This window comes from Salmo salar, chromosome 09, assembly GCF_965601325.2.
Source record: "Salmo salar chromosome 09, fSalSal1, whole genome shotgun sequence".
Classification (NCBI taxonomy): Eukaryota; Metazoa; Chordata; class Actinopteri; order Salmoniformes; family Salmonidae; genus Salmo; species Salmo salar.
The window spans coordinates 21,114,987-21,259,165 of record NC_138299.1 but is presented as its reverse complement, the minus strand read 5'-3'; the positions used below and the strand labels follow the sequence as shown (position 1 = coordinate 21,259,165).

General features: G+C 44.1%; 2 protein-coding genes and 2 pseudogenes across 3 annotated transcripts; 2 read left to right on the top strand and 2 right to left on the bottom strand.

Annotated features, from left to right (window-relative positions):
* The first annotated feature begins 55,207 nt into the window (after positions 1 to 55,207).
* On the top strand, positions 55,208 to 125,069 carry LOC106610835 (KATNB1-like protein 1). 2 transcript variants are annotated; one of them, XM_082955657.1, is made up of 10 exons: positions 55,208 to 55,310; positions 121,055 to 121,181; positions 121,347 to 121,384; positions 121,875 to 122,142; positions 122,275 to 122,390; positions 122,481 to 122,531; positions 122,619 to 122,714; positions 122,795 to 122,893; positions 123,003 to 123,096; positions 123,195 to 125,069. In XM_082955657.1, the coding sequence occupies exons 2-10, from the start codon at positions 121,062 to 121,064 to the stop codon at positions 123,225 to 123,227; spliced, it is 915 nt and encodes a 304-aa protein (XP_082811783.1). In that variant the 5' UTR covers positions 55,208 to 55,310; positions 121,055 to 121,061; the 3' UTR covers positions 123,228 to 125,069. The 2 variants fall into 2 exon arrangements, with proteins under 2 accessions (XP_082811783.1, XP_014065926.1); XM_014210451.3 differs by lacking the exon at positions 55,208 to 55,310 and adding an exon at positions 120,243 to 120,395.
* On the bottom strand, positions 112,714 to 120,771 carry LOC106610836 (acid phosphatase type 7-like; annotated as a pseudogene).
* Positions 125,070 to 132,361: 7,292 nt separating the features above from the next.
* Positions 132,362 to 133,789, top strand: LOC123744618 (fibrinogen-like protein 1-like protein; annotated as a pseudogene).
* Positions 133,790 to 135,089: 1,300 nt separating this feature from the next.
* LOC106610907 (muscarinic acetylcholine receptor M5-like) lies at positions 135,090 to 137,119 on the bottom strand. The gene has a single exon (XM_014210572.3). It carries the CDS (start codon positions 137,035 to 137,037, stop codon positions 135,454 to 135,456), a length of 1,584 nt encoding a protein of 527 aa, XP_014066047.2. The 5' UTR covers positions 137,038 to 137,119; the 3' UTR covers positions 135,090 to 135,453.
* Between the last annotated feature and the right edge of the window lie 7,060 nt (positions 137,120 to 144,179).

The following is a 144,179-nucleotide window of genomic DNA, read 5'->3' as shown; positions in this document are numbered from 1 at the left end:
TGTGATTGACTTGGAGTTACATTGTGTTGTTTAAGTGTTCCCTTTATTTTTTTGAGCAGTGTATTTCTGTGTATCCTTTCTATTGAAGCTTGTGTTGATGCATTCTTCAAAATATGTACCAACGGTGTAACGGCTGTCATAGAGAGGGACCAAAGCGCAGCGTGGTAAGTGCTCATGATTTTATTCCACTATGAAACACTTGAACAAAATAACAAAACAAGCTAACAGTTCTGTCAGGTACAGAAAACTAAACAGGAAACTACCCACAAACACAGGTGGGAAAAGGCTGCCTAAGTATGATTCCTAATCAGAGACAACGATACACAGCTGCCTCTGATTAGGAACCATACTCGGCCCAAAACAAAGAAATACAAAACATAGAATGCCCACCCCACACCCTGACCTAACAAAATAGAGACATAAACCCGTCTCTCTCAGGTCAGGGCGTGACAAACGGAGTATGCATCTGCGAAGTGGCCTCCGTGCACCGTTTCACAAACTTTGATTTTGACTCATACTCCAACCCTCCTGTGCTCCAATTTGCGTGCTCGGAGAGTAGTATGCATTTTTAGAAACACCCACAGTGTTTGTATAGTACATCAGACTTTTCTAAAGGAGGTTTCCTGTATCTTCACACTGCTGTTTGGGGGTACTTACAGAGACGTGTGAGGTTGTACTAAAGTTGTACATGTTTGCCAAAGTAGAGCAGCAATATATCCAATAAAGAAATTAATCAATGCTTAATTTTGTTGCTTTATAACGAGCCAAGAGCAAAATGCTAACAGTCAAAGCAAAGTCTGCGACTTCTCTGGCGTATTTACAACACAGTCAGTCACCAGACACATTCTTGCAACATTTTCCAGTTGGTAGCTGGGGCTGATGTGTAGAATATGGACATAAATCATGTGTAGTCAAACACTATCACTCGTTAGAGATTTTAGTCTTGTTTATGTCGAATCTGCTTTGAAGTTTCTTGACATTAACCAGGACCATGTGGTGGTAATTAATTAATTTCTTTCATCCAAAAACAGAAAGTAAAATGTCACAGTGCAGAGAAACACAAACATCTGCTAGAGTTTTTAGATCAGTTGCATGTGCCTTATCTTTTCATGTTTGGCATAATGTTGTAATCCTCAACTGCAGTTTTCCTACAACTCAATGTGCTCTTATAGCCCAACTTGCTCATAATACTAAAGTACACACTTCTTGCTCCTTTAAATAAAAGTATTTCAAGCCAATGTTGAAGAAAGAACTACCTAAAGAATATTTCTGTTAACTTCCATTCAGTTTCTTTTAGTTACTTGACCTAGATCATGAGATCATTAAATCATCATATGGGCCAACATTACATTTTCCTACTCAGTGATGTGGCCCCTAACTGTCTGTCGATGGGGAGTAATTTGTTCAGGAAGCTTTACTCCTGAAATCAGGTCAGTGGTACATCCTCTTGGACCAATATATCTGCGGTGGGATTTCTTTAGCAGATGATACGTGGCAGTAGAAAAACAAGGAGTCCATCGAATGTCAACAAATGACTAATGTTCCAAATCAGCTGTGTTCAAAGGTCAAAACCTCTTTCATCAAGTTTCACGAACATCCCTGATGAAGACAAGCTGGTAAATCAATCAATAATACTGTACGGTCATTGTCCTTCTCCTTTTTTCTCTAGATTTTTCCTCTACACTGATTGCACTCAGAATGTGCCATGGAATACCTGAACAGCTATAGTACTTATTCATGAGATTTACCCAAAACTGATAATACATTTTCCCCATTACACTGCTCAGGAGGTAACGTGAGGTTTATCATCACAGGCTCTAATATGGGGATTGAACCAACCCTGTGATCAGGGTTGAAAAGTAACTGACATTGCCGTTCAGTAACTGGTGCCTATGTATTTATTTGTAAAAATATATATATATTTAGGGGGCTAGATCAGCTTTAATATTGCAGATAGGTTGTAGTTTCCATCAATGTAATGGTCTGTATAATTTCCAATCCTCCATATATATTTTTTGTAAATATCTACAGTACCAGTCAAATGTTTGGACACACCTACTCATTCAAGTGTTTTTCTTTATTTTGACTATTATCTACATTGTAAAAAAATAGTGAAGACATCAGATCTATGAAACAACACATGTGGAATCATGTAGTAAGCAAAAAAGTGTTAAAAAAAATCAAAATCTATTTTAGATTTTAGATTCTTCAAATTTCCCACCCTTTGCCTTGATGACAGCTTTGCACACTCTTGGCATTCTCTCAAGCAGCTTCACCTGGAATGATTTTCCAACAGTCTTGAAGGAGTTCCCACATATGCTGAGCACTTGTTGGCTGCTTTTCCTTCTCTCTGCGGTCCAACTCATCCCAAACCATCCAAATTGAGTTGAGGTCAGGTTATTGTGGAGGCCAGGTTATCTGATGCAACACTCCATCACTCTCCTTCTTAGTTACATAGCCCCTACACAGCCTGGAGGTGTGTAGGGGCTATGGAGGTGTCCTGTGGAGGTGTCCTGTGAAAAACAAATGATAGTCCCACTAAGCGCAAACCAGATGGGATGCCATATCGCTGCAGAATGCTGTGGTAGCCATGCTGGTTAAGTGTGCCTTGAATTATAAAAAAAATCACAGACAGTGTTACCAGCAAAGCACCATCACACATCCTCCTCCATGCTTCACGGAGGGAACCACACATGCAGAGATCATCTGTTCACCTACTCTACGTCTCACAAAGACACAGTGGTTGGAACCAAAAATATCAAATTTAGACTCATCAGACCAAAGGATAGCTTTCCACTGGTCTAATGTCCATTGCTCGTGTTTCTTGGCCAAAGCAAATCTCTTCTTCTTATTGGTGTCCTAGTAGTGGTTTCTTTGTAGCATTTTGACCATGAAGGCCTGATTTACACAGTCTCCTCTGAACAGTTGATGTTGAAATGTGTCTGTTTATTTGGGCTGCAATTTCTGAGGCTGATAACTCTGAGGAATTTTTCCTCTGCAGCAGAGGTAACTCTGGCTCTTCCTTTCCTGTGCTGGTCCTCATGAGAGCCAGTTTCATCACAGCGCTTGATAGTTTTTGTGACTGCACTTGAAGAAACTTTCAAATTTCTTGACATTTTCCCGATTGACTGACCTTCATGTCTTAAAGTAATGATCGACTGTCGTTTCTCTTTGCTTATTTGAGCTGTTCTTGCCGTAATATGGACTTGGTCTTTTACCAAATAGGGCTATCTTCTAAATTGCAATGTCCGTACTGTGAGACGGCTAAGACAGTGCTACAGGGAGACAGGATGGACAGCTGATCGTCCTCGCAGTGGCAGACCACATGTAACAACATCTGCACAGGATCGGTACATCTGAACATCACACCTGCGGGACAGGTACAGGATGGCAACAACACCTGAGTTGCACCAGGAACACACAACCCTGCCATCAGTGCTCAGACTGTCCGCTATAGGCTGAGAGAGGCTGGATTGAAGGCTTGTAGGCCTGTTGTAAGGCAGGTCCTCACCAGACATCATCAGGTTTAGCCTGATGGTTGGATTCGCATTTATCGTCGAAGGAATGAGCGTTACACCGAGGCCTGTACTCTGGAGCGGGATCGATTTGGAGGTGGAGGGTTCGTCATGGTCTGCGGTGTTGTGTCACAGCATCATCGGACTGAGCTTGTTGTCTCTGCAGGCAATCTCAACACTGTGCGTTAAAGGGAAGACATCCTCCTCCCTCATGTGGTACCCTTCCTACAGGCTCATCCTGACATGACCCTCCAGCATGACAATGCCACCAGCCATACTGCTCGTTCTGTGCATGATTTCCTGCAAGACAAAAATGTCAGTGTTCTGCCATGGCCAGCGAAGAGCCTGGATCTCAATCCCATTGAGCACGTCTGGGACCTGTTGGATCGGAGGGTGAGGGCTAGGGCCATTCCCCCTTGAAATGTCCGGGAACTTGCAGGTGCCTTGGTGGAAGAGTGGGGTAACATCTCACAGCAAGAACTGGCAAAACTGGTGCAGTCCATGAGGAGGAGATGCACTGCAGTACTTAATGCAGCTGGTGGCCACACCAGACATTGACTGTTACTTTTGATTTTGAACCCCCCTTTGTTCAGGGACACATTATTCCATTTCTGTTAGTCACATGTCTGTAGAACTTGTTCAGTTTATTTCTCAGTTGTTGAATCTTGTTATGTTCATACAAATATTTACACATGTTAAGTTTGCTGAAAGTAAACTCAGTCGACAGTGAGAGGATGTTTCTTTTTTTTGCTGAATTTATATACATTTCACGGATTACAATAGTTATCTTTTGTTTGTCTTTTATCCCAACCTTCAGCTCCACTCAACCTCTCCCATCTATCTCTGAACCCCATCCTATTTTGATTTCTATTTGCCGTATATGTGCACTTGGTTTGTTTACAGGTAGCTGGTTCTGTGCTGGGCTTGTGAGTCTTGGCCCTGGAAGGCCATTTTGTAATCTGCTGATAGCAGAAGTGGTGAACGCCACAGCAGTTCCATTGAGAGAGCCGGTCACATAATGACCTGCCCATTCATTTCCACGTCCCACAGGGTTAGCTACTGCTCCCTGCACACTCACACAGCGTACTGCATCTACACTAGAGGTCCCATGCAGCAGGTATGTGCCCTCTGAGAAGCACTGTGCCAGTGAAAGTGGAGAAACAGACATAGACTGTTTTTGGTTTTCTAGGTTTCTGTTGATGGCTGAGTCTTGTGACACTTTCCGGTGGTTTTCCCATTGGGAGGCATAATACAGGGGTGCGTAACCTGCTGAGCCACAGCAATACAGCAGCATCTACTCGAACCCCTCGCTTGGATATCTGTTATCCAGATCTCATCAGAGCCCAGGGACGTGGAGAGCCAAAATAAGCTGTGAACGGGGCTGAGGGGGCCTGCAGGAAATTGGACATAAGTACAGACCTCTTGTATGGGGATTGTTAACATTAACGACAATAACAGACATTGTTTCATTGACAGTGGTATGAAAAGTATAAAAGCATCTAAGAAATAGTTTCTATTCTGTTCATTATAGAACATTTTAATGTTTTACTAATCCTAAAGGAATCTGGACTGGAGACAAAACAAGCTGAATCTGGTGAAGAAATGATTGGTAATGTTTTAGTTTTGACTGATCTGCTATCCCAACAGATGAGCTCCAGTCTGAAATGCATCTGTATACAAGGAGACAAAATGGTAGATGCGTTATTGTGTTCATGAGTTGGTTTCAGGATCCAGCGTGTTCCTAAATCATTGTTTTCTGTTTTAACAGCACTTGCAACAAAATATTAAAGTAGTTCAGGTGACATTCGTTTACATCTTTCAGATCGAGTTCCAAATAGCTCAGCAAGCTCTCATTAGAAGTGATTGCTAAAAATTCTATCGAGCTCATTTCCAGAAGTTAACTGAAATACTTAATTACACCGTTCACTGTTGATAACTTAAGTAATATATTATTGTACATTATGAATCTCAAAATGTTATGTGGTATCCTCTAGCCTGACTCAAGGATTTGACATACAAACGTAGTGACCTCCATTGATGGAAGAGGTGGTCGGCTTACAATCTACTACCCTCTGATGTCAAGTAGACAAGATGAATAGCCAAAGGATGTCACGTTTATCCAAACAAGACGGCTAACAGACTCAAATTGGTGTCCATATAACAGAAATGTGGTCCACATTTTTAAAAGGCTCTGTTGTTTCTAGTGGTGCTTGTGGTCAGTTCCCCAATTTTTACCATCAGCCTACCATTAGCAGGCAGAACCATTAAAGATTTCAAACTGATGAGTAAATGTGTTACGAGAACCGTGTCATACAGTCTTGCCTCTGTCATCTTAAGAATGATAAATACAAACCAAATGCATGTCTCATCAAAGAGGCGAACATGTAATCAAGTCTGACAATGGGGAGAGACCCGTATTTACTTGCCAGCTGTTGAACCTAAGCATAGTGTAACTTAATGAGATGATTGGCAAGAGGCAAACCATTGACATAGTAATCCAGTAAATTGACAGGGGAAGAGAGCAGACAAACAGCAACAGTACTGTTGTGTCATGCCAGTGGGGAAGAGCCATTGGAAAGGGAAAATAATATCACTCATTTGTGGACTAGACGGTCTGACTACGTAAACTGAGCTCAACATTTCAAAGATTGAGCTGACATTGAAATATTGGAAAAACTCAAAACAGAATCCAAAGCTCTCAATCCTGCTTTGGTTGTTCTAGTTAAACCAGAGATCAGAGGGCTGTTTATTTGAGATGTCGGCAGGAACACCAAAGGCTTTGTCTATAGTCTCAATCAGCCTGGTTTGCATTGTTACTTTAATTATATAAACAAGGGTTTAAACTAAATGGTATCCTTGTGGTTCCATTTCTGTAGTTGCTAAATTAACCTACATGATAAATAGCATGTCACAGTTCATTTCCTTGTTTTCATCAGTGGTGGAAAAAGTACCCAATTGTCATACCTGTGTAAAAGTAAAGATACCTTAATAGAAAATGTAAAAGTATAAGTGAAAGTCACCCAGTAAAATAAAATACTACTTGAGTAAAAGTCTAAAAGTATTTAGTTTTAAATATACTTAAGTATCAAAAGTAAATGTAATTGCTAAAATATACTTAAATATCAAAAGTAGACCTTTGGTCTAAAAAGTGCAATAAAACTAAAAAGCCTGACTTTGAAATCAATGACTTTGCTAACTAGAAAGGGGAGTCATGACAGCAGTGTGTTTTTAAAGGAAAGGAGTTTTTATAGACTTTAATTTGATTGATTTGATAGACCTTTCTAACTCCCCTCTCTCTCCCCAGCTGAAGGATTTATGGGGGGGGGGGGGGGGGGGGGGGGGGGGGGTACAGTAGGACCATCTGCAGCAGAATATCAGAGTGAAACTGAGAGGGCAGGATTGCAGAGCAATAATCCGTACCACACCACACTAGACCCTGATAAATGGTCATCATACAGTATGATTAGGGACTTTCCATTCATAACATTCACACTGCTCATAGCATAATGAGTTAACACCATGGCTCTGGTCTGTCTGAGACATTGAACAGTCTGAGAAACAGGGGTCTGTGTCTGTATGGTTATTTGGTGAGATTTGCACTCAATTTGAACAAAATATGGCTTACATTGGACATGTGGTTTGTTAACTCTTTTGACATGATGGAGTAGTTAACATAATAAACAGCATTCTCAAGAAGATCCCTCTGAACTGGATGGTGGCACTCTGATGGTACTCCAGTAGAACAGTAAGGCAATCCTGGGAAGGGGATCCTTCCTTTGACAAGTTTACAGTAGCTGTATAGAAAACTAGGTGTGAAGTAAGTAACCAATGAGAAACAGTATATTGATCCTAAGAGAGACTGAACTGTGTATGAAGAGGTGAACGGAGCCCTCCACTGATCCCACTTCAGACAGACAGGATCTCAGCTATCCAGGGTAGACAGAAGGCCGGTAGTGCAGCAGCATCAAGACCAGCCACAGCAGACTCATGAATGTCCTTTACATCCTTAATCTGTGTTATGAATCGCTTCAACATCTGCTCAGCTGCTAGGATGAACCCTTACACAATACTTGCTTTCGCCTTACTCTAACATGTTGGTCTATCCTCTCACTGACCACTGTCATAGTTGATGGATGTATCTGAATCCTGAATTTTGTTCAAGCATTTAAGAAGCCATGATAAATAAACAGAGCTATCTATTTGCCAAGAGCAGACAGTATAAACAAGAACCGTCGTGAGAACCAGTATATACGGAGGTAATGCAAATCACAAGTATCAGAAACATACTTTTTGGATAAAATGTACTCTTAAAATATGGACATATGTCAAAATATTTTTCAAAAGATCTATCTAGGTTTGTGGTCAAATTTTTGTATGATAAGATTACACTTTTTAATATTATATGTCAGGATATTTTTAAAATTTGGTTAAGCCATTTTTTTGTCTCCTTGTCCTGGTGGTTTTGGCTTTTAGATACTACGGGCTGAATTTTACAAAGCTGGAATTTCTTGCGTGCTGGACAGCTAAGACAGCTGAATCATCTCCTGCCGGAATGCCAATCACTGGGACAGAGTCAAAAGAATAAACAGTGACCTGTAACAAAATCATAATCTGCCCCGTAAAATCACTCAGGATCATGTATACCCACTTGTGAGTGCTGCATGGTCAAAAGGCAAGTTAACTCTCATTACCTGCAGGCTTTTATCTGAGGTATGCATAAGGGAAACCTGATACTGCCTGCTATGGACCCAAATAACATACCTACCTACCTGTGTTTCTCTCAATGTTGTTTTATCCTCATAACGATTAATGATATTGGGGTACAGAGAGAAAACTGAACCACAGTCCATCATTTCATAGGGCTAGAGACAAGCAGTTTGAAGAAGTCTGCTGAACTTTCAAAACACTGAGGGAAATGAATTGCCCTGTCCACAACATAAATGGCTTTTTCATCCTTCTCTACTTCCTGCTTTGTTACATAAGAGTGATCAGGTATTCATGGCTGTGCAGTGCAGATGCAGTGGAGAGTCGAGTCTTAGACCAGCTAGGCTCAAGAGATCATTCAAGAGACCCTTCCAGTACACAATTTTAAATCTATGCAGACAAAATGGTCTCAATGTTGAAAGGTTAGTTACTGAAAATGGACTCACTCTCTGAGAGGATTTTCTCAACATTACCCTTACAAAATAACACCTGAAAAAATCATGTATAATTCCATTAGGTTTTGGGACACTGTAAAGTCCATGGAGAATAAGAGCAAGTCTCCAGTGTTAAGGGCAGTAACACTGGAGACTTATATCTCCTTCACTAACTTTAAGCATCAGCTGTCAGAGCAGCTTACCGATCATTGCACCTGTACACAGCCCATCTGTAAATAACCCACCCAACTACCTCATCCCCCTATTGTTATTTATTTTTTGCTCTTTTGCACCCCAGTATCTCTACTTGCACATCATCATCTGCACATCTATCACTCCAGTGTTAATGCTAAATTGTAATTATTTCGCCACTATGGCCTATTTATTGCCTTACCTCCATATCTTACTGTATTTTCACACACTGTATATAGATTTTTCTATTGTGTTATTGACTGTACGTTTGTTTATCCCATTTGTAACTCTGTGTTGTTGTTTTTGTCGCACTGCTTTGCTTTATCTTGGCCAGGTCGCAGTTGTAAATGAGAACTTGTTCTCAACTGGCCTACCTGGTTAAATAAAGGTGAAATAAATAAAAATAACGTGTACGCTGGGAGTCAGGAAGCAAGTTCAGGGAGTGACTTTAATAATAAATAACACAAAGAATAAAACAAGAGTAGCGTACAGACATGAAACAACGGAACTGAAACAATAACGTCTAGGGAAAGATCCAAAGGGAGTGACATATATAGAGAAGGTAATCAGGCAGGTGATTGAGTCCAGGTGAGTCTCATGAGGCGCATAACGATGGTGACAGGTGTGCGTAATAATGAGCAGCCTGACAACCTTGAGCGCTGGAGAGAGAGTACACGTGACAACGTGAAAAGAACACGTGATAAAATGTGGTTTTCAACACCTCAGAACAAAACACATGAAAAGTTCACATAAAAAATATATGTGTGACGTTTCACATGTGAACAATTCACGTGAAAAATGTCAGGTGGGAGAAACAGACATGAGAAGTTTCACATGGAAAGTGAGATTTTTAAAGTTGGTGTTTTCCTACATGTGAAACTGCATATTGCAAATTCACAAGTGAAAAACAATACACGTGGAAGTTTTTCACATATGAAACTTTTTCACTTTCACATATGGAATTGCAAGTTCACATGTGAAAGTGAGATTTTCACATTTTGAGCTTTCTTACACGTGAACCTGCTAATTTGATTTTCACATGTGATTGATTTTCATGTGATTGATTTTCACATGTGAACTTATAAAAGTGAAATTTTCACTTGTTCTTCACATGTGAAACCGCATATTCAACTGCAATTCACATCAGGTGAAAGCATATTATTCTCCTCACATGTGACAAGGTGGTGTTAACATGTGAACTCAAAATGTAATACATGTGAAATGTAGGTTTACGTGTGAAATTTAAGCTCAAGATGTGAAAACCGCTATTTAATTTGTGAAAATGTTATTTCACATGTGAAAATGTAAATTTGACTTATGTTAAGGGCAGTAACACTGAATGAATAGATCGGAAATAAGAAATTATCATTTTTAACACACTTTAATTATTATACTCAGGTAGGCTAAGTTACCTTTTTACAGAATGGCATTACAGAATTTGCAATTCCATATGTGGAAACATTGCTACTACTGTACATATGTTAACACCACCTTTTCAGATGTGAGGAGAATAACACTATTTCACCACCACATGTTAAACTTGCAATTCCACATGTGAAAGTTGGATTTTCATATGTGAATGTTTCTTACATGTGAAACTACAAATTAGATTTTCACATGTGAACTTTGAATTCCACATGTGGACGTAAATATTTTCACATGAGAAAGTGTTTCACATGTGAAACTGCAAATCACATTTTTACATGTGAAAGTTTTTAACATGTGAAACCACACATTTGACATGTTTTTTTTGTAAGGGAAGTGCATGGCAGGGAATATATTTTTCTCATCTTCCACCAATACATTGTTGTGTTGTTTCTACAATTGTTAGATACATGTTGTACTTCTTCAAGAGACAATGTGAAAAGATCTTGTGTTCAAGTATTGGCAGTGCAGTTGTTTTACTTGGTGACAATGAGGCATTTTATCAATTTATTTATTATGCTGGGAATGTATTATGGCAGGTTTACAGAGGATTGTCTGGCTCGTAGTGACTTGCAGACCTACCCGGTGCTGCTTTATCCATAGAGTTTTTATTATTGAGCTCTAAGTAGTTTTAAATCTGCATGCATTATGTCGTAAATTAAGACAGTTGAGTGAGACGAGGCAAATTCCATGGCTGGACTACTAACCATCTGCACACTGATCTTCCAGAGCTGCATCACGCTGTTGGCCCGATGGGCTTTAGGGGGCTTGACCCATTCAGCTGGAGGGGGACGTCTAAACACACAAAAGAACTTGACCTCTGAGGATTGGCAGTCAGTGGAAAATGCTGACACTGCTCCAACGGACAAAATAAATCTACTGAGAAAAGAAGCAGTTTTGTCTTGCTCATCTGTAAAACCGTTTAGCCTTGGAAGTAGTGGTGGAAGCAGATCAAGGCACTGTTGACGTAAAGCTAGTTGGATATATACCTGCAGAGCGAGACTGATACTGTGAATTAGCACCCAGGATTCCACGGTGAGGTTGAAGTGTTTGATGATCAGCAGAGCACGTTTCACTTCATCATTTCATCGATACAGTCAGTCACATTTGTTCACAGATGATAAAAAAAGAAAAGGTCACAGATTTGATCAAAAATACCCTGTCAAATGGACAGAGGTTTGACAGCTTGACACGGTTCCATGGTCCAGATGAGAGCAGGGTCAGTCGAGTCCAGATCCAATCTCCAAATGAACTCTCGAGGTTGACTGCCAAGGTCTATTTGGGGTTGGCGGGGGAAAATAGTTCAGTGACAGTCTTTGAAAAGATAAAGGTAATAATGCACATCTTACAAAGTGACACATTAGCCAAAGAGGAAGGAAATGTGGTGAAATTAGTGAACTTAAAGGGAGATAGTGGTAAAATGAGTGAGCTTAACCCTCCATGTAATTTCTCTCTGCTTGACTCCACTCAGGGTTGGCCCAGTCTGTTCTGTGGGCTTCTGTGAGGCCGCTATAGGACGAGTGTCCAGTGATATACAGCATGATCTAAAACTGACCTAGGTGGAGAGAGAGGGGGGGGGGGGGGGGGAGAGAGAGGGAGAGAGAGAACGGGAGAGAACGGGAGAGAGAGAGAGAGAACGGGAGAGAAAGGGAGAGTCTGCTGCTACAGTACAAAGTTCCCTTGGGATTGTGTTGAGTGTTATTTACCACTTGCTTAGGGTCACGGAACGGTAACGGGAAAAAGGGATACAATTCTACAACTAGGTTTAATAGTCATAGTCATCTTGCAGAGTATTATCATTCTACAGAGTATTGTTATTCCACAGAGTACTGTCATTCTACAGAGTACTGTAATGCTGCAGTGTATTGTCATTCTACAGAGTATTGTCATTCTATAGAGTATTGTCATTCTATAGAGTATTGTCATTCTACAGTGTATTGTCATTCTACAGAGTTCTGTCATTCTACAGAGTATTGTCATTCTATAGAGTATTGTCATTCTACAGAGTAGTCATTCTGCAGTGTATTGTCATTCTACAGAGTTCTGTCATTCTACAGAGTATTGTTATTCTATAGAGTAATGTCATTCTACAGAGTATTGTCATTCTATTTAGTAATGCCATTTTACAGAGTATTGTCACTCTATGGTGTATTGCCATTCTACAGAGTTCTGTCATTCTACAGAGTATTGTTATTCTATAGAGTAATGTCAATCTACAGTGTATTGTCATTCTATAGAGTAATGTCATTCTACAGTGTATTGTCATTCTACAGAGTAATGTCATTCTACAGTGTATTGTCATTCTACAGAGTACTGTCATTCTACAGTGTATTGTCATTCTACAGTGTATTGTTACTCTATAGAGTAATGTCAATCTACAGTGTATTGTCATTCAACAGAGTTCTGTCATTCTATAGAGTAATGTCATTCTACAGAGTATTGTCATTCTACAGAATCCTGTCATCTACAGTGTATTGTCATTCAACATAGTTCTGTCATTCTATAGAGTAAGGTCATTCTACAGAGTATTGTCATTCTATTGAGTAATGCCATTCTACAGAGTATTGTCACTCTACGGTGTATTGCCATTCTACAGAGTATTGCCATTCTACAGAGTATTGTCGTTCTATAGAGTAATGGCATTCTACAGAGTATTGTCATTCTATAGAGTAATGTTATTCTACAGTGTATTGTCATTCTATAGAGTAATGTCATTCTACAGTGTATTGTCATTCTACAGAGTTCTGTCATTCTACAGTGTATTGTCACTCTACAGAGTACTGTCATTCTACAGTGTAGTGTCACTCTACAGAGTACTGTCATTCTACAGTGTATTATCATTCTACAGAGTTCTGTCATTCTATAGAGTATTGCCATTCTACGAAGTATTGTCATTCTACAGAGTATTGTCATTCTAGGGGAGCAAAGCACTCTAGGGGAGCAAAGCACCATAGAGAGGACTGGGAGAGTACAGTAACAGTAACTTGAGGAACTATCCCAGGCTGTGTCAGTAATAGAGGATCAAAGTCCTTCATGGTAGGCTGGCTGCACCGTCACAGATCCAGTGTTGAACGCTCCGGCAGAGCATGTGAATGGCCCTGTCACCAGGGGAGCTGTCACCAGGGGAGCACGGCAGAACTGATGTAATCTCCCCTCGCTAGCTAGAGAGGGAGGGAACGATACTCTTCAGGGAAGGAGAATGTGCCTCTACTGCTTCATATACTGTAGTATCGGATTCAAATACTGTAGTGCCAGCTTCACATACTGTAGTATTAGATTTTTCCAGTGACAGTACATGTCTGAAATTTGCTGTATAAATAAAGCTTGATTTGATTTGATTTGATATACCGTAGTTCCAGCTTCACATGCTGTAGTGTCACCTTCATATACATTAGTGTGAACGTCATATACTGTAGTACAAGCCTCACATACCGTAGTGCCAGCTTCATATAATATAGTGCCAGCTTCATATAGTGTAGGACCAGCTTCATATACTGTAGAACCAGCTTCACATACTGTAGTGTCAGCTTCATATACTGTAGTACATGCATCTTATACTGTAGTACCAGCTTCACATACTGTAATGCCAGCTTCATACATTGTAGTACCAGCTTCACATACTGTAGTGCCAGCTTCATACACATTCGTGTGAACGTCATATACTGTAGTACAAGCCTCACATACTGTAGTGCCAGCTTCATATAATGTAGTGCCAGATTCATATAATGTAGTATCAGCTTTACATACTGTAGTACCAGCTTCATATACTGTAGAACCAGCTTCACATACTGTAGCGCCAGCTTCATATACAATAGTGTGAACGTCATATACTGTAGTACAAGCCTCACATACTGTAGTACCAGCTTCATATAATATAGTGCATGATTCATATAGTGTAGTACCAGCTTCACATACTGTAGTACCAGCTTCATATACTGTAGAACCAGCTTCACATACTGTAGCGCCAGCTTCATATACTGTAGCGCCAGCATCACATACTGTAGTGCCAGCTTCATATACTGTAGTACCTGCATCATATACTGTAGTGCCAACTTCAGATATTGTAGTACCAGCTTCACTTACTGTAGTACCAGCTGCAGATATCGTAGTACCAGCTTGATATACTGTAGCACCAGCTTTACATACTGTTGTACTAGCTTCACATACTGTAGTGTCAGCTTCATAGTACCAGCTCTGTTTTGACAGATGACCTTCACAGAGACTATACTGCAATGCTCGGTACAGTTTGAGATTATGTGGTAAATGATAACCTGTAACTCTAACTAACTGACTTGGTAAATATGCTATATACCAGGCTTCCCCAACTTGCATTGATTTTATCTTTATATATATATTTATTTGGGATATACACTGTGCACAAAACATTAAGAACACTTTCCTAACATTGAGTTGCACTGTAACGGCTGTCTTCATAAATGGACCAAGGCGCAGCAGGTATGTGAATACTCATATTTAATTAAAATAAAGGAGTAAAGCATCCACTTAACAACACAAAAAGGTGACAACAGTGACAGTTCTGCAGGCTATAAACGCAGTGCAAAAACAACCACCCACAAACCCCAGTGACAAACATACTCCTACATATATGACTCCCAATCAGGAACAACGATCCCCAGCTGTTCCTGATCAGGAGTCACAAGACACACAGAACATTCAAACACACACACAAGACTGCCACGTCCTGACCCCCAAACTACTACAACAGCTCCATCTGCTGGTCAGGACGTGACATGCACCCCCTTTTGCCCTCCGAACATAATTCATTTGTTGGGGCATGGACTCCACATTGTCGAAAGCATTCCACAGGGATGCTGGCCCATGTTGACGCCATTGCTTCCCACAGTTGTGTCTAGCTGGCTGGTTGTCCTTTGGGTGGTGGACCATTCTTGATACACACAGGGGACCATTCTAGATACACATGGGAAACTATTGAGCGTGAAAAACTCAGCAGTGTTGCAATTATTGGCACACTCAAACCGGTGCGCCTGGCACCTACTACCATACCCCGTTCAAAGGCACTTAAATATTTTGTCTTACCCATTCACCCTTCTGAATGGCACATATAAACAATCCATGTCTCAATTGATTCAAGGCTTCAAAATCCTTATATAACCTGTCTCCTCCCCTTCATCTAGATTAATTGAAGTGGATTTAGCAGGTGACATATAAGGGATCATAGCTTTCACCTGGATTCACCTGGTCAGTCTATGTCATGGAAAGAGCAGGTGTTCCTAATGTTTTTAACACTCAGTGTATGTGATTGTATACAAATGCAAGCAAGGTTTGAAATAATTACGTTTTAGTCAAATATTATATATATTCGGGCATCTTGCGGTCAATTTGCAGTATACAAATGATTTGTGATTATGTTCCGGCACCCCAACCATCAGCTCAAGAAATAATCGGTCCACGGCTGAATCTAGTTGATGATCCCATACTCATCTCACTGCATTTTTCTATTGACTGAGGTAAGCAGATCTAGCATGGAAAAGTCTCCTTGGGGATATGAGGAGTCTAGATGTGTACAGCCTAGACTGTGAGATATGAATACTGGGTAATAAATACTTAGTATGTAGCCTAACAGACAACTGCCTGTACAACAGACTACACCTACACAGACAGACAGACAGACAGACAGACAGACAGACAGACAGACAGACAGACAGACAGACAGACAGACAGACAGACAGACAGACAGACAGACAGACAGACAGACAGACAGACAGACAGACAGACAGACAGACAGACAGACAGACAGACAGACAGACAGACAGACAGACAGACAGTAGTGTGGCATAGTGCTGTGGAGTAGACATTGATTTAGTGCTGGCTTTATTACTGCATACAGATCGATACAGAGAGAGCTAAGGCCTTAAGTTGGGACTTAATTGTTCTTCCTTTCTCGCAATCCACTTGGAGCACGTTAAGAAATCCCTCTATACTGAAGGGACCTGCTGTCTGTGGCGAAGTGGGTAGATTAAATTCCAGGTTGTTTAATAGGAACATGATAAACATGAGAATTTTACCCATGATTAGTAGGAGAAATGTGTTTTTATATGTTCAATATGCACTGTGTTTATGTAGCATAAATTAGTGTTGTATAGCACATTTTACTGTGTCTATTTCTATGATTACAAAACTAGCATTTCACTTATTGACGAATGTAGACATGTAGACAGTCAATGTGTTCTTTATTACAATACGAATGGATAGGGCAAGTTGTGTCAGCAACTGGTATGTCAAAGCCTCCTTCCCTTGCAGCTGTAGCAGGAAGTAAATAGCCAAATTAAATGTGTTTATAAATCACTTACAGTATCTGGAATTGAGGTTAGAAGGACAGTCTTTTATGGGAAACATTTTCAGACCTGCTTGTTTTTGACGGATACTTTATGTTATCACATCACCTTAAGAATGTATCTATTATGGCTAGTCAAATCATAACCTTAAGAATTGATCTATTATGGCTAGTCAAGTTATAACCTTAAGAATGTATCTATTATGGCTCATCAAATCATAACCATAAGACTGTATCTATTATGGCTAGCCAAGTCAAATCAAATCAAATCAAATTTATTTATATAGCCCTCCTTAGATCAGCTGATATCTCAAAGTGCTGTACAGAAACCCAGCCTAAAACCCCAAACAGCAAGCAATGCAAGTGTAGAAGCACGGTGTCCAGGAAAAACTCCCTAGAAAGGCCAAAACCTAGGAAGAAACCTAGAGAGGAACCAGGCTATGAGGGGTGGCCAGTCCTCTTCTGGCTGTGCCGGGTGGAGATTATAACAGAACATGGCCAAGCTGTTCAAATGTTCATAAATTACCAGCATGGTCAAATAATAATAATCACAGTAGTTGTCGAGGATGCAACAGGTCAGCACCTCAGGAGTAAATGTCAGTTGGCTTTTCATAGCCGATCATTGAGAGTATCTCTACCACTCCTGCTGTCTCTAGAGAGTTGAAAACAGCAGGTCTGGGACAGGTAGCACGTCCGGTGAACAGGTCAGGGTTCCATAGCCGCAGGCAGAACAGTTTAAACTGGAGCAGCAGCACGGCCAGGTGGACTGGGGACAGCAAGGAGTCATCATGCCAGGTAGTACTGAGGCATGGTCCTAGGGCTCAGGTCCTCTGAGAGAGAGAAAGAAAGAAAGAGAGAAAGAAAGAGAGAAAGAGAGAATTAGAGAGAGCATACTTAAATTCACACAGGACACCGTATAAGACAGGAGAAATACTCCAGATATAACTGACTGACCCTAGCCCCCCGACACATAAACTACTGCAGCATAAATACTGGAGGCTGAGACAGGACCTTAAGAATGTACCTATTATGGCTAGTCAAATCATAATCTTAAGAATGTACAGTATCTATAATGACTCGTCAAATCATAACCGTAATAATGTATCTATTATGGCTAATCAAGTCATAACCTTAAGAATGTACAGTATATATAATGGCTTGTCAAATCATAACCGTAATAATGTATCTATTATGGCTAGTCAAGTCATAATCTTAAGAATGTACAGTATCTATTATGGTTAGTCAAATCAAAACTTTAAGAATGTATATATTATGGCTAGTCAAATCAAAACTTTAAGAATGAGTCAAGTCATAACCTTAAGAATGTGTCCATTATGGCTAGTCAAGCAATCAGAAAATATGTTTGACCGTGTCTTTTATGTACAGTATAACTATGTGTACAGTATAACCTTGCAGAGTGAATCGGTGAACATAGAGCATTATAGTCTATCAGTAAACACATCCTTGATCCTGAACTAAAAGGTGTTTGTCTGAAAAGAGGTGGCTTCATCACCATTTGCGTTGTCTTAGAGAATAGTTACTGTTAAGAGGGTTTATGTCTGAAAAGAGGTGGCTTCATCACCAGCTGTGTTGTCTTAGAGAATAGTTACTGTTAAGAGGGTGTTTGTCTGAAAAGAGGTGGCTTCATCACCAGTTGTGTTGTCTTAGAGAATAGTTACTGTTAAGAGGGTGTTTGTCTGAAAAGAGGTGGCTTCATCACCAGCTGTGTTGTCTTAGAGAATAGTTACTGTTAAGAGGGTTTATGTCTGAAAAGAGGTGGCTTCATCACCAGCTGTGTTGTCTTAGAGAATAGTTACTGTTAAGAGGGTTTTTGGCTGAAAAGAGGTGGCTTCATCACCAGTTGTGTTGTCTTAGAGAATAGTTACTGTTAAGAGGGTGTTTGTTGGTTTGCTTTCCTGTGCCGTGTGTGTGTGTCTGTGTGTGTGTGCGGTGTGTGTGTGTGTGTATGTGTATGTGTTTGTGTGGTGTGTGTGTGTGTGTGTGTGTGTGTGTGTGTGTGTGTGTGTGTGTGTGTGTGTGTGTGTGTGTGTGTGTGTGTGTGTGTGTGTGTGTGTGTGTGTGTGTGTGTGTGTGTGTGTGTGTGTGTGTGTGTGTGTGTGTGTGTGTGTGTGTGTGTATGTGTGTGTGTGAAAGAGAGAGAGAGAGAGAGAGAGAGAGAGAGAGAAAGAAAGTGTGTCTGTCTGTGTAAATGTGTGTGTGAGTGTGTGTTTATGTGTTTTCCTAGGAGACAATACTAAAAGAATGACAACGCTCCTAAAGATGTTATGTGTAAGTAATCAGCATCTTATATGCGCTGGCGTACGTGACACAACAGGATGCTAGTCCGACTGGCTGGCTGTAATGAGTTTACTGGAATTAATGACAGTTGGGACCTAACACGCCAACTAGGGAGCATTTCACAAAAACGATTAAACTAGCTACAGTGAGGGAAAAAAGTATTTGATCCCCTGCTGATTTTGTACGTTTGGGCACTGACAAAGAAATGATCATTTTAATGGTAGGTTTATTTGAACAGTGAGAGACAGAATAACAACAGAAAAATCCAGAAAAACGCATGTCAAAAATGTTATAAATTGATTTGCATTTTGCATTTTAAACGCAGCAGGAATGTGGATGCTCATCTTGTATTTATTTTAAACTAAGAGAACACCAAAATAACAAAACGTAGAACGCACGAACAACAAAACAGTCTTGTCATGCTCACACAGGCAAAACAAGAAACAATCTCCCACAACACTACACCAAACAATTACCGATATATAGGACTCTCAATCAGAGGCAACGAGAAACACCTGCCTCCAATTGAGAGTCCAGCACCCAAACCTAAACATAGAAAACCTAAACTAGACAGAATGCAGAAAGTGTCTTCTGATCCCTCCTGTCTCAGCCTCCAGTATTTATGCTGCAGTAGTTTATGTGTCAGGGGGCTAGGGTCAGTCTCTTACATCTGGAGTATTTCTCTTGTCTTATCCGGTGTCCTGTGTGAATTTAAATATGCTCTCTCTAATTCTCTCTTTCTCTCTTTCTTTCTTTCTCTCAGAGGACCTGAGCCCTAGGACCATGCCTCAGGACTACCTGGCATGATGACTCCTTGCTGTCCCCAGTCCACCTGGCCGTGCTGCTGCTCTAGTTTCAACTGTTCTGCCTGCGGCTATGGAACCCTGACCTGTTCACCGGACGTGCTTGTTGCACCCTCGACAACTACTATGATTATTATTATTTGACCATGCTGGTCATTTATGAACATTTTAACATCTTGACCATGTTCTGTTATAATATCCACCCGGCACAGCCAGAAGAGGACTGGCCACCCCTCATAGCCTGGTTCCTCTCTAGGTTTCTTCCTAGGTTTTTGGCCTTTCTAGGGAGTTTTTCCTAGGGAGTTTTTCCTAGCCACCGTGCTTCTTTCACATGCATTGCTTGCTGTTTGGGGTTTTAGGCTGGGTTTCTGTACAGCACTTTGAGATATCAGCTGATGTACGAAGGGCTATATAAATAAATTTGATTTGATTTGATTTGAAATACAACCTAGAACATACTAACCTAGAACATACACCCAAAACCCAGGAACACATAAATCAAACACTCCTCTACAACACACACAAAACCCCCACCATACAAAACAAACATCCCTCTGCCACGTCCTGACCAAAATACTAAACAACTACTCTCTCTGCTGGTCAGGACGTGACAAAAACACTCTAAAGTTTCTAAACCTGTTTGAATGGTGTCTGTGAGAATAACAGAACTCATATGGCAGGCCAAAACCTGAGAAGATTCCATACAGGAATTGCCCTGTCTGACAATTTGTTGTCCTTCTGTTGCATCTCTATCGACATTACAGCATCTGTGCATAAACATTTATTTTAAACAGCATTTGACATGCTTCTAAGTACGGTAATGGAATATTTTGCATTTTTTTGTCACGAAATGCGCGTCACCCTTCGGATAGTGACCTGAACGCACGAACAAATCGGAGGTATTTGGATTTAATATTTGGAACCAAAACAACATTTGTTGTTGAAGTAGAAGTCCTGGGAGTGCATTCTGACGAAGAACAGCAAAGGTAATCCAATTTTTCTAATAGTAATTCTGAGTTTAGGTTGTCCCAAACTTGGTGGGTGTCAAATTAGCTAGCCGTGATGGCCGAGCTATGTACTCAGAATATTGCAAAATGTGCTTTCGCCAAAAAGCTATTTTAAAATCGGACATAGCGATTGCATAAAGGACTTCTGTATCTATAATTCTTAAAATAATTGTTATGTATTTTGTCAACGTTTATCATGAGTAATTTAGTAAATTCACCGAAAGTTTTTGGTGGGTATGCTAGTTCTGAACATCACATGCTAATGTAAAAAGCTGGTTTTTGATATAAATATGAACTTGATTGAACAAAACATGCATGTATTGTATAACATAATGTCCTAGGAGTGTCATCTGATGAAGATCATCAAAGGTTAGTGCTGCATTTAGCTGTGGTTTGGGTTTATGTGACATATATGCTTGCTTTGAAAATGGCTGTGTGATTATTTGTGTCTATGTACTCTCCTAACATAATCTAATGTTTTGCTTTCGCTGTAAAGCCTTTTTGAAATCGGACAATGTGGTTAGATTAACGAGAGTCTTATCTTTAAAATTGTGTAAAATAGTTACATTTACATTTTAGTCATTTTTTTCCTACTGGCCCCCTGTGGGAATTGAACTCACAACCCTGGCGTTGCAAACACCATGCTCTACCAACTGAGCCAGAGGGAAGGCTTGATTGTTTCAGAAAATTGAATTGTGGTATTTTAGTTGGTTATGTATTTCGCGCCGTGCGATGCCATTGGCTGTTGGCTAGGGGTTCCGCAGGCGGAACGGGGTTCCGCTAGCGGAACGTCTGTCCTCAACAGGTTATATAAAAATAAAAAATAAAATAAGTGCATTGATGACTTCGTCCCCGCAGTGACCATATGTACATATCCCAACCAGATGCCATGGATTACATCCGCACCGAGCTAAAGGTTAGAGCTGCCGCTTTCAAGGAGCGGGACACTAATCCGGACACTTATAAGAAATCCCACTACGCCCTCAGACAAACAGGCAAAGCATCAATACAGGATTAAGATTGAATCCTACTACACCAACTCTGACGCTCATCGGATGTGGCAGGGCAAACTATTACGGACTACAAAGGGAAACCCAGCCGCAAGCTGCCCAGTGACGTGAGCCTACCAGACGAGCTAAATTCCTTTTATGCTCTCTTCGAGGCAAGCAACACTAAAGCATGCATGAGAGCACCAGCTGTTCCGGATGCCTGTGTGATCACACTCTCTGTAGCCGATGTGAGCAAGACCTTTAAAGGGACATAGTGGTGAAATGAGTGCACTTAAAGGGGGATAGTAGTGAAATGAGTGAGCTCAAAGGGAGATAGCAGAGTGATGGGGGGATGAAGTCCTGATTGCCCCCTCCATTCCCGGCATGCGTTTACCTTGAGGAGCGATTAAAGGAATATCACATCAATATTCCACTGCTTTGTTCCCTGGCCTCGATTAAGTTTGACCTGGGACAGGATCCACGCAGTAGCTAGTGATGTTGAATGCATGTGGGAATCAGTGGGAAAGGGTTATCTCACTGGGCACTTCCCCCTAATGCAATGCAAAACTCCCCCCGCAGGAAGGCCCGGGCCCCATCGCTCCAAAGCTTGTGTGGCAGAGCCCAGAGATAAACAGAATAACACATTGTCAAAATGTGATGCAAGTCATGTGAGTATAGCTAGAGAAAGTAAAAACAAGGTTATTGCTTTTCTCTGTGTTGATTTAAACACGCACATTTCTCTACTCGAGACCTCTGAGGCATCTGTTTTAACATGAGCCATCCTCTCTGACTGGCTGATGCGGTGAGGTGTAATGTCTCCAACATTTGCTAACACACGGACGGGCCTCCTGTGCAAGTAATTATCAAATCTGGATGCTATTCTACTCGTAAAGAGGGTCACACTCTAATGCAAGGCATAAACAACGGCTCTCTACAATCATATTTGGTTGCATGTGAGGTGGTTATTATTCTGTCAGGAACTACAAGACTCAGGACAGTGGATTAAGGAACAGATGCAACAGGTTAGTCAGTTCAGCCATTAGAGAAACCATGATGTGGAGGTTAGCTTTTCTAGGTTCCTCCAAAATGGTTGTGTTCATCAACACGATGGCAGTCATGAGGCAATTCAACCTGGCTCTTTCAATCACTGAGTATAATAGGTTATATATGCCCGAGCAGTATACACAATGCTGGCAACATCATGTCAGCAGATAAATATTATTGAGAGTGCTGAATAGTATGTAATTGTATTTTGTACAGTAGTAAGTGGTGTACATTTGGCTGACTGAACAGGTTTAGATGGAACTGGAATGATTTTGCCTCTTGGCGATTCTCCGTGTTTGGTTAGGACAAATGTCTATGCTTGCACAGTGCATGTCTATGTTTACTAGTGTTGAAGGGTCATTCATTCATATTTACTGTCTCTTTAGACTGATTGGGACTGCACTCGTGAAGGTGGTAAATTACCTTTTAATGGCGTCAGACCAAGGCTATGCATCTGTTCTCATTCTCCTAGACCTTAGTGTCGCTTTTGACACCATCGATCACCACATTCTTTTGGAGAAATTGGAAACCCTAATTGGTCTACACGGACAAGTTCTTGCCTGGTTTAGATCTTATCTGTCGGAAAGATATCAGTTTGTCTCTATGGGTGGTTTGCCCTCTGACAAATCATTTGTACGTTTCAGTATTCCTCAACATTCCGTTTTATGACCACTATTGTTTTCACTATATATTCTACCTTTTTGGGATGTCATTCGGAAACACAATGTCAACTTTCACTGCTATGCAGACGACACACAGATGTAAATTTTGATGGAACATGGTGAAGCCCCAAAATTGCCAACCCTGGAAGCCTGGCGACAAATGTTTTACTTTTAAACTAAGACAAAACAGAGATGCTAGTTCTAGGTCCCAAGAAACAAAGATATCTGCTGTTTGATCTGACAATTAATATTGGTGGTTGTACAGTTATCTCAATAAAACTGTGAAGGACCTCGGCGTTACTCTGGACACTGATCTCTCTTTTGATGAACATTTCAAGAAGGGCAGCTTTTTTCCATCTTAGTAACATTGCAAAAATTATGCAGACAATTGAATCCAAGCTTTTGTCACTTCTAGATTAGACTACTGCAATGCTCTACACTCCGGCTACTTGGATAAAGCACTAAATAAACTTCAGTTAGTGCTAAATACGGCAGCTAGTATATTGACTAGAACCCAAAAATTTGATCATATTACTCCAGTGCTAGCTTTTATTACACTGGCTTCCTGTTAAGGCTAGGGCTGATTTCAAGGTTTAACTGCTAAACTACAAAGCATTACATGAACTTGCTCTCTCCAATTTGATCCTGCTGTACTTAGCTACACGTACGCTATCGCCACAAGATGCAGGCCTCCTTATTGTCCCTAGAATTTCTAAGCAAACAGCTGGAGGCAGGGCTTTCTTCTATAAAGCTACATTTTTATGGAATGGTCTGACTATCCATGTGAGAGACGCAGACTCGGTCTCAACCTTTAAGTCTTTACTGAAGACTCATCTCTTCAGTAGGTCCTATGATTGAGTGTAGTCTGGCCCAGGGGTGCGAAGGTGAATGGCAAGGCACTGGAGTGACGAACCAGCCTTACTGTCTCTGCCTGGCCGGCTCCCCTCTCTCCACTTGGATTCTCTGCCTTTGACCCTATTATGGGGGCTGAGTCACTGGCTTACTAGTGCTCTACCATGCCGTCCCCGGAAGGGGTGCACACGTCGTGCTAAGCTTTTTGCGCTATACTCGACTTGAATGGGTTGAGTCACTGACGTGATCTTCCTGTCCGGTCTTGCGCCCCCTCGGGCTTGTGCGGTGGATATATGGGATATATTCAGCCTTGTCTCAGGGTTGTGCTGTGGCGGAGATCTTTGTGGGCTATACTCGGCCTTGTCTCAGGATGGTAAGTTGGTGGTTGGAGTTATCCCTCCAGTGGTGTGGGGGCTGTGCTTTGGCAAAGTGGGTGGGGTTATATCCTGCCTGTTTGGCTCTGTCCAGGGGTTTCATCGGATGCGGACACAGTGTCTCCTGACCCCTCCTGTCTCAGCCTCCAGTATTTATGCTGCAGTAGTTTATGTGTCGGGGGGCTAGGGTCAGTCTCTTACATCTGGAGTATTACTCTTGTCTTATCCGGTGTCCTGTGTGAATTTAAATATGCTCTCTCTAATTCTCTCTTTCTTTCTCTCTCTCGGAGGACCTGAGCCCTAGGACCATGCCTCAGGACTACCTGGCATGATGACTCCTTGCTGTCCCCAGTCCACCTGGCCGTGCTGCTGCTCCAGTTCCAACTGTTCTGCCTGTGGCTATGGAACCCTGACCTGTTCACCGGAGTTTTTCCTAGCCACCGTGCTTCTACACCTGCATTGCTTGCTGTTTGGGGTTTTAGGCTGGGTTTCTGTACAGCACTTTGAGATATCAGCTGATGTAAGAAGGGCTATATAAATACATTTGATTTGATTTGATTTAATAAGTTGATGGTCTATTGTTATCCCTCTAGTGGTATGGGGGCTGTGCTTTAGCAAAGTGGATGGGGTTGTATCCTGCCTGGTTGGCCCTGACCGGGGGTATCGTCGGACGGGGCCAGTGTCACCCGACCCCCCCCCCCCCCCCCATCTCAGCCTCCAGTATCTATGCTGCATAGTCTATGTGCCGGGGGCTGTCAGTCTGTCAGTCGGTCAAATCTGGTGAAATTCTCCTGTCTTATCTGGTGTCCTGTGTGAATTTAAGTATGCGCCCTCTAAATCTCTCTCCCTCTCTCTCTTTCTCTCCCTTAATGGCCATGTACTCACATAATCTCCACAAAAGAGGACTGGCCAGCCCTCAGAGCCTGGTTCCTCTTAAGGTTTCTTCCTAGGTTCCTGCCTTTCTAGGGAATTTTGCCTAGCCTCCGTGCTTCTACATCTGCATTTCTTGCTGTTTGAGGTTTTAGGTTGGGTTTCTGTATAAGCACTTTGTGACATCTGCTGATGAAAAAAAGGGCTTTATAAATACATTCCATTGACATTTCATTGATTGGTGAAAGACTGGTAGAGTAGTAAAGGCCAAAAACAGCTGGGTGTTTACACAAACAGATGTGGTCTGGAATGTTGTCCACGTGGAAAACCTGATGGTGCCCATGCCTCTACCTCTACATTGATCCAACAGCTTTGACCATTACATCTACACAAATTCACTGGTAACACCCCTGGAAAGTTATCTTAGGTTTGATTAATGCTCAGGCTCTGTACAGTTTTCTCACAGTTTTCATTGCTTTGATCTTCATGAGATGAACACGCTTTAACTCTCTGAAAGGTTTCCATTCTAAATGCAATGAATGCATGCCATATAAATCTATAGCCTGCTCAAAAGTTCACACAACTTTCTTGAGGGTTTCTACTAATTCATCTTGATTTACACAAACGCTAAGGATGTGCTCCATTAACTTACAATCCCGTGACATACTTTCTTTCTCTATTGGGGGGAATGTCATCTGTTTTTCACCATCAGAAGCACAACACAGCAGTGGCTATAAATTCACACACAAACCTTGTGTACAGTACTCCTGGCTTGCTTCCGTGAGCCAGGTCCACATATCTTTACCTGTCTGTGTGGACAGGACTGCACACATGAAGAGCATGTGCTCATCAAACACATTGCTGGATGGGGAAGCAACTGAGGAGGGTGAACAGTGGGCACTTTAGATCTGAGCACTGTTAAGCAAACTTTAACAGTGCTCTTCAAAAGAAGATGGGTTTTTCTAGATCATGTCAAATCAAATGAAATGTTATTTGTCACATGCGCCGAATACAACAGGTGTAGATGCTTACTTACAAGCCCTTAACCAACAATGCAGTTCAAGAAATAGAGTTAAGAATTATTTACAAAATAAACTAAAGTTTAAAATAAAATGAAGAGTAACACAATAAAATAACAATAATGATAACGAGGCTATATACAGGGGGTACCGGTACCGAGTCAATGTACGGGGGTACAGGTTAGTTGAGGTAATTTGTACATGTAGGTAGGGGTGAAGTGACTATGCATAGATAATAAACAGCGAGTAGCAGCAGTGTAAAAACGAAGGGGGGGTGTCAATGTAAATAGTCCGGATGGCCATTTGATTAATTGTTCAGCAGTCTTATAGCTTGGGGGTAGAAGCTGTTAAGGAGCTTTTTGGTCCTAGACTTGGCGCTCCAGTACCACTTGCCGTGCGGTAGCAGAGAGAACAGTCTATGACTTAGATGACTGGAGTCTTTGACCATTTTTTGGGCCTTCCCCTGACACCTCCTAGTATATAGGTCTTGGATGGAAGGAAGCTTGGCCCCAGTGATGTACTGGGCCTTACGTGTTATGATAGGAGCCAGTGAACTCTTCAACTTTTCTACCATGGCCAATCTGAACATCCTCCCTCGAGACGAGTACAAGCATTCGTCACAAATCACTTCAAGTATTTCTTCACCTAAGCCCCCCAGAGAAAACCTCAGAATGGCAATCATTTGGTAGAGCATGGAGCTTGCAACGCCAGGGTTGTGGGTTCGATTCCCACGGGGGACAAATAAAAAGTATGAAAATGTATTTACTCACTCCTGTAAGTTGTTCTGGACAAAAGTTTCTGCTAAATGACTAAGGTGTCAAATGTAGAAAAAATAGGAAAATGCAGAAAACCATTCTACTTACTTGGTTGGACAGTTGTGGAGACTTTGACTTGAATACGTGATCAAAAACTTTAGTGGCATACCTCTCTCTCCGACTAGCACTGTAGACAACCAGCTTCCTTCTGCTAAATCACTTAGTACAACGATAGTTGAGCTAGCCCTAGAGAGGCAAGATGAAGATGAAGAGGGAGGTAAACCACAAGTCCTGTGAATATATACTAACTCTGTAACTTGTCCTTGGCCTGATCACTGAGTTGTATTTCAAACACTTTGGACAAGTTCCTTAGGCATTCAGTGCATTCAGAAAGTATTCAGACCCCTTTCCTTTTTCCACATTTTGTTACGTTAAAGCCTTATTATTCTAAAATGGATTGACATATTTTTTCCCCCTCATCAATCTACACACAATACGCCATAAAAGACTAAGCGAAAACAGGTTTTTAGACATTTTTGGAAATGTATTACAAATATAAAACAAAAATACTGTATTTACATAAGTATTCAGACCATTTGCTATGAGACTCGAAATTGTGCTCAGGTCCATCCTGTTTCCATTGATCATCCTTGAGATGTTTCTACAACTTGATTGGAGTCCACCTGTGGTAAATTCAATTGATTGGACATGATTTGGAAAGGAGCACACCTGTCTATATATGGTCTCACAGTTGATAGTGCATGTCAGAGCAAAAACCAAGCCATGAGGTCGAAGGAATTGTCCATAGAGCTCCAAGACAGGATTGTGTACAGATCTGGGGAAGGGTACCAAAACTTTTTTGCAGCATTGAAAGTCCCCAATACATTTTTAAATGGAAGAAGATTGGAACCCCAGACTCTTCCTAGAGCTGGCTGCCCGATCAAACTGAGCAATCGGGGGAGAAGGGCCTTGGTCAGGGAGGTGACCAAGAACTCGATGGTCACTCTGACAGAGATCCAGAGTTCCTCTGTGGAAATGGGAGAACCTTCCAGAAGGAAAACCATCTCTGCAGCACTCCGCCAATCAGGCCTTCATGGTAGATTGGCAAGCCCGCTTGGAGTTTTCCAAAAGGCACCTAAAGACTCTCAGACCATGAGAAACAAGATTCTCTGGTCTGATGAAACCAAGATTGAACTCCTTGGCCTGAATGCAAAGCGTCACTTCTGGAAGAAACCTGGCACCATCCCTACTGTGAAGCATGGTGGTGGCAGCATCATGCTATGGGGATGTTTTTCAGCGGCAGGAACTGGGAGACTAGTGAGGATCGAGGGAAAGATGAACGGGTCAAAGAACAGAGAGATCCTTGATGAAAACCTGCTCCAGAACGCTCAGGACTTCAGACTTGGGTGAATGTTCACCTTCCAATAGGGCAACGACCCTAAGCACACAGCCAAGACAACGCATGAGTAGCTAGATACTCCCCAAATATAGGTGTGCCTGTCACGTCCTGACCATAGAAGCTTTTATGGTAGAGTAGGTCAGGGCGTGACGGGGTTGTGTCTAGTTTAGATTTTCTATGTTGTCATGTTCTTGTTTCTGTATTTCTATGTTGTTTTTTGGGGGGATGATCTCCAATTAGAGGCCGCTGGTCATCGTTGTCTCTAATTGGAGATCATACTTAAGTAGTTGTTTTTCCCACCTGGGTTTGTGGGAGATTGTATTTTGAGTAAGTGTATGTTGCACCTCTTCGTCACGGTTTGTTGTTTTGTTTATGAATGTATTTGTATGTCGGGCATAGTTTCACAGTTTAAATAAAATGTGGAACGATACACACGCTGCGCTTTGGTCCCATTCTTCAGACAGCCGTGACAGAATCTCCCACCACCAAAGAACCAAGCAGCGTGGTCAGGACAAATGGACTTGGGAGGAAATCCTGGATGGGAAAGTGTAATGTCTTGTCTGTGGTGTGGCGGAAAGAAGCGCAGGAAGCAGCGAACACTGTGTGGTAATTTTAATTAAGAACCACCCGTACAAAATAAGAGGTCTCCCAACAACAGGGAAAAAATACAATGAACAAGCACAGTCAACAAACGCAGTTGACATACAGAAAAACAATCCCGCACAATAGGGTGCGGGCCAGCTGAACTAAATAGCCCTCTTAATTACCTAACTCAGGGCAGGTGAGAAAACATAAAAAAAAGGGAAAAACAAAAAGGGAATCGGTGGTAGCTAATAGGCCGGTGACGACGACCGCCGAGCGCCACCCGAGCAGGAGGGGGCGCCACCGTCGGTAGGAATCGTGACAGTACCCCCCTCCTGACGCCCCTGCAGCGCGCCGACACCGGCCTCGAGGCCGACCCGGAGGACGAGGCGCAGGGCGATCCGGACGGAGGCGGTGGAACTCCTTCAACATGGATGGGTCCAAGACGTCCTCCGCCGGCACCCAGCACCTCTCCTCCGGACCGTACCCCTCCCAGTCCACAAGGTACTGCAGGCCCCCCGCCCGGCGTCTCGAGTCCAGAATGGCCCTTACGCTGTACGCCGGGGACCCCCCGATGTCCAGGGGGGGTGGAGGGACCTCCGGCACCTCATCTTCTTGTAGGGGACCAGCCACCACCGGCCTGAGGAGAGACACATGAAACGAGGGGTTAATACGGTAATAGGAAGGGAGTTGCAACCGATAACACACCTCGTTTATCCTCCTCAGGACTTTGAAGGGCCCCACACACTGCGGCCCCAGCTTCCGGCAGGGCACGCGGAGAGACAGGTTCCGGGTCGAGAGCCAGACCCTGTCACCCGGTGCGAACACCGGCGCCTCACTGCGGTGGCGGTCAGCACTCCTTTTCTGCCTAGCACTGGCCTCCTTCAGTGAGTCCTGTACTGCTTTCCAGGTCTCCTTGGAGTGCTGAACCCAGTCCTCCACCGCAGGAGCCTCGGTCTGGCTCTGGTGCCATGGGGCCAGGACCGGCTGGTACCCTAGCACACACTGGAAGGGTGACATGTTAGTAGAGGAGTGGCGAAGTGAGTTCTGGGCTAACTCTGCCCAAGGAATATACCTCGCCCACTCCCCTGGCCGGTCCCGGCAATACGACCTCAGGAACCTGCCCACCTCCTGGTTCACCCTCTCCGCCTGCCCATTGCTCTCGGGGTGATAACCGGAGGTTAAACTGACCGAGACCCCCAGCCGCTCCATAAACGCCTTCCAGACCCTGGATGTGAACTGGGAACCCCGATCAGAGACAATATCCTCCGGCACCCCGTAGTGCCGGAAGACGTGGGTAAATAGGGCCTCCGCAGTCTGCAGGGCCGTAGGGAGACCGGGCAAGGGGAGGAGACGGCAGGACTTAGAAAACCGATCCACAACCACCAGAATCGCAGTGTTCCCCTGAGAGGGGGGAAGATCTGTCAGGAAGTCGATAGACAGGTGCGACCATGGCCGTTGCGGAACGGGGAGGGGCTGTAACTTCCCTCTCGGTAAATGCCTAGGAGCCTTACTCTGGGCACAGACCGAACAGGAAGAGACATATGACCTCACGTCCTTAGCCAAGGTGGGCGACCAATACTTCCCCCTTAGACTCCGCCCTGTCCTCTCTACACCAGGATGACCCGCCGCAGGTAGCGTGTGCGCCCACCGAATCAACCGATCGCGAACATCGAGCGGCACATACATGCGCCCCACGGGCACCTGCGCAGGCGCAGGATCCAACACCAGTGCCCGCTCGATGTCCGCGTCCACCTCCCACACCACTGGTGCCACCAGCCTAGACGCTGGAATGATGGGAGTTGGATCGATGGGGCGGTCATCCGTGTCATACAGACGGGACAGCGCGTCGGCTTTAGTATTAAGGGAACCCGGTCTATATGAGATGGTAAACCTAAACCGGGCGAAGAACATGGCCCACCTTGCCTGACGTGGATTCAGTCTCCTCGCTGCCCGGATGTACTCCAGGTTTCGGTGGTCGGTCCAGATGAGAAAGGGGTGCTTAGCCCCCTCAAGCCAGTGTCGCCACACCCTCAAGGCTTTGACTACCGCTAGCAACTCCCTGTCCCCCACATCGTAGTTACGCTCCGCCGAACTGAGCTTCCTTGAGAAGAAAGCGCAGGGGCGGAGTTTCGGTGGCGCACCCGAGCGCTGTGATAGCACGGCACCCACCCCAGCCTCGGATGCGTCCACCTCTACCACGAAAGCTAAAGATGGGTCCGGGTGCGCCAACACGGGCGCGTCGGTGAACAGGGTCTTCAACTTCTTGAAGGCTCCGTCCGCCTCCGTCGACCATCTCAAACGCGCCGGCCCCCCCTTCAGCAGTGAGGTAATGGGAGCCGCTACCTGGCCAAACCCCCGGATAAACCTCCGGTAGTAGTTGGCAAAGCCCAAGAACCGCTGCACCTCCTTCACCGTGGTTGGAGTCGGCCAATTACGCACGGCCTTAACGCGGTCACACTCCATCACCACCCCCGTGGTGGAAATGCGATAACCCAGAAAGGAGACGGCTCGTTTGAAAAACTCACACTTCTCAGCCTTAACGTATAGGTCATGCTCCAGCAGTCTACCAAGCACCCTGCGCACCAGGGACACATGCGCGGAGCGGGTGGCGGAATATATCAGAATGTCATCGATATAGACAATCACGCCCTGCCCGTGCAGGTCCCTGAGAATCTCGTCAACAAAGGATTGAAAGACGGCTGGAGCATTTTTCAACCCATACGGCATGACGAGGTACTCATAATGGCCTGATGTGGTACTAAAGGCGGTTTTCCACTCGTCTCCCTTCTTGATACGCACCAGGTTATACGCGCTCCTGAGATCCAATTTTGTGAAGAACTGTGCTCCGTGAAATGATTCCACCGCCGTAGCGATAAGAGGTAGTGGGTAACTAAACCCCACCGTGATCGCGTTTAGACCTCTATAATCAATGCACGGACGCAGACCTCCCTCCTTTTTCTTCACAAAAAAGAAACTCGAGGAAGCGGGTGAGATGGAGGGCCGAATGTACCCCTGTCCCAAGGATTCCGTGACGTATGTCTCCATAGCCGCCGTCTCCTCTTGTGACAAGGGGTACACGTGACTCCTGGGAAGCGCAGCGTTAACCTGGAGATCTATCGCACAATCCCCCTGTCGATGAGGTGGTAATTTAGTCGCTCTCTTTTTACAAAAAGCGATCGCCAAATCGGCGTATTCAGGGGGAATGCGCACGGTGGACACCTGGTCTGGACTCTCCACCGACGTGGCACCTATGGAAACTCCTAGACATTTCCCTGAACACTCCTCCGACCACCCCTGGAGAACCCCCTGTTTCCATGAAATGAGGGGATTGTGACCAGCCAGCCAGGGGACCCCCAGCACCACTGGAAACGCAGGTGAATCAATAAGGAAAAAGTTAATGCTTTCCCTATGATTCCCCAGCGGTACCATGTCCAGCGGCACCGTAGACTCCCTGACTAGCCCTGACCCTAATGGTCGGCTATCTAAGGAGTGCACGGGGAAGGGGGAATCTATCGGCACCCGTGGAATGCCCAGCTTAATGGCAAGTCCACGGTCCATAAAGTTCCCAGCTGCGCCTGAATCGACTAGCGCCCTATGCTGGGAAGAGGGAAAAAATTTAGAAAATGAAACAGGCAAAAACACATGACCAACAGGGGGTTCTGGGCGAATCTGGTGCTGACTCACCTGAGGTGACCGAGAAGTGTTCTGCCTGCCTTCTCGACTCCCAGACTGGCTCCTCCAGCACCGGTCGGCCGTGTGTCCTCTCCGACCACAGCTGGTGCAGGAGGAGCCACCTCCTCCGGTGCCCCTTGGCACGGCCCCCCCTACCTCCATAGGGGTAGGGGCGGGGGTGCACGGGGGTGGAACGGGCAGGACCCTCTCCGAACGCCCGCGGGCAGCCAGCAAATTGTCCAACCGTATGGACATGTCAATGAGTTCGTCCAGGGATAGATTGGTGTCCCTACAGGCCAGCTCCCTGCGGACGTCCGCCCGGAGACTACACCGGTAGTGGTCTATGAGGGCCCTGTCATTCCACCCCGCTCCAGCAGCCAAGGTCCTAAACTCCAGCGCGAAGTCTTGAGCGCTCCTCGTCTCCTGCCTGAGGTGGAACAGCCGTTCACCCGCCGCTTTACCTTCGGGGGGGTGGTCGAAAACAGCCCGAAAGCGGCGGGTAAACTCTGGGTAGTGGTCCCTCGCCGAGTCTGGAGCGTTCCAGACCGCATTAGCCCACTCCAGAGCTCGGCCCGTCAGGCAGGAAACGAGGGCACTTACGCTCTCCTCTCCTGTAGGAGCAGGTCTGACGGTGGCCAGGTACAACTCTAGCTGGAGAAGAAACCCCTTGCACCCAGCCGCCGTCCCATCGTACTCCCTCGGGAGTGCCAGGCGAAGCGCGCCAGAGCCAGACGTCGTAGGAGGAGGAGATGGTTGTATCGGGGGGGGGGGTGTAGGTGGAGAGAGGATACCACTCCTCTCCCATCGTTCCATCCTCTCCATCATCTGGTCCATGGCGGATCCGATGCGATGCAGGACCGATGTATTGTGCTGGACACGTTCCTCCATTGAGGGTAGTGGAGTGCCCGCTGCTCCCGCTGATTTCATGCTCCTTCTGGTGGTGCGGGATTCTGTAATGTCTTGTCTGTGGTGTGGCGGAAAGAAGCGCAGGAAGCAGCGAACACTGTGTGGTAATTTTAATTAAGAACCACCCGTACAAAATAAGAGGTCTCCCAACAACAGGGAAAAAATACAATGAACAAGCACAGTCAACAAACGCAGTTGACATACAGAAAAACAATCCCGCACAATAGGGTGCGGGCCAGCTGAACTAAATAGCCCTCTTAATTACCTAACTCAGGGCAGGTGAGAAAACATAAAAAAAGGGAAAAACAAAAAGGGAATCGGTGGTAGCTAATAGGCCGGTGACGACGACCGCCGAGCGCCACCCGAGCAGGAGGGGGCGCCACCGTCGGTAGGAATCGTGACAGAAAGGCCCCTGGAGGCAGGCTGGGGAGTATCGCCGTCCGAAGGAGGAGATTAAAGCAGTGAGAGCAGAGCGGCGACGATACGAGGAACTAGCACGGCAACAACGGAAGCACGAGAGGCAGCCCCAAGAAAAATTTTTGGGGGGGAGGCACACGGGTTGGTCGGCGAAGCCGAGGGGTGAGTCTGAGAGCGAAGAGGAATATTGGGAGAGACTGAGCGAGGACTACTGTGAGATAGTGGAGGGGGGTGATGAGAGAGCTGTTGGTTTGGCGTAGTATGTACGGCATTTTCCCTGAGGAGCATGTTAGCCGTCAGATGCCACCTGAGTCAGCTCCCCGTACTCATCCCAAGAAGTGTGTTAAAGTTCCGGTACAAATGAGGCCGGCTATACGCACCATGTTTCCAGTGCGCATTCACAGCCCAGTAGGTCCTGTGCCAACTCTCCGTACTTACCGTGGGGAGCGTGTGACCTGTCAGGCACCATGTTTTGCGGTGATATGCATGGTATCTCCAGTGCGCATTCACAGCCCAGTGCGTCCTGTGCCAGCGCCCCGCACTTGCCGGGCTAAAGTGAGCATCTAGCCAGGACGGATTGTGCCAGCCCTACGCTCCAGACCTCCAGTACGCCTCCACAGCCCAGTACGCCCTGTTCCTGCTCCTTGCACTCGCCCTGAAGTGCGGGTCACCAGTCTGGGGCCACCTGTGCCAGCCCCACGCATCAGGCCTCCAGTGTGCCTGGCCAGTCTGGGGTGTCCTGTTCCTGCTCCCCGTACTCGCCCTGAGGTGCGTGTTACCAGTCTGGCGCCACATATGCCAGCCCCACGCATCAGGCCTCCAGTGCGCATTCCCATTCCAGAGCTTCCGGCGACAGTTCCCAGTCCGGAGCTTCCGGCGACAGTTCCCAGTCCGGAGCTTCCGGCGACAGTTCCCAGTCCGGAGCTTCTGGCGACAGTTCACAGTCAGGAGCCTTCGGCGACGTCCCACAGTCCGAAGCCTCCGGCGACGGCCCACAGTCCGGAGCCTCCGGCGACGGCCCACAGTCCAGAGCCTCCGGCGACGGCCCACAATCCGGAGCCTCCGGCGACGTCCCCCAGGCCGGAACCTCCGGCGACGTCCCCCAGGCCGGAACCTCCGGCGACGTCCCCCAGTCTGGAGCCTCCGGCGACGTCCCCCAGTCCGGAGCCTCCGGCGACATCCCCCAGTCCGGAACCTCCGGCGACGTCCCCCAGTCTGGAGCCTCTGGCGACGTCCCCCAGTCCGGAGTCTCCGGCGGCGGTCTGCAGTCCAGAGCCTCTGGCGATAAACCGCAGTCCGGTTCCTCCTCCGATGATCCACGGTCCGGTGACACAAAAGCGGAGGGATCAGCGGGAGAAGCGGGGGCTACGCCCCAAACCGGAGCCGCCTCCTATGATGCTGGATTCGCAGGAGGAGAGGGTTCGTCGTCCTGCACCCGAGCCGCCTCCTATGCTGGCGGATAAGCAGGATGAGAGGGTTCTTCGTCCTGCACCAGAGCCGCCCCCGACATTAGACACCCACCATAACCCTCCCTTTTTTTGTTACATTTTGTCAGGTTCTTGTTTCTGTATTTCTATGTTTTTTTGGGGGGGGGGATGATCTCCAATTAGAGGTAGCTGGTCATCTTTGTCTCTAATTGGAGATCATACTTAAGTAGTTGTTTTTCCCACCTGGGTTTGTGGGAGATTGTATTTTGAGTAAGTGTATGTTGCACCTCTTTGTCACGGTTTGTTGTTTTGTTTATGACTGTATTTGTATGTCGGGCATAGTTTCACAGTTTAAATAAAATACACACGCTGCGCTTTGGTCCCATTCTTCAGACAGCCGTGACAGTGCCAAGCTTGTAGCGTCATACCCAAGAAGACTCGAGGCTGTACTCGCTGCCAGTTGCTTCAGTAAAGGGTCTGAATATTTATGTAAATGTGATATTTCAGTTTTGCAAACATTTCTAAAATCCTGTTTTTGCTTTATCATTATGGGGTATTGTGTGTAGACTGTTGAGAAAAAAATAACAATTTAATCAATTTTAGAATAAGGATGTAACCTGACAAAATGTGAAAAAAGTCAAGGGGTCTGAATACTTTCATGAAGACAATGTATGTACCGAAAGCAAACTCTTAGCGAGAGTGACAACTGTTCCCCTATCAATCCCAGAAGTTGTCCACATCCTCTACGGTATTTTGTTTGATCTCACAAAAGTGAGTTCCTGGCTGTGCTGTGTAAACCGTATAAACCTGTGACCTGACAGACATCAGCATATAACGTTATGTCATTTCACGATCATCCATCAAATTCCTCTAGTCCGCCAAGGCAGCTCGTCAAAGGAGATTGGAAGTCTTCTCTATGGCCGGGTTCTCTATACAACACGTCATGTCTGAGGCAGTGAGCCTATTTCATAGTAGCTGTTTGTGAGCCCTCTGGAAATCAGCCCTGCTCAGACCAGGTCTGTCTGGCTTCTCTATTTTCCATCTTGTGGTTTCTATATAAACACAGCCTGGATAAAGGACACCATATTTGGATTGGTTCACTGTTTGGTTGAGAGGTGTTAAACTATGCAATGAATAGGGGAATATCAAATACGCAATGAGTATGGACATTTTAAAGGAGGTAATGTGAAAAGAACAATACCTTAATATTGTACATATTTCTTCAAGAACACCTCTGTGTCACACCCTGATCTGTTTCACCTGTCTTTGTGCTTGTCTCCACCCCCCTCCAGGTGTCGCACATCTTCCCCATTATCCCCAGTGTATTTATACCTGTGTTCTCTGTTTTTCTGTTGCCAGTTTGTTTTGTTTCGTCAAACCTACCAGCGGTTTTCCCTTGCGCCTGTCTTTTCTCTAGTTCCTGTTTTCCTGGTTTTGACCATTCTGCCTGCCCTGACCCTGCCTGCCGTTCTGTACCTTGTCACACCTCCCTGGATTACTGACCTCTGACTGCCCTTGACCTGTCGTTTGCCTGCCCCTGTTTTTGTAATAAACTTTTGTTACTTTGAAACTGTCTGCATCTGGGTCTTCTACTGAGCCTTGACACTCTGTGAATAAGAGACATCAGAAAATGTGTTTTAGCTCAGACATGGGCCAACAATGGAACATGAATGGAGATTCAGGTAAGGCCTGAAAAAGGCCTAGCCCATTTCCCAATTCTTTATTTGAGGCAGATGGTTAATGACTAATTAATCTGGTTGGTTTTAATGATATTAGGGAATTGAAACTAATTTATAAGTCTATATGACAAACTGTAATTGTGTTCAGATGATGTTTTAGGACTTGATTGCTTGTGGTTTCTTAAAAATAATTTAAAAGATATGGGTGTGTCGCAGTTCAGGAAGTGCCAGGCAGAATATCATTATAAATAATTATAAAATCTTTGTTCCTAAAAGGAATGTTCTGCGACACTTGACACCTTTAGAAACCAATTTAATAATGACAAATGAATGGATGATGCTCCAGAGTTATCTGCCTTAATGTGTGTATTATTGTATATCAGTTAGTGTTAACTGTAAAGGTGTAAACTTAGTGTCTTTCTCTAAGTGGAGGAACAGTGTGTTCTTTAGTCAGGGGGGACAGGACAACCCTGAACACCCAGACTGTATAGTGTCTCCTGGTTATTAAGTTCCAGATGCTTTGCTCTCTGTCAGAAAGGCTCTACGGGTAACAGTAGTAGATGGGAGGATGATAACTACAGAAGCCCGTTAACTCTCCCATTTTACAGGAGATTTTCCATGGCTTAAAGAGGCTTTTTTAAAATTGCACCCCATTTTATCGAGCAAAAGTCCTTGGCACGCTGTAGGAGGAAGACTTATAATGAGCTTTTTCAGAGGAAATTCAATGAAGTCGAGACGACTGTCATATAAGAAGTGGGTTTCTTGTAGGATTAAGGTGTCCTCATCAGAGGGGATCAGCTGAGACCTATATGAGGATGAAATAATGTAATGATGGGTATGATGGCTATTCCACTCCACAACACTGGCACTCCCAGGCACTCGCTTGTCACTTCCCAAAAGTCAGCATTCTTCCTTGGCTTCCCTCCTGCAACCAAAACACATTTGCCTTTTTCAATTCACAGAGGGTAGTTAAAGTGGCACTCCAGTCTCCTTTTCACCTCATTTAACACCTGATTTACTTAAAGGCCCAGTGCAGTCAAAAATGTGATGTTTCTGTGTTTTATATATACTGAACAAAAAAATTTACGCAACATGTAAAGTGTTGGTCCCATGTTTTATGACCTGAAATAAAAGATCCCAGAAATGTTTCATATGCACAAAAGATTATTTCTCTCAAATGTTGTGCACACATTTGTTTACATCCCTGTTAGTGAGCATTTCTCCTTTGCCAAGGTAATCCATCCACCTGACAGGTGTGGCATATCAAGAAGCTGATTAAACAGCATGATCATTACACAGGTGCACCTTGTGCTGGGGACAATAAAAGGCCACTCTAAAATGTGCAGTTTTGCCACACAACGCAATGACACAGATGTCTAAAGTTTTGAGGGAGCATGCAACTGGCATGCTGACTGAAGGAATGTCCACCAGAGCTGTTGCCAGAGAATTGCATTTTCATTTCTCTACCATAAGTCGCCTCCAACGTCGTTTTAGAGAATTTAGATTTTTTTGTTCTCTATTGCTCCTCAAGCAAGAGGGGAGGCCGATAAACATCACGGACTCCCATCAGACCAACTCCTTGAAGTTGGCAGTAGTGTCTTAAAAAACATAATTTTGCTCAAAACATATATATATTTTTTACGCTTTAGTGTACTGTACTGTATTTATACTTGGGATATCGCTTTTCAACAGTAAAAGTTTGAAGATTGCTGGAGGACTTTAAATATACGTTATTCTTTAGTTCTGACTCCATACGGGATAGTTTATTTATGCCTATCAAATATACACATTTAGTATTGAAAACCCCACTTATAATGTACAGTGGCACTCATTTCTTTAGCTATGGAATAGTCAACAGCTTGAAAACACCACAATATAGCAATCGTTTCTTAATTAGATACGTGAACACACAATCTTGTCAGCCGAGGCTAATAGACTGCCGTGAGCTAGGAAAAACTGACCAAATAAGGTTGTGATGAATGAATATATTTCACACTTAACCACCTGTTAAAAAAAAAAATGACTGATGCCACTCTCTCATAAAACAAGTCATGTGAAATTAACAGGAATAGCGGGATGTATAAAACAGATCACCTCAGCTTTCCCAGAATCAACATGTTCAGGCTAACTGGCTTTGTTTTCTCTACTGATGAGTCACTGGTTGAGGTTCTGGGTTGCTTTGATTTAAGGCAATTCAGAAATCCAAGTACCATGATCCTGGTTCAGTCCACGTGTTGACAAGACAGTGATCGAACGCAATAACTAGCTGGTTAGTCTCGTGTAGCCATACCTCCAAATCACATTGTTGTCACTCCTCCCTTGGAGCCTGGTTTTCAACGAGGCTACTAGCTGGTATCCAGTCTTGCGGTTATAGGCCTACTCATGACAAGTTGCAGCAGTTTGATTTAGCTGCAGGCTGGAGTCAAACCAGGTCACCCAACATTTAACAGCTGTCCATTGTACTGGAGCCATACCTCCTGAATTATGACCATATGAACTTGGATACAACAGTAACGCTGGTAAATATCTAAATGGCAACCTGCCACATGCACACAGGGTTGTTGCTAACATTTCAGTTAGCTATGAAAGGAGGCATTCTCCTTCTGTAAAAGGCACACAGGGAAATCCACAGGCATAGAAACAGGAAGAAACAACACAGTATGCACATGTGTAACACATCTCCATACTAATAGTGGCCTCCCACAGTAGGCCTACTTGCATTCAATAATGTTTTGTGTTGCTAGTGATTGCAGAGTAAAATCCTATCTATACTATACTGTAGAAATCTCTACACTGATCAGGGTCTCTGAAGAAAACATCAAAATCAATTGCTCAATTAGTGAGATAGATACACTACTAATTTGATGCTAATTTCCCGTGATGAGCCCCTCTTCTAGTTTTCTTTGATTTACACCTTGATTTAGACATCCCTCTGGCCTGTATCCAAGCAGTGCCAGCAAAGGTGATTTGCTCTCTTGCCTGTGTGTCTCCTGTCCCGAGTACCAACTGAAACCATAAATTCAGCTCTGTGGCTTTGGGAGACAATGCCTCTAACTCTGAATTTGCATGCCTGGGTTGGTTTGGACTGGAGCTATGAATCATCCATAGCAAGGACTTCATTGCTCATGTGAGGAGCTGAAATCTATATGGGAAGACAGTTGGGGATGAAAATAACAGCTGTTATAGGGACTACCATGCTTTTAGCTTTATTTAGACACTTTAAAAGATACAGCATATGATAACTCCCTAACATCCTTACAGATACATAAACATACAGTGCAAGGCAGTGCCTTTGTTGTGTTACTGCCTGAATTTAAAATGGATTAAATGTAGATTTCTGGTCACTGGCCTACACACAATACCCCACAATGTCAAAGTGGAATTGTTTTTCAATATTTTTTCTCAAATTAATAAAAAACTTAAAGCTGAAATGTCTTGAGTCAATAAATATTCAAATCCTTTGTTATGCAAAAGAGTAAATATGTTCAGGATTACAAATTCACATAATGGGCCTGGTTTCACAGACAGGGCTTAGATTAAGCCAGGAGTAGGCCTTAATGTGTACTAGTTTAACTAGGACATTTAAGTAGCTTTCATGAACATGGCTTAAATTTGGCTTAGTTAGTCGGAGACTATGGAGTCCTGGAGTAAGGTAAGTAAGCCTAAATGAGGCTTGCCTGCCTCAGCTATGGCCACATCTGCTTGATCCTGATCTTCCATTGGAGGATCAGGACAGCAGTGCTGCTTTAGGTAGTTGTGTGTAGCAATGATCACATTGCAGCATCTTCTTGGCTTGAAATGAAGTGGATTGCGTAAACAGTGGAATCGATTTTTCCATACTCCAAACATATGCTCGACCATCCCTCTCGTGCAGATATGAGCTTGGTTGTATCTTTGCTGCTCAGCTGTTGTGGGATTTATGTATGGAGTGAATACAAAGTTACTCTGACCATATCCACTGTCACCAAATAGTAGTCCACTATGTTGTTCTCTCTGAAACTGAGCACATTATGAAGAGTTGAGAAAAATCCTTGAATCATGAGTTGCACCTTTCCAACGGGCAACAATGTTTGAGACCTCTAAATTAGGAGTGCATACACCCTGAACATTGATGGAAAACCAGTCTTTACGGTTCTTGTACTCCTCAGCATCAGGAGTTGATGGACACTTGATGGGAACATGACATCCTCTCTATACAGCCAATCACTCCTGGGAAGTGCCCATATTCATAGAATAGCACTTCATAGTTGGCTTGGCCAGTAGTATCAGGAAACTTGATGTAAAGACTCCTCAGTTCACAAATGACCCTGCAGACTTTGTGAACTACTCTACACACAGTTGCTTCACTGGCACCACACAAATCACCAGTTTCACGATGCCAAAAACCTGAAAGTGATCAGAACTTGGAGAGAATTGGGTAAAGGCCTTCCTCTTTGAGACAGAGAGGAAAGTCTACGCTGAAGCAAAGATATTATCTCTAATGCATTTTCTTTGTACATATGAAAGCGGTCTTTAAAAGCTATTTCATCAAAGTAATTTAATGGATTACTCCTATCCACAAGTACTCGTCTGGCTGGCCTCTGTGGTGCATGTTGGTCTCAATTTAGATATTCCAAATAGTCCATGGTCCCTCACAAACAGTACTAAGCAGAAGTTAAACCTGCCTCTTTGAAGGTTTAATTTAAGCTTCAATTTAGTCCTAGAGCAGCTCTAATCCTCCCTCTTACAATCGGCTTTGTTTAATCCAGAACAGGCTAAATCTACAACTATTTTAAGATAAGTCTGTGCAAGTCGCTTTGAGTTAAGACAGCTCAAACAGGCATTTTAGTCTGGGACTAGGCTCAAGTCTTGCCTGTGAAACCGGCCCAATAAGTTGGATGGACTATAATAAATAATAAATAATAGGGTTTAACATGATTTTTGAATGACTACCTCATCTCTGTACCCCACTTATAGAATTATCTGTAAGGCCCCTCAGTCAAGCAGGGAATTACAAATACAGATTCAACCACAAAGACCAGGGAGGTTTTTCCAATGCCTCGCAAAGAAGGGCACCTATTTGTAGATGGGTAAAATTTTACAAAGCAGACATTGAATTTCTTTGAGCATGGTAAAGTTACTCTCCATATTTTCAAGCATAGTAGTGGCTACATCATGTTATGGGTATGCTTGTAATCGTTAAGGACTGGGGAGTTTTTCAGGATAAGAAAGAAACCGAATGGAGCTAAGCATAGGCAAAATCCTAGAGGAAAATCTGGTTCAGTCAGACAATAACCTAAAACACATGGCCATATCTACATTGGAGTTGTCACGTCCTGGCCAGTATATAAGGTTAATTGTTTTGTAGTTTGGTCAGGGCGTGGCAGGGGGTATTTGTTTTCTGTGGTTCGGGGTGGTGTGTTTTGTGTAAAGGGTGTTTGATTTAGTAATTCCGGGTTTTGGTTTATGTTTAGTAATTCTACGGTTAGTCTAGGTTGTGTGTTTCTATGTTTGGTTGATTGGGGTTGGGACTCTCAGTTGAAGGCAGGTGTTGTCTATCTGCCTTTGATTGAGAGTTCCATATATTAGGGTGTGTTTGTATGTGTGATTTGTGGGTGATTGTTCTGTGTTTCGCCTTGTGCCTTACCAGACTGTTTTTGTTGATCGTTCGTGGTTTTGTTATTTTGTATGTTCGTTTTGAAAGATAATTAAAAATCAAGATGAGCATTCACGTACCTGCTGCATATTGGTCCACATTTTCTGATGACGATTTCGCATTATCGTCAGAAGACGAAGACAACAACCGTGACAGAATCACCCACCACCAAAGGACCAAGCAGCAGAGGAAGGAGCAGACGGAGTTCGAGTTGGACTGGCGGGAGAAGTGGACTTGGGAGGAAGTTCTGGACGGGGCCGGACCCTGGCATCAGGCTGGGGATTATCGACGCCCGCAGGGGGAAATTGAGGCAGCCAAGGCAGAGAGGCGGTGGTACGAGGCCAAGTACGCGCTGAAGGAGAAGCACGAGAGGCACCCCCAAGAAAATTTTGGGGGGGGGCACACGGGTAGTTTGGCTAGGCGTAAGAAGAGCCGGAAGCCAGCTACTCGTGGTTATATGGAGGAGCGTATGGGGTGGAGAGCGCTATGTTTCGCTGAGGAGCGCACTATCTCACCCATACGCACGCACAGTCCGGTGCGCGTTATTCCAGCCCCTCGCAGGTGCCGTGCTAGAGCGGGCATCCAGCCTGGTAGGAGGATGCCTGCGCAGCGCATCTGGTCGCCGGTACGCCTCCGAGGACCAGGCTACCCAACTCCCGCTCTACGCACGGCTACCATCAGGCCCCTGCACAGCCCAGTCTGCCCTGTACGAGCACCCCGCTCGTACAGGGCTACTAGTTCCATCCAGCCAAGGCGGGTTGTGCAGGAGGTAAGATCTAGACCGGCTGTGCGCCTCCATAGCCCTGGGTTTCCAGCTCCTGTCTCTCGTGCGGACCCGGAAGTGCGTCAACCCAGTCCGACTCGTCCTGTTCCCGCTCCCCGCACTAGCCTGGAGGTGCGTGTACATAATCTGGTAAGCCCAGTACCAGCACCACGCACCAGGCTACAAGTGCGTCAACCCAGCCTCGCCAGTCAACAGTCTTCATCAGAGCTGCCCGCCAGTCAACAGTCATCATCAGAGCTGCCCGCCAGTCAACAGTCATCGTCAGAGCTGCCCGCCAGTCAACAGTCATCGTCAGAGCTGCCCGCCAGTCAACAGTCATCGTCAGAGCTGCCCGCCAGTCAACAGTCATCGTCAGAGCTGCCCGCCAGTCAACAGTCATCGTCAGAGCTGCCCGCCAGTCAACAGTCATCGTCAGAGCTGCCCGCCAGTCAACAGTCATCGTCAGAGCTGCCCGCCAGTCAACAGTCATCGTCAGAGCTGCCCGCCAGTCAACAGTCATCGTCAGAGCTGCCCGCCAGTCAACAGTCATCGTCAGAGCTGCCCGCCAGTCAACAGTCGTCAGAGCTGCCCGCCAGTCAACAGTCGTCAGAGCTGCCCGCCAGTCAACAGTCGTCAGAGCTGCCCGCCAGTCAACAGTCGCCAGAGAGGTCAGACTGCGCTGAACTGCCGGAGTGGTCAGACTGCGCTGAACTGCCGGAGTGGCCAGACTGCGCTGAACTGCCGGAGTGGCCAGACTGCGCTGAACTGCCGGAGTGGCCAGACTGCGCTGAACTGCCGGAGTGGCCAGACTGCGCTGAACTGCCGGAGTGGCCAGACTGCGCTGAACTGCCGGAGTGGCCAGACTGCGCTGAACTGCCGGAGTGGCCAGACTGCGCTGAACTGCCGGAGTGGCCAGACTGCGCTGAACTGCCGGAGTGGCCAGACTGCGCTGAACTGCCGGAGTGGCCAGACTGCCCTGAACTGCCGGAGTGGCCAGACTGCCCTGAACTGCCGGAGTGGCCAGACTGCCCTGAACTGCCGGAGTGGCCAGACTGCCCTGAACTGCCGGAGTGGCCAGACTGCCCTGAACTGCCGGAGTGGCCAGACTGCCCTGAACTGCCGGAGTGGCCAGACTGCCCTGAACTGCCGGAGTGGCCAGACTGCCCTGAACTGCCGGAGTGGCCAGACTGCGCTGAACTGCCGGAGTGGCCAGACTGCCCTGAACTGCCGGAGTGGCCAGACTGCCCTGAACTGCCGGAGTGGCCAGACTGCCCTGAACTGCCGGAGTGGCCAGACTGCCCTGAACTGCCGGAGTGGCCAGACTGCCCTGAACTGCCGGAGTGGCCAGACTGCCCTGAACTGCCGGAGTGGCCAGACTGCCCTGAACTGCCGGAGTGGCCAGACTGCCCTGAACTGCCGGAGTGGCCAGACTGCCCTGAACTGCCGGAGTGGCCAGACTGCCCTGAACTGCCGGAGTGGCCAGACTGCCCTGAACTGCCGGAGTGGCCAGACTGCCCAGACTGTCCCGAATTGCCAGACTGCCCAGACTGTCCCGAATTGCCAGACTGCCCAGACTGTCCCGAATTGCCAGACTGCCCAGACTGTCCCGAATTGCCAGACTGCCCAGACTGTCCCGAATTGCCAGACTGCCCAGACTGTCCCGAATTGCCAGACTGCCCAGACTGTCCCGAATTGCCAGACTGCCCAGACTGTCCCGAATTGCCAGACTGCCCAGACTGTCCCGAATTGCCAGACTGCCCAGACTGTCCCGAATTGCCAGACTGCCCAGACTCTCCCGAATTGCCAGACTGCCCCGACTGCCCCCCGGCGAAGCCAGAGTGGCCCGACAGCCTGGAACGGCCGGAGCCAGAGCCACCTCCAGAAATAGGTGGGTTGGGGAGGGGGGGTGTAGCACAGTGCCGTCGTTGACGGCAGCCACCCTCCCTTCCCTCCCTTTAGAAAAGGGGACTTTTTGTTGGTGTTGCTTGGGGTTATTTTTTGTTAAGGTGCTTCTGGGGTAGCACCTTTAAGGGGGGGGTACTGTCACGTCCTGGCCAGTATATAAGGTTAATTGTTTTGTAGTTTGGTCAGGGCGTGGCAGGGGGTATTTGTTTTCTGTGGTTCGGGGTGGTGTGTTTTGTGTAAAGGGTGTTTGATTTAGTAATTCCGGGTTTTGGTTTATGTTTAGTAATTCTACGGTTAGTCTAGGTTGTGTGTTTCTATGTTTGGTTGATTGGGGTTGGGACTCTCAGTTGAAGGCAGGTGTTGTCTATCTGCCTTTGATTGAGAGTTCCATATATTAGGGTGTGTTTGTATGTGTGATTTGTGGGTGATTGTTCTGTGTTTCGCCTTGTGCCTTACCAGACTGTTTTTGTTGATCGTTCGTGGTTTTGTTATTTTGTATGTTCGTTTTGAAAGATAATTAAAAATCAAGATGAGCATTCACGTACCTGCTGCATATTGGTCCACATTTTCTGATGACGATTTCGCATTATCGTCAGAAGACGAAGACAACAACCGTGACAGGAGTTGCTTACCAAGAAGATAGTTAATGTTCCTGAATGTTACAGTTTTGGTAAATCTACTTGAAAATCTATAGCAAAACCTGAAAATGGTTGTCGAGCAATTATCAACAAAGAAATTGGCAGAGCTTGAAGAATTCTAAAGAGAATAATGAGCAAATGTTTCACAATCCAGGTGTGGAAAGCTCTTAGAGACTTACCCAGGAAGACTCACAGCTGTAATCTAGTTAAATAAACGTTAAGTAAAAAAAAATACTACAAAGTATTGACTCAGGGGTGTGAATACTTATGTAAATAAAATATTTCTGTATTTAAATTTAAATAAATGAGCACACATTTCTAAAAATATGTTTTCACTTTGTAATTACGGGGTGTTGTGTGTAGATGGGTGAAAATAATTATATTTATTGCATTTTGAATTCAGGCTGAAACACAACAAAACATGTCAAGGGTTATGAATACTTTCTGAAGGCACTGTAGACAATACTGTTGTAAATCATGAAGATGATTCAGTGTAATAACATAATAATTAGTTACATAATTTTTAAGTCTAATTATATAGTAGGTTTAGTATTTCCATATCAGAAGATCGAGGTCCGAATGTTGAAAAATGTTTATTTCTGATCAATGATAAACATGTCTTTCAACTTTCGGACTTCGAGTATCAGCAATACATTTCACAAATGAAGAAATAATAATGTGGTCATATTTTCAGAAAGCCAATAGACAGATATCAAGTAATATAGAGTGCACGAACTCAATAATATGCCATATGTTTATTGACTAGTGACAAGCACAACAGTCTCTGTATTTGCCTTCTGTGAAATTGAATGGCTGTATTTTTTGTTTTAATTCTTGCATGCAGCAAATAAAGTAAAACATTTTGTCACCTTGCATAAATATACATTTAAATCATAAACCCTAGTGTTTGTATTTTGAAACGATATATGCCTGAATCACATGTGAAATATATAGTTAAATACTACTGTATATTCAAAAGTTGTATTAAATTCTGAATTTGTAACCTGTCATCATGACAGCCTAAGAAAATATGATGCATACATAAAATAATGGTGTTGTATTACGGGCGTAAAAATACCTCAGAGACACTCAATACTCAATACTCTTCCTCAAATACTTACTTTTAAAGGCTAATGAAAGTCCCAAATACTTTTTGGGGCAATTCACCATTCATCACAAAAAACAGTCCTTTCTATATCAAATTTTATTGATTGTCATAGATGCTCAGAGGCATGGAAATTAAATGTAGGGTTTATTAATGCTATTGATTTAACAACCAACAGGAATGTGCTATTCAGATTCCTGTTTGCAGGAGATATTTGTTTGAGAGTCCAAAAGGCATCAACCAGAGCTATCTGGTCTGTGGTGGTGATTTAAGTGCTGTAAAAATCTTTAGGCCTACATACAACAATAAAACATTATATTAAGCTACAAGGTTCAATGTCAATGTGCAAATGTTGATTTTCCACTGACACAGACAAAAGGTAAATAAATATACAGTAGAGAAGAGACATGGGTTTGAACTAACTGAGAAGGTGCATACTAAATAAACTAAACGTCTAAACAGACTTTAGCAACTATGGTTGATGTCAATACTTGTCAACATGTCCCCTTTACTATAATTCTACATGTCCCCCTTACTGTAATTCTAAATCTTCTGAAAGAGAGCGAGCGCGAGAGAGAGACTTTTTGAAATAATTCAATGTTTATTGGTCTTTTCTGTATTTGGACGTATATTTTATTTGCTCAGTAATGGCATGTTGGCCTTCGGATTGCATATCCACCCTGACATTAATGAGTGCACCACACACCAGGCCATCTTTACAGCAGACACATCTGACTGAGGGGATTTATTCCCCCTTAATAAACTCTCCTAGGATCCATCGTAATATAATATCTTCCACATCTATAAACCTATTAGACCCATGGGGCGGAAGGAAAGGTGGTTAAGCTCTAACCTCAGAGGATTACTGTTGATAGCCTGTATCAGTCCATGTTTCATCTATAAATCTGATACATTTGTCACGTTCTATTTTTGTATGAGCTAGGCCATTTGATTACTTCTGTTTCTCATCATCATGTGGAGTCATTTCTGGTGGGAAAATTACTCTAAAATGAAGGTTGTTGTTTTTGTTCTATTTTCTAATGGGCAAAGCAAGCAAAGACAGTGCAGTTGTTTTCTAAGGATTGCTGGTCCGAATACCCAGGCCGGGAAGGGGAAAAATCTGAAGAAGTGCCCTTGAGCAAGGAACTTCACCCTAATGTGCTCTAGGGATGCCATACTACTATGGCTGACCCTGTAAAACAACACCTTTCACTATACCTATCCGGTGTATGTCTCATTTAAACACACATTAGAATGAAATGGCAATGTTTTTTTACTTTTGAACAGGAACATACCGTCAATGTCTACTGTCTTAGGTTTTCTGTATGATAAACATCTGCACAAATTGAATAATTGTCTTTATGTCTGTTAATGGGTTTGTTACATTCCTGCAGGTATGACTGTACACATAATTGCATCAAGAATGGCCCTGTGGTAACCCACAGCTATGAGAAGAGAGCGAGAGAGAGAGAGAGAGAGCGAGAGCGAAAGAGAGAGACTGAAGACAAACAAATCTTTCAGACATAATTCAGCTCTCTTCAGTTTTAAATGAGACAGGTTTAGTATCTATTAAGTCATTTTTGTCACAGTCCGCTTGTAGGGTCACTACCCACTGGGCAAAAACTGGTTGAATCAACATTGTTTCCAAGTCATTTCAACAACAAAAAATTCCATGTGATGATATTGAATCAACGTGGTAAACTGATTGGATTTACAAAAAGTAAACTTAAGGGAATTTAGTCCTTTTTTAACCCAACTTTTAACCTAAATCCAATAACATGGTTAATTTGGTTGAATTCACGTTGAATTCACGCTAGTTGACAACTCAACCAAATGTAAATCAAAATTAGATGTTGAAATGATGTCAGTGCCTAGTGCGTAGTCAAAATGTTCTGTTATTCTCCTTCATGTTTCTCTTGGTACTGGTTATACAGTACCTCTAAAACCCCGCTGATTCACAGAAAAAATTGCCAGCAGTTTCTCTGTCTGCAAGGGAATACATGCCATTTAACACACTGTGGGATTTCACCATGTCATAGCGTTTGTATGTTTCTAACCATTCCCTTTCACACGTTTTAAGCATCTCTGAAGGCGTGATGGTCCACACCGGGTATTCCCAGGGGTACACGCAATGCCGTCGGCGGGGTACGCCAAATAAAAATGTGATTCAAGCTAATTTGACTTTTTTTTCTTAAACTTTTTTTTTCTTGACATTTTCAAACAGTCCATTTATATTTTCCAATGGGGCTATACATTTGGGTGAGGTTTTTTTCTCATCTGAGTAGCCTCGTTCCACCTCCACAAATAAAATTCAACCATCTAGTGTTCAGCAAAATAACAAAACAATGTCAAAATACAGGTAGCCTAGTCAAATAATTAACATCCAATCACATTAACCATGAGTCTCTCGCGGGAATTCCACTAACGGTCCGTATGTAGCCAAACGTAGCTGCATGTTGGTATCTGTACTGATGGCGCAAAAGCCATGACAGGGAGACATGGTGAAGTGGTAATGCGCGTGCAAGCAGTTACACCCGACGCCACTTGGGTACACTGCAGCATCCACTGAGAGGCTCTTGCTGCCAAGGGAGTGCCTGACAGCTTGAAATATGTTTTGTACACTACAGTGAAAATGGTTAACTTTGTGAAAGCAAGGCCCCTGAACTCTCATGTATTTTCTGCACTATGCAATGATATGGGCAGCGACCATGTAACGCTTTTACAACATACAGAAGTGCGCTGGTTATCAAGGGGCAATGCATTGACACGTTTTTTTTAAATTGAGAGACGAGTTTAAAGTTTTCTTTACTGACCATAATTTTCACTTGTTTTACCGCTTGCATGATGACGAGTTTCTCACACATGCAGATGTTCTCACCTGAATGATCTGAATCTAGGATTATAGGGACTCTCTGCAACTATATTCAATGTGCGGGACAAAACTGAGGCTATGATTAAGAAGTTGGAGCTCTTCTCTGTCTGCATTAACAAGGACAACACACAGGTCTTTCCATCATTGTATGATTTTTTTGTGTGCAAATGAACTCAAGCTTATGGACAATGTCAAATGTGATATAGCGAAGCACCTGAGTGAGTTGGGTGCGCAATTACGCAGGTATTTTCCCGAAACGGATGACACAAACAACTGGATTTGTTATAACCCTTTCATGCCCTGCCTCCGGTCCACTTATTGATATCTGAACAACAGAGCCTCATCGAAATTGCAACAAGCGGTTCTGTGAAAATTTTATTTAATCAGAAGCCACTGCCAGATTTCTAGATAGGGCTGCGCTCAGAGTATCCTGCCTTGGCAAATCGCATTGTTAAGACACTGATTCCCTTTGCAACCACATACCCCTATGTGAGAGTGGATTCTCAGCCCTCACTAGCATGAAAACTAAATACAGGCAGAGACTCTGTGTGGAAAATGATTTAAGACTGAGACTCTCTCCAATACAACCCAACATTGCAGAGTTAAATGCATCCTTTCAAGTACACCCTTCTCATTAACCTGTGGTGAGTTATTCACAATTTCTGATGAACAAATAAGGTTTTATTTGTACGATAGTGAAATATTGAGCAAAATTATTGATTATTATTATATTATTATTTGTGCCCTGGTCCTATAAGAGCTCGTTGTCACTTCCCACGAGCCAGGTTTTGACAAAAACTCACACTCATTCTTATGTTTAATAAATGTATCGTATAGTGTGCGTGTGGCAGGCTTACAATGGTGGAAACAAACAACATTTGAGAGTGCGCTGACCCTGGTGCTAGAGGGGGTACGCAGCTGGAGGTTCAATGTTTGAAGGGGTACGGGACTATAAAAGGTTTGGGAACCACCGGTCCACACCATACACATATTTCTGTGAGAGTACTCTGAACTAATACTTTATATCTCAAGCTGAGGGAGTCAGTGAGTTATGGCTTTATTTATTTATTTGGTTTCTACTGCTGTAGGAGAGGCTTTGCAGATTGTGGCAAAGCATCTCAAGGCCACACGTTTCACCAGCATGTGCAGCACATAGCTGGAGAGGAGAATAATGCTCCTCTTTCTTCTAGACTAACTCTGCTGCGTTGACTGGCTGTCACACTATATTACATTGATATTAAAAGTTGTCATGAGGTTAAGCAGTTTCCCAATTTTAAAGATCCAATGCAGCCATTTTTATCTCAATATCAAATAATTTCTGGGTAACAATTAAGTACCTACCAATTAAAATGGTGAAACAAAAATTTCAAGCAAGAATTTAGCAAAGACGGCCTGAGTGGGAAGGGGAAACTGAAAATTAGCTGTAATTGGCATAGAGGTTTGGAACTCTCTTTCTTATTGGTCTATTAAATAATTTACTGCATGGTGATGTCACCATGGAAGGGAAAAACTTCATCCCACTAAAACAGTCTGAGATTCCACGCAATCCTTTCAAACAGCTCTTACACTGAAAGGGCACTATCATAATATTCACAATTTCACAGTATTATTCCAACTTCACAGTGTGGAAATATACATAAAACACAGGTAAATCTAGTTTTTAACTGCACTGGGCCTTTAATGAATTCAAACCATTAGTACCGTGGTAATGGTATCCCTTTCCTCCCCCACAGAAATAATAGAATAAAAAAAATATTGGATTCCTTGGATATTTAATAGAACAGTTGAATAAAGAAGGAAGATTTTTTATTGAATGTTTATGTCTACAGTGGTCACGTCTCAGTCATCAGAGTTGGAAACGTTAGTCAGTATTAGATAAAAAGAAAACAGGGACCCCTCAGTGATCATACAGAATTGTACAGTATGTGGCTGGAGGAGAAACAGTTACATTCATCAAAGAATGACAAAAGACACCCTACAGTCTCCCCATTGCCAAACACTTGAACTTTTCTTGGCAAATTTCATTAGAATGACTTATCTTGTAAAGAATAAACAAGTTTTCAAACACTGGAACTATTGGGAAAAACTGCTTCGTCAATGGATACAAGACAACACAACTATTTTCCATAACTGATATAGATAGAACGTGAAAAAACGATCTTTGCTTCAGATTAATTTATAGGTTATTTTAACTGACATCCGAAAGGCAAAAATATTCTAATATTATTGATAAGTCTGTTGACGGACAAAGGGTTGAGTCGGTGGCAGAGTAGAAGCATTCCAATAAAAGTGCTATTAAAATTCCATTGATGCTGTTTATTCAGTCCACTATCAGACTTTCCTACTGTAAGTGTTAAAAGGGTCTGCTGTTATGCTTTGGAACTCAACTGTTCAAATTACATGAGAATGATGGAGTTCTCATCTCTGGCTTTTGTTTTGGTTATTTCAGATCCCCATTAGCTGTTGCTGAAGCAGCAGCTATTCTTCCTGGATATAAAATAGTAGAATACAATTTATTGTCCTTTATGACTTTTGGTTTCCATGGGTCGGAAAACACAAACACAAACAAAGAGATAACGTGGAGAGGAAACACAAGACAGTGGCCATAATTAGCTCATTAGAGTTGGATGTACATCAAATTCAATCGCAACGTTTCAGATTGGCTCCCAATTACAGTACTGTGGGGCAACAGGCTTTTGGCCCCAGCAGACAGAGTTTTGTGTATTGAAATAGCAATATCAGTTTCAGCCTTTGATTATAATTCAGATGGAGATTCTAGTAAGCCAGCAGCTCCATGTAACAATACTCAACTGGGATGTTTCCCGGAAAACAAACACGCGCACTACCGAGTGATGTAAGGACATCAGAAAAAATAAAAGAAAGCATCTACAAGGTCATTTAGAATTTCCCCGTTCATAGCCGCGGGAAGTAGTTTTGGGGTGGGGGTCCAGTGCAGCACGCAGCACCCTCAGCACCCCTACTTCCTGGGGCTATGCCTCTGTTACTGATATTGATTTTACTTCTGCTGTTTTCACAATACATAGCAACCACCACTGTGTATTTCCATTTATAAAACATTTACATAAGTATTCAGCCACTGAAAGTAATGTCAGCACAATAACTGTTTGTCGGGAGCTTCATGAAATGGGTTTCCATGGCCAAGCAGCCACACACAATCCTAAGATCACCATGTACAATGCCAAGTGTCGGCTGGAGTGGTGTAAAGCTCGCCGCCGTTGGAGTCTGGAGCAGTGGAAACGCGTTCTTTGGAGTGGTGAATCACGCTTTACCATCTGGCAGTCCGACGGACTAATCTGGATTTGGTGGATGCCAGGAGAACGCTACCTGCCCCAATGCGTAGTCCCAACTGTAAAGTTGGAATAATGGTCTGGGGCTGTTTTTCATGGTTTGGGCTCGGCCCCTTAGTTCTAGTGAAGGGAAATCTTAATGCTACAGTTTACAATGACGTTCTAGATGATTCTGTGCTTCCAACTTTGTGGCAACAGTTTGGAGAAGGCCCTTTCATGTTTCAGCATGACAATGCCCCCGTATACAAAGCAAGGTCCATACAGAAATGGTTTGTCAAGATCAGTGTCGAAGAACTTGACTGGCCTTTACAGAGCCCTAACCTCAACCTTATCAAACACCTTTGGGATGAATTGGAACATCGACTACGAGCCAGGCCTGAGCGCCCAACATCAGTGCCTCACTAATGCTCTTGTGGATGAATGGAAGCAAGTTCGCACAGAAATCTTCCAACATCTAGTGGGTCGGGCACTGATGTTGGGCACTTAGGCCTGGCTCGCAGTCGGCATTCCAATTCATCCCAAAGGTGTTTGATAAGGTTGAGGTCAGGGCTCTGTGAAGGCCAGTCAAGTTCTTCCACACCGATTATACGTTATTGAGTTAAAATGGTGACAGCTTAGAACGTGTTTCCACTGCTCCAGAGTCCAATGGTGGCAAGTTTTTCCCAGAAGAGTCGAGACTGTTATAGCAGCAAAGGGGGTACCAACTCCATATTAATGCCTATTACTTTAGAATGAGATGTTCGACGAGCAGCTACATCACAAGCATGACAACTTGTGATGTGAGCAAATTGGGCACATGGCATGGCAAACATTTTCCATTTTCGAACATGCATTATTTTCACTGATACAAAGCAGCCATAAGCAGACGAGTGTGTCCATAAATGCAAGAGGAAGTTGCCTCATTTTGTGAACCGTTGTTCTTGAACCAATAAAATGACAAATCAGTTTACTGCTCAATGGGCAGAGATGCTGATAGTGGGAGTGCACCCAGTCAACAGCCAAGAGTTGAATAATTATTAAATAATAGTATTTGAGCAATAACGTATAATCAAAACCAGCCTTTTACTTGTATTCATCTGAAAAGCTTTGACTCACTTCTATTTCAGTAACTTTATCAGCAGATAATCAAAGACATAAACAGCCTTCCATGCCTGGGTAGCGAGTTTCGTGGAAAAACACAATTCATCTAGCTCCAACTTTGAGAGATAGAATGCTTTGAAAGTTTCTTGACCTTTACATTTCTATACCCAGAGCTATAGTTCAATAGTTCCTGAAGTGATCTTAAATCATGACAGGCATCCCCATGGTAACCCTGCAACAACCACAGTCAGACAGTTATCAAACTCATTGATTTCCGCCTCCCCCATGTCTAGAATACTGAAAACCAAACATTGGTGGTTTGTTTGTCCTTTCCTGGATTAACAAACAGCAGATTGTTTCATATCACATGTCTGGAGTACACGACTTAGGCCATACCAGAGATTCCTGTGGCCTCTGACAAACCCTTCGGTTCAATGTTCAAACCAGAGCTTTAGCATGCACATTTCTCCAGGCCAAACTTGTTATGTAATTAATGCCTTCCCTCTTTACTTTGTACTGAGGTCTCTCGCTGCTTTGGCTGGCTCACTCAGATGAGGACCAGGAGCATAGAAGCTGGCTGGGCTGCCATATAAGGGCAAGGCTACTGTATCCTCACGGCACATCCTTTAAACTTCCTATAACACTCCCTGGGCAGAGAGGGTATGTACATGGAGAATGACTCACTCCTATTCTCGTTCTTTCTTATCTCCTCCTTCTTCCCATCTACTATATGTTACTGTGTGAGTGTGTGTAGGGTACGTGTGTGAGAGGGAGGGACTGCTTGTTACACTGTTGAAAAGTTTGTGAGAACCACTTCGGTGTAAATCATTTATCCTAGAAATTCTGTTCAGATTATTTAATGTGCTGAATTCTTATGAGTTGACACATTCTTAAAATTGGGCCCTGATGTCCATTGACAGATATTTATAATTGGAAAACAACATTTTAATTGTGAGGAAAATTTCTTATTCGGCTTAAATGAAATTTATATTTGATGATTTAGAAAAAACTGTAGGGGTTTTGAAAGTGACGTCAACAATAGCCATTGACCAGAAAGCCTTATTCCAAAGACAGATGCCCTTAGTTTGTCCTACAGCACACACTCACCCAGGGTTTGTTTATGTCTGGCCAGCAGCAGTACGGTACTCATGGGAGACATGAGACACAGTTATCTGTTAGAGATGTCTTCAAAGGCTTTTCCTCAGACACAAGCTCACAGGAGGGACCTAGCCATGTTGGACTATGAAATCAAAAACCTGAAAGGAATCAAGTGGAAGGGGAATGCACAATCAGATACAAGAGCCATGAAATGTGTCCTTAATCCAAGAGTTTAGACACACTATTATTAAAAAATACAAATTGTTCTGCTTTTGAAAGTAATGGGGTCCTACAGTGTGTGGCATGATGGGAGTCTGTGTGCGGTCAAAGACATCTGACTTGCAGGCATGGCGTGTGTTTGGATTCAGTAGGATTAAGCTCCTGTCCCCAGCAGTCCCCCTGATCTCCAGCCCTGACGTGACACAGATTCACAGCCTTCTGCTGATGTTTAGGATGAGCCCACTATACACATTACTCAAATACCAGCCTGGCTTCAGAGCCTTATGAAACAAACTTAACGTATTTCTGAGCACCTCCAAGATGTATGATACCTACTAATAGCCTAGTTACTATAGACAGACACAAAAGTAGGGAGGTTCGTTGGGGAAGATGGGTGGGGGTAATCCGTGATCGTCAAGCAATCCAAAGGTTGCGGGTTCGAGTCGTGTCTGAGACAACTTTAGCATTTTAGCTAACCCTTCCCCTTATTCAAAACGTAACCCAATTCTTAACCCAATTAACCTGCTAGGTATATTCACCGAACATTCTGCAGGGTTTTAGTTCTTCAAACCTTTTACGCAAATGATCCTAACCTTTGTCGTTAGTTTCCTTAATCATCAACGTAAATTCTCCCTGTAATTCTCCTTTGTTGTTACTCCTTTGTTGTTACAGAACAACAAGTAACCTGGTCTCAGAGAAAGGTGCATAATACTATACTTCCCCAAGATGTATAGTAAGTTATTCATCCAATTCGTATGCTATTATACAACCGGCTAAGACGTGAAAACTTGTGGAATATGCTCTAAAATGCAGTGTGGTTCTACGAGAACACTGAAATGTTTCTGTGGCTGAGATGCTTGCGTACAGCAGTGTACGATTCAAGTTACAAGACTTGTGTAGACCTTATGACAATCACTGAATGTCATTCATAACACTTTTTGTTGTTTTGTAAATGATGTCTCTTTGCATTTATCAAATGGCACTGTTTGGATGCCAGAATTATTTTAGAGTGAGTAGCCTAATATTTGGAATAGTAAATGAAGTCTGGACACTGACTGTAAACTTCACATGTAACCTATTATAATATTAGTATTAGCTAACTTCTGCGGAATTAAGTGTTCCTCGCAGTAAAATGATACACCAAATGTTAATTTTGTCTCAGGAACAGGAGTAGAGAGATATGATTTATTTCTTTCAGCATCTTGAGAGAATGAGAATGCGTGCTTAGGGACCTGTTATGTAGCCAATGTGCAATTTCTTTCAGCGACATAAAAGCTGACAGCGTTTCATTTTCAACCACATAAAATATCCATCCAAGATGAATTGAAATACTAGCATAATGTAACGGCTGTCTTCGTCGTCAGACGAAACAGAGAAGTCATCATCTGAGAAAGTGGACCAATACGCAGCGGAGTTAGTGTTCATCATAGAAGTTTAATTTACTAAAGAACACTACACAAAACAAAACAAGAAAACCGACAGCCAAACAGTCCTGTCAGGTGCAAAACACTAAACAGAAACAATTACCCACAAAACCCAAAGGAAAAACATGCTCCTTATGTGTGACTCCCAATCAGCAACAACGAACTTCAGCTGTGCCTGATTGGGAGCCACACACGGCCCAAAACAAAGAAATACAAAAAACCTAGAAAACGAACATAGAACGCCCACCCAATGTAACACCCTGGCCTAACCAAAATAAAGAACAAAAAACCCCTCTCTATGGCCAGGGCGTTACAGTACCCCCCCCCCCCCCCAAGGTGCGGACTTTGGTCGCAAAACCTGACACTGAAGGGGAGGGTCCGGGTGGGCCTTCTTACGGCGGCGGCTCAGGTGCGGGACGTGACCTCTGCTCCACCCTCGGCGTCGCCCTCTTCGGTAGTGCACCTGGCCGCGCCGAAGGTCTAGTGGGCGACCCTGACTGCGCCCGGCTGGCGGGCGGCGATAGCTGCGCCCGGCTGGCGAGCGGCAATGGCTGCGCCCGGCTGGCGGGCGACCCTGGTTGCGCCCGGCTGGCGGGCGACCCTGGTTGCGCCCCGGCTGGCGGGCGGTGATGGTTGCGCCCGGCTGGCGGGCGACCCTGGTTGCGCCCAGCTGGCGGGCAGTGATGGCTGCTCCCGGCTGGCGGGCGGTGATGGCTGCGCCCGGCTGGTGGGCGGCGATGGCTGCGCCCGGCTGGCGGGCGGCGATGGATTCGCCCGGCTGACAGGCGACCCTGGTTGCGCTCGGCTGGCGGGCGTCCCTGGCTGCACCCGGCTGGCGGGCGTCCCTGGCGGCTCCGGCGACACTGACCCAGGATTCACCAGGCTGAGGAGACATGTAAGAGGCCTGGCCCTAGGCGCAGGACTCACCGGGCTGGCGGGTGGCTCTGACTGCTCTGGACAGGTGGGCGGCTCTGGCGGCTCCGGACAGGCGGGCGGCTCTGGCGGCTCCTGACTGGCGGGCGGCTCTGGCGGCTCCGGACTGGCAGGCGGCTCTGGCGGCTCCGGACTGGCGGACGGCTCTGGCGGCTCCGGACTGGCGGGCAGCTCTGGCAGCTCTGGACTGGCGGGCAGCTCTGGCGGCTCCGGACTGGCGGGCAGCTCTGGCGGCTCTGGACTGGCGAGACCAACTGGAGGCCTAGTCCTAGGAGGCGGCACAGGAGAGACCAGGATGGGGAGACCCACTGGAGGCCTGGTCCGTGGAGACGGCACAGGAGAGACCAGGATGGGGAGACCCACTGGAGGCCTGGTCCGTGGAGGAGGCACAGGCTTAACCAGGATGGGGAGACCCACTGGAGGCCTGGTCCGAGGAGGAGGCACAGGATAAACCGGGCTGTGAAGACGCACTGGAGGTCTAGAGCGCACGGCCTGCACAACCCGTCCTGGCTCGATGCCCAATCTCCCCCGGCAGATGTTAGGAGCTGGGATGTAACGCACCGGGCTCTCCACGCGTACTGGGGACACCGTGCGCTTTACTGCATAACACGGTGCCTGACCAGTGCTACGTTTCCTCCTGTAAGCACGGGGAGTTGGCCCAGAATTCCTTCCTGGTTCCGCCACACTCCCCGTGTGCCCCCCCCCAAAAAAAATTTGGGGGCTGCCTCTCGGGCTCGTTGCACTCCCTCTCTTCGTACCAGCGCCTCTCAGCTCTCGACGCTTCTATTTCCCATTGCGGGCGGCGATAATCCCCCCGCTTGAGCCCATGGTCCTTTCCCATCCAGGATTTCCTCCCAAGTCCACGACTCCAGATAACTTTTCTCCTGGTTCTTCACCTTGCTCTGCTCCTTACTCCGCTGCTTGGTCTTCTTGTGGTGGGTAATTCTGTAACGGCTGTCTTCGTCGTCAGACGAAACAGAGAAGTCATCATCTGAGAAAGTGGACCAATACGCAGCGGAGTTAGTGTTCATCATAGAAGTTTAATTTACTAAAGAAAACTACACAAAACAAAACAAGAAAACCGACAGCCAAACAGTCCTGTCAGGTGCAAAACACTAAACAGAAACAATTACCCACAAAACCCAAAGGAAAAACATGCTCCTTATGTGTGACTCCCAATCAGCAACAATGAACTTCAGCTGTGCCTGATTGGGAGCCACACACGGCCCAAAACAAAGAAATACAAAAAACCTACAAAACGAACATAGAACGCCCACCCAATGTAACACCCTGGCCTAACCAAAATAAAGAACAAAAACCCCTCTCTATGGCCATACACATGTTGGATCTTTTTCACAGCTTTTAATTTCCTTAAAATTGTTCAAACTGATGTAATTTAGAAATCTCCCGAGTCCCTAAACATACTTGCTCTGTGAGAAAAGCAGAAATGAAAGAGGAAACTTTACACATGTCAACCCTACTGTTGATGATTCATTGATCATTCTAGCGATTAAGCCTATGACATTATTCTGGTGAGCATGGCTTTATTTAGTGTTCTGGACGAGCATCAAGGAATGACAGAAGAGAAGCTGCATGTGTCAAATTATAGACAACTTAACAATTATATGAGCCCTAAAAAATATGATTTTCCCGCACCCGCTGTCGTTCCGCCATCCCTGAGTAACGTGCGCAGGTAGACTACATGAGCCTTTTGAAGTAATTGTTTGACAATCAGATGAAATCATAATGGCTGGTATAAGGGCACAGGGCGAGACCCAGATGCAGTCACGGGAGGCAGATGGTTCGAGTATCTGATATTTATTAGTATCCAAGGGGCAGGCAAGAGAATGGTCATGGACAGGCAAATGATCATAAACAAGGTCAGAGTCCAGGAGGTACAGGGTGGCAGGCAGACTTAAGGTCAGGACAGGCAATATGGTCAGGCAGGCGGGTTCAGAGTAGAGGCAGGCAGGGGTCAAAACCGGGAGGACTAGCAAAACCTGAGAAAAAGGAAAAAAAAGAAGAAAAAAAACAGGAGAACGGAAAAACATGCTGGTTGACATGACAAACAAGACGAACTGGCAACAGACAAACAGGGAACACAGGAATAAGTACCCTGGGACTAATGAGGAAAACAGGTGACACCTGGAGGTGGGTGGAGAGATTCACAAAGACAGGTGGAACAGATCAGGGCATGACAACTGGTTGTGTTTATGCCACATTAAACGGTGGGCTAATACATTTTAAAAGTTAGACGACAAATCTTTACTGTTAGGCCCATAGAGATTCTGTTAAATTTATATGGATTCTGTATGTAATTTTACATACGCTCTTATCCATAGTGACTTACAGTAGTGAGTGCATACATTTTTAATACAGGTCCCCCGTGGGAATCAAACTGACAACCCTGGCATTGCAAGCACCATGCTCTACCAACTGAGCCACACAGACCCATCTTTGTATTTTTATGCGTGTGCATTCAAAGGAGGTTCCCACACCAGAAGGAAATTAAATCTACTTTCACCCCTGAACATAACGTAATATATCATGCTAAATGGAGTGTCACAGATTTACGTACAGAATAATACAAATTGCCCTGAGACCACGTTGCAGCTATAGCCCTGTGATACTGTGCTGTAGACCAGAGGCAGGCAGACTACTGTTGAGTTACTGCTGTTCCATTCACATGTGTAAGGCACACACTGCACCGTTCATCACAGTTCCATAATTACAGTATACTTACACTTTTAAGCTCAACACTAACAAAACCCAAAAATGATTTTACTGCATGAGGTCTTCTAGAACAAATGTTCTATCATTTTTGAAACTCAAGCAATTGAGTGCATCTCAAAATGCTCCATGTTAAAAGCCAGAAGAACATTACAAATTGATTCAGTACTCAAAAATGTGTGTTGACTGGGCCAGTGTCCATGTTGTGCTGCCGTGTCTGCTCTTTGTCTGAGGGAGAGTTGGTTCCCCTCTTCTTCTCCCTCCTTCTCCCAAGCCACTGAGGTAAAAATGAGTCACTGACTCAGCAGCTGGGCTCCGTCCACCCTCATATCTCCCAGGATTCCACAAGAGACAGCCATGGCCAAGACCAACTTGTAAACTATGACGGCGTGATCACTTCCTCCTCTTCCTTATATGGACAAGTCCACCAAAGAAAGTTTTAGCACTTCGGGTAACACGTACAGTGCATTTGGAAAGTATTCAGACACCTTCCCTTTTTCCACATTTTGTTACGTTTACAGCCTTACTCTAAAATGGATAAAATAAAATAAATCCCTCAGCAATCTACACACAATGCCCCATAATGACAAAGCAAAAACAGGCTTTAGAAATGTTTGCAAATGTAAATATTACATTTACATAGGTATTCAGACCTTTGTTGAAGCACCTTCGGCAGCGATTACAGCCTCAAGTCTTCTTGGGCAGGACGCTACAAGCTTGGCAAACCTGTATTTGGGGAGTTTCTACCATTCTTCCTTGCAGATCCTCTCAAGCCTGTCAAGTTGGATGGGGAGCGTCACTGCACAGCCTATTTTCAGGTCTCTCCAGAGATGTTCAAGTCCGGGCTCTGGCTGGGCCACTTAAGGACATTCAGAGACTTGTCCCCAAGCCACTCTTCTGTTGTCTTGGCTGTGTGCTTAGGTTCGTTGTCCTATTGGAAGGTGAACCTTCACCCCAGTCTGAGGTCCTGAGTGCTCTGGAGCAGGTTTTCATCAAGGTTCTCTTTGTACTTTGCTCCGTTCGTCTTTCCCTCGATCCGGAGGGAAAAGTCCCTGTCGTTGAAAAACATCCCCACAACATGTTGCTGCCACCACCATGCTTCACCGTAGGGATGGTGCCAGGTTTCCTCCAGACGTGACGCTTTGCATTCAGGCCAAAATATTGTTTCTCATGGTCTGAGAGTCTTTAGGTGCCTTTTGAAAAACTCCAAGCGGCTGTCATGTGCCTTTTACTGAGGAGTCGCTTCCCTCTGGCCACTCTACCATAAAGGCCTGATTGGTGGAGTGCGCAGAGATGGTTCTCCCATCTCCTCAGAGGAACTCTGGAGCTCTGTCAGCGTGAACATCAGGTTCTTAGTCACCTCCGTGACCAAGGCCCTTCTCCCCCGATTGCTCAGTTTGGTCGGGTGGCCAGCTCTAGGAAGAGTCTTGGTGGTTCCAAACTTCTTCCATTTAAGAATGATGTAGGCCACTGTCTTCGTGGGACCTTCAATGCTGCAGACATTTTTTGGTACCCTTCCCCATATCTGTGCCTCGAACCAATCCCGTCTCGGAGCTCTACAGACAATTCCTTCTACCTCATGTCTTGTTTTTTGCTCTAACATGCACTGTCAACTGTGGAACCTTATATAGACAGGTGTGTGTCTTTCCAAATCATGTCCAATCAATTGAATTTACCACAGGTGGACTCCAATCAAGATGTAAAAACATCTCAAGGATGATCAATGGAAGCATTAGCTCAATTTCAAGTCTCATAGCAAATGGTCTGAGTACCTACGGAAATAAGGTATTTCTGTTATTCCTTTTTAATACATTTGCAAAAATGTCTAAAAACCTGTTTTCACCACTGATTACGGGGTATTGTGTGTAGATTGATGAGGGGGAAAAAGTATATAATCCATTTTAGAATAAAGCTGTAACGTGACAAAATGTGGAAAAAGGGAAGGGGTCTGAATAATTTCCGAATGCACTGTAAATGTATACTTCTGTCTTACATACAGTACGCCTACTTTCAATCCGTTGGACATATGGAGAGGACAGCAAATCAAACATATTTGGTTTTTCTATCGTGACAGTTTCAAAGGCATTCAGTTCAAACAAACGCTGTGGTCCATGCAGTTTGAAAAGCACAACGCTGCCCATTCATTTGAGTGGTGATTTATCGTCCCCTTTGAAAACAGACATATCACAGTGTTTTCCTAGGGTTGCCACAAACGCTGTACATCACATAGATCACACATGGTTTTCTTCTAGACACCATCGAAAGCAGCAGGAAATGGGCCTTAACAGCATGACAGTGGTTTACAGAAACACACAGTTTTTAGGAGGTATACGTCTAAATGACTCTCCCAGGACTTCCACATGGCACTTTTATAATTTTGTTTTTTTAACAACAGTTATTACAGTTATATTATATCTATCAAACCTCTTGTATTTGGAAGTCTGAAGTATGAATAATAAAGCCAACAGGGTTCTGGAGGGACTGTCTTGATTGTAACAGTTTGGTTGAATATAGCTCTCCATGATTTTGGAGATTAACACTTTTTGCCAGACTGAAACGAGACTGGTTTCTAATTAACTAAAGGCAGCTGTGGTCTGTTTTCAAGATGGGAATTTAAAAATATATATTTTGGATCCCCATTAGCTGACACCATAACTCCAGCTAATCTTCTTGGGGTCCAACACAGAACTTAAAAGAGATTACAAATGATTACATTTACATTAAGACATTTCAAAAATTTCAAACAAGTAGGTATTACAGACAACTAAAATACCTGACAGGTAATACATTAAACATTTTGTTGGATTAGTATCTGTCCAGTCATGGTCGATCGCATTAGATATTATTTTATTGTTTTCTTGAGGGTGGATTTATTTTTGCCTGGGAAATGTGATTTGGTAAAGAATTTAATTCAGTGGCTCTGTGTATTACTGTGGATTTGAGGAGAGCTGTCCTTGGTTTGGGGTTTATCAGATGTCCTGAACTAGGGAGGATGAGGGACTGTGGTTGGTCAGGCCTGCTTTGGCACAATCTCTTTGGATTTGGAACTTTTACATAACAAAGTTGATATTCTAAAGTGTTACAGAGAACCCTCAAATTAATCATAAGCCCTGAAAGTTTGTCCATTTTTCATGCCTGTTGTTTACGGTGGAGTGGATTACATTAGTGAATGTTTAAACAAAGGTGTTAAGTTTTCATATTCCATTACTGAGCACAGTCAGGTCTCTGTCTCCTTCCATCTCATCTTCCTTCCTCCCTTTCTGTGCAAGGTATGTGATCACACAGAGTGCATGCTTATTTGAATAGAATCCCTGTCACTTCTATTTTAACCAGGCATGGCCCGGAGATGAGTGCAGATATATGAGGGTCTGTTTATAGTTAGGCAGGTGCTCCTAGTTATTGATGCGACGGAAAATAATGGGTCATGCTTTGAGAGACAAAATTATATGTTGGACTTGTCTCCCTTTTCCTCTATATCCTCCCTCCTTCTCCTCACATGTTTAGTGAGTGGCATGAATGCCACCATTCTCTGTCTTTCTATCCTGTTTAAAATAGTTGTATCTGTCTATACCTGATGCCCAAGAGGACATTGACAGGGACTTGTCTCTTACTGTTCATTTATTCATGTAGGCTGAAATAAGTAACTCCCTTGCAAAGTTCTACATCTCAGTACCAGGAATAGTTTCTTAGTTTCTGTTTTGGGGATTTGGTCTCATTCCCGGAATTTTCTGGTCATTGGCACAACAGTGTGTCACTACCAATAAGTACATGCTATTCCTATCTTCCTTGGAATCTTGCTTTATTTGCATGAGTCAGTATTGGCATGCATAAGGTCGATAATTAGAATATGACCTGTCACTGTTGTTTTGCTCCTTGGCTTTTTTAAAAACCATAACCCCAAACCATGAGGTTATTCACTGTTAAAAAAACGGGGAGAAAACAGTTTGTTTTTGCTCGTACAAATATGTTGTGCTTCTTTGATGCAATCTTGAACAAAATGAGCACCCTGAAAATGATAAATAAGTAGTTGTTATCTGGCTCCCTATGAGCTCAAATTGCGCTATTCATAGTTGTATCCTTTTTGAATGAGAAAAGCAAAGGCTAATATCCACAAAATCAGCATGTGAATGAAATTATTTATTTATGTATAAAATAATAATTCCAGTGAGGTAGTCCCTCCGTTCTCTTTGCAACCCTAGTCAGAGTGTTTATCCTACTAATTGTATGCTAAATAGTGTTGATTGCTATTGAAAGAAACCACATTATACAGAGTAACTCACATTTCACTGTGGATACACATCATTCTTTGATTAAAAAGTTTAAAGTCAGGCCAAAATTAATTTCATAAGCCCTTTTTGGTAGTTCTGGATAAAAGGCAAGGACCTACTCCTACAAAACACTTCATAGTAATCAGTGCCAACAGCTACTAGTTGCCAAGGAAACAGTGTAAAACATAATGTATCCAATATTATTTAACGGTGTTGATAATGTCTACTATTTGGATGATTGAGTCATGTTCTTAATGTTTTTGATTTCCTGGACAAATGGGATTTCTTTCATAATTACTTTGTTTTGTCACAGTAGGAGCTCATTTATAATTTAGACTGGCCAAAACGACTTACCAGACGCATATATCCCGAACAACTAGGGTTACGTGCCTTGCTCAAGGGCACATCGACTGATTTTTTTCAGGGATTCAAACCAGCGACCTGTGACGTTCGTCGTAGGAACCGGACCAAGGTGCAGCGTGGTAAGTGCTCATGATACATTTTATTATAACTCAGAACACTAAACAAAACAACAACAAAAAGAAAACTAACGTCACGTTCTGCAGGCTTACACTGAGCTGTACAAAAACAAGATCCCACAACTGAAGGAGGGAAAAAGGGCTGCCTAAGTATGATTCCCAATCAGAGACAACGATAGACAGCTGCCTCTGATTAGGAACCATACTCGGCTAAACACAAAGAAATAGAAAACATAGAATGCCCACCCCATGTCACACCCTGACCTAACCAAACAGAGAAAAACAGCTCTATCAGATCAGGGTGTGACAGTACCCCTCCCCCCCAAAGGTGCGGACTCCCGACCGCAAACCTGAACCTATATGGGAGGGTCCGGGTGGGCATCTACCCATGGTGGAGGCTCCGGTTCGGGGCATAGCCCCCGCTCCGCCCGCTGATCCCTCCGCTTTTGTATTACCGGACCGTGGATTGTCGGAGGAGGAACCAGACCATGGATCAATCCCGGAGGCTCTGGACTGCAGACCGCCGTTTAAGACTCTGGACTGCAGACCGCTGCTGGAGACTCCGGACTGCAGACCGCCGCTGGAGACTCCGGACTGCGGACCGCCGCTGGAGACTCTGGACTGCGGACCGTCGCTGAAGGCTCCGGACTGGGGACCGTTGCTGAAGGCTCCAGACTGGGGACTGTCGCTGAAGGCTCCGGACTGGAGACCGTCGCTGGAGGCTCCAGACTGGGGACCATCGCTGAAGGCTCCGGACTGGAGACCGTCGCTGGAGGCTCCGGACGGGGGACCGTCGCTGCAGGCTCCGTGCCATGGATCGTCACTACAGGCTCCGCACCATGGATCATCACTGGAGGCTTCGTGCCATGGATTATCACTGGAAGCTCCAGGCCATGGATTATCACTGGAGGCTTCGTGCCATGGATCATCCCTACAGGCTCCGGGCCATGGATCATCACTGGAGGCTTCGTGCCATGGATCATCCCTACAGGCTCTGGGCCATGGATCATCACTGGAGGCTTTGTGCCATGGATTATCACTGGAGGCTCTGGACCATGGATTATTGCTGGAGGCTTTGTGCCATGGATCATCACTACAAGCTCCGGGCCATGGATCCTCACTGGAGGCTTAGTGCCATGGATCATCACTGGAGGCTTCGAACCATGGATCATCACTGGAGGCTTCTTACCTGGAGCTGGAACCGGTCTCACCGGACTGGGGAGACGCACTGGAGGCCGGGTGTGCAGAGCAGGCACAGGGTATACTGGGAGGTGCACTGGAGGTCTGGAGCTTAGGGCTGGCACAACCCGTCCTGGCTGGATGCTTACTTTAGCCCGGAAAGTGCGGGGCGCTGGCACAGGACGAACTGGGCTGTGAAGGCGCACTGGCGACACAGTGCGTAGAACTGGCGCAGGATATACTGGGCCGTGGAGGCGCACTGGAGGTCTGGAGCATATGGCTGGCACAACCCGTCCTGGCTGGATGCTCAGTTTAGCCCGGCAAGTGCGGGGCGCTGGCACAGGACAAACTGAGCTGTGAAGGCGTACTGGCGACACAGTGCGTAAAGCTGCCACAGGATATCCTGGACCGAGGAGGCGCACTGGAGACCAGGAGCGCTGAGCCGGCACAATCCGTCCTGGCTGAATGCCCACTTTAGCCCTGCAAATGCGGGGCGCTGGCACAGAGCGCACCGGGCTGTGAATGCGCACTGGCGACACAGTGCGCATCACCGTATAACACGATGCTTGCTAGGTCACTCGCTCCCCACGGTAAGCACGGGGAGTTGGCTCAGGTCTGAACCCTGACTTAGCCAATCTCCCCGTGTGCCCCCCCCCAAAAATTTTTGGGGGGGGCTGCCTCTCGTGCTTGCCTCGTTTCCGTGCTAGTTCCTCATCTCGTCGCTGCTCTGCTCTCGCTGCCTCCACCTGTTCCCATGAGAGGCAATCCCATCCAGCCTGGATCTCCTCCCACGTCCAGGATCCCTTGCCATCCAGGATGTCTTCCCAGGTCCATGTCTCCTGACCACGCTGCTTGGTCCTTTTGTGGTGGGATCTTCTGTAACGTTCGTCGTAGGAACCGGACCAAGGTGCAGCGTGGTAAGTGCTCATGATACATTTTATTATAACTCAGAACACTAAACAAACAACAACAAAAAGAAAACGAATGTCACGTTCTGCAGGCTTACACTGAGCTGTACAAAAACAAGATCCCACAACTGAAGGAGGGAAAAAGGGCTGCCTAAGTATGATTCCCAATCAGAGACAATGATAGACAGCTGCCTCTGATTAGGAACCATACTCGGCTAAACACAAAGAAATAGAAAACATAGAATGCCCACCCCATGTCACACCCTGACCTAACCAAACAGAGAAAAACGGCTCTCTCAGATCAGGGCGCGACATGATCCTTCAGTTACGCTCTTAACCGCTAGGCTACCTTCCGCCCACTTCATTGTCTAACAGCTGCAACTAAATTATCATATTCCCCTTTTGCTATAGTACTTTGGTATTGCTGGTCCACAGTGGGCTTATTAAGTGTTAGAGGGAGGTTTACTGGGTCCAGGGGAATAGACAGGCTTGGGCCACTCCCTGACTCACCCATACTGTAGTAGGCTATGTAGCGTTTGGCTTCTAGGCCTGTATGAGACCATTTTTCTGTGCATAGGCCAGACTAACTTTTCCCTCTTATTTGACTTAACTGGCTGCATTCATTATAATCCATTATTCTATACTGTCAGTAGTGATATAAATCATTCCTCAGCTCATGAGGAATCAAAGTAACACATGAGGAATCATAGTAATACATTCAGTCTCCTCAGGAGAGAGGCTCCCAGAGAGGCCTCTGAGGATATGACTGAGGATTCTGTCCCTCATCGAGTTATTCAGAGTCTCAAATTTTTTTGTGTGATTGAGTCACACACACCAGTACTCTATCTGTCCTAGAGTGACCAGGCCTATGATATCCTTGGAGATATAGACTGAGGGAGCCGTCCAGCAAGGCCCGTCTTGTGTAATCAACATCAATAGCAGTTAATATGCCTTCTGGATCCTCCTGACAAGAGGATATGAGACCTCAGGGTATCAGAACAAGCCTAAACATCTGCACTCCTCTTCCTATCTTGTCTGAGAAAATATGTGAATCAGAACCCTATTGGCCCAAAACTTCTCTGTCCCATCATCTGTTCCTCCTTAACAGCCCGGTAACAGCAGCAGCCCCACCCGCCTGGACGCGGATTTATTCGATACCTCGGCTTGGCAACTTTGGAAATATTTGGCGATGTGGGACCAACTTTCAGGGATCACATCTCCACGCCGAAGGTTGCTTAAGTTTTATATTTAGACTGAAAGCTCATGAAAGGACCTATTCTTCGCATTCCAAAACCACCAGTCTTCATGTGCTGATCCATAGCAGAGCAAATGCACGGGGGATTTTATTTGTGGCATGGTTCTCATGCAAGAAACAATGCAATACTAAAGTAGAAATGGCAGAGGTATGCAGTTGAGCAGATGGTAACTGTGAATGTACTTGGAACCTATTACTTTGATATGTAGTGCCTTCGGAAAGTATTCAGACCCCTTGACTTGTTATAGCCTTATTCTAAAATTGATTCAATCGTTTTTTTCATCATCAATCTACACACAATACACACAATAGGTTTTTAGAAATGTTTGCTAATTTATTCAAAATACAAAACTGAAATACACATAATTATTCAGACCCTTTACTCAGTACTTTGTTTAAGCACCTTTGGCAGTGATTACAGCATCGAGTCTTCTTGGGCAGGACGCTACAAGCTTGGCACACCTGTATTTGGGGAGTTTCTCCCATTCTTCTCTGCAGATCCTCTCAAGCTCTCTCAGGTTCGATGGGGTGTGTTGCTGCACAGCTATTTTCAGGTGTCTCCAGAGATGTTCGATCGGGTTCAAGTCTGGGTTCTGGATGGGACACTCAAGGACATTCAGAGACTTGTCCCGAAGCCTCTCCTGCGTTGTCTTGGCTGTGTGCTTAGTGTCATTGTCCTGTTGGAAGGTGAACCTTCGCCCCAGTCTGAGGTCCTGAGTGCTCTGGAGCAGGTTTTCATCAAGGATCTCGCTGTACTTTGGTCCTTTCATCTTTCCCTCAATCCTGACTAGTCTCCCAGTCCCTGCCGCTGAAAAACATCCCAACAGCATGATGCTGCCACCACCATGCTTCACCATAGGGATGGTGCCAGGTTTCTTCCAGACATGATTCTTGGCATTCAGGCCAAAGAGTTCAATCTTGGTTTCATCAGACCAGAGAATCTTGTTTCTCATAGTCTGAGAGCCCTTTAAGTGCCTTTTGGCAAACCCCAAGCGGGCTGTCATGTGTCTTTTACTGAGTTGTGGCTTCCGTCTGGCCACTGCACCATAAAGGCCTAATTGGTGGAGTGCTGCAGAGATGGTTGTCCTTCTGGAAGGTTCTCCCATCGCACACAGAGGAATTCTAAAGCTCTGTCAGAGTGACCATCGGGTTCTTGGTCACCTCCCTGACAAAGGCCCTTCTCCTCCGATTGCTCAGTTTGCCTGGGTGGCCAGTTTTGATGGTTGCAAACTTCTTCCATTTAAGAATAATGGAGGCCACTGTGTTCTTGGGGATCTTCTACAGACATTGTTTGGTACCCTTCCCCAGATCTGTGACGCGACAGACTCCTGTCTTTGAGCTCTACAGAAACTGCCACTCTCTATTGTTATCTATGCATAGTCACTTTAATTAACTCTACCTACATGTACATACTACCTCAATTAACCGGTGCCCCCGCACATTGATTCTGTACCGGCACCCCCCTGTATATATTGTTATTTTTTTACTGCTGCTCTTTAATCACTTGTTACTTTTATCTCTTATTCTTATCTGTATTTTTTTAAACTGCACTGTCGGTTAGGGGCTCGTAAGTAAGCATTTCTCTGTAAGGTCTACACCTGTTGTATTCGGCGCTGTTGACTAATAGAATTTGATTTGATTTGAATTCCTTCATGGCTTGGTTTTTGCTCTGACATGCACTGTCAACTGTGGGACATTATATAGACAGGTGTGTGCCTTTCCAAATCATGTCCAATCAATTCAATTTACCACAGGTGGACTCCTGTGGATATAGCCGCTATATTGTGGTCACTGCATCCAATGGGTACGGATACAGCTTTAGAACAAAGTTCTACAGCATCAAAAATGTGATCGATACGTGTGGATTTTTTAAAATATTTGTTGGTCTGATGTGATTAATGAGGAGCATTGTAGAAACATCTGTGTAAAGTTAATTTGTTTCAATGTACCGGTAGGCACCTGCGGCTTATAGACATGTGCGGCTTATTTATGTTCAAAATAATATATATTTTTTAATTCAGTGGGTGCGGCTTATATTCAGGTGCGCTTAATAGTCCGGAAATTACGGTAGTTATTATTTGACTAAATGGCCCAAATACGGTGGGAGTCTTACTGTTAGTTATCTTCAATTATTGGTAATAACATAACTAACCATACATTATTATACCAGTAAACACTCATTATGTAAACCATATTCTAGTTTTCAGAATTCACAAAACCCCAGAAAAATGGCACACCTATTAGGGTCTTCTCGTTATAAGAGGAGCAGATGTTTGTAGTTTCTGGCCTGATTCCCCGCAAGAGGAGAGAAACCTACATAAACATAGCTAACTCGGGATGTTTTTACACTTCACAATAAGTTCATTTGTTTATCGATTAGACGGGACCTGAGCAAATCATCCCCGTGGCAGAGCACTGCACTGTGTGGCCACTGGCTGTCTCAGCTGCTTGTTTAAACAGCCCCAGCTTGAAAACGTAAAGGCCATGCTGACAGCAGTCATATGAAATGTGTTGTCTGGTGATGGTGATGTGGGCTGTGCCGTGGTGTACTGTGGTGTGGTTGAGACTCATGGCCCTGGGCAGAGTGGAGGGGGAATGTTGTGGCTGCACTCTGCTTATGTAAGCTCTGGGGGAAAGGAGGTCCGTGAGATGTCTCTCCAGGCCAGGGCTTAAGAAAGGCACGTGGAAGTGTTTTTCCTGTCACCTCAACCTTTGCTTTTCTATACTGTCACGTCATCTCAATTCTGTGTGCGAGAGCAGATACATCACAGTCCAGAGCTGGAGTGAGAGAGAACATGTTTTGGTAGAGTGGGAAACTTGGATTTAGGCCTGAAATTTACCATAATTAGGTTTGGGAATGAATTTGGAAGTTTGATGGATTTGCCCCTCCCAGTAACAAGCATTACTGTACACATGCTGATCACCTGAGTTGGAAGACTATCTGAGCTTCATACAAATCAACAGGAGGACCTCCAGAGCAGTTATTATGAATACACCAATACTCTCCTGATACTACACTTATTTAGCTAACTTACACTATCTGCATTGACCCTTTTTGCACTAACTCTTTTTACTCCTCACATACACTACTGCGTCTGTTTAGTACCTACAGTATACTGTTGCCTAGTCACTCTGCCCCTACCTACAGTATATACCTCAATTACCTCGTAACCCTGCACATCAACTCTGTACTGGTACCCCGTGCAAGTTATCTTTACTCATTATGTACACTGAACAAAAATATAAACGTATAAATGTAAAGTGTTAGTCCCATGTTTCATGAGCTGAAATAAAAGATCCCAGATATTTTCCATATGCACTAAAAGGTTATTTCTCAAAAATGTTGTGCACAAATTTGTTTACATACTTGTTAGTGATCAGTTCTCCTTTGCCAAAATAATCCATCCACCTGACAGGTGTGGCAACACCTCCGCAAAGGCGGAGGTGTTGCTAACATTTACGATAGCAAATTTCAATTTACAAAAAAAAAATGACTGCGTTTTCGTCTTTTGAGCTTCTAGTCATGAAATCTATGCAGCCTACTCAATGACTTTTTATAGGTACTGTTTACAGGCCTCCTGGACCATATACAGCGTTCCTCACTGAGTTCCCTGAATTCTTATCGGACCTTGTAGTCATGGCAGATAATATTCACATTGTTGGTGACTTTAATATTCACATGGAAAAGCCCACAGACCCACTCCAAAAGGCTTTCAGAGCCATCATGGGGTTTTGTTCAACATGTCTCCGGACCTACTCACTGCCACAGTCATACTCTGGACCTAGTATTGTCCCGTGGATTAAATGTCGTGGATCTTAATGTTTTTCCTCATAATCCTGGACTATCAGACCACCATTTTATTACGTTTGCAATTGCAACAAATAATCTGCTCAGACCCCAATCAAGGATCATCAAAAGCCATGCTATAAATTCTCAGACAACCCAAAGATTCCTAGATGCACTTCCAGACTCCCTCCACCTACCCAAGGACATCAGAGTACAATATCAGTTAACCACCTAACTGAGGAACTCAATTTAACCTTGCGTAATACCCTAGATGCAGTCGCACCCCTAAAAACCAAAATACATTTGCCATAAGAAACTAGCTCCCTGGTATACAGAAAAAACCTGAGCTCTGAAGCAAGCTTCCAGAAAATTGGAACGGAAATGGCACTACACCAAACTGGAAGTCTTCCAACTAGCTTGAAAAGACAGTGCTGTGCAGTATCAAAGAGCCGTCACTGCTGCTCAATCATCCAATTTTTCCAACTTAATTGAGGAAAATAAGAACAATCCAAAATGTATTTTCGATACTGTCGCAAAGCTAACTAAAAAACAGCATTCCCCAAGAGAGGATGGCTTTCACTTCAGCAGTGATAAATTCATCATCATTGGAAAGCAAATTACGGACTCCTCTTTAAATCTGCGTATTCCTCCAAAGTTCAGTCGTCCTGAGTCTGCACAACTCTGCCAGGACCTAGGATCAAGGGAGACACTCAAGTATTTTAATACTATATCTCTTGACACATTGATGAAAATAATCATGGCCTCTAAACCTTCAAGCTGCATACTGGACCCTATTCCAACTAAACTACTGAAAGAGATGCTTTATGTGCTTGGCCCTCCTACGTTGAACATAATAAACGGCTCTCTATCCACCGGATTTGTACCAAACTCACTAAAAGTGGCAGTAATAAAGCCTCTTGAAAAAGCCAAACCTTGACCCAGAAAATAAAAAAACTATTGGACTATATCGAATCTTCCATTCCTCTCAAAAATGTTAGAAAAAGCTGTTGCACAGCAACTCACTGCCTTCCTGAAGACAAACAATGTATACGAAACGCTTCAGTCTGGTTTTAGACCCCATCATAGAACTGAGACTACACTTGTGAAGGTGGTAAATGACCTTTTAATGGCGTCAGACCGAGGCTCTGCATCTGTCCTCGTGCTCCTAGACCTTAGTGCTGCTTTTGATACCATCGATCACCACATTCTTTTGGAGAGATTGGAAACACAAATTGGTCTACACGGACAAGTTCTGGCCTGGTTTAGATCTTATCTATGTGGACGACACACAGCTGTACATTTCGATGAAACATGGTGAAGCCCCAAAATTGCCCTCCCTGGAAGCCTGTGTTTCAAACATAAGGAAGTGGATGGCGGCAAACTTTCTACTTTTAAACTTGGACAAAACAGAGATGCTAGTTCTAGGTCCCAAGAAAAAAAGAGATCTTCTGTTGAATCTGACAATTAATCTTAATGGTTGTACAGTCATCTCAAATAAAACTGTGAAGGACCTCGGCGTTACTCTGGACCCTGATCTCTCTTTTGACGAACATATCAAGACTGCTGCCGAAGAGTATTTCTGTCTGTAATGAAGCCCTTTTGTGGGGAAAAACTAATTATGATTGGCTGGGCCTGGCTCCCCATTGGGTGGGCCTGGCTGCTAAGTGGGTGGGCATATGCCCTCCAAAAACAACCCATGGCTTCACCCCTTGCCCAGTAATGTGAAATCCATTATTATTATGATTATGCCCCAATTTATTTATTTAAATTGACTGATTTCCTTATATGAACTGTAACTCAATAAAATCTTTAAAATTGTTTCATGTTGCTTTTATACTTTTGTTTTTCCCTGCATTATTGGGAAGGGCTGTAAGTAAGCATTTCACTGTTAGTCTTGTTTACAAAGCATGTGACTAATAAAATTTGATTTGATATTTTCACAAGAAATATGCAATATCACGCCTGTAATGAAATCAATCAAATACCCTTCTAATCAAATCACTAGCTTTGTACAGCTTATCGCATATTGAAGGCATCCCAAAGGCATGCCGTGGGAGGGACAGATTGCATTGTCCTTCCCTGGCCAGATGTGGCCTAATCTTCAGAGGGTCTGACCGCAGTACCGTTGGCTTGACCAGGAGCCTTCTGGGCAAATCTTATCATCAGTCCTAGGCAGCTTTCTCCATGCAGGATTTTCCACGCAGCTCGACCTCAAAAGAGTCCACATGTTGATCAGAAACGGAGCAGCTATGGAATGTTCTCCGGCTGGCCCGGGACACTTTATCTGATAGAGACTGGGTCTGGTCTGGTGCTGGGATTATGATCCCACACAACTGGACCAGGCTGAAGCAGTGCAGAGGGTCAGGGGGACTGCTCGTGAGTTAACGCACTCCCTCACGACCTCAGAGAGATTAGCTTTCACACCTGTTGTTCATTCTGACCCCAAACTCATTTTCTTATTTCTATGAAGAATTAAAACTGTTCCATCACCTAGATGTTTTGTGATTTCTTGGAAACGGAAAGGAAAATACCAAGTCAACTGAATGCATTCAACTGAAATGTGTCTTCCGCATTTAACCCAACCTCTCTGAATCAGAGAGGTGCAGGGGTCTGCCTTAATCAACATCTACAGCACCCGGGGAACAGTGGGTTAGCTGCCTTGCTCAGGGCAGGAATGACATATTTTTACCTTGTCAGCTCGGCGATGCAATCCAGCAACCTTCCGGTTACTGGCCCAACACTCCTACCCGCCAGGCTACCTGCCAGGTTGTAAATGTTATTAATCAAAATGTAAAAGGTCTGAAATATTTCCATGCATCATGACACATTAGAAACATTATACTTTCAAATGCTCCCCTTGAGCATCATTGAAATGTGTCCTTATGTAACAGTGTAGGTTCCGTCCCTCTCTTCGCCCCAACCTGGGCTCGAACCAGGGACCCTTGCACACATCAACAACTGACACCCCACGAAGCATCGTTACCCATCGCGCCACAAAAGCCGCGGCCCTTGCAACGCAAGGGGCAACCCTACTTCAAGTCTCAGAGCGGGTGACGTCACCGATTGAAACGCTATTAGCGCGCACCACCGCTAACTAACTAGCCATTTCACATCGGTTACACTCACCCCCCTTTTGACCTCCTCTTTTTCCGCAGCAACCAATGATCCGGGTCAACAGCATCAATGTAACAGTGTAGGTTCCGTCCCTCTCTTCGCCCCAACCTGGGCTCGAACCAGGGACCCTTGCCATTTCACATCGGTTACACTTATAAAACTAAAATGGCACCAGTTTAAAAATAAAAGGTGGATAAATAGTTGATGGTATTATTTCAGATATTATTCTAATAAATAATGGAGATTATTTCATTTGTTTGTGTGCTTGAACTTTGTGGCAACATTATTTTGGATTTGACTCCAGCACAAGAAAACTGAATTTTAAACTTCATTAATAAACCCTTCAAATCTGAAAATACTTTAATCACCTTTCCACTTTACATCAAGTATTTATAATTTTTCCAGGTCTATGTCACGGCTCTCTACGAGAGGTGGGTGTAGGAGTCAGGTGCAGGAGAGGAGAAAATGCAATCAAAAGTGTTTAATAAAGTCCATCCAAAACATACAGGCACAGGACCATAATACAGTCCAAAAACACCACGAGAACAAAAGTCTAGGGAAAACACCTGAATGACAAAATGAACAAGAATCACGTCACCCAACATACAAACAGGGAAAACAAAATAAACCCGCACAAAACAAAGCGGGTAGGGAGAAAATAAATACCCAAACGAAACAACCTAAACAAGGCACAGGTGCACAATTAAAACAGACAAGACCAAACGAAAAAGAAAAAAGGATTGGTGGCAGCTAGTAGACCGGCGACGACGACCGCCGAGCACCACCCGAACAGGGAGAGTAGCCACCTTCGGTGGAGGTCGTGACAGTCTAGCACATAATTGATTGTAAATCTCTTGTTCATAGCCACCCATCCTATGTAATTCTGGGGTACAGGGTGTTCCCCCTTCTTGATTAAAAGTAGCCAAAGCAAATCCAAAGTTTGGACTGAGGAGTCTTGTGGTGGAGCCTTCATTAATTTCTCTGACTGAGGTTTTATTCAGTGACAATAGAAGGAGGGTTCTCCAGAAGGCAACATATGGAAGAGGCTGGCTGTGGCCTAACTGAGGCCAGTAGTCAACCTCACTGCACTTTTGGAAGTGTAGTGTTTGATTTGCAGAGCATAATGACACTGACCCTAACCCTAGCACTAACCCTAACCTAACCCGGTCCAAAATCGACCATCATATATATATTTTTTTTTTCAGCAGCCATTTGTCATGAGAGCCAATGGCTAATTTCCACTGAGGATTTACCCCAGTGTACGCCGATTTTAACAAAAAGGCTCAGACTTTGGTGTTTCCACTTCCACGGCCCGGCTCCAGAGACTCATTAGGCCATGGACTCAGTGGACCTGCTCTGACTTCTGGCTGCTGGTACTTCTCAGCCCACATTTACATAACAATGGCTAACTGTGAAAATGGGTTAGCACCTTCCACAGTTAACACCTTCGCACAAAGCAACTGTTTTGATTATGCAGAGGGTGTTGATTCTGCTCTTCCCAAGTCCTCAGTGTCAGCCCTAGATAAGGAAGCACAGTTCCCAAAAAATAACACTAGAGTTTACATTAGGCGTTATATATTAAAGGTTTTGTTTATTGTCATGGTGTACAACATAGCCAGCTAAGAGCTCAATTGCAGTGTCCAGTCTGGTCACACTTTATTTAGATAGTCCATCTGTAGATGTTATGGTTAAGGTTAGGATTAGGTTTAGATTAGAATACGGGTAAGGGTTAAGGTTAGGGTTAAGGTTAGGGTTAGGATTAATTCTAAGGTTAGGGTAAGGGTTAAGTTTAGGGATAGGATAAGGGTTAGGGCTAGGGTTAAGGTTAGTGTTAGTTCTAGGGTTAGGGTAAGGGCTAGGGTTAATAGATAGTTGAAATGTTACTGATAGTTTGTAGAGAGTATACAAATAATTAAAGGAACAAATCAAGTGATAATCACAAGCGGCACACTGGTGCTGCTATGGAAAAACCTCTAGAAGCCTGATATGACGTGATTATTCCTCACGTTCATATTCCTCTCGATTGACATTTCACCTATAGTGACGGTGTCCCCACACAACCTTCTGTAGCTCATCAGAGAAATGCATTCTGAATCCTAAAACTCAATAAACTTTTAATTCCAGATATTTTGACGGAAACTTTTTAGGTTGATACAGCTGGGAACACAATAGCCAATGATAATCACGAAATCTGACTTCAGACATGCTCATTCCACAGGGAGTAAACACAACAAGCATATCCAATGACAATATCGTCTACGTCTGCAGTGCAGTGCAGCTGAGTTCGACAAAAGCACAGAAACGGAGCGAGAGAAAGAAGAAGAACAACATGACTTGGCAAAATCAAACCAACTTCTGTTGTTGATTTAGGACTTCCCAGTCTGCAGATTTTTGAAAACAATATACTGTACATCCCTGCCAATAAGACAGCAGATTAAATCGTTTTAGATTGGGATGTTGCCTGTCCTTCCTGTTGGGTTATCATCAAAAGAAAAGGTTCAAGTGTTAATACCGTTTTCCTCCTTTCCCTCTTTTTCTTAGCTGAAATAAAGCTGTTATTCTGTTCAGGCTCAGTCTGTCTGTCTCTGTCTGTCTGTCTGTCTGTCTGTCTGTCTGTCTGTCTGTCTGTCTGTCTGTCTGTCTGTCTGTCTGTCTTCTGTCTGTCTGCCTCACAAGAAAGCATGTGAAAAACTGTTGATAAAGACTTTCTGTGTACTGATGTAGACAGATGCAATTTGACTGCCATCTTTTAGCAGTGAGAATATATCATATAGATTCTACATGGTAGAATGTACACGATGACACATTGGATACTGACTGGGCAGCTTGCAAGCTGTGAGGCTGTGCAGACACTCACTGCATTTCCCCTTTGAAGAGGTTGCTGGACTGGCTATCTCACACAATTACGTCAGCAAGCCCACGTCTAAGCATACAGAAACCTTCTGGCTAATATCACTGAGAGGAAAATGCTGCAGTCTGACTTCAGAAATTGCTGTCAGAAATAAAATAGGCCTCTCTGTCAGTGTCATGTCTTTATCATCTCACACAGTGTTCTCAAATCCCTCCTAAGCCTATTTTAGCTCAATGTGCACCCAGAGCTGACATGTGGGGTCAGTGTTTGGATTTACGTGAAGGTGAGATATTTTTTCCTGTCTTTGGTTTTTACTTCCTGTCTGTTCTAGTATGCTTGGAATGTCACTTGCCTTGTCTGGTGCATGTGTATGCTAACTGAACTAGTAGTCAAAGATACTTTGTGTGTTCCCTTTCTAAAACTATTTTCCCTGATATTAGGAATTTTCATTGTGACTACAGTATAGGAAAGGCACATTTCAGAAGACAAGGCCCTCTTTGATTTTATAACATGCTGACCACACCGCTCGTGTTGCGTGCACGAGCTTTGCTAAATAAATGTACACATACATGTTATTCAATCATTGCACCCACACTGCTTGTGCGCGTCAACGAGTGTCTGCGTAGCCAGGCGCTAAAATAGAACTTGGTTCTATTTGTGACACTTGATGCGCTCCAAGTCCTGCCTCTCCCATCTCCTCATTGGTTTTTAGGAGCATATACCCACATGGCGGATTGAAAGATGAACTGAGGTCCACACTCCAGTCCAATTGGTTGTGGTAATGCACCTTAAAGTTGGTTGCCAACCGCCATATAAAGTCCAAAGAAGAAGAAGAAACCTGAAGGATTATAGATTACTAGAAAACAAACTTTTACCCTTTTATCTGTGGATTAATTGTCAGAGTAGAGAACCTTGTGCATTTCAGGTAAAATAACAACCCAATGTTTATTTCCCAGGACAAATTAGCTAGCAACAGCAAGCTAGCTAGCTAAATTGCCATAAATGTTTAATGCTTTTCAACCAGTCCCCAAATTAATATAGTTGGATCAGAGTTTGTTCTGATATTTCAACCTGCGTGTCCTGATGACTTCTGGTATTTTGGTATTTTAGTAGGATCCCCATTAGCTGTTGCAAAAGCAGCAGCTATTCTTCCTGGGGTCCACACAAAACATTAAACATAATACAGAATGACATAATACAGAACATCAATAGACAAGAACAGCTCAAGGACAGAACTACATAAAAAAAAATTAAAGGCACACGTAGCCTACATACCAATGCATACACAGAAACTATCTAGGTCAAATAGGGGGAGAGGCGTTGTGCCGCGAGGTGTTGCTTTATCTGTTTTTTTAAAACAGATTTGCTGTTTATTTGAGCAATATGAGATGGAAGGAAGTTCCATGCAATAAGGGCTCTATATAATACTGTATGCTTTCTTGAATTTGTTCTGGATTTGGGGACTGTGAAAAGACCCCTGGTGGCATGTCTGGTGGGATAAGTGTGTGTGTCAGAGCTGTGTGTAAGTTGACTATATAAACATTTTGGGATTTCCAACACATCAATGTTTCTTATAAAAAGAAGAAGTGATACATTCAGTCTCTCCTCAACTCTTAGCCAAGTCAGACTGGCATGCATATTATTCAAATCAAATCAAAGTTTATTTGTCATGTGCGCCGAATACAACAGGTGTAGACCTTACAGTGAAATGCTTACTTACAGGCTCTAACCAATAGTGCAAAAAAAGATGTTAGGTGAACAATAGGTAAGTAAATAAATAAAACAACAGTAAAAAGACAGGCTATATACATTAGCGAGGCTATAAAAGTAGCGAGGCTACATACAGACACCGGTTAGTCAGGCTGATTGAGATAGTATGTACATGAATGTATAGTTAAAGTGACTATGCATATATGATAAACAGAGAGTAGCAGCAGCGTAAAAAGAGGGTTTGGAGGGGGGGGGGGCATTTGATTACCTGTTCAGGAGTCTTATGGCTTGGGGGTAAAAACTGTTGAGAAGCCTTTTTGTCCTAGACTTGGCACTCCGGTACCGCTTGCTATGCGGTAGTAGAGAGAACAGTCTATGACTGGGGTGGCTGGGGTCTTTGACAATTTTTAGGGCCTTCCTCTGACACCGCCTGGTGTAGAGGTCCTGGATGGCAGGCAGCTTAGCACCAGTGATGTACTGGGCCGTACGCACTACCCTCTGTAGTGCCTTGCGGTCGGAGGCCGAGCAATTGCCGTACCAGGCAGTGATGCAACCAGTCAGGAGGCTCTCGATGTTGCAGCTGTAGAACCTTTTAAGGATCTCAGGACCCATGCCAAATCTTTTTAGTTTCCTGAAGGGGAGTCTTCCCTGTGGCTCAGTTGGTAGCGCATGGTGTTTGCAACACCAGGGTTGTGAGTTTGATTCCCACGGGGGGCCAGTACAAAAAAAATCAAAATCAAAAATGCATGAAATGTATGCAACTGTAAGTCGCTCTGGATAAGAGTGTCTGCTAAATGACTAAAATGTAAAATGAGTAGGCTTTGTCGTGCCCTCTTCACGACTGTCTTGGTGTGTTTGGACCATTCTAGTTTGATGTTGATGTGGAACTCAACCTGCTCCACTACAGCCCCGTCGATGAGAATGGGGGCGTGCTCAGTCCTCTTTTTCCTGTAGTCCACAATCATCTCCTTTGTCTTGGTTACGTTGAGGGATAGGTTGTTATTCTGGCACCACACGGCCAGGTCTCTGACCTCCTCCCTATAGGCTGTCTCGTCGTTGTCTGTGATCAGGCCTTCCACTGTTGTGTCGTCTGCAAACTTAATGATGGTGTTGGAGTCGTGCCTGGCAATGCAGTCGTGGGTGAACAGGGAGTACAGGAGGGGACTGAGCACACACCCCTCTGATTACAATTAAGAGCAAAATGTGTCGTTCTTTTCTGGCCCAGCTGCAGCTTAACTAGGTCTTTCCTTGCAGCACTGGACCACACGACTGGACAATAAACAAGATTAGACAAAACTAGAGCCTGCAGAATTTGCTTTTTGGAGTGTGGTGTCAAAAAATATATTTATTATGGCTAGACCTCTCCCCATCTTTACAACCATTAAATCTATATGTTTTGACCATGACAGTTTACAATCTAAGGTAATGCCAAGTAATTTAGTCTCCTTAACTTGTTCAAGAGCCACACCATTTATTACCAGATTCAGCTGAGGTCTAGAACTTAAGGAATGATTTGTACCAAATACAATGCTCTTAGTTTTAGAGATGTTCAGGACCAGGTTATTACAGGCCACCCATTCCAAAACAGACTGCAACTCTTTGTTAAGGGTTTCAGTGACTTCATTAGCTGTGGTTGCTGATGCGTATATGGTTGAATCATCAGCATACATGGACATACATGCTTTGTTTACCGCACCAGCATATGGTCTCACAAGGGGTCTGAGGATCTCATCTCGGTACCTAATGGCAGTCAGGCTACCTCTGGCGAGCACATGGAGGGCTGTGCGGCCCCCCAAAGAAATGCCACCCCACACCATGACTGACCCACCGCCAAACCGGTCATGCTGGAGGATGTTGCAGGCAGCAGAACGTTCTCCACGGCGTCTCCAGACTCTGTCATGTTCTATCACGTGCTCAGTGTGAACCTGCTTTCATCTGTGAAGAGCACAGGGTGCCAGTGCCGAATTTGACAATCTTGGTGTTGGGCTGTAAGCACAACCCCCACCTGTGGACGTCGGGCCCTCATACCACCCTCATGGAGTCTGTTTCTGACCGTTTGAGCAGACACATGCACATTTGTGGCCTGCTGGAGGTCATTTTGCAGGGCTCTGGCAGTGCTTCTCCTGCTCCTCCTTGCACAAAGGCGGAGGTAGCGGTCCTGCTGCTGGGTTGTTGCCCTCCTACGGCCTCCTCCACGTCTCCTGATGTACTGGCCTGTCTCCTGGTAGTGCCTCCATGCTCTGGACACTACGCTGACAGACACAGCAAAACTTCTTGCCACAGCTCGCATTGATGTGCCATCCTGGATGAGCTGCACTACCTGAGCCACTTGTGTGGGTTGTAGACTCCGTCTCATGCTACCACTAGAGTGAAAGCACCGCTAGCATTCAAAAGTGACCAAAACATCAGCCAGGAAGCATAGGAACTGAGAAGTGGTCTGTGGTCCCCACCTGCAGAACCACTCCGTTATTGGGGGTGTCTTGCTAATTGCCTATAATTTCCACCTGTTGTCTATTCAATTTGCACAACAGCATGTGAAATTTATTGTCAATCAGTGTTGCTTCCTAAGTGGACAGATTTCACAGAAGTGTGATTGACTTGGAGTTACATTGTGTTGTTTAAGTGTTCCCTTTATTTTTTTGAGCAGTGTATATTCAACCACACCTTTGTTTCATCACAAAACCAGGAGAGCAACATCTGTCCTCTGAAATCCCACAAAGCATTTTGCATGTAACAAACAGTTACATGACATACAGCCTGGTCAAGCAAGTTAATGTTCTCAACATTTTCGGACTAATAAATAACCATTGATTTAGAACCACGGAGAGTTACCGCAAATGAAAAAGAAAACAGGAGCTGCCTCCACTATTCCAGCACCATTTTACCACTTCAACATTTCCACATCATCAAATCACCTATGCATACAGTGACAACTGAAAGATAACAAAAACAATTTAGTCCAATCAATGTAGGCTAAATTTGATGTGGCTGTCCATGGTACTGATTTGTGTGTGGTTTGAAATGTGGCTTGACATATCTGATTCCCCGTGCTTTTTGGTTGTTCACACTGCAGGAAAATAACAGATTCAAATAAGATATGCAAAACTTTAGAGCTGTCAAATCCACAAGTAGCTCCCAACATTTAGGACCGGATTAAAAATCATAGGCCTGGGTCATTCCTCTGGACCCAAGCCTTTGTTACCAGACCTCTCATACCCTTCACCAGCAGGGGACAGTGCTTGGGGAACACAAAACCACAACTAAATACCCTCTCCAGTAGAATATTACCTTTGAGGCCCCTGCTGTGGCATGGAAGTTGAGAAGGCAACATTCAATCCAGCCTCTAGGCCTCAGACTCCCCTCCGGACTGTGTGAGAGGCTTCGAGGCATACATAGCCTGCAGAGCGCTCCTCTGTGTATGTGTCACTCTGAGGGCTCATCACTGTAATCCCCAGCTGGATTGATGACCCCAGGGGGAACGGAGGGAAATTAGTGCAGCTAATTGCTCTCCTGTCTGACATGACATTGCCGCCGTGCGCCGAGAGGGATCCCTCTGAGGCCACTGCCCTGTCAGCACAGTGAGGTGTCTGAAGCGGCCAGACTGGGCCCTGTCAATCACCTCAATGAGGAACAAGGTGTTGAAACACCCATTAATGTCTACTTAACAGACAGTTGTCATGTTGTGCCTTGTCATAACACTCTTATGGTATAAAACGGTTTCTAGTGGACAGCGCTGGGCCCATTTAGCAAAAGGTGAGTACCCTGTCAGATGCAGGCAGCACAGCTTCAATACTAAATTCCAAACACCACAGGGCCTGTGGTTTCTTTTAACCACTACATTTTTCCATTATGCAGGGAGAGAGAAGTGGAGCAGTGGGCCCTCCAGCTAACTGCTGCTGTCTACACATGCCTGCTTTAGCTGGGGTCTTCTAGTTCCCTGTGAGGCAGCGGGCCCTCCAGCTAACTGCTGCTGTCTACACATGCCTGCTTTAGCTGGAGTCTTCTAGTTCCCTGTGAGGCAGCGGGCCCTCCAGCTAACTGCTGCTGTCTACACATGCCTGCTTTAGCTGGAGTCTTCTAGTTCCCTGTGAGGCAGCGGGCCCTCCAGCTAACTGCTGCTGTCTACACATGCCTGCTTTAGCTGGGGTCTTCTAGTTCCCTGTGAGGCAGCGGGCCCTCCAGCTAACTGCTGCTGTCTACACATGCCTGCTTTAGCTGGAGTCTTCTAGTTCCCTGTGAGGCAGCGGGCCCTCCAGCTAACTGCTGCTGTCTACACATGCCTGCTTTAGCTGGAGTCCTCCGGTTCCCTGTGAGGCAGTTAATGGGTTGTTGTAACTCCTAACAGTATGGTGTCCATTAAAACGGTTTATCGGGTCATTCCTATCTAGATGGCTTTAAAATTGGAGACTTAAGAGGCTCCTCATGTTACCCTGTATAACTGTGTAAACCATATAGTGCCCTTTGGATGGGGAATGCTCAGATCTGAAATGGAGATAAAGTGAGGTTTTATACCTGACACCACAGCAGTGGACCATTCACCTCCACATAGCCCTGTGCTCTACTACAGTAATGCACAATCTGAGTGTGACAGGTATCAACAGCCTCATTGTCCTGTTTGTAAGGGTTTTCCCCATTAAACGTTATCCCTGATGCCTTAATCCCTGTGTGAGAACATAACCTCAAATGATTGAACAGGAGACAGAGAGACTGCCTGGCATGGAGAAACCGGGACAGGGAGAAGGCATAACAGGCTGGGCATTATTCTCCATGGCAGAATCCTGCATTCTGTGAACACACTGGTCAGCTGTGCCAACCCTAGATAGGTGCCAGCCCTGCCATGCTGTTTGTCTTACTGATGTCCATATTACAGTGAGTCTGACACAGCCCTAAGAAGAGTAGCAGTAGAATGAATGGGAGAGTTGTTGAGAACCAGGCTGGGTCGGGTCCAGCGATTTGGATGGACATCTGGAGCAGCAGCTGTGTTGTTGATTCACTTCTTTAATGATTTTTGACTGTAGCTTTACCAGTGTGACTAAAATGACTATTCCAGTAAACATACCATATTGCTTTGACAGTCTGTTGATGGTAGTGTCTGTCTCCAGAATTGACTGTACATTTTGCTCCTTTGGAAAGGGACATCAGGCATAGACTACTCTTACTGAAATGAGCAGCATGTTAAACAATAATTGCTTGTGTTTAATGGACCCAAACAGAGACCTCTTATGCCCAAAGGCATGCCCCAGTACTGCCTGCCAACAGCCAATCTGCTAGCATACCCTGTTGTCACACAGCCCCCTATGCCCTTTAATGTCGAGGCTCAATGTTAATGAGTTGAATCCAGGCTCCTTGGCACAAGCGCTCACTTTCTGCCAGCTCCGTGCCTGCAATCTCAGACCTGCACCTCCTCAGTTATTAGGGATGGACTAGTTCCAAAGGTCACTGACAGTGCAAAGTGTGACCTACTGTATGTACCCAATATTGGGCCCTCTGCTTTCTGGTCTGTGTTTCAGAGGAGAACAAGGGGAATAGGGGTCAGAGACTCAGAATGAGGCGGCCATCCCCTTACTGCCTGTTACTTTGCCTACAGCAAATTATAATTTGCCTGTACTAATGGTTCTTTTGCATGGGTTGAATCTGATCAACCAACAATGAAACTAATGGTAACCCTTCATTTTACAGTCCGGTAATTATTCGGTAATAACTAGGTAAATACCTAGTAACAAAAAGTAAATACATAGTAACTATTTAGTCCAAAACATACTTATTAGGAACCAAGCAAGTAAGTACTACATACTTACTGAGTAAATACAAAGTAAGAACTTGTAATTATATATATATATATATTTAGTGCCCAAGGTTAGTATTGAGGACCTTATAAGTAACTACAAGGTACTTACTGTACTATGTAAATACCTAGTCACAATATCTATGTGACATTTTATTTATTTATTACCACATACTTACCACATTAATACCTTCAAGTCAATCATGCAGATATTTGTAGTCTCATGTTGTTTCTACGTACTTTACCTTTAGTTCTAAGGTGTTTATATTAAAAGCGCTGTAAAATAAAATTATGTCTGTTTCCAGGTAGACACAATGTAGTTACTTGAGAAATCCCATCCCATGCAGACAACAGCAAATCTGTCTGATCTTATCCTGTTGTTTCATGTTACCACCTTCACACTTACAGGTTAGGTACAAGGTAAGAGGGCTATAAAATGAAGCCGTTGCTAATACCATGTAAATACCAGATACTTGCAGATCAACAAACTCTCCTTATGAATTAGTGAAATGATTGTGTATATATAATGTACCAATCATTTTCCTGTAGTTATTAGGTATGCATGTTGTAACAGGGCTGTAAAATGAAGGTTTCCAGGTAGATTCCAGGTACATCCCACGAAGACAGGAGCAAATCTGTCTGTGATCTTACCCTGTCGATACATAATGCCACCTTCCCACATAGGGTAAGTACGGTATAAAAGGGCTGTAAAATTAATAAGTGGGAACATTTCACAAGCACACAACTCAGAGTGAAGTTTATTTAATGAAAATCAACCAGAGGTCAGTAGAAGCACACTGTGTTAGTATACAATCATATAAAAGAGTTAGCACATTTATTTTTATAAGGTCCTCAATACTAACCTTGGGGGCCAAAATATATACTGTATAACCACACTTTGTATAATCAATACTTTGTACATACTAAGTTACAATGTAGTACTTACTTGCTTGGTTCCTAGTAAGGATGTTTGGGACTAAATATTTACCATGTATTTACTTTTTGTTACTAGGTATTTACCTAGTTATTATTACCTAATAATTACCGGGTAGTAAAACGAAGGGTTACCGAAGTAATGTCACACCGATCCATCAGTGAACAACTGAAATGATTACACGTGTACTGCTTCACAGATTGTTGCTGATCTTATTGTCAAAGCTTAGAGGAGCAGACTCTTGTCTTTGTCTAAACTCCATGGAAAATGTTCAATCTGCAAGTCATCATAGATGAGTATTAGAATTGGACAGGTTCCAGTCTGCCAACATGTGTGTTCACAAAAAAGACCAATTCTAATATATGCGTGGTCACATTTGGTATAGAAAGTGCAAAGCAGTATGCTACAGTAGTCAGTTTACATGAAGGCTACAGTATATTGAAATCGATTCCATCCTAACTGTCCACACTACTAGAGGTATCTCTCAGCCAAAGACGTGACCTCTACATTGAATTCTGGTGGTGGTAACTACTTAACTACATGTGTATACACCAATCAATTAAAGCAGGTCACCTTTTGAAATTGCCATTTGACCCAATTCTGATGATGTGAGTTACAACCAGACAATCTGGGCCCATGTGCTGGAATGTGACAGGACATAAGCTATTTCCATCCCCATTATGTCATCTAACCGTGATGAGCTATAGACCCTACTTTCAACTTTTTGTTATTTTGACCCCAGCGGCATGCCTCCCACATCTCTAGAACTAATATTTTGCTTTCAGAAAAATTCCTAATCCACTTTGCTTTATATTTTTGGGGAGGAAAATTCGTTTTTTATTTTTCCTACACACACTGTGCGAGACGATAAACACAGGACTGCGGTATCTTTGTTCCGGCCGCGACCCCTGTGTTGTGTTTGTTTCAGATTTACAATGGTGATTAGCTATTCAAAACATGCGCTCCTCCTGCTGACACAACATTCTTGAGTCCTGTAAATCAGTGGGATTGTTATTAAGAGAAAATCTACAGCAGAAATGTGGGGAGATGTGCAGCGCATTGTAGTGGGCAGAGGGAAACTATCTCTCATAATTCTCGAGGACAGTGGCATTGTGGACGTGCAAGCACACTGAGCATCTGATTTGATTAAATCTCCCCACGGAACATCCGAGAGCTTGAATTCATAAAAAATGTCCCAGATCAACTCCACAGAGAGGCAGGCAGTAGGCTCTCCCTGGATTAAGCTGTTCTCCTCTTGATCTCATGTGGAGAAAAAATACCACACAGAAGTTGTCTCTCATGGGGAATTTGTTGTTGAATGGAATACTTGAGACACTTTTGGAAATAGATAAGCAGTGAGGATTAACCACAGTGCCGTTCTGAGGGAAGTCTGGAGTGTTCTAGCAGGGATTCTTGATTGCTGTTTTGAATATAAGGAGATGTTTGCTTCCCAGTCTCACATCTGGTCTGTCTGTGGTCATGACTGGAGACTGTTAACCCATCAGCCTCGTCAGGACAAATATTTAGGTATAGTCGTGTCATTACTAATTAGCTTGTAGTGGTAAAATGAGTGAAGATGGAAGTAGTTATGTTAGCTTGAAGGTCCCAGGAAGGTCATGACCTGGAAGGTACAATGGAGCTACTACATCCTGTGCTATATCATCATAACCCAAAGCAAGGCCAGTTACAGGAGTAGTTGACTATTTTATAACTTGATGTTGGATGGTTCCTCACCCTGAAAGTAGTCTATAGGTCAAGAGAAACTGTAATCAGGGTTTCAGTTTTTTTAAACACCTACTACAAACTTCAGCTAACCTTAGCCACCACAAGCTAACATTCAATGTAAGTGATTGGGGCATGTGAGCATGTTTAAAAAACATAATGTCCAATTCACCTGAAATCAATTCAAATCAACTCCATATCTGGTTTGATGTTACTTAAATGTGATTTGGACATTAAAAGAAACATGCTGTCACGCCCTGACCTTAGAGAGCCTTTTTTATTCTCTATTTTGTTAGGTCAGGGTGTGACTTGGGTGAGCATATCTATATTTAAATTTCTTTGTTGGCCTAGTATGGTTCCCAATCAGAGGCAGCTGTTTATCGTTGTCTCTGATTTGGGATCATACTTAGGCAGCCCTTTTTCCCACCTGTGATTGTGGGATCTTGTTTTTTGGTTAGTTGCCTGTGAGCACGCCATTTACTTCATGTTTCGTTTGTGCTTTATTGTTTTGTTTGGTGAGTTTCATTTATTAAAAGATGTGGAACTCCACGCATGCTGCGCCTTGGTCTCCTTCTTACGACGGACATGACACATGCTCACATACCCCCATCACTTCCATTGATTGTTAACTTGTGGTGGCTTCAATTAGCGCGGATTAGTTTCTCTTGACCCATACTTTCAGGGTGAGGGACCATCTAACATAAAGTTGTAAAATAGTGAACTACTCCTTTAATAGTTTCCAGAGCCATGCAATCTGATGAGGAATAACAAGGTGAATTCCACTGTGTTCATTTGCGAAAAGTGAAACAGCAGGGTGACCCTCTCTACTTCCTATAGGCCATGAGGAACTGTCAGCCTATCACAGAAAACAGTAACTTTACTAACACACTATACTAACATGGACTGGGAGTGGCATTCAGGATTTCAAAAAGTGTCTGAAAGATCAAAGATTCCATTACACCCAAACTGCTTGCTTTTATCTTGTCAAGTGAAAGGGCACATTCCTCTCAGGGAGTTCACAAAATGAGCACAGAAATTAAATGTTCACCATCCATTGAACAAATGTATAGTGAAGAATAAAATCAAACGTACAAGGACATGCAATAAAACAAAAGTCCCTGTATTCAAGATAGAGCAAGAATAATTTCTGACCTTTAACCACAAACCTGCTGTGTCTCTGCCGTAGACAGTAATAACCACATCGTATTTCAAAAATAGGCATGCGATCTAAAGTGACATGTTATTTTGTCACTGATAGTTTTTTCCTGGATAAGGTTTTTTTTTATTTTACAAAATCACATGAAGTCAAAGACAAAGAAACGTGAATACCATGTGCTACACTCATTCTTAACAACAATAACTTTGAGCTTACAAAGCAGACCCCTCTTTTTTTTAAATGAGATGAACTGAATATCGTCCTCATGTAATATAATGTACATTACTGTTAGATGATTGAGAACGAAAACAGCAGGATAATAAATGGTGGTCACTAACCATAGTAAATAAACACAATGCCTCAAGATATAAATTCACAGCAATTCAACCAGCCCCTCTACATCTGATCCCAGTCTATTCTGTGGACAACTTTTTCCTGTGCACCTCAGCGCACAACAGGGTCTCTGAAATATACTGGGTAGAGAGTCAAAGGACAGGAACACAGTGGCATAGGGGCCTTCTGAGTCAATATACCATTACATAATACTCTTACATAAGGGAGTCTGAGATGGCCCGCCAAGTGCCTGCTGCTTCTGGAGAAAAACACTGACACAGAGTTACTTGGAAAAACAGGATTTATTGATGCTAGCTACAAAGTCTGACGCCTTGTTTTACACTAACATTCTTAACTAACAGTATGGTCAAATAAGATGATTCAATCAGTGCATTTTCCTACTGGTGCTTTAAACACCAGTTTGTTTGTTGAATTCTCACTAACATGACATTTTAACTGATGTTAGACATTTTCAACAGATACTGTACATAAACATCTAGGAAATATGAGTAGACAGTTATAAAATGTAGGCCCCTTTTCACAATTTGTCAGTGGAAACAAACCACATTGTTTTCTGATTGAATGAAGCTTTAAGTTGTACGGCGTTATTATTATGATCTATCAAATACCTTTCACCACAGGTTTGTGCCTTTCCCACTGTGCTCAACTGATTCACTCATTCCATCATGATTCTGGAATAACCAATTTACTAAAGAAGAGTAAACAGCATATAACTGAGCAGACAGAGTTTGAAATCGGAAGTTTCGCCCTTCCTCCCAATGTGAAACGTGTGTCTAATCACTAACGGTCCTCCAAGGCTGGGCCTGTGTGTGAAGATTTCCATAGATTTCCATTATTGGGAGAATAGTAATGTATTTCATTGATAGCAGCTAGATAGCAGCTAACAGTGCAGTTCACAATGATTAGGTTGTTCATTAATATCAGGAATCAAGGTAAGACCCAGATGCAGACACGTCGAATTGACAATGGTTTAATATTCCAACAGGGGCAGGCAATAGACTGGTCAAGGCAGGCAGGGGTCAGTACACCAGAGGTGGGGCAACCGTACAGGACGGCAGGCAGGCTCAGGGTCAGGGTAGGCAGAGGTCAACAATCCAGAGGTGGGGCAAAGGTACAGGTCGGCAGGCAGGCTCAGGATCAGGGGCAGGCAGAGTGGTCAGGTAGGCAGGCTCAGAGTCAGGACAGGCAGGACAACCAGGAGGGCAAAAGCAGGTACTGGAACCCCCTGTCCCGAGGTCGAACCTTCAGGAGATGCCTCACCGTGTAAGCCGGTTGGCCGTCGATGAGACAGGGGAGAGGGGTGGGCCTGGAAACAGGAGACAAAGGGCTATGAGACAGAGGTTTGACTCTGGACATATGAAAGGTGGGATGTATACGAAGGGTACGGGCCAACAGAAGACGAACAGCAGAGGGGCTAATAATCTTGAAGATTGGAAATGGGCCGATTAACCGGGGGGAAAGTTTGCGGGATTCAACCTGGAGGGGCAGATCCTGGGTGGATAGCCATACCTTCTGTCCGAGACGATACCAGGGAGCCGGGGTTTGATGGCGATCCGCTTGTCGTCAATACCTGGAGGTGGTCTTGAGGAGGGCCAACCGGGCTCTCTTCCAAGTATGACGACAGCGGCGGAAAAACATCTGGGCAGAAGGTACGCCGACCTCTTCCTGCTGCTCGGGGAAGAGCGGGGGCTGATACCCCAGGGAACACACTCAAACGGAGATAGGCCCGTGGCAGAGCAGGGAAGGGTGTTGCGGGTGTACTCGACCCACACCAGCTGTTGGCTCCAGGAGATTGGGTTGGCGGAGACCAGGTAGCGCAGAGTAGTCTCAAGATCCTGGTTGGCTTGCTCCGACTGGCCATTGGACTAGGGGTGGTACCCAGAGGACAGGCTAGCTGACGACCCAATGAGAGCGCAGAACACCTTCCAGAACCGGGATGAGAACTGAGGCCCCCAGTCGGAGACCATGTCCACGGGCAGTCCATGGATCCGGAAGACGTGCTGCACCATAAGCTGGGGCGTCTCCTTGACTGAGGGTAGTTTGGGGAGAGGAATGAAGTGAGCGGCCTTGGAAAACTGGTCGACCACAGTCAGGATGGTAGTGTTGCCCTCAGACGGGGGGAGACCCGTGACGAAATCCAGGGATATGTGGGACCAGGGATGGTGAGGGACAAGCAGTGGTTGCAGAAGACCAGCCAGAGCTTGTCGAGGAGTCTTATTCTGAGCACAGACTGTGCAGGCAGAGACAAACACGGCAACATCCAGAACCATCGTAGGCCACCAAAAGCGTTGTCGCACAAAGGCCAGGGTCCGTTGGGAGCCCGGGTGGCAGGCAAGCCTGGATGAATGGGCCCACTCCAGGAGCGCAGAATGGACAGCTTCAGGCACAATCTGATTATCAGGCCCCCCCAGGGTTCGGCTGGAAACCTCTTTCCCTATACCCCAGTTGAGTGCCGTCACCAAGCATGAGGTGGCAAGGATGGTCTTGGGCTCCGGGGAACCCTGCGCCGGTAGGAGAAGAAGAAGGACTGATGAATCCTGCAGCAAGGGTGTCCCCAATGTAGCTCTCCATCGCCTTGGTCTCAGGTCCCGACAGTGAGTACAGTCATCCCCGGGGCGGAGTCGTGCTAGGGAGAAGGTCTATCCTGCAGTCATAAGTTCGGTGCGGTGGTAGCGAAGTGGCCTGGACCTTGCTGAACACCTCCCGGAGGTCCTGGTACAACGCGGAAATGGCGGAGAGGTCCGGGGAACCTTACTAGCCCCCAGGGAGACGTCCAAAGGCAGGTTGTGCTGACTTCAGGCAATGGGCATGGCAGAACGGCCTCCAGTCCATGATGGCACCAGTAGACCAGTTAATGAGGGGATTCTGTTGCTGGAGCCAGGAGAATCCCAATACCATGGGAATCTGAGGGTACGTGATGAGCAGGAACTGGATAGCCTCGCTGTGGTTCCCTGACACACGTAGGTTGATGGGAGTGGTAATGTGGGTGACTCTGCCTATAGAGCGCCCGTCCAGCACTCTAACGTCCATGGGAATGGAGAGTGGCTGAGTGGGGATGTTCAGCTTGAACACCAGGGTAGCATCCAAAAATCTCTTATCAGCCCCAGAGTCAATGAGAACACGGAGATATTTGGACTGGTCTTCCCACAGCAGAATGGCATGAAAAGGGGTGCGAGCAATGGAAGCAGGAACGTTCTCCATATGGCCCACCAGAGTACTCACTCTTACCGGTGAGCCAGTTTTTTTAAAGGACAAGAGGGAAACAAAATTAACAATAAATAAAACTCTTCGTGTCAATCCTGTATTGCTGTTCCGCTGGTGACAGCCCAGCTCTGCCTAGTAGCACAGGCTCAGGAAGCGGTGACTTGGCCATCTTCGGCAGCCCTCGGAGCAGGTCGGGAAGCCTCGTGTTCTCTCGGCACCGAGACTGTCGGGAGCTTCCGGGATGACTCGGAGGCAAGGTGGGATCCCTGGGCATGCAAGCGAAATCCAATTTCCTCTCCCTCCGTCATTCCCATAATCACCCATCGATACGGATGGTCAAAGCGATGAGGGAATCGAGATCCGTAGGTAACTCCCAGGCTGCAAGCTCGTCCTTGACCTCCTCCAAGATGCCGTGCAGGAACATATCGAACAGTGCCTCTTGATTCCAAGCACTCTCCGCTGCCAAGGTGCGGAAATCCACCACATAATCAGCTACACTGCGGGAGTACTTCCAAAGCTGGATTAGCTTTCGGCAGCCTCTCGCCGGGAAAACGGGGCATCAAAAACCTTCCTCACTTCTCCCACGAACCCCTCCAGACTAGCGCATATAGCCGGCTGTTGTTCCCACACGGCAGTAGCCCAGGTGAGAGCCCTCCCGGAAATCAGCGTGACGAGGTAGGCTATTTTGAAGCGATCCGAGGAGAAGGAGGAGGGCTGAAGCTCAAAGACGAAGGCACACTGAGCTAGGAACGCCCGACAGGTGCTCGGCACTCCATTGACGCATTCCAAAGGAGTTAACATTAGCATGTGATGTTCAGAACTAGCATACCCACCGCAAACTTCCGGTGAATTTACTAAATTACTCACGATAAACGTTCACAAAAAACATAACAATTATTTTAAGAATTATAGATACAGAACTCCTTTATGCAATAGCGGTGTCAGATTTTAAAATACCTTTTCGGTGATAGCACATTTTGCAATATTCTGAGTACATAGCCCGGCCATCATGGCTAGCTAATTTGACACCCACCAAGTTTGGCCCTCACCAAACTCAGATTTACTATAAGAAAAATTTGATTACCTTTGCTGTTCTTCGTCAGAATGCACTCCCAGGACTTCTACTTCAACAACAAATGTTGTTTTGGTTCGAAATAATCCATAGTTATATCCAAATAGCTCCGTTTTGTTCGTGCGTTGAGGTCACTATCCGAAGGGTGACGCGCGGGCGCATTTCGTGACAAAAAATTTCAAAATATTACATTACCGTACTTCGAAGCATGTCAAACGCTGTTTAAAAAACATTTTATGCAATTTTTCTCGTAAAATAGCGATAATATTCCAACCGGGCGACATTGTATTCATTCAAACACTGAAAGAAAAACATGGAGTCGTCTCGTGCACGCGCGCTCCAGTGTCATTGTTCTCAGCAGGACCACTCACAAAAACTCCTGCTGTTTTTCGCCCAGAGACTGGAGAGCTCTCATTCCACTTTCTGGTGCCTTCCTAGAGCCAATGGAAGCCTTAGAAAATGTCACGTTACAGCAGAGATGCTGTATTTTTGATAGAGATGCCCTAGAAGGAGAACAAATTGTCAGACAGGGCACTTCCTGTATGGAATCTTCTCAGGTTTTGGCCTGCCATATGAGTTCTGTTATACTCACAGACACCATTCAAACAGTTGTAGAAACTTTAGAGTGTTTTCTATCCAAATCTACTAATTATATGCATATTCTAGTTTCTGGGCAGGAGTAGTAACCAGATTAAATCGGGTACGTTTTTTATCCGGCTGTGAAAATACTGCCCCCTATCCCAAACAGCTTAAGGCCATCAGACTGTTAAATAGTCCTCACTAGCCGGGTTCCACCCGGTTACGCAACACTGCACCTTAGAGGCTGCTGCCCTAAATACATAGACTTGGAATCACTGGCCATTTTAATAATGGAACACTAGTCACTTTAATAATGTTTACACACTGCTTTACTCATCTCATATATAAACTAAGCAAAAAAGAAACATCCTTTTTCAGGATGTTCAGTCTTTCAAAGATAATTCGTAAAAATCCAAATAGCTTCACAGATCTTCATTATAAAGGGTTTAAACGCTGTTTCCCATGCTTGTTCAATGAACCATAAACAATTAATGAACATGCACCTGTGGAACGGTCGTTAAGACACTAACAGCTTACAGACGGTAGGCAATTAAGGTCACAGTTATGAAAACTTAGGACACTAAAGAGGCCTTTCTACTGACTCTGTAAAACACCAAAGGAAAGATGCCCAGGGTCCCTGCTCATCTGCGTGAATGTGCTTTAGGCATGCTGCAAGAAGAAATGAGGACTGCAGATGTGGCCAGGGCAATAAATTGCAATGTCCGTACTGTGAGACGCCTAAGACAGCGCTACAGGGAGACAGAACGGACAGCTGATCATCCTTACAGTGGCAGACCACGTGTAACAACACCTGCACAGGATCGGTACATCCGAACATCACACCTGCGGGACAGGTACAGGATGGCAACAACAACTGCCCGAGTTACACCAGGAACGCACAATCCCTCCATCAGTGCTCAGACTGTCCGCAATAGACTGAGCGAGGCTGGACTGAGGGCTTGTAGGCCTGTTGTAAGGCAGGTACTCACTAGACATCACTGGCAACTACATCGCCTATGGGCACAAACCCACCGTCGCTGGACCAGACAGGACTGGCAAAAAGTGCTCTTCACTGACGAGTCGTGGTTTTGTCTCACCAGGGGTGATGATCGGATTTGCGTTTATTGTCGAAAGAATGAGCATTACACCGAGGCCTGTACTCTGGAGTGGGATTGATTTGGAGGTGCAGGGTCTGTCATGGTCTGGGGCAGTGTGTCACAGCATCATCGGACTGAGCTTGTTGTCATTGCAGGCAATCTCAACGCTGTGCATTACAGGGAAGACATCCTCCTTCCTCATGTGGTACCCTTCCTGCAGGCTCATCCTGACATGACCCTCCAGCATGACAATGCCACCAGCCATTCTGCCTGTTCTGTGCGTGATTTCCTGCAAGACAGGAATGTCAGTGTTCTGCCATGGCCAGCGAAGAGCCTGGATCTCAATCCCATTGAGCACGTCTGGGACCTGTTGGATTGGAGGGTGAGGGCTAGGGCCATTCCCCCCAGAAATGCCTGGGAACTTGCAGGTGCCTTGGTGGAAGAGTGAGGTAACATATCACAGCAAGAACTGGCAAATCTGGTGCAGTCCATGAGGAGGAGATGCCTGGCAGTACTTAATGCAGCTGGTGGCCACACCAGATACTGACTGTTACTTTTGATTTTGACCCCCCCTCTTTGTTCAGGGACACATTATTTCATTTCTGTTAGTCACATGTCTGTGGAACTTGTTCAGTTTATGTCTCAGTTGTTGAATCTTGTTATGTTCATACAAATATTTACACATGTTAAGCTTGCTGAAAATAAACACAGTTGACAGTGAGAGGACGTTTCTTTTTTTGCTGAGTTTATATACTGTATTCTATTCTACTGCATTTTAGTCAATTCCACTGCGACATTGCTCAATCTAATATTTATATATTTCTTAATTCCATTCTTTTACTTTTAGATTTGTGTGTATTGTTAGATAATACTGCACTGTTGGAGCTAGGAACACAAGCATTTTGCTACACCCGTAATAACATCTGCTCAATATGTGTATGTGACCAATTAAAATGTGCTTTGATTAGGGGCGAACAGATTCTCCTGGCAGCCCTGAAAAGACCATCCACAATCCATCATCTATGCTACTTCACAATCCTTCTTTGATCATGTATAGCGTACTATCTTCTGTTTTTAGTCAAAGGTTCATCTTCTGTTTGTGGAGAGCCACGTGCCTCCTTTAGGCTTATCCTCAGGATCCTGTGACATTTGGAACACTGGACTGTGGCTCTGGTGCTGTCCTGACACCACTTTGATATGGGTATGACTAACTCATCTGTGGTTAGTCATCACATCAGACAGCATTTATACAGATAAAAATAATTGAATTGTGCACCAGATAAATAGCTGTTTGAATACTACAGCTCACCACCTTTTGAATGTGATAAAAATAAGTCAAAGCATTAAGCTACTTACAGTAGAGCCTGTGATGACATGTACTGGGGCTTTGGCTGTTCCATGCGCCCATTGAAAACTTTGGGAGAGGACCATCAAGGGGCTCTTCAGTCTGTGACAAAACATTGATGGAGAGTGTATAATATACTGATAATTCACATGGGAACTGACCTTGTAGCCGTAGACAGGCCACAGTCTCTCATATGTGTGCTCCTGGGTCCATAGCTCCAGGTCCAGTCCTGGAAAAAGACATTTCAATAGTTGATATGAAACTTTAGATACAGTATTTATTTACAGACTATGGACACCAACACAAAGGACTAAGAGCAATTGCAGGATCATAAGGCCTTTTCATGCCAATATTGTATTATGAAAATATTAATTAGTTAACCCCTATAGAATGTGCATCACATGTTTTGCCTATTTATTCACATTTGCTATCCATCAAAGAGCACTAAATATAATGGTTCCCAATAGCTTAGACCACTCAAGAAACTCTTAAAGGCAACAAACAAGCTAGAGAAACGTATAGGAAAACACTTGGATTATGGCTTTTGGGTGGCGTCCAAACCAGCAGTCTGTCATTGTAATAAAGGAAATGTGTTTGGATTGCTCTGCTCGCACCAAATTTTGGGACATTAGTCTGTCTGAGAGGACAGATTTGTGAGCGTAACACCTATTTGAGCACAGTGCTATTGTGTGAGGTCATCAAATGGAGACCATACTGTGGATGCATAATACATCCTCCAGACCCGGTGCAGCCGGTTTAGTGTCGTTCCGTCCGAGTCGGACCTCAGACAGAGCAGAGAGACAGACAGACAGATAGCATGCTGGGATTAGGATCTGAAACCTGAAATCTGGTGTCGCTCTCTCATGCCAGGCTGTCATTCCATACCCATGCCAAGTGCTGAATAAAACTATGTGGTTCAAATTGCTGTGATTACAACATCTAACACAGACAGACGTGCTTCAGGGCTAATGTGGACTAGCCAGTTGCCTAAGACGTTGCAGGTCAGACACGGCAATTAATGTGTCCAGCAACACAGCAGAAAACAAATCCTGTAGATGCTTTCACGTAACATAGAAGAGCCCGCTGGGACACAGCCTAGCTTTTCTTCACATATCTAACAATGCTATGTCAAGTAAATCATCAGGACCATGTGATTTATAAAGTGTATTAACAGAATGATATAGAGCCCCCTTGGCCAGACATTAATAACAATTTAATGAGTAAAAAGTTTCATGAGGGGGAGCAGGGAGTTATTCCTAGTTGTAAATCTTCTCTTATGATCAGTATAGGGGATGTTTGGCCGGTCGACCGATTGTTGCTCAGATTTGGTCAGATTTACACCCCTCAGGACGAGGAGCGATCAGAGTGTTTCTGCATGGCGACAGCTCGAGCTCGCTTCAGCACCAAGCTCAGTCCCCCTCTTCCTCGCTCCCTGCTGGACTGCCGCATGTCGCCTTCTACACACCCGTCAGGCCCAGGGTGATCTGCACCGCAGCCCTCACCAGGTCTGACTGACCAGACCACTCCAAACACGTGTTGCTTAATAGAGGACGGCTGTGCTCATTGTCGTTACACCTTTTGGATGCTCCCACTCTAAAACCCCTTGTACATGTTAACAATAGTTGCTGTTGAAGTTTATTGTTAAAACAATTGCACATTCATTAATCTAGGAATACCATTCCTGTGTCCCGTGTGGCTCAGTTGGTAGAGCATGGTGTTTGCAACGCCAGGGTTGTGGGTTCGATTCCCACGGGGGACCAGTATGGAGAAAAAAATGTATGAAATGTATGCATTCACTATTGTAAGTTGCTCTGGATAAGAGTGTCTGCTAAATGACTAAAATGTAAATGTTCATAACTAGTACAGAGAGTATCATCCATCTATCCATGAAATTGACCTCCCTAATCAGTGAGTGGTTTTATGCCGTACATACAGTACCAGTCAAAAGTTTGGATACACCTACTCATTCAAGGGTTTTTATTTACTTTTACAATTTTCTACATTGTAGAATAATAGTGAAGACATCAAAACTATGAAATGACACATATGGATTCATGTAGTAACCAAAAACATGTTAAACAAATCAAAATATATTTTTTATTTTAGATTCTTTAACCTGTTGGGGCTAGGGGGCAGTATTTGCACTGCCGGATAAAAAACGTACCCGATTTAAACTGGTTACTACTCTTGCCCATAAACGAGAATATGCATATAATTCGTAGATTTGGATAGAAAACACTCTAAAGTTTCTAAAACTGTTTGAATGGTGTCTGTGAGTATAACAGAACTCATATGGCAGGCCAAAACCTGAGAAGATTCCATACAGGAAGTGCCCTGTCTGACAATTTGTTGTCCTTCTGTTGCATCTCTATCGAAAATACAGCATCTGTGCTGTAACATGACACTTTATAAGGCTCCCATTGGCTCTCTAAAGCCGCCAGAATACAACGTTGCCCGGTTGGAATATTATTGCTATTTTACAAGAAAAATAGCATGATTTTAAACAGCTTTTGACATGCTTCTAAGTACGGTAATGGAATATTTGGATATTTTTGTCACGAAATGCGCTCGCGCGTCACCCTTCGGATAGTGACCTGAACGCATGAACAAAACGGAGCTATTTGAATATAACTATGGATTATTTGGAACCAAAACAACATTTGTTGTTGAAGTAGAAGTCCTGGGAGTGCATTCTGATGAAGAACAGCAAAGGTAATCCAATTTCTCTAATAGTAATTCTGAGTTTAGTGACTAGCCGTGATGGCCGAGCTATGTACTCAGAATATTGCCAAATGTGCTTTCACCGAAAAGCTATTTTAAAATCTGACACCGCGATTGCATAAAGGAGTTCTGTATCTATAATTCTTAAAATAATTGTTATGTATTTTGTGAACGTTTATCATGAGTAATTTAGTAAATTCATCGGAAGTTTTCAGTGGGTATGCTAGTTCTGAACATCACATGCTAATGTAAAAAGCAGTTTTTTGATATAAATATGAACTTGATTGAACATAACATGCATGTATTGTATAACATAATGTCCTAGGAGTGTCATCTGATGAAGATCATCAAAGGTTAGTGCTGCATTTAGCTGTGGTTTTGGTTTTTGTGACATATATGCTTGCTTTGAAAATGGCTGTGTGATTATTTTTGGCAGGGTACTCTCCTGACATAATCTAATGTTTTGCTTTCGCTGTAAAGCCTTTTTGAAATTGGAAAATGTGGTTAGATTAACAAGTCTTGTCTTTAAAATGGTGTAAAATAGTCATATGTTTGAGAAATTGAAGTTAGAGCATTTTTGAGGTATTTGTATTTCGCGCCACGCGATTCCACTGGCTGTTGACTAGGGTGGGACGCTTGAAGTTAATTGAAATGCATTCCAGGTGACTACCTCATGAAGGTGGTTGAGAGAATGCCAAGACACTGCTGTCATCAAGGCAAAGGGTGGCTACTTTAACAGGTGTGCCTTGTAAAAAGTTCATTTGTGGAATTTCTTTCCTTCTTGATGAGTTTATTTAATAGTTTTGATGTCGTCACTATTATTCTACAATGTAGAAAATAGTACAAATAAACAAAACCCTGGAATGGGTAGGTGTGTCCAAACTTTTGGCTGGTACTGTACATACAGTAGCTCTAAAAGTGGGTGCTGTCATCTTTGTTGTTGTTAGAGCTGTACATGGATCTGTGTCCCATAGTGATGATCCAGAGACAATCCGCTCGGTTCCCTAGCCTGTTGGCATGTTTTTCTTCATTATCATTACATAGCTACTCTAAACAAAACGTGTGTTACTCAAGATATTACATAATCCTAAAAAGGGCATTACTGACACTGTCAAGTTCACTAATACTGGGACTGTCAGTTAAACGCTCAGTGCAGTCAAAAACTTGATTTGCCTGTGTTTTATATGCAGTTGAAGTCGGAAGTTTACATACACTTATGTTGGAGTCATTAAAACGCATGACACAAGTAATTTTTCCAACAATTGTTTACAGACAGATTATTTCACTTATAATTCACTATATCACAATTCCAGTGGGCCGGAAGTTTACATACACTAAGTTGACTGTGCTTTTAAACAGCTTAGAAAATTCCAGAAAATGATGTCATGGCTTTAGAAGCTTCTGATAGGCTAATTGACATAATTTGAGTCAATTAGAGGTGTACCTGTGAATGTATTTCAAGGCCTACCTTCAAACTCAGTGCCTCTTTGCTTGACACCATGGGAATATCAAAAGAAATCAGCCAAGACCTCAGAAAAAAAACTGTAGACCTCCACGAGTCTGGTTCATCCTTGGGAGCAATTTCCAAACGCCTGAAGGTACCACGTTCATCTGTACAAACAATAGTACGCAAGTATAAACACCATGGGACTATGCAGCCGTCATACCGCTCAGGAAGGAGACGCGATCTGTCTCCTAGAGATGAACGTGCTTTGGTGCGACAAGTGCAAATCAATCCCAGAACAACAGCAAAGGACCTTGTGAAGATGCTGGAGGAAACAGGTACAAAAGTATCTATATCCACAGTAAAATGAGTCTTGTATTGACATAACCTGAAAGGCCTCTCAGCAATGAAGAAGCCACTGCTCCAAAACCGCCATAAAAAAGCCAGACTATGGTTTGCAACTGCACATGGAGACAAAGATCGTACTTTTTGTAGAAATGTCCTCTGGTCTGATGAAACAAAAGTAGAACTGTTTGGCCATAATGACCATCGTTATGTTTGGAGGAAAAAGGGGGAGGCTTGCAAGCCAAAGAACACATTTACATTACATTACATTTAAGTCATTTAGCAGACGCTCTTATCCAGAGCGACTTACAAAATGGTGCATTCACCTTATGATATCCAGTGGAACAACCACTTTACAATAGTGCATCTAAATCTTTTAAGGGGGGGGGGGGGGGGGGGGGTTAGAAGGATTACTTTATCCTATCCTAGGTATTCCTTAAAGAGGTGGGGTTTCAGGTGTCTCCGGAAGGTGGTGATTGACTCCGCTGTCCTGGCGTCGTGAGGGAGCTTGTTCCACCATTGGGGTGCCAGAGCATCGAACAGTTTTGACTGGGCTGAGCGGGAACTGTGCTTCCTCACAGGTAGGGGGGCCAGCAGGCCAGTGGTGGATGAACGCAGTGCCCTTGTTTGGGTGTAGGGCCTGATCAGAGCCTGAAGGTATGGAGGTGCCGTTCCCTTCACAGCTCCGTAGGCAATCACCATGGTCTTGTAGCGGATGCGAGCTTCAACTGGAAGCCAGTGGAGAGAGCGGAGGAGCGGGGTGACGTGAGAGAACTTGGGAAGGTTGAACACCAGACGGGCTGTGGCGTTCTGGATGAGTTGTAGGGGTTTAATGGCACAGGCAGGGAGCCCAGCCAACAGCGAGTTGCAGTAATCCAGACGGGAGATGACAAGTGCCTGGATTAGGACCTGTGCCGCTTCCTGTGTGAGGCAGGGTCGTACTCTGCGAATGTTGTAGAGCATGAACCTACAGGATCGGGTCACCGCCTTGATGTTAGTGGAGAACGACAGGGTGTTGTCCAGGATCACGCCAAGGTTCTTAGCACTCTGGGAGGAGGACACAAGGGAGTTGTCAACCGTGATGGCGAGATCATGGAACGGGCAGTCCTTCCCCGGGAGGAAGAGCAGCTCCGTCTTGCCGAGGTTCAGCTTGAGCTGGTGATCCGTCATCCACACTGATATGTCTGACAGACATGCAGAGATGCGATTCGCCGCCTGGTTATCAGAAGGGGGAAAGGAAAAGATTAATTGTGTGTCGTCTGCATAGCAATGATAGGAGAGACCATGTGAGGATATGACAGAGCCAAGTGACTTGGTGTATAGCGAGAATAGGAGAGGGCCTGGAGAGGGTCAAGTGGGCAGGTTGTTGGGCGGCCGGCCGTCCCAAGACGCGAGATTTCATCTGGAGAGAGAGGGGAGAAAGAGGTCAAAGCACAGGGTAGGGCAGTGTGAGCAGGACCAGCAGTGTCGTTTGACTTAGCAAACGAGGATCGGATATCGTCAACCTTCTTTTCAAAATGGTTGACGAAGTCATCCGCAGAGAGGGAGGAGGGGGGGGGGGGGAGGGGGAGGAGGATTCAGGAGGGAGGAGAAGGTAGCAAAGAGCTTCCTAGGGTTAGAGGCAGATGCTTGGAATTTAGAGTGGTAGAAAGTGGCTTTAGCAGCAGAGACAGAAGAGGAGAATGTAGAGAGGAGTGAGTGAAAGGATGCCAGGTCCGCAGGGAGGCGAGTTTTCCTCCATTTCCGCTCGGCTGCCCGGAGCCCTGTTCTGTGAGCTCGTAGTGAGTCGTCGAGCCACGGAGCAGGAGGGGAGGACCGAGCCGGCCTGGAGGATAGGGGACAGAGAAAATCAAAGGATGCAGAAAGGGAGGAGAGGAGGGTTGAGGAGGCAGAATCAGGAGATAGGTTGGAGAAGGTTTGAGCAGAGGGAAGAGATGATAGGATGGAAGAGGAGAGAGTAGCGGGAGAGAGAGAGCGAAGGTTGGGACGGCGCAATACCATCCGAGTAGGGGCAGAGTGAGAAGTGTTGGATGAGAGCAAGAGGGAAAAGGATACAAGGTAGTGGTCGGAGATTTGGAGGGGAGTTGCAATGAGATTAGTGGAAGAACAGCATCTAGTAAAGATGAGGTCAAGCGTATTGCCTGCCTTGTGAGTAGGGGGGGAAGGTGAGAGGGTGAGGTCAAAAGAGGAGAGGAGTGGAAAGAAGGAGGCAGAGAGGAATGAGTCAAAGGTAGACGTGGGGAGGTTAAAGTCACCCAGAACTGTGAGAGGTGAGCCATCCTCAGGAAAGGAACTTATCAAGGCGTCAAGCTCATTGATGAACTCTCCAAGGGAACCTGGAGGGCGATAAATGGTAAGGATGTTAAGCTTGAAAGGGCTGGTAACTGTGACAGCATGGAATTCAAATGAGGAGATAGACAGATGGGTCAGGGGAGAAAGAGAGAATGTCCACTTGGGAGAGATGAGGATTCCCGTGCCACCACCCCGCTGGCTCGATGCTCTAGGGGTATGCGAGAACACGTGGGCAGACGAAGAGAGAGCAGTAGGAGTAGCAGTGTTATCTGTGGTAATCCATGTTTCCGTCAGCGCCAGGAAGTCTAGGGACTGGAGGGTAGCATAGGCTGAGATGAACTCAGCCTTGTTGGCTGCAGACCGGCAGTTCCAGAGGCTGCCGGAGACCTGGAACTCCACGTGGGTCGTGCGCGCTGGGACCACCAGGTTAGAGTGGCAGCGGCCAGGCGGTGTGAAGCGTTTGTATGGCCTGTGCAGAGAGGAGAGAACAGGGATAGACAGACACATAGTTGACAAGCTACAGAAGTGTTGTTTCTTGTATTATTGTCTCCTGTGTCTTTAGAGAACTGTTTCACTTTGATATCCTTTTTCTTCTGTCCTGATTTTCTCTTTCTTTTCTTCTGTTAACTAGATATTCTTTGTTGTTCTTCGTTAGCTAGCTAGCTTCTTCCAAAAGAGTCCCTAGCAACTGCTTAGCAACTGGTAAACAATTCAGCTAGCTAAGATAACTACAATTTTATGAAAAATAGTTATTTTTCAAAAGCCTATCTTCTTTGTTTGTTGCTTGTTTTTTCTCCTATTCAGTCACCATCCCAACCGTGAAGCATGGGGGTGGCAGCATCATGTTGTGGGTGTGCTTTGCTGCAGCAGGGACTGGTGCACTTCACAAAATAGATGGCATCGTGAGTCAGGAAAATTATGTGGATATATTGAAGCAACATCTCAAGACATCAGTCAGGAAGTTAAAGCTTGGTCGCAAATGGGTCTTCCAAATGTACAATGACACCAAGCATACTTCCAAAGTTGTGGCAAAATGGCTTAAGGACAACAAAGTCAAGGTATTGGAGTGGCCATCACAAAGCTTTGACCTCAATCCTATAGAAATTTGTGGGCAGAACTGAAAAAGCGTGTGCGAGCAAGGAGGCCTACAAACCTGACTCAGTTACACCAGCTCTGTCAGGAGGAATGGGCCAAAATTCACCCAACTTATTGTGGGAAGCTTGTGGATGTCACGTCTGCTCCCCATCTTCCCACCCCTGGCACTTGAGGGCGCCAGGCTGCCCTGCATCACGCACTCCTGCCATCTATTACGCACACCTGCCTTCCCTCGTCACGCGCATCAGCGATATTGGACTCACCTGGACTCAGTCATCACCTGTTTATTTCCTCCCCTATATTTGTCAGTTCCCTTGCTCTGTTCCCTGCTGCGGCATTAATTGTTTTTTGTCTATATTACTTGTTTGCTGATGCTGTTCCTGACTAGTTCCATGTCTGTTCTATATTAAATGTTTGACTCCCCGTATTTGATTCGTCTCTCCAGCATCATCCCATGTGACAGTGGAAGGTTACCCGAAACGTTTGACCCAAGTTAAACAATTTAGAGGCAATGCTACCAAATACTAATTGAGTGTATGTAAACTTATGACCCACTGGGAATGTGATGAAATAAATAAAAGCTGAAATAAATCATTCTCTCTACTATTATTCTGACATTTCACATTCTTAAAATAAAGTGGTGATCCTAACTGACTTAAGACAGGGAATCTTTACTAGGATTAAATGTCAGGAATTGTGAAAAACTGAGTTTAAATGTATTTGGCTAAGGTGTATGTAAACTTCCGACTTCAACTGTATATCTCCACACTATGAGGTTGGAATAATACTGTGAAATTGTGAAAATTATGATAATGCCCTTTTAGAAATTTCAGCCTGTTTTGGTGGTGGGATGGAGATTTGGCTTGCCTGGCGACATCACCAGGTGCTAAATTAGTTAATAGACCAATAATAATGAGAGTTCCAAACCTCTCTGCCAATAACACCTAGTTTTGTAGTTTTCCCCTCCCCGCTCAGACCACTTGCAGACAGTCTGAGCAAAATTCTTGCTTGAGAAACTGCTCTTTGATAAGAAGCTATTTTTGCTTATTTTTTTACCATTTAAATTTAAAACAATCACCATAAGGTACTTAATTGTTACCCAGAAAATATTTGATATTGAGATAAAAATGGCTGCATTGGCCCTTTAAGTACTTTACCTCAAGATCCTTTTTAAGCCACTCGTACCGCTTGAAGATGAGGTCTACGCCATAATCAAGAAAGAAGTAGATTTCATATGTATGTAGTGTGCAATCTAGGTGCCTTAAACATCTCAGTGAGATAATTAGAGTCAGAGACATTCATTTTCTCTTTTCATTTTGTGGTCCTCTTGTCTGTACTCGTAAGCAAATCTAATCTTAGACAGCTATTCAGAATACATTCTGCAGAAAGATTCATTCTATAACACAATGAGACTGTTTTTGTAATTGCTAGACAATTGTGGTCGTTACCTCTCCCTCCCTTCCACCAATCCCACACTCACATTCGTCATGGAGATGACTATCTCTCCTAATGACTACAGAAGTAAAACATCTGCTTTAAACCTGCATGGAATACAGCCATTTATCAGACAGATGTCCACATAAACACTACACCAGTCCCCTGCTACAGCAAAGGTCTGTCAGTGGTCACCTCTCCAGACAGGACAGGATGCGATCAACCGATATTTCCTGAAATGCTACCACCTCTACCGCTGGTAATTTATCAACACTATAGCACAAGACTCATCAGACCGGGACACACACAGATAGAACCTGTTCCTGTATTGAAAGAAGACCCAAACCTGTGCCTTGGAGAGCGTCAGTCCCAGGCGTGCTATCCACCCACCCAAACACGTGCCATTCCCTCAATATTTCAATTGGCCAAACCTGTGTTGACACGCAGCAGTAAAAAGACGGTTACTAACAACGGCAGGCCAAGCCAAGAGCTAGCCGTGTCTTTATTAGTTTAGAGATTTTAATTTCACCAATAAAACTGGGAGCCAATCTTCCTTCCAGTTAAAACATTAAAGTACGTGGTGAGGTGATGGGGAGTCTGATACCTCTCCTGGCTTATGTAAGAGGCAGACAGGGTCGAGCAGCCCACCAGGGGAGCCCTGAGTGAGTATGGGTGCTGGAGGTCAGCTGACAGGGTTATTTACCCTTTACCAATTGAGTTAACTGAGAACATACACTGTATTTATTTGACAGCAACAACCTGCGGAAGAGTTACAGAGGGGATGAATGACATCGCATCTTTGTATCTGTCCCATTATGGTGTCTGTGACTGCACAGGCAGCGCCATTAAGGCCATCTCCAGTTTAAAGTAGCCAATTGTCTTCGACTACTACGTCTATAAGTTGGCAAACAAACTGAAAGGGTGCATAATGCCACCTGGAGTGTGTTGTTTGAACAGGTATAAAGTCAAGGTTGGTGATTTAATGCCACCTGCAGTTATGGAATGTTCGCTCACAAGTATAATTAATTGGCTGATCCCTTCTGGTGACCTGGATGGAATTATGTGATCTTTCCTTAACCCATAGGAAGTCCCACCCAGTTGACTACTTCAAAATGGTTTAAGTCCTCAATGGTGCTGTCCAGTGTGCATGCTAAAACAGGCTTTTGGGTACTAGAGTCCACTATGGAACTTAGCCAGGACACCAGGGTTAAAACCCCTACTCTTATGATAAGTGCCATGGATCTTTAGTGACCCCAGAGAGTCAGGACACCTGTTTTCTAAAGACAGCACCCTATGCAGGGCAATGTCCCCTTCACTGTCCTGGGCATTTGGGATCAGAGAGAAGAGTATCCCCTACTGGCCCTCCAACCCCACTTCCAGCAGTATCTGGTTTCCCATCCAAGGACTGACCAGGACCAACCCTGCTTTGCCTCAGAGGCAAGTCAGCAGTGGGATGCAGGATGGTATGCAGAGTTGGGTAACCAGAGACAGTTCCGGAAAGAGATTAAAAGGAAAGGTCAGGGTCAGGATAATAGAGGATCGCTAGTCAATGGGATAGTGCAACCTTGGGGTTAAGATTACATGGTCAAGGTAAAAGCTATGATAACTCAATAATTGGTGATTAAACAGTTTGTATCAAAAGACCGGTCTACCATTTGCAACAAAGATTCTGACATAATCCTCATTATGCTGTAACATACTTGATAATCACAAACCATCCTGTGTGAGTTAGAATGGGAGCCACAGTATGTGCAGCAGTATGAAGGAGCCTGTGAACCCCTGTGAGCAGCACAGTCTGAGTCAAAGGTACTGTACTTAGTCTGGTTAATACCCCCATCGTGTGGTGGCTAGGCAGGGAAGTCTGCTGGATGGACACGAGACCCAAGGTCTCCTTCTGGGACTCCACTTACCGCATACATCAAGCAATATACATTTTAGGAGACCCTGGACAATACAAATAAAAAAGCACTTCTGTTCAGTTCAACATGGAAAATTTTGGTCAAATAATAATAAGAAAGTCAGTTAAGAACAAATTTGTGCCTACAATGACGGCCTAGTTGTAACTAGACAGGCTGTTTTCCATGTGTGTTTAATTTACCTAGAAAATAATATCAAGATAAAAATCTGAGGGGAGATGTTCCAACTTTAACCTTGTCAAATGCAATGTGGATGGACTGATTCATAATCCTAATCAACGTTCCCCCCAACGTCAACTGTTTAAAAACCACACATACTAACCAATCTGCATTTACATTTACATTTAAGTCATTTAGCAGACGCTCTTATCCAGAGCGACTTACAAATCTGCTCTGCCCTTTCATGTCACTGTTTCATGTCACTGATGAGTCTGTGCTACAAGATGCCAACTTAATCCAGGCTCTTTGAAACGTTAAAGAAAAAATTGCTGTCTGAATATCACCAGCTCACGTCATGGCTCATTGTTTTAAATGGCACCAGTTACATCCTATTGCCTCAGACGGGCCAGTGATCTATATGTGCAGGGGAACAAAGGCGCTCTTGATAGTGGCCTTAGCGTCTCATGTGGACACGCCGGTCTCATGCAGCTGGAATGCTAAGGACTCTTGCGGTCAGCCGGGCTTAATTGCCTTTTACTCTGTTGGTTTTGGGCGTAAAAAAAAAAAGCTGAAGCAAGCTGCCACGAGTTTAGGTTCTGACGAGCGCCACAGAAAAAAAACGCGGTGTTATCTGAGTGAGGGGGGAGGGTACTGATTTTTGATATCATGTTCTAATGTCTGGTGACAAGGCCAAGAAAAACAGGCTACAGTTAACAGCTCCTTAATTGAGGCCAGACAGTAGGCAGACTAGGTGCATTACACTGGGAAAGAGTAAACCAGGCCTGGGGACACAAGGAGCACAAACATTATGGTGCATGATTAGATGTTTTACATTCAATCCCCCCTTATGCTAACACACTCACACCTGAAAGCACATTCTCACATCTGCACACAGAAGAACAAACACAGACACACACGGTATAAGCGTTTGAGATGTGTTAGCAGCTGATCCTCTGGATGTGACACGTCTGAATGGCTGAGCCTGTAAATCTCTGCCCTTTTTATGCAGATCTCTCACTGAGCTGATAGCCTAAACCCAGATCCCAAGGACTTAAGCTCTGGAACTCTAGTATGTAAGGGGCATCAAGGTTGTCCATCAGGGTTACACAGAGTATGATTAGGCATACCGTTGAGTAATCTGACAAATGTTTATCAATAGCTATTATTAACGATCAGGACACACGATCAGGACACACAGAAAGAAATATCAAAACAAACTATGAACCAACTATATTAATTTGGGAACAGGTCAAAACACATTAAACATTTATGGCAATTTAGCTAGCTTGCTGTTGCTAGCTAATTTGTCCTGGGAAATAATCATTGGGTTGTTATTTGACCTGAAATGCACAAGGTCCTCTATTCTGACAATTAATCCTCAGATAAAAGGGTAAACCGAGTTAGTTTCTTGTAATCTCTCCTCCTTCAGGCTTCTTCTTCTACTTTGGACTTTATATGGTGGTTGGCAACCAACTTTAAGGTGCATTACCACAACCAATTGGACTGGAGTGTGGACCTCAGTTCATCTTTCAATCACCTACGTGGGTATATGCTCCTAAAAACCAATGAGGAGATGGGAGAGGCAGGACTTGCAGCGCATCAAGCGTCACAAATAGAACCAAGTTCTATTTTAGCGCCTGGCTATGCAGACGCTCGTTGACGCGCGTGAGAAGTGTGGGTGCAATGAATGAATAACATGTATGTATTTTGCAACGCTCGCGCACGAGACGCGGGCGGTGTGGTCAGCATGTTAGTCCCCTCCTGAATTCCCTGTTCACCCATGACTGTGCGGCTGCGCACAACTCCAACACCATCATTAAGCTTGCTGATGACACGACAGTGGTAGGCCTGATCACTGATGACAATGAGACAGCCTATAGAGAGGAGGTCAGTGACCTGGCAGTGTGGTGCCAGGACAACAACCTCTCCCTCAACATCAGCAAGACAAAGGAGCTAATCGTGGACTACAGGAGGCCCCCCTCCACATTGACAGGGCTGTAGTGAAGCGCGTCTAAAGTTCCTCGTTGTCCACATCCCTAAGAAATTCACATTGTCCACACACACCAACATAGTCGTGAAGAAGGCACGACAATGCCTCTTCCCCCTTAGGAGGCTGAAAAGATTTGCATGGACCCTCAGATCCTCAAAAGGTTCTACAGCTACACCATTGACAGCATCTTGACTGGCTGCATTACCGCTTGGTATGGCAACTGCTTGGCATCCGACCACAAGGCACTACAGACGGTAGTGTGTACGGCCCAGTACATCACTGGGGCCGAGCTCCTTGTCATCCAGGACCTCAATATCAGGCAGTGTCAAAGACTTCAGCCACCCAAGTCATAGACTGTTCTCTCTGCTACCACATGGCAAGCGGCACTGATGCAGCAAGTCTGGAACCAACAGGACCCTAAACAGCTTCTACACCGAAGCCATAAGACTACTAAATGGTTAACCAAATAGCTACCCAGACTATCTGCATTGACCTTCTTTGCACTAACTCTTTTGACTCATCACATACGCTACTGTTATTGTTTAGTATTTATCCGGTTGCCTGATCACTTTACCCCTATCTATATGAATATCTACCTCAATTACCTCCTACCCCTGCACATCGACTCAGTACTGGTACCCTGTGTATATAGCCAAGTTATCGTTACTAATTATGTATTTATTCCTCGTGTTATTATTTTTCTATATTTATCTCTCTGTATTGTTGGGAAGGGCTGATAAGTAAGCATTTCACTGTTAGTCTATACCTGTTGTTTATGAAGCATGGGACAAATACAATTTTATTTTATTTGAGCCCAGTAGACTTTGTCTGAGAGTCATTGTGGGGTAAATAGAGTTTCTGTCAGTTGTTTCCATTGGCTTAAACACAAGATAGGAAACTGATCTGTCTCAGCCAATGTTTATTTTGGACAAGGATTACTTGTTTAGATGTAGGTGGTTCTTGAACCAGCTCCAGACTTAGAAGCTGAAATAGCTCCCATATGTTCCAATGGCACAGTGGAGTTGACGAAAGTGTTTTCTACAGTGGAAAAGCTGTGGTTGCTCCACTCTGACCAAAAAGTTGTTTTTCTGAGATTCTACCCCTGCCTCACAGTACAGTACAGTAGCACATTATGGATACCAAGTCTGGGGAGGTCTGGCAGTCTGTCTCACCAATATGAAATGCAGCATGTACTGAGTTTTTACCCAAACCATGTAATAATAGCATTGATTAGATGTGACCTATACAGAATGCACCAAAATATGTACCAGGAGCGGAAAGCATTGGCTAATGTGGAGCAGAAAGTAAGCAGACTTGAACCATGTTGACTCACTGTTTATGAAGATTTCATAACACTGTCAGTTTTTATCATCAGTTTAACACTGAATGACTGGTGCCTGTGTGCGTGTGGGTGTGTGTGTGTGTGTGTGTGTGTGTGTGTGTGTGGGTGTGAGAGAGCGAAAGAGCGTTAGAGAGAGAGAGAGCACGAGAGAGCGCAAGAGAGAGAGAGAAAGAGAGAGAGAGTTAGAAAGAGAGAGGAGTAAACAAGTAGAGAGGGTCATGTTAAGGTCCTACTCACTATGCAGCCTCGTGGTTCCCAGGACAGGTCATATAGGGCACGTAGACAGCTATGGACTGGATCTGACGCATGAACTCATCTCCAATCCTACCGTTGTCCTGAAAAAGTTTGATTTAGTAATTTACCACAGCATAATACACAGTATTAGTGCTAATGAAGTCTGAAATAACGCTGACAGAATAAATTTAAAAAGCACATTCAGTTATCTAAAGCTAAAGTACTGTAAATCTTTCCAGACAACTTTAGGAATGTCCCATTTGCATACCAAACAAAACCCCAAGGAAACCAGAACTGTTAATTTCACAAATATTCTAATGGTGGCAATTGAGCTTATGTACACACTGCGGTGGATGTCATGGCCTTCTTCTGGTTTTCAGTTGCCTTTGCCCTTAATGAGCTTTCAGACAGAATTTCTATTTCTGTTTTTCTATTTATAATATCAAGGAAGCCGCGGAACAGAGTCAGACATTCCAGTTCAAACTCGGCATGAATTGCAGTTATTAATTTTTGTGGTTGTCTGCTCATAATGTCCAGCATTTTCCTCCATGTTTGAGAAAAGTATGAAATGAGCCAACTTTGCTTTTTAATTTCAGGGAAACAGCAGCCGCTGAAACCATTGGGGATTAATACCTGTATATGTCATAGTAATTATGAAGAGCGCTGGCCAGTTAGGTTTAGGGAAACATGGCCTCTGTCTCGGCTGAATAGAGCCATGGTGCTGTACTTCATAGGTGTTATGTCCCTAATTCCAGAGTTCAGCACAGGATTAAGGCATTTCACAGCTATGCAGGTCATTACAGCAGTGTGTCTTAACCATGGCCCAGGCTCTTAAGATCTGCTGATGAAAAGGGGAACAAAAGGGGAGCAGGGGCAGAGTGGCTCTATCTCATATATCATCATGGATCTAGACAGATACCCAGATGGCCTTTAGTGGTCTAGGCTCATGACGACAGAGCCCACTTTTACATCTTACCCTGAGGGTACCATAAGCTTTGAGTGTGCCCCTGTATGCCATAGTTTAACTTCATGAAAATCCCATGCGAAAGTGCTTAGCATAAATGGTATGTGTATCATTCTACCAACTGACCAGTGATGGACAAGCGTGTACAGAAAACAAAAATGTTGATATTGATATTTTACCTCATGCATGTCATATGCAAAGTCCCCTAGAAAACAAAAAAACACATGTTCGTCATGCTTTGCATAATTTTTCCAAAGTGTACTCCATATTTCACCTAAAGTATCAGGTTTCAGGTAAGACCCAAGTGCAGACTGTGTTGAAGTAACAATGTTTATTGCAACAACAGGGGCAGGCAAACGACAGGTCAAGGCAGGCAGGGGTCGATAATCCAGAGTAGTGTGGCCAAGGTACAGGACAGCAGGCAGGCCCAGGGTCAGGACAAGCAGAGGTCGGTAATCCAGAGTAGGGGCAAAGGCACAGGAAAGCAGGCAGGCTCAGAGTCAGGACAGGCAAGGGTCAAAATCAGGATGACGAGAAAAAGAGAGACTGGGGAAAAGCAGGAGCTGAGACAAAACACTGGTTGACTTGAACAAACAGGAGACAAACGGCTGTGAGACATGGGTTTAGATCTAGACAGATGAAAAGTAGGAAGTATATGGAGGGTACGGGGAAACAGAGGACGAACAGCAGAGGGGCTATTTATTTTGGAGCAAGGAGGAAAGGTTTCGGCTTCCAGGGGTATTGCCGCGGGGCTATTACGGCGTGCCAGCGCATCCGGCTTAACCTCCTTGGGTACCGGTCGGTGTTGTGGAAGCGAAGTGGCCTGGGCCTTACTGATCCCCTCCTGGAGGCCTTGGTACTCCGCACGAAAGGCGGAGCGGTTCGGGGCAATTTCCAAGCCCCCAGGAAGACGTCCCAGGGCAGGCAAAGCTGATTTCAGGCAATGGGCATGGCAGAACGGGCTCCAGCCCACGATGGCACCAGTAGACCAGTCAATTGAGGGATTGTGTCGCTGGAGCCAAGAGAATCCCAATACCACGGGAATGTGCGGAGACTCAATTAGCAGGAATTGGATCGTCTCGCTGTGATTCCCCAACACTCGTAGGTTGATGGGGGTGGTATGGTGGGTGACCCGGCCTATAGAGCGCCCGTCCAGCACTCTAACATCCATGGGAATGGAGAGGGGTTGAGTGGGGATGCCCAGCTCGGACGCCAGGGTAATATCCATAAGACTCATATCGGCCCCTGAGTTGATGAGTATCTGGAGAGACTTGGACTGGTCGCCCCACCACAGGGTGGCATAGAGAGTAGGGGGAGAAGCAACATTATCCTTAAGACCCACCAGAGTACTCATTCCTACCAATGAGCTAGGTCTCTTGAAGGGACAGTTAGACACATAATGACCGACAGTACCGCAGTACAGACAACTCTGGGTGTTAAGTCTGCGTAGTACTCGTTCGGCTGCATTGGCTCGGGGCAAATCGTCAGTCTTCGGAGGCTCTTGGAGGAACTCGGGTAAGCTCGGATCCTCTTGGGGACAAAGACGCCGGGGACTTCCGGAGTTCATCAGATGCAAGGTGGGATCCTTGAGTGAGCGATTGGGACCTCAATCAGACCTCTTCTCCCTCCTACGTTCCCGTAGCCGACCATCGATCCGGATGGTCGAGATCCGTCGGTAGTTCCTGGGCTGCAAGCTCGTCCTTTACTTCCTCTGAAAATCCGTGCAGGAACATGTCAAACAGCTCTTCCAGGTTCCAGGCACCCTTTTCAGTGTACCGACACATGTATATATATATTTTTTTACAATTTTAAAGGACAGGTGAAACAGATCAGGGTGTGACACAAAGTGAACCAGAATTATATACCACTATGATTGAAGTTATTATGCAACGGCAACATTGATATGCTATTCACTTATGACAATCAGTCGGGAGTTAGCCGCACAACCACTTAGGATGAGATCATAAATGCTGCCGACCTGGGTCTACTACTGCAGTCTGGCCAGAGACTGAGGGTTCTCATTTCCCATGTCCCCATAGATGGCAAACTCTAGCACTCTCATTCAGAGCAGTAAAGGACAACACATCACTCCAGCCAGCCTCACTGCCACAGTGGTACACTGCAGTGAACACAGGAAAGAAAACACTGTTCTTGTCACGTCCTGGCCAGTATAAGGGTTAATTGTTATTGTAGTTTGGTCAGGATGTGGCAGAGGGTATTTGGTTTATGTGGTTCGGGGTGGTGTTTTTCTAAAAGGGCATTTGATTTAAGTATTCCGGGGTTTTTGGGCACTGTTCGTTGTTTACGTATTTCTATGTTGATCTAGCTGGTTGTATGTCTATGTTTGGTTAATTGGGGTGGACTTCCAATTGAAGGCAGCTGTGTGGTGTTGCCTTTGATTGGAAGTCCTATATTAGTTGGGTGTGTTTGTCTGTGTATTTGTGGGAGATTGTTTCTTGTTTAGCGTGTGTGAGCCTAACAGGACTGTCTAGTAATCGTGAGTTCATTTTGTTATTTTGTATGTTCATTTTTGAGTTTATTAAATGTTCAAAATGAACTATCTCAACTCTGCTGCATATTGGTCCTCTTTTTCCGACGATGATTTCGCTATTTCGTCTGACGACGAAGAAATCCCTGACAGAATCTCCCACCAAACCAGGACCAAGCAGCAGAGGAAGGAGCAGTGGGATTTTGAATTGGACAAAAGGGAGAAATGGACATGGGAGCAAGTTATGGCCGGAGAGGGCCCATGGAGAATGGCTCATAAGGACCGGGAACGTTTCCGAGGATCACGACTGGCGTTGAAGCACGAGAGGCACCCCCAATAATTTTTTTTGGGGGGGGCACACGGGTAGTTTGGCTAGGCCTAGGAAGAGCCGGAAGCCAGCTACCCGTGGTTATATGGAGGAGCGTATGAGGTGGAGGGTGCCATGTTTCGCTGAAGAGCGCACTATCTCACCCATACGCACGCACAGTCCGGTGCGCGTTATTCCAGCACCACGCAGGTGCCGTGCTAGAGCGGGCATCCAGCCTGGTAGGAGGATGCCTGCGCAGCGCATCTGGTCGCGGGTACGCCTCCGAGGACCAGGCTACCCAACTCCCGCTCTACGCACGGCTACCATCAGGCCCCTGCACAGCCCAGTCTGCCCTGTACAAGCACCCCGCTCGTACAGGGCTACAAGTTCCATCCATCCCGGACGGGTTGTGCAGGAGGTAAGATCAAGACCGCCTGTGCGCCTCCATAGCCCTGGGTTTCCAGCTCCTGTCTCTCGTGCGGACCCGGAAGTGCGTCAGCCCAGTCCAACTCGTCCTTTTCCCGCTCCCCGCACTAGCTTGGAGGTGCGTGTTCCCAGTCTGGTACGTCCAGTACCAGCACCACGCACCAGGCTTCAAGTGAGTCATCCCAGTCCGACGTCGCTAGAGCTGCCCGTCAGTCAAGAGTCGCTAGAACTGCCCGTCAGTCAAGAGTCGCCAGAACTGCCCATCAGTCAAGAGTCGCCAGAACTGCCCGTCAGTCAAGAGTCGCCAGAACTGCCCGTCAGTCAAGAGTCGCCAGAATCTGCCCGTCAGTCAAGAGTCGCCAGAACTGCCCGTCAGTCAAGAGTCGCCAGAACTGCCCGTCAGTCAAGAGTCGCCAGAACTGCCCGTCAGTCAAGAGTCGCCAGAGCCGCCCGTCAGTGAGGAGTCGCCGGAGCCGCCCGTCAGTGAGGAGTCGCCAGAGCCACCCACTAGTCAGGAGCTTCCAGAGTGGCCAGACTGCCCGGAGATGCCAGAGTGGCCAGACTGCCCGGAGATGCCAGAGTGGCCAGACTGCACGGAGATGCCAGAGTGGCCAGACTGCCCGGAGATGCCAGAGTGGCCAGACTGCCCGGCGATGCCAGAGTGGCCAGACTGCCCGGCGATGCCAGACTGCCCGGCGATGCCAGACTGCCCGGCGATGCCAGAGTGGCCAGACTGTCTTCCGGGTCTGCCAGAGTGGCCAGACTGTCTTCCGGGTCTGCCAGAGTGGCCCGACTGTCTTCCGGGTCTGCCAGAGTGGCCCGACTGTCTTCCGGGTCTGCCAGAGTGGCCCGACTGTCTTCCGGGTCTGCCAGAGTGGCCCGACTGTCCTCCGGCCCAGCCCGAGTGGCCCGTCTACCCGGAGCTGCCGGGGTGGGTCATCTGCCCGGAACTGCCAGAACCAGAGCCACCTCCAGATATAGGTGGGTTGGGGAGGGGGGGTGTAGCACAGTGCCGTCGTTGACGGCAGCCACCCTCCCTTCCCTCCCTTTAGTTAGGGGGAATTTTTTTTGGGGGGGGGGGTTTGTTATTTTTGAGGTGCTTCCGGGGTTAGCACCTTTAGGGGGGGGGGGGGGGGGTACTGTCACGTCCTGGCCAGTATAAAGGTTAATTGTTATTGTAGTTTGGTCAGGACGTGGCAGAGGGTATTTGGTTTATGTGGTTCGGGGTGGTGTTTTTCTAAAAGGGCATTTGATTTAAGTATTCCGGGGTTTTTGGGCACTGTTCCTTGTTTACATATTTCTATGTTGATCTAGCTGGTTGTATGTCTATGTTTGGTTAATTGGGGTGGACTTCCAATTGAAGGCAGCTGTGTGGTGTTGCCTTTCATTGGAAGTCCTATATTAGTTGGGTGTGTTTGTCTGTGTATTTGTGGGAGATTGTTTCTTGTTTAGCGTGTGTGAGCCTAACAGGACTGTCTAGTAATCGTGAGTTCGTTTTGTTATTTTGTATGTTCATTTTTGAGTTTATTAAATGTTCAAAATGAACTATCTCAACTCTGCTGCATATTGGTCCTCTTTTTCCGACGATGATTTCGCTATATCGTCTGACGACGAAGAAATCCCTGACAGTTCTATCAATACTATGATGATGACCGAATGTGACAGGCCATAAACATCCATCATGCTAGTTCGGTGAACATGGAAACCTACCATAAGCAGAGGCAGGTCTCAGGACAGTGAGTGTGACCCTGTGTATGTGGATCTCCCTCCCTTCTGATCCCATCCATAAAAAATCTGTCGTTCTGCCCCTGAACAAGGCAGTTAACCCACTGTTCCTAGGACGTCATTAAAAATGAGAATTTGTTCTTAACTGACTTGCCTAGTTAAATAAAGGTAAAATACAATTTAAAAAAAGGGTAGCGTTGCTCTTGGCGGTCAGCTCAAACAGTCCCCCCCCACAGGCCTTACTCCACGGTGCTCTCCTCTGTCTCATTGATGGTGGTCCAGGTGATCTCCATAGAGGCAGGGAGCCCTGGGGAGAAAAGCCCCAAAGTTATCCAGCGAGGGGGCCTGCTGATCAGACTGCTCACCCTGTCAACCTGGATAGAGTTACTGCCCTGGATACTTACTGATCCACTTACGTAAGCTGGGAGACACTTGCTCAAAAGGCTGATATTGTTCAATAACTCACAAGTCTGTGCTTTTGATCTCCCTGTAGACAGGATTTAATGAATTAAACATTTGGTTAAACTCAATGGACTCTGCTTCCTTTGAACGAAACCCAGCCTTTCAGGATCCAAATGATCTCAATTAGGCTTCAGAAAACTGTGCCAGATATGACTTGTTAGTACAGTAGTGCTAGTCTACTATACAGTAGTGCTAGTGTATTATACAGTAGTGCTAGTGTATTATACAATAGTGCTAGTGTACTATACAGTAGTGCTAGTGTATTATACAGTAGTGCTAATGGACTATATAGTAGTGCTAGTGGATTATACAGTAGTGCTAGTGTACTATACAGTAGTGCTAGTGTACTATACTGTGGTGCTAGTGCACTATACAGTGGTGCTAGTGTGCTATACAGCAGTGCTAGTGTATTATACACTAGTGCTAGTGTACTATATATTATTGCTAGTGTACTATATAGTAGTGCTAGTGTATTATACAGTAGTGCCAGTGCACTATACAGTGGTGCTAGTGTTTTATACAGTAGTGCTAGAGCACTGCACACAGTCAGTCAATCAGTCAGTGTCTCTGATAAGGAAATCAGAATCAGTCTACCAAACTGATGAAACAGCAGCCTGTGGAGTTGACTGTGGAGTCAGCAAATGCAGTGTGGCAAGGCATGATGAGTCAATAAAAGCAGATGACGTTGGTTGTGATTGTTGATGTGTGCTTGTGATTTTTGATGTGTTCTCATTTAAAGGACAATTAATTCACTTTGAGTTAATATGTTCTTGCATTGGCTTTCTAACTGATGAGAACTGTATCACTTTGTGATTGCCTCCATACAATTATACAACCAGCCTTAACGTTCTATTAAAAATAGTATTTTAGAGTGAAGCAGTGAAAGATCCAATCCACTACAAGAATAGGATGGACCTAAAAGTTACCAAAAATAGATCATTCATTCATTCTGTATTTGAAGCCGTTAAAATGTACATTTTGCATTGGAATGCACTAAACGTGTTGAACACTAGGGGGTGCACAACAATAGTCCAGTATTCCTATTGTACATTGAGTGCATTTATGAATCCCCAACAGTGTCTGGTCATAGTTGAGAAAAGTAACAAGGGCTCGAGTTGGGTTAAGAAACCAAGGCGAAAGGATAGCAAAACCAGCTCGTGAGATCAGAACATCTTAGAAAGTCTATCAACACTGACAGGTAGGTGATTGCAGCTATAGCAAGCTAGCTATTACAGTAGGTTAGTTCGAGAAGTTGTAGTTATCAAACAAGCAACGTTAATTGAGCTCATCTGTAGCTATCCTTCCACATGCTATTGCTGTCTCGAGCTCTCTTGCTGCAAATGTTAAAACTACAATGCCGGTTTTACTGGCTGATAACTTTAAGAGAGATATGTATCGTGACAACGGTAAACGGACATTAGCTTCCTATAAATTGAAATGCGCAACATAACCAAAAGTGGCACTAAACATAGCTAGCCAAACTTGCTCTCCTTTTCTGGCTACGTCATTATTAAAAAATAATAAACAACGTGCCCGCGAGGAATTCTGGGTAAAACACGTTTACCCAGCTGCATGGTGTAGCTAGAACTGTAATTACACATTCTTTCCCTATGCAAACATAGGCCCAAAGAAAGACCTGGGAATAATTTTGCCCCTTAATGTATCTCTGACTTTTTATAAATGTATGTTCAATGTGATGTAATTCAGGTTCTCACTAGGCTGTCAACCCTTCAAACAGTTGTTCTTATACAGACAGCTGTACATTCTCTCTGGATATTCCCATACCATTTACGGAGCTTTGTGTTTGTGTGAGGAGTTTTGATGAATATTGACTGCAGTGTGTACTTTACCCTCCAGGATATTGATGATGGACTCGGAGGAGCCCGAGGAGCATGATAGTGACGAGGGAGAATATCAAAGCCTTGAAGAGCAGGACATGGTCCAGTACAGAGTATGCTACTCTCATCCAAAGTACACCAAGGAGGTAAGTTTCGGCAGGGAGGGGTTATGATTCTTCTCAATTGCAGTCTATTATATTACTGTAACAACACATTATAGACATTATAGAACTGTATCAAAAATGTTTTGGTAACACCTCCATACAATTCATTGAAATTGACTTTGTAATATGTCTTTCTTTACCTTTTAGTTGGATTTCTGTAAAAAGGAAGACGTTAAGAAGAAGAGGTAGGTTTTTGCCTTTTCCAAAAGTACGGGTTTAAAGGGGCAATCTGCCATTGCTACATTCATCTTTGTATGTATAAATTAATGATACTATGGATTCTTGAATAGTATAACTTATTTTTGCCTCATGAGCTTAGTTCAACTATTTTACCGCATCAGAACCAAATATAAGCTTGTCTTACTCCAATGTTTGTAAACAAAGAAAATGTAACAAACACTATATAGCCTCAAAACATGGTTATAACTATAATTTTGATATCATGAAAGGTTAGTCATTGCATCCGTAGCTCTATGAATTTGAGAGTGGTTAAATTTCTCCAGCCCCATCCTGCTTTTTACCAAAACAGGGGCGGGGGGATGGTTCAACTGCTGATTGCCACTAATGAAATCTCCAACTGGAACAGCGTACACGACTTTTTTCATTGTTTCATATCATTTATGATTGAGTGTAGTATTTCTGAGTATTCAGCCATATTTCTGTTTCATACTGTAGATGTCCGGCAGGTCGTTCAGGGAACAACCCTGGGAGACAGAAGCGGGTTGTGTCGTGTAAGAGGAAGACCCACCATCTCAATATCTGTCGAAGGAAGCAGCCAGCCACATGGAAAACTTATGATGTGGCCAACAAGGAGAACGAAATGGCCTGTGTGCAGGACATGGAAGAGATATTCTATATGGACCCATGGGAGTTTCCACTCACTGTCCCTCATCCTAACAAGACTGATGAGGCTGGTTCAAAAAACAGTGACTACTTCACAGAGGTGTGAAATATCAGTAGTGTATTATATTTGTCTAATGTCTTTGGGGTGGGTTGTCTCATTATCTTATCATCGTGAAATGCTTGTTGTCACAAATATTTGAATGTATTCCACCACCACTCTGCTGTTTTTCAGTTGTCAAAAGACCACAACACAATGACAGAGGTGCTCTTTGGAAGAAATCTGAGACTGAGTGTAGCTTTGACCCTGTGGCAAAGAAATGTTGGAGAACTGCTTACGTATTTTTTAAGGTACAGTAGAACTTGTCAAGATTGAAATATCTGAGGCTTTATTGACACAAAGTTGTGATTGTATAATAGCAAAGCGCTTTTCTCCCTCAGGATCCAAGACACTGGTGTGTTTGTTGATTTTCTTCCAGTGATAACAAAAAGGTACATTTCTCATTTTATTTTTAGGGGTAAAAAGCAATGATTACAATTGAAGTTTCATGACATTTATTTTCTATCTTTCACCGATAGCCTTGATGGTGAGTCAGAGTCACCCAGCGTTTCCATTGGCTGTTGTGTTGACCTTTTCCCCCTAGTGAAAAAGGTCCTCACTACTCCATATGAAGAGTGAGTACCACTGTTAATGACACACTTTTCATTACAAATTCTTGAAAATCCAACTAAACTAATCCCATGTTGTCTTGCAGGCACCTGGTAGCTGGTTTACGATTGGTACAATCAGTATTAAGACATTGGTGGCCAGAGCTCTCAGCAAGTGGAGGAACTGACACACATTCTATGGATGGGTATGTTGACTCAACATGCCGACTGGAAGCTATGGAGATGTGTATTCTTTGTGGAGCAGGCACGCCCCATGTGTAACTAAAACTTCTCTGTTTTTAATGATCATTGCAGAAATATCCAAGTGTTCAAACAGCAGCTAAAGGAGTTTTGGAACCAGGAGCCTCATTTGAGTTCAGTTCCAGGAAGTGCAGGTGAAATAGCAAAGGTGGGTTCTAATTTACGGTACATGGTCATTTCAATATATCTAAGACAAGTGCAAATAGTGTTAGTGAAATTTCTGTTATCTTCGTTCTTGTTTCCTAGGTTATAGACTATTACCTGTTACAATTGCCCTGATCGCAATGGTGGCCCATGCCAAGCTCCAGTCCAGTCCTGATGACTTGTCATTGTAAAGTTGGAAACCACATACGAACACAATAGACTTGTGATACAATGATCTGCACTACTTGACTTTTGATGTGGGGAAAAGCATTACCAGATTAATTTGAGGGCTCCTAAACAGTGCCCAAAGAGTGCCTGCTGAAGAGTGCCAGAGAGCCACTCCAGACAATGATTGTTCCTTGTTATTTTTTAAGAATTTTAATTACAATTTGAGATGACCAACCTTTGTCCAAAATTGCTAACATGACTTCACCTCACTAAATTTCAATGGTATGAAATTAATCCAAAGGATGAAAGTGTGTGCAATTGATTGGTTACAGTAGAGAACCAATTGAAGTTGTGTTGGATGAATTAAAATGGTACTTGAAATTGTTTTATTGTAAATTAATACATTATTTTGAAATGAAAATGCCAGTAATGTTATGTGACACCTTTGTGTTCAGCCAGGCAGTTATTTTTCAGAGTGGAATGGTTGGCTGTTGGTTGATGGAGTCGGAGAGAAAGGGTAGAGAGAGGGAGTACACTGAGTGGTGAGAGAGAAGAGATGAGTCTCAGTGGGAGCATGTTGGCCAGTGCCGACAGCTCCAGAGTGACTGTCAGCCAGGTAGCAGTACAGCACAATGAGTTATTAGCAACCGCCACTGCCCCGAAAGCAAAGCTGAGGTTTTCATGTATTTTTAGTCAGGCTATACTGAAATACTCCAAGCCCTAGTTAGAGCCGAACTAGGGCTGAGAGTATAACTACGTTTTTATTTGTCAGGTCACATGGTTAGGAAAGATTCCTTCCGCTATTCATAAGGTACTTGTATGTGTTGTCTTAGTGCAGAGGTCCTCCAAAATAATGAAGAAATGTGTTTCAATTGTGAGAGCAAAATTGCAAGATTACGTTATAATACTTTTATTGCATCAAATGGTTGTTCTATTCAACAGAATAGAGTATTCTTATCTATTGTGTGTGTGTTCTACTGAGGATGGGCCTCTGGGAGATAACACTGACAGGAGATTTACGTGCAGGTGACTGTATCATAACCTTCCCAGACAAATTGCTAGAATGCTTAGAAAATGTGTTGGTGGTTGAAATAGGAGACAGTGCTGAGTTTCTTGGAAGGAGGCTGAGCCAGTGCTATAGCAGCTGGTCATGTGCAGGAACCCATACAATGAGTTATTGCTTTTATGCTTCTTGGTTTATGTAGAATATATGCATTTTTGACATGTGAATGAATGTTCTTAAATCTTGTAATTTTCTTTTAAGTTGAGAGGACTCTCGAAATGGGGGAATGCGAGAGCAAAGTTGCAAGATCACGTTATAATACTTTTATTGCATCAAATGGTTGTTTCATTCAACAGAATAGAGTATTCTTAACTATTGTATGTGTGTTCTACTGAGGATGGGCCTCTGGGAGATAAAACTGCCAGGAGATTTACGATGTCTTTTGGGTGATAAAACCTAAAGAGCATTCTAGAGCATGGATTAATGTTTTTGTTCTATACCGTACCAGGGAGAGATGGTTCCAGTTTGGAGTCGGAGTGACAGACACTGGTCTGTACAATGAAAACTGTTGACACAGCAGATACTGTCTGCTATGTATTATAGGTATCTTTCATACAAATCTTAACCTTGTGACCCATTCTATATATCTGTTGTTCGTCATGTCGGTTGAAAGGGGTGTATGTTGGCAATAAAAGACCTTTGTACTTTTGTCTCGGGGCTCTCAAGGAATCATCAGAGACGGTGATTCGTCGACCAGCCATCGCTATTGCAAAGCTCTCACTAATAAAGATTCAGTTTAAGTATAACTGACTTGTGTGATACATTTGTCTCTCCTCATTTGATAATACAGAAATTAACCACCACACAATTCACTGTGTATTTAATCATCACAAAGATAAGTTGTTTAGGCCTTATCATTTTGGTGCTTTGGTTAGGACATCATTATGGTGCTTTGTTTAGGATTTATCATTATGGTGCTTTGTTTAGGACTTTATAGTTGTAGATCATCTATCTTTGTAATTTTTTTTTTTTTAATCACAAATAGCTTTAAAATATAGTGAATTTTAAAAGATGTTTTTTTTGTTGTTCCACTTGATCAACTAAAACAAACTGACGTTGCAACACCAAGACAAAGGTTGCAATCTCTTCTTCTCCAGAGTGGAGGAAGTGTTTGGAAGGTGAGATATGAGGTAACCATCCCACTTGACACAGATAAGTGAAGGCTGGCTTTAACCCTTGGTGTTTCCTATTGTGACATGAAGGAAGCTTAGGCTGAAGTCCAGTCGTGACTGGCCTGTAGAGGCTGTGTGGAAAGGACTGCACCTCCGTGGACTCTGGGTCTATGGTTGGCAGCCTGATTAGCCTTGTTTGCTCTCTCTCTCTCTACCCTTCTCTCTCCGTTTAGTGCTATCAAAGTACAGTGTACTGTATGTTTGACAGCTTATGGTCACAGAGCTCAGCACACACAGGCAGTGGTGCAGTAACAGTGAAGGTAAGGGTGTTCATCCGTTACAGTTCAGTAAGTTTCATTGTTACTAAAGTAGGATTTCTAGTCATTGAATGCAGTGGACTGTTGTGCTATGAACTGTGACAGGAGTAGAATTACAGATTTCTGTCCATGTATGAAAATTGATAATTATCTCTTGAATGGGTGTAGTAAAATTGTTTGAGAAATTATGCATTGCCACTCTGTGAATCCACATGTCTGTTCACCATGAAGGAACATCCAGTTAGAAGAGTTTTGGGACATAGCCAGTGGCATTGCCAGCAGCATACCACCCTGCATCCCACTGCTGGCGTGCAGGGTTGGTCCTGGTCATTCCCTGGATGGGAGACCAGATGCTGCTGGAAGCGGTGTTGGAGGGCCAGTAGGAGGCACTCTTTCCTCTGGTCTAAATAATATCCCAATGCCCCAGGGCAGTGATTGGGGACACTGCCCTGTGTAGGGTGCCGTCTTTCGGATGGGACGTTAAACGGGTGTCCTGACTCTCTGAGGTAATTAAAGATCCCATGGCACTTATCGTAAAAGTAGGGGTGTTAACCCCGGTGTCCTGGCTAAATTCCCAGCTGTCCTTCATACCATCATAGCCACCTAATCAACCCCAGCTTACAATTGGCTCATTCATCCCCCTCCTCTCCCCTGTAACTATTCCCCAGGTCGTTGCTGTAAATGAGAATGTGTTCTCAGTCAACTTACCTGGTAAAATAACGGTAAAATAAAAAATAAAAAATAAAAAAATAATTAGCAGTAGCACTGGGGATCAGTCTGATGGGAGTACACACTGAATCCCTGGTAGCTGAAAACACACGTCTCCTGACCTCTGAAGAGCACAAGGTGGTCCTCAACCAGGGAATTAATGGTATGGACATTCATGTAATGTCATTACTAACAAAATGTAGAGATGGATTCTACAGTGAAACGTGTGGCTGTATCTGTAGCAGACTTGGGTTCAAATATGTGTATTTGATTATTTGATATTTAAATACTTCTGTGCATTTCAATATTATCAAATAATGTGGTCTAAATCGACTACAGCTATTGGAAGTATTTGAAAGTACTTTCAAACAATTTTCTATAAAAAGCCTAATATTTGAAAATATTTTCAAGTACTTATTTCCAAATACATTATTTCAAATACAAAACAGACCTGGGTTGAAATGCATGGGAGTATTTATTTATATTCGAAAATACAATGCGTATTTGAAGAGTTTCCGTCCAAAACGCTATATATCCATTTTGGTAAAACAGATTATATTGTTTAAAGAACTTATGAAAGAGGTTGGTATGTTTTTTCACCATCTAATCATGCCATGGGGTTGTTCAATGACAGACGGATGTATTTGTTTGAAATCATGATTTGATTGGTTTCATTTCAAAGACAAATAATCTTACATCCGCAGCTTTAAGTAGTATCGCTAGGTGTTGCACAGTCAAATGTGGCAAATAACTACACAAAGAAATGTACAAATTATACATTTCTGACATCAACATTTAAAAAATATATACACAGTACCAGTCAAAAGTTTGGTCACACCGACTCATTCAAGGGTTTTTCTCATTCAAGGGTGAAGACATCAAAACTATGAAATAAGACATATGGAATCATGTAGTAACCAAAAAGGTGTTAAACAAATCAAAATGTATTTTATATTTGAGATTCTTCAAAGTAGCCACCATTTGCCTTGATGACAGCTTTGCACACTCTTGGCATTCTCTCAACCAGCTCCATGAGGAATGATTTTTCAATAGTCTTGAAGGAGTTCCCACATATGCTGAGCACTTGTTGGCTGATTTTCTTTCACTCTGCGGTACAACTCATCCCAAACCATCTCAATTGAGTTGAGGTTGGGTGATTGTGGAGGCCAGGTCATCTGATGCAGCACTCCATCACTCTCCTTCTTGGTCAAATAGCCCTTACCCACCCTGGAGGTGTGTTTTGGGTCATTGTCCTGTTGAAAAACAAAGGATTGTCCCACTAAGTGCAAACCAGATGGGATGCGTATTGCTGCAGAATGCTGTGGTAGCCATGCTGGTTAAGTGTGCCTTGAATTCTAAATAAATCACAGACAGTGTCACCAGCAAAGCACCCCCACACCCTCACACCTCCTCCTCCACGCTTCATGGTGGGAACCACACATGAGATCATCCGTTCACCTACTCTGCGTCTCACAAAGACATGACGGTTGGAACCAAAAATCTCAAATTTGGACTCATCAGACTAAAGGACAGATTTCCACTCGTCTAATGTCCATTGCTCGTGTTTCTTGGCCCAAGCAAGTCTCTTTTTCTTATTGGTGTCCTTTAGTAGTGGTTTCCTTGCAGCAATTTGAACATGAAGGCCTGATTCACACAATCTCCTTTGAACAGTTGATGTTGAGATGTGTCTGTTACTTGAACTCTGTGAAGCATGTATGTGGGCTGCAATCTAAGGTGCCGTTAACTCTGTTTACAACCCCTACCTTGTCATAACACAACTGATTGGCTCAAACGCATTTAAGAAGGAAAGAAATTCCACTAATTAATTTTGAACAAAGCACACCTGTTACTTGAAATGCATTCCAGGTGACCACCTCATGAAGCTGGTTGAGAGAATGCCAAGAGTGTGCAAAGCTGTCAACAAGGCAAAGAGTGGCTACTTTGAAGAATCTCAAAGTAATATGAGATCTGTATGTAAAATATTTGCATTTGACATTTTAGTAATTTAGCAGAGGCTCTTATCCAGAGCTACTTACAGTAAGTGCATTCATCTTAAGATAGCTAGGTGAGATAACCACATATCACAGTCAAATATACAGGATACGAAAATTCCATTCCAAATAAACAATGGATAGACAATCACTAGTGAAAGTCTACACACCCCTTGCATATTCTTCACATTTTGCTGCCTTATAACTCAACCTAAGTGATTAAATTCTCAAAGTGAAAGAAAAATGATTGAACATTTTCCAAATTACTAAGAAATACAAAATGAGGATGCATTGATTGCGTATGTCTTCACACCCTAGAGATAATATTAGGTGGAAGTACCTTTAGCAGCCATTACAGCTGTGAATCATTTTGAATACGATTCTAAAATCCTTACATAACTCTTAGGGAAACATACAGTGCATTGAGAAAGTATTCAGACCCCTTGACTTTTCCACATTTTGTTACGTTACAGCCTTATTTTAAAATGGATTAAATACATTTTTTCCTCATCAAATGACACACAATACCCCATAATGACAAAGCAAAAACGTTTTTTAGACATTTTTGCAAATGTATTAAAAATAAAAAACAGAAATACCTTATTTACGTAAGTATTCAGACCCTTTACTCAGTACTTTGTTCAAGCACCTTTGGCAGCGATTACAGCCTCAAGTCTTCTTAGGTATTGAAATATGTAATGTACAGTGCCTTCGGAAAGTATTCAGACCCCTTGACTTTTTTGTGTTACAGCCTTCTTCTAAAATTGATTAAATAGTTTTTTTTCCTATACCTTTGAATGACAAAGCAAAAACCGTTTTATAGACATTTTTAGCTAATAAAATGTAAAAAATTTAAAAAATCACATCCCATTTACATAAGTATTCAGACCCTTTACTCAGTACTTTGTTGAAGCACCCGTCACGACTTCCACCGAAGGTGGCTCCTCTCCCTGTTCGGGCGGCGCTCGGCGGTCGTCGTCGCCGGTCTACTAGCTGCCACCGATCCTTTTTCTTTTTCGTTTAGTCATGTCTGTTTTGATTGTTCACCTGTGTCTAGTTTAGGTTGTTTAGTTGGTGTATTTATCTCGCCCTACCCCTTTTGTTTCGTGCAGGTTTGTTTGCGTTTTCCTGTCTTTGGTTTTGTGTGGCGTATAGTTTGTTCATTTTTTAACAGGTGTTTTTTCCTAGACTATGTTCTGGATGAACTGTTAATAAATATGCCTTCTCCGTATGTACTCCTCTCCTGCGCCTGACTTCTACACCCACCTGTCCTAGAGAGATTTGACAGCACTTTTGGCAGCAATTACAGCGTTGAGTCTTGGGTATGACGCTACAAGCTTGGCACGTCTGTATTTGGGGGGTTTCTCCCATTCTTCTCTGCAGATCCTCAAGCTCTGTCAAGTTGGATGGGGAGCATCATTATTTTTGCTTTGTCATTATGGGGTATTGTGTGTAGATTGATAAGGGGGGGGGGGGGGGACTATTTAATCAATTTTAGAATAAGGCTGTAACTTATCAAAATGTGGAAAAAGTAAAGGGGTCAGAATACTTTCCGAAAGCACTGTGTGTCCATTGTTATTTGAAAATTGCTCAAGCTCAGTAAATTTGGTTTGGAATCATTGATGGACAGCAATATTGAAACCAGTTTTTTATGCAGATTTAAGTTAGGACAGAGACTGGACCATTCAGGAACAATCAACAACTCCTGAAAAGCCATTCTGGTGTGTCTTTTGCATTAAAATTTGTGTAATTGTCCCGCAGAAAACTCTATCCCAGGGTTAGGTTTTCAGAAGACTGAGGCGTGTTTCCTTTGATCTTTTTACCTGGGCTCTGCTCCTTTCACATTTATTTTCATCCTAACAAACTCCCTAGTCCCTGCAGATGACAAGCATACCCATAACATGATGCTTTCACCACAATACTTGAAAATACAAAGGGATCAACAACATTGCATTCATTCCACATTACAGGCCTGTATGATAAAGTGAAAAGGAAGCCTGTGTTAAAAAATCCACCTCAGATCATACATTCTGTTTTAAACAAGGCCGTTAAGTAAAACTGCAAGACAACATGGCAAAAACATTCACTTTTTGGCCTAAATTAAAAAACGACAGGTTTGGGTCAAATCCAATACAACACAACACAGTGAAACCCTCTGTATTTTCAAGTATTGTAGTGGCAGCATCATGTTATGGGTATGCTTGTCTTCGGCAGGGACTGGGGAGTTTGTCTGGATCAAAATAAATATGAAAGGAGGAAAGCCCAGGTAAAAAGATAAAGAAAAACCCGCCACAGTCTTCTGAAAATCTAACCCTGGGATAGCTGTTCATTTTCAGCGAGACAATGACACACATTTTTATGCCAAAGACACACCAGAATGGCTTTCCAAGAGGTGTTGAGTGTTCCTGAGTGGTCTAGTCTAAGTCCTGCTTGAAATTCAGAGACAAGGTTTGAATATTACTGTCCATCAATGATTCCCAACCAAATTGAATGAGCTTGAGTTATTCTGACAAAAACAATGGACATATGTTGCCCTAATAATTATGCAAAATTTGTAGAATATTATTCAAAATTATTCACAGCTGTAATGGCTGCCAAAGGTGCTTCCACCAAGTATTAACTCTGGGGTGTGAAGACTTACACAATCAAGACATCTTTGTTATTTTATTGTTAATTAATTTAGACATTTTCTCTAACTTTCTTTCACTTTGAATATGTGGAGTAGGTTTTGTAGATCTATAGGGAAAACAATTCCATCCTTTAATTGTCCATCCTTTAATCATTTTATTTAGATTTACCTTTAAGGCAGCAAAATGTGAAGACTGTGCAAGGAGTGAATAGACTTTCACTAGGCACTGTATAGCATTTTGCAACAAAAAACAAAAAACATTTCAATATTTCAAATCTATGAATAAAGCATCTGAACAGTACTATTTTACACTCACACAAGAAGGCAATCATAAGCAATCATTTCTGATGAAAAAACACCAATATGAAAAATGTGTGTATATAGCATTTTGGAACTGTGTATTTCCAAATACATTCCTACACTACTTGTGTTTAAAAATAATAATAATCAAAATACTTACTTCCAAATACCTTAAATAGTCTGATCTGTAGTTGTCATGTATCATTTCAGGGGGATTTAATTTGGGCTTTACATTTTATTGATTGAGAAGGGCTTTACTTCTCTGATGATGTAGAATGAGAAGCCCTACTGTATGTGTGGGCTATGTGTGGTAATTTTAAGTCTTATATCTTTGCTGATAGACAAACAAGTTTTGTTTTGAGTCTCCATTATTCTGGAGATAGTTCAAATGCCAAAGTCTAGACCGAATGACTTATTGACCCTTCTGCATCATCGTTTCTATACACTTGTTACACGTTTCACATTTGTTATCTGCTAATAAGAGCAATAGTGTATCGTTGTGACACACTTCTGTCATACTAAACAGCTGAGAAATTATGTTAGAGCATTGATGTTTGATGACACGTTGAAATCCCATGTGTGTTGGAACTGCCAATTGCCATGAGGATTAGTCCAACGCTGAAAAGACAGGGAGTGGCAGTTTAAAGGGATACCTCGGGATTTTGTCAATGAAGCCCTTTATCTACTTCCTCAGAGTCAGATGAACTCGTGGATACCATTTTTAGCCTTCCCTGTAGCTCAGTTGGTAGAGCATGGTGTTTGCAACACCAGGGTTGTGGGTTCGATTCCCACGGGGGGCCAGCACAGAAAAAAAAATGTATGAAATTGTATGAAATGTATGCATTCACTACTGTAAGTCGCTCTGGATAAGAGCGTCTGCTAAATGACTAAAATGTAAATGTAAAATGTCTCTAAGTCTGCATCCTGTATGAAGAAAGTTAGAGGTAGTTTTGGGTGCCAATGCTAATTAGGATTAGCGCAATGTCTGTAAGTCTATGGTATCTACTAGCATGCTAGCAGTTGCCATAGACTTCCAGTCATTGCGCAAACACTAGTTAGAAACTTCCTTCAAACTGCATGCAGACATAAAAATCTACCAGTTCATCTGTGTCTGGGGAAGTAGATAAAGGGCTTAATTTCCAAAATCCTGAAGTAGCCCTTTAATCATCATCATAGTACCTTGAAAAGGTGTAAGTAATGCTTCGAAAAAGCAATCCAGATTATCTGCTTTGATTTATTCAGCTTGACCTCATGTTACCCATCAACTCTTTGTACTGTGGGTGTTAATTCAGTTAGTTGCTATTTCACCCTGCAGAGTACCCCAGATACTGTTATGAGATGTTGATGGGTTCAGGGGTTCAGGTCAGAGTTGGAGTCTACCTGATTCAGTCTGGTGACTACCCCATCCTGGCCTACTGCACCATACAAGAGGGTAGTTGGACCTTAGTACAGGACATCACGGTCAACAGCAGCGTGGACTTCAACTGCACCTGTGTCGAATACAAGCAGGGTTCCTGACTGGTGACCACTGGCTGGGGAACGAACTCCTCCACCACCTCCCCCAAGGGCCTGGATGCTACAAGCTGTTTGTCAAGCTAGTGAACAAAGATTACCATCACCAAGATGGGCGAGTATGTCCTTTTTATGGTGGAGGAAGAGCGGTCTGGGTTCAGGCTGCATCTTGGTCTGTTCCAGGGCTCTGCCTTAGACGCTCTCACCCAAGACACAGAGAAATACCTGCATGACAACCAGAGGTTTACCACCATGGACCGAGACAACGACAACTACTTCCAGAACTGTGCCGAACTGAAGTTTTGGGGTGTGGCAGGAGGGGGCTGGAGGTATGATGCCTGTGCTGGAGCCAACCTAAACCGCAGGAACGTCATGTACTGGCAGAAGGACTGCAACAAGGACCACCTGTATAAGTACGCCTGGATGATGGTAAAACCCTCGGACACAGTGATGGTTGTCAACACTGGGGACTGTAGGAAGAATGAACTGTGAGTGTTGTCTAGAGATTAGGTTGATCAATACCATAGGTGTCACGCCCTGATCTGTTTCACATGTCCTTGTGCTTGTCTCCACCCCCCTCCAGGTGTCGCCCATCTTCCCCATTATCCCCTGGGTATTTATACCTGTGTTTTCTGTCTGTCTGTTGCCAGTTCGTCTTGTTTGTTCAAGCCTACCAGCGGTTTGTCTCAGCTCCTGCTTTTCCCTAGTCTCTCTTTTTCTCGTCCTGCTGCTTTTTGACCTTTGCCTGTCCTGACTCTGTACCTGACCACTGCCTGTCTCTAACCCAGAGCCTGCCTGCTGTCCTGTACCTTGGCCTCTGCTCTGGATTATCGACCCCTGCCTGCCTTGACCTGTCATTTGCCTGCCCCTGTGGTTACAATAAACATTGTTACTTCACACAGTCTGCACTTGGGTCTTACCTTGATTCCTGATAATATGCGGTTGTACTTATGCAGTGGTTCTCAAAACATTGTTTACGTAATAGAGACAGTTCAACACGTTTAATTCAGAAATACACAGAGACAAAAATACTGTAATATACTTGTCACAATTTTTTTTAAGTAATAAAAAATCTATTGTTAAGTCTCCTCCTCGACCTTCTCCCCCAAAATTGCAAGTGCAGTTTTTTTGTAGTCTAAATGATCACCGATACAAAACATTTTGTGGTCATGATATGATAGCTTATTACACGTGTAATACAACATTTGCAGTATTTTTACTCACTCACCCAATATCACTGAACGAATAACCTATGTATGTGTTGGTTGTTGGTAGAAAAAACAATATGTACTGAATAAAATAAGATTCTATACAGTACATTTACAGTAGATTTTCTTATGATCAATTGCAAGTAGTACTCAGCGATGTCATTATTATTCTTTTTTATGTTATTTCTATCAATGGGTAGATGAGAATGATACAGTCCAATACGGAATGACCAAAACAAAGGCCTGTATCCTGAGGACAGATGGACGTTAAACAGATTGTAATGAATACATGACACAGAACAGTGCATGAATCAAACCCTGCTCTCCCCCTGAATGTAAATGTGTAGAGAGCTGTCACTGTGCTAAGTGAATTATAGTGACCCTGGGCAGATGAAATCACTCCCTGATAAGATTTCATCCTTGGGTCTTAACCGTCAAACAAAGAGGTACCCACTAATTCTTATCTGAACTTGATGACGTCACAATGACTTGGGTGCAGTGAGATCAGAACAACAAAAACCTGTACACCAAAAAAAGTATATATACCACCCCCAAAAGGGCACTTGGCGAGTGGGAGGGCAAAGGGGCAGGTGGGACGGCACAGGTAGAACCCTATCTGTGCACTTGCCTGGTCAGGTGTATACTTTATGCGGAAGTGTCCCATGAACTATAGCATAAAATCACGTTTTATGAAATTTATGTGCACTTTAAAGCTGCTGAGTCGATAATAAAAGTAATAGTTATATAGAAGAATTTGATACTGAAACCTCAGCATTTACTTTAATCAAATCTCTTCCCCTGTGTTTCTGTGCTGTCTTGCTTCATTTGGACTGTGTGTTTGCGCTTGTGGAAAGATTGGCTGTTGAAGGTTTTATTGTTTGTATCTGACTAAAGTGAATGCCACACGTGAACAAGGCTTTGATGAGTGTACAATTATTTGTTATCCAGCTCGCTTTAAAACCAAGTCAAAAACTGTGATAGCCCTTAAAGCAAACACAATGTAGTCTAACATAATACCTATAAAACAATCAGATTTTTTTTTTTTTTTAATAAAATATCTCTCACTTTTTTGTGCATGTCGGGTTATTTTTTTAAAAATATTTTCATATTCAATGATGTATTGGTGTACAGTGTCAACATTTTCGGCAAAGCACTTTTGTATTTCTTGTGAGCAGTAAGCAAAATACTGATTAAAGAACAATACCACGAACAAACTAGTCTTGTCTCTAACTTTTGTACATTTGACACACCCTACCTGTAGGCATAATTCAAGTACCAAACAGAAATATGTCCATGTGTATCTGAGTCATATAGTCTTCATACTTGTTCCCCTGGAAGGACAGAGTGAATGGCTCAAGTTAGTTTGCTGCTCACTACAGGGTTTTGCCCGAACCAGTAGAGTTTCTCTTCCACTCTCTTCTTCTTCCACTGACAAAGCAGCAGCATGCGAAAGGTCTTCTGAAAGGTCTTGTTGCAGAGCGCGTAGCACATGGGGTTGACTGTGCTGTTGACATAGCACAGCCAGTAGCCCAGGTGCCAGAGAGACACAGGGATACAGTCAGAGCAGAAGGTGGAGATGAGCACCATGATGTTGTATGGTGTCCACGTCAGGATAAAGGCCAGCAGGATGGCACTGAGAGTCTGGGCAGCCTTCCTCTCCTTGATCAGCACCATCCTCTTTCTCTTGGTCAGCTGGATCTTCAGAGTTGCATCTATTGGCTTGCAGGAAGTAGTGGAGGGTGGGGCACTCATGGAGTCTGCTGAGGAGAAAGATGATGGGACCATGTTGGTGTCCCCGTTCTTGCTCTGCTGGGCACCACTGGAAGTATCTTTGGGAACTGGTTTAAACTTGTAGGACACACACTTCTTGCTCTTATGGGAGTTGGTCTTGGGAGGGGTGTGGAAGAAGTTGTCCTCGTAACTGCTGAGCTGCTCATTCTCACAGCCCTCTGCACCCATGCTCGGCCCACATGACTGGTTTCGGTAGGTGGGCTGGAAGACCCCCGGGGACATGGGCCGCTCTTCGTCCTCCGAGGAGGCATAGCTGTTGAAGGTGGTCAGCTGGTCGCTCTTGCACCACTCGTTGTTGGTGGCAGCGGCTGATTTGGCTGCGTGGCTCCTGTTGGAGGAGGACCAGGAGGCCCGGGTTCTGTCCCGGGAGGCAGAGCTGAGCTGGTTGCAGTTGAAGCAGGATCTGATTATGGTTTTCTGGGGCTTGGTGGTACCAGCGTCTGTGGAACTGTTGATGCCCTGGAGCTCAGCGAGGTCCTTTGTGCGACGCTCCGTCTCCTTGTAGATCCGACAGTAAAGGATGGTCATGATGGACACAGGGATGTAAAACGCAGCAATGGCTGTCCCAAATGTTATCACTGGCTCAGAGAAGAACTGGATCTGACACTGCCTCTCAGGGACTGTCCTTTTCCCCACAAAATACTGCCAACACAGTATGGGAGGGGCCCACAGGATGAGGGACACCAGCCAGGCCATGCCTATCATGACCCCAGCCCGTTTGGGGGTGCGCTTGGCTCTATAGGTCAGAGGTCGGGTGATAGAGAAGTACCGGTCAAAACTGATGACCAGCAGGTTCATCACTGATGCATTACTAGCCACGTAGTCCAAAGCCAACCAGAGGTCACAGGCGATACTCCCCAGTGCCCAGTATCCCATCAGTATGTAGGAGGTGTAGAGGTTCATAGAGAACACACCTATAATGAGGTCAGCTACAGCCAAACTCAGCAGATAGTAGTTGTTGACTGTCTTCAGCTGGCTGTTTACCTTAAACGACAGCATCACTAGGATGTTGCCCACTATCGTAATCAGGCTCACGATGGCCGACACAGTTGCTATGGTTATGACCTCCCATAGACTGTGTGTGGCAAGGTGGATGTCAGTCGCATTGCCATTTCTAGATGAGTTCTGTATTCCTTCACTTTCCATGTTGTTTCTCTCACGTTGTCCTTATTGTGGTATCAGTGGTATGACTATGAGAGAGTAGTCTGTCGGGTGCACCATCTTGAGTAGGATATCCTGAAAAGAAGAAATAATAAAGAGAGTTAATAAAATAACAAATGCAGTTTAGAGGTGATCTCCTGATGCAAACTCAAAACTCCATGTAAATGAATGAGTAGCGCCACAAGAGCCACTAGCCACTAGCCACTAGATGGCAGTAATAATCAACAATCATCAGCATGTGAGTTAGTAGGTAGGGCACCAATGCTTACACTGGCCAAAGATGGGGACCATGCACCTTGAAAAACCACTCAGTAAGACTGTTTAGGACCTCAATATAATTAACATGTGATAATAGCACCTACATGTAGTATGCATGTTCGTGCTGTGTCATATAAAAGTGTATGATTACTGCCAAAAAAAGCTAATGTAGAACAATGTCATATATTTACATTTTAGTCATTTAGCAGACGCTCTTATCCAGAGCGACTTACAGTAGTGAATGAATGCATGGCTGAACATGTTAGGGCCATTAGGTCATATAAGCACTCACGTATCCTTTGCTCTAGTTCTTGTTAATTCAGCTAGTATATATGCATAGGTGGCTGTATTGAGGTCTATTACAGACAGTTTGTTACAGTACAGAGGTACATCAGCAGACAACAAGGCTTCACAGATGAGCACACTGTTCATTTTAAGCAGTCTAGCCAAACAGCTGTGACACTTGAAATCCAGGTCATTCAAAAATGAGTCCTTTGTTCATTAATATCAGCAAGCATGTTTATTGTCTGTATTAAATGGATTTAGATGTCACAGTATTGTCTCGGTGGCTCTCTGTAACCAGGGAGATGATGAAGGGATTGCTTCTGGATGACAAAGACTGATATCAGTGGAGCTAGAGGAAATATGCTTGAGTTTTGTACTGAGGGATCAATCAACTAACAGACAAAATGAGCTGTCATTTCTGTCCCTAGAGCTTGTTTGATTTGTCTAGTGAGATGTAGGTTGTAGCAGGTGTTTGCTCTGCCTCCTGGCTGAGTTCACCCAGCTGAAAGAAGAGCAGCATCCCAGTTCGTAGGTCACTTAGCTTAGAACTCCATGTGTACCGACGGGGATTGATAAAGCACAAATTAACCTGGACCTTTGCAGTTTCTCCACACACCTTTATGTGAGATTAATCCACCTCAGATCACTATGGGGATGCTGGGGGTGCTAAATCCCAATACGTTGGCATATGTCTTTGTTTCAATGTTTCCGTACTGTTATCCTGGCTTCAGTCTCTTCACTATGCTTCTGACTGGGTTGACTGGGTTTTTAAATGTTATCGATGTCATGGCTTGTGATTAAGTAGATTGAAACTGTGCAACAAACAGACAGGCTACCTGAATTGTCCATTAGTTATTTAGCACTTCTTCTTCTTTTTTTCAATTTTCGCCTAAAATGACATACCCAAATCTAACTGCCTGTAGCTCAGACCCTGAAGCAAGGATATGGATATTCTTGGTACCATTTGAAAGGAAACACATTGAAGTTTGTGGAAATGTGAATTGAATGTAGGAGAATATAACACAATAGATCTGGTAGTAGAAAACACAAAGAAAAAAAAAACCTTTTTTTCTACCACCATCTTTGAAATGCAACAGAAAGGTCACACATCTAGCCATCACTCTGGTTGTTCCGATGGTGTCCACAAGATGGCAGCAGTGTATGTGCAAAGTTTCAGATGGATAACTTGAAGTATGAGCAACATACACGACATTTAGTGTGAAGTCACCCAGGTACATTTGGGCAAATCGTGAAGGAGACGTTTACATTCACATTACATTTTTCTGCAAGAATATCGTCAAATCTGTATACTTGGACTTTGATTTAGCTTTTTCAGTATTAGTAGCCATATTATAAGTTCAACATTTGCAAAACACCCAGTTTTCATAACTTCATAATGTCACGTTCTGACCAGTAAATGGGTTATTTGTTATTGTAGTTTGGTCAGGACGCGGCAGGGGGTGTTTGTTTTATGTGGTTCGGGGTTTGTTGGGCTATGTGTTTATGTAGAGGGGTGTTTGTTTAGAGTGTTCCGGGGTTTTTGGGTTATGTTCTAGGTTAGTGTATTTCTATGTTAGATCTAGGTTGTTTAGTTCTATGTTTAGTTAATTGGGATTGGCCTTCAATTGGAGGCAGCTGTTCCTCGTTGCCTCTGATTGAAGGTCCTATGTATGGGGGTGTGTTTGTAATGGGAATTGTGGGTAGTTGTATCCTGTTTTGTGTCTGCACCTGACAGGACTGTTAGTGTCGTTTATTGTATTTGTATACGTGATTTGTTTGTTTTCCTTCTTCAACATTAAAAAAGAAGATGAGTATACATATTCCCGCTGCGTTTTGGTCTGATCATTATGACACCCGTTACACATAACTCTCCATATTCTTATCATTTTTGTCCAAAAGGAAAAGGCTTGCTGTCGCACAAGGTTAGCAGCTACATTTTCCGAGAGATATGGGGTTTCCCGACACTCCCATAAAGCCCAGCTGATTGGCTATCTAGCTAGCTTTGTTTGACCCCGATTGGTGCTTATTTGACAAAGTTACAGTTGATGAAGTGAAGACCGCCCGCGTCATCGGCGTGCCATGGAGGCATTGCTCTCTGACCAAATTTGGTGTCCTATAGGGTATACTACACCCCTAATGATATAGTAAAGTCTGGTTACGTTCTAGGATCTCTGAGGAATACATACGAACGGGATGTGACTTGTTGACACAATGTTTAGGGTTAGATTTTCACAGATTCCTTTCTTTGCAAATTGAACAAGTGGAAATACAAAATCGATCCTGCATGCTATATGAACCTTTTTAAGATATGAAAAGGGATTTTATCTAACAAAACGACACTTCGTGTTATCTCTGGGACCCTTTGGATGATAAATCAGAGCAAGGTTTCAGAATGTAAGTACACATTTCACCTTCAGAGGTGAATTTATCATTTACATTTACATTTAAGTCATTTAGCAGACGCTCTTATCCAGAGCGACTTACAAATTGGTGCATTCACCTTATAATATCCAGTGGAACAACCACTTTACAATAGTGCATCTAAATCTTTTAAGGGGGGGTTAGAAGGATTACTTTATCCTATCCCAGGTATTCCTTAAAGAGGTGGGGTTTCAGGTGTCTCCGGAAGGTGGTGATTGACTCCGCTGTCCTGGCGTCGTGAGGGAGCTTGTTCCACCATTGGGGTGCCAGAGCAGCGAACAGTTTTGACTGGGCTGAGCGGGAACTGTGCTTCCTCAGAGGTAGGGAGGCGAGTAGGCCAGAGGTGGATGAACGCAGTGCCCTTGTTTGGGTGTAGGGCCTGATCAGAGCCTGAAGGTACGGAGGTGCCGTTCCCCTCACAGCTCCGTAGGCAAGCACCATGGTCTTGTAGCGGATGCGAGCTTCGACTGGAAGCCAGTGGAGAGAGTGGAGGTGCGGGGGTGACGTGAGAGAACTTGGTTTTGTTGTTAGGAGCTCTCCTCAAACAATAGCATGGCACTTTTTTCGCAGTAATAGCTACTGTAAATTGGACAGTGCAGATATATTAACAAGAATTTAAGCTTTAGCCGATATAAGACACTTATATGTACTGACATTTGTTGTTTCTCTAAAATCTGCGATTGTGACACAAGGCGCTGCATGATATACAACTGTCCCGTTGACGGGACGCCGATCCCTACCATGAACACTTTTTCTCCAAAGTCATCTACAGATCCTGATGAGTTTGTTATAATGCCTCGATGGGAATTGAACATGCAACCTTGGGACCGGTTCCAACCAAATGGGTTATTACAGTGTCCTAAATCTAGCCCTGGAGACAGGCACTTCAAGAACTCGTTTCAACATTCTGCCTATTTCTTCCTGCCAGGTTATTAAATTTAATGATGAACTCAGGCATATGTCAATGTAATAGCACCCTTAGAGTCTGTGGGAATGAAATAGTGATTGGAGTGATTGCTATCATTTATTCTGCCCTGTGTTTCTCGGTCACATGAAAGCAAAGTTTTTTTTCCTATCATTTCTATTTTGTTCTGGACAACACTGCAAGTAGGAAAAGAAAACCACAGCTCTAATGATGGTGAGATGAAAGAATGGTATGGTTAAAAGAAATGTGAGCAACATGTAGTGTGTCATATTTGATGTATATGTTTGACTGTGTCTACTACCATGAACATGGGTGATACTGTACATGAAAATTGGTTGAAGCTTGAAGGTATCTGGATGGTAGCATTTGTAGCGTTTGCCATTGCCAACCCGTGCCTATGTTTGAAACCATGCTCCCACTAGCTAGCCTCGCATGCCGCCTGATCTTGCCGAGCTGACATGGATGCTCGCTACATGGATATCACAGCGGTAATCAGTCGAAGCCCACTAGCACCTCTGTACAGTATTTCCGTGCTGCCATGAGCCTAAAGTACCCAATGTCCCACGTCATCTGGAGTGCTGCTGGAGAATATCCAACATGGGTAATGTTACTTTCTAGGGCTGGGACAATAATCATATAATCATCAATATTGTCTTATTATATACATTTTAGGAAGGGGGGTATTACACTTTATCTTCAAGTAGATATAGTTTACTCAACAGCAGTTTGTCATTTTTACATGAAGATGGTAACGTTGGCAGTGTCGGGGAGTAGTTGAACAAGGGGCGCAACATTCACTGGGGACGGGGGGGACATGTCCCCCACACACATTCTGAAATTTCATTTTTGTCCCCCCCAGTTTTATCATTGGAATGTGATACAAAACAAGGCAACGGTGTTCTTTAGGAACATGTGGACGCCTCCGAGTGGTTGGGTAGGCTGTTTGGAGTGTTTATCTGACTGGATAAAAAAATATATATGTCTCCCCCACTTCTAAAACCAAAGTTGCACGCCTGTTTGAGCTACTACATGTAGTTCAACTAACTTAACTACATTTTGCAGTAGCTTGGTGGTAGTTGAACTAAACTCAAATCTTGGTGGCTAATTTTCAGTAGGTAATTACTTTATTGCCATGTAGTGGTGTAGCTAACTACAGGAACTACACAACAAAAATATGGCAAGAAGTAGACAATCATTTCCTTAATTGTTTTCGGGCATGAGACCTTCCTAATCCTCACTAGAAACATTGTTTTAGTATTTAATAGGCTAAATTAAACCTTCTGTTAACATCTGATTCCAGTGTGATCTGTTCTTGCAATTTGTTATCTATGATATTTCAGATTTAGATATGATTTTTTATCACTGTTTCTTTAGTGGAGCATAACTTCTTCCAGTATGAAGTAATTGGTAGCTTCGTAAACTATATTTTCAGAGTAGCTTCCCCAATGCTGAAAGTTGGTAATCATCTTACGAGCAGAACGGCATGTTGGGAGGAGAAGCTTTTTAGAAAAAGTTCCAAATGGTCAAAATCATACGGTTTTGGGACAGGGATGTCACCAAAGCTGTGTCGTAAATGCTGTAGCTAATTTTCAAAGATACATTACAAGCTCCAAAAAAAATCGACAAAAATCGACATAATCGTCAAAGTCCTATTATTTTCCAATGTCTATTTTATTGAGAGGGGGTGAAGGTGGCATCACAGATGCTGAGTTTAGGGCATCCACCGTACAGTACCTCGTCCATGATACTTAGGATCAATGGGATCACTCAATAATAGACACCTGCTTGGTCGATCCCCTTCTCAAAACATCTCCATTATGAGATCTTTGTCCCAAAATGAATGAAACACAGTATTCATATGGTCCTCAAATACATTTTGAGTCCTGTTGTAACAATGGAAACATTTACAGTACATGTGTGCAATATCTTGCTCAACTTCTTTCCCCGTTTTAGATTGGCTGTCTCAGTATAACTATTATGATAGACTACCACCTACTCCTTTTCTGATCCTGGATATCAGAAGATCTCATCTGTTATCATCTCAGCATTGGTAGATTAATCTATGTCTCTGTCAGTTCACCTTCCAGTAGTATTTTGACCCTATTGTGACCTATAATAATAATATATGCCATTTACCAAAAGTCATACATGCATATATTTTACGTGCGGGTGGTCCTGGGAATTGAACCCATTATCCTGGCGTTGCAAGCACCATGCTCTACCAACTAAATTACAGTGACCTATCCTTCTAAGTAACTTCTCCACTCATTGGTATTCTGTTGGCACACTGTGGTAGCCTGAGGCCCACACAAATAACATTCCACTCACCACAGGGAGGCTCAGTGAACCCTTGGATCGCCCTTCAGCTTGTTACTGTGACATTTTATCACTCACATAATCGACATCACAGCACTGGAGAGCCCAGGTAGCACTTGGCAGCTGTTTTTTTCTCTGCACTGTCCTTTTAGATTCTGAACTAATCTCTCTTCTTCTCTCTCCCTTTCTATATTTTTTCTTCAATCTATCGGTCTCTCACGCTGACGCTCTCATTCGCCATGAACTGCTTGCCACGAAGAAATCCATTTTTTATTTGATCATGAGGCAAAATGGCAGACGTAATCAAGTTCAAAGTAACCTTACTGGCCTCCCTCGACAATGGTACTCTAGGTTGGCACCTCTGTCCATTTTTTACACCTAGCGAATGGGAATATGTGTGCTTGAGGAGTAAGCCCTTGTGTAGTAGACTGAGGGTCTCCAGCAAGAGCTTGTTCTCCTCTTGCAGTAAAAAGGGCTGGAGAGGTAGGCCAGGCCACTCTCTCAGTCAGCTAGTTCCATGCCAGGAAGTGGATGAATTAATTATGACTAGTATGCACAGACACTTGAGTGACGAGGCGTTCTCGAGATCAGTCTCTGACTCAAAAATGACTCTCATGCTTAAATATACACACACACACACACACACACACACACACACACACACACACACACACACACACACACACACACACACACACACACACACACACACACACACACACACACACACACACACACACACACTCAGGCAAAAATGCATGCACGTATACAGGTACACACAAACACACAAACACACAGCACGAGACACTAAATAGTAGGGCCAAAGAAAACCATTGTTCCATTCCACAAATATTTTGTAAGCAATTGAGGAGGAAGTGTAACCTGAGAAAGGCTTGAACAAAGCAAGAACTCACAACTTCCA

What these genes read in the sequence shown, in the direction of transcription:
- LOC106610907 (XM_014210572.3), bottom strand. Translation starts at nt 137,037, where the DNA reads ATGGAAAGTGAAGGAATACAGAACTCATCTAGAAATGGCAATGCGACT.
- LOC106610835 (XM_082955657.1), top strand. Translation starts at nt 121,062, where the DNA reads ATGATGGACTCGGAGGAGCCCGAGGAGCATGATAGTGACGAGGGAGAA. An exon ending in ATCCAAAGTACACCAAGGAG is followed by an intron (nt 121,182 to 121,346) that starts GTAAGTTTCGGC and finishes TTTACCTTTTAG; the next exon opens with TTGGATTTCTGTAAAAAGGA. An exon ending in GAAGACGTTAAGAAGAAGAG is followed by an intron (nt 121,385 to 121,874) that starts GTAGGTTTTTGC and finishes TTCATACTGTAG; the next exon opens with ATGTCCGGCAGGTCGTTCAG.